Here is a 130,576-nt window from a genome sequence, read left to right on the forward strand (position 1 = left end):
AGGGTAGGAAGAAATGCAATTAAACTGTCATCTGAAAAAAATATATTTTAAAAAAACCAAAAATAAGGTAATGTACTAAAACAACTTCCAAATTAGAATTTTATAGGCAGAGAATTTCCTTCGTAAATGTGAATAGAGACATTTCAATAAAAAGGTAAGTTATGTCTATACCAAGTTTACACTAAAGTGTCAGTAAATATTCTTGTGCTCCTAACACAGTAGCTCTGAATCAGGAAGACTACTCCCCTTCCCCAGAGGACATTTAGCAACATCTGGAGATGCTTTTGGTTGTCACAATTCAGGGAGACAGAGGGAGGAAGATGCTCCTGCAGAACACAGTTCTCTCCAAAACGTCAATAATACTGGCATTGAAAATGACCTGTCCTAGTGAAAACGAGTTAGGTTCGCACACAAAGCATTTAAATATTTTATAATCGCTTCATTCCCAGACCCAGGAAGAACCCAATAATCATCAACAGTGAATGGAAAGTAAAATGTAGCTGCCCATAGAAGAGAATAATTCATTAGTAGAGGACCGCCTTGTCTCGCCTCAGTGGGAGGGGATGTGCTTGGTCTTGTGGAGACTTGATGCCCCAGAGAAAACGGATGCTAGAGGGGTAAGGTGGGGGTGAGTGGGTGGGTAGGGGATGCCGTCTTAGAAGCAAAGGGTAGGGGAGAAGGGGGCATCGTGGAGAGGGGACTGGGAAGTAGGACATTTGAAATGTAAATAAATAATAAAAAATAAATTTAAAAAAATTTTAAAAGATACACACCCTTGATATATTCAAGTGAATCTGAAAAGTATGCTGGGCTAAAGCAACTTGTCTCCACTGGTTACTGGCTATTTCTGTTTCTGTGGCATTAACCTAAATCCAAAACTGCAACAATGGCAAACAAGTCAGTGGTCACGGAGAGCTGATGATGGGACTTCAAAGAGCCCTGGATAGTATTTCCATGAAACCGTTCTCTGTTCTCACCCGGGTGCTTACTGTTTGAAACTGTGCACCGTTGATAAAGCTCTAAAGCTAAACTGGTGTACTGGATTGCATGTTGATTTTAAAATCTATAAGACAAATCTTTTTTTTTTCAATTTTTATTAGATATTTTCTTCATTTACATTTCAAATGCTATCCCTAAAGTACCCTATACCCTCCCCCCACCCTGCTCCCCTACCCACCCACTCCCACTTCTTGGCCCTGGTGTTCCCCTGTATTGGGGCATATAAAGTTTACAAGACCAAGGGCCTCTCCTCCCATTGATGGCCGACTAGGCCATCCTCTGATACATATGCAGCTAAAGACACAAGCTCTGGGGATACCGATTAGTTAATATTGTGGTTGCAGTTCCCTTCAGCTCCTTGGGTACTTTCTCTAGCTCCTCCATTGTGGGCCCTGTGTTCCATCCAATAGATGATTGTGAGCATCCACGTCTGTATTTGACAGGCACTGGCATAGCCTCACAAGAGACAGCTATATCAGGGTCCTTTCAGCAGAATCTTGCTGGCATATGCAATAGTGTCTGCATTTGGTGGCTGATTATGGGATGGATCCCCGTGTGAGGCAGTCTCTGGATGGTCCATCCTTTCGACTCAGCTCCAAACTTTTTCTCTCTGTAACTCCTTCCATGGGTATTTTGTTCCCTGTTCTAAGAAGGAATGAAGTATCCACGCGTTGGTTAGAAGACAAATCTTAACTCAGTTCAATACATTTAAATCAAATGGATCCAAAGCAATGAGCTGAGAGTCATAAAACTCAAGCAACAACAACTATGCCTTGCCTGATTCCAGTCCAGGAGGTCAAATAAAGCCACTTTGGAGACTGTGTTCTTTACATTAGCATCTTATGATGCAGCAGTTTGAATAGGAATCATGAAATTCCAGGATGTTGTTTCTCACAAGATGACTCCTACTAATAATTAAAAGATGTCCACCTTGTTGTCCACAAAAACCAAATTGTTGCATTAATGTATATTGCTTGTATGCTGTGACAAAATCTTTCTAAATCTGAGTCATTTTGCCTTGAAAAATTGAAAATGTGAGGATGCCATAATTCACCAAAGGTAGAGCATGGCCTTATCATTCAGGAACCTGAACTCTGATCATCCAGTAACCTTGGCATTTTCAAAGATCTTAATCTACAGGCCTGAGAGTAGCATGTATAATTTTTTCCCACAGTCCATGGGCATGTGCCCAACATTCTGCAAGGAAAATCAGAAAGTGTAGGCTTGTTTGTGAGTTCAGGAAGGCAAGACAATTGCCTTCTTACTCCATGTGCCAATGAAGTGAATCCATGTGTTTTAACAATAAGCTGAAAAAAGTAGTACAGAATTCTCATTTTATATATGATACAAGCTTCATTTTAAATGACTAAACATAAAAAACAGTTCATTTCCAAAGCATATTTGTCTTAGAGTTTTCCTCAAATTTGGTTATGAGATCTCTCTGGAGAATGGCTATAGACTTAGTCACAGCTTGATGGTCTACATTGAAGATGACTATGGTTGTTTACAGTGAGTCTTTTACGAGATACTTCCTGATCCTGGTGGACAATATTGTCTAAGTATTCAAACTTGACCATTTGTTATTCTCCCAGAAGCTTGTTTATACTGGTAGATATATGTGAGGATCTTGTCTGACCTGTGTCTTACCTGTAGCAAGAAAGCCACTCAATAGCAAGGCTCTGTGAGAGCCTTGACCTAGAAAGAGTTGGGATAAGGTGTGTGGCCTGGTGAGGCACAGAAAAGGCAATATGACAGAGTACACAGACCCTACAGAGAAGAGGGCAGTACATTCACCATGACAATGGTGATCGGGCATCCAAAGCATGTGTGTTTTGCCAGCAATGAGGGGGAGAGAGAAAGAGACAAAGGAACTTCAGGACCATGCTCTTTACTGAGGTCTAGGACATTTATCACCAAAGCAGCTTTTCTGCAGAGAATGTGATGGGGAGGTTCAGGGTCAGTAGACTTAAATTCTTTGGCGTCCCACAGTGGCTGAGCTGATTTCCCGAACCCTATCTGCATAGTATCTTGCAGAGTAAGTGAGTCAGTAGAGCCATTCCACAGCTGCATCTAGCTGTCTCATGGGGAAGCATTTAAACAACAGCTGTGGAAGGCAGATATCTGGGTCAGCTACCACGAGGAACTAGCTGAGGTAGAAGACTGGAAACTATGTTGAGATTGTGAGCTCTGAAACCTACTAGCATAACCCTCGATTATTTCCTAGGACTCAAGTGACATCCTTTACTCAGAAGGGTTATTTGTTTGCTTGCTTCCTTGCTTTTCCAGCTGTTTTGCTGCAGGCTAGTCAATGACTAGCTAAACAGATGTGTTTCCACTCTTTCTTTTACATATCATTATACCATGTGGAAATATCCCTAACACAAAACATGAATCATATGTTGTAGTGCATACAATAAATTGAGTGTGGTTGTATGCAAGAGCATCTCGGTGATATTCCAAGAAAATACTTTACATACCCACTCTCCACTGAACACTATAAAAACAGTTATTTGACATTGTGGAAAGCATGTTGGGAGCAGTGGTGAGAAAATGAAGAAAGAGAATCATGGAATTGACTAGGCTCTACCAAGGAGGAAACAGAGTAATATGACTTGTCTACTCTTTGATAATCAGCACATCCTGTGGCTTCCCTTGGCTTTAACACACAGCAGTCACACTGATTTGAATTCAAGAAGAACGAAGACCAAAGTGTGGACACTTTGCCCCTTCTTAGAAATGGGAACAAAACACCCATGGAAGGAGTTACAGAGACAAAATTTGGAGCTGTGACAAAAGGATGGACCATCTAGAGACTGCCATATCTGGGGATCCATCCCATAATCAGCTTCCAAATGCTGACACCATTGCATACACTAGCAAGATTTTGCTGAAAGGACCCAGATATAGCTGTCTCTTGTGAGACTATGCAGGGGCCTAGCAAACACAGAAGTGGATGCTCACAGTCAGCTAGTGGATGGACCATACGGTCCCCAATGGAGGAGCTAGAGAAATTACCCAAGGAGCTAAAGAGATCTGCAACCCTATAGGTGGAACAACAATATGAACTAACCAGTATCCCGGAGCTCTTGTCTCTAGCTGCATATGTATCAAAAGATGGCCTAGTCGGCCATCACTGGAAAGAGAGGCCCATTGGACTTGCAAACTTTATATGCCCCAGTATAGGGGAACGCCAGGGCCAAAAAGGGGGAGTGGGTGGGTAGGAGATTGGGGGAGTGGGTATGGGGGACTTTTGGGATAGCATTGAAAATGTAAATGATGAAAATACCTAATAAAAAATAAATAAAAAAAATAAAAAAATAAAAGATAAACTTCCAAAAAAAAATATTTAATTGCAATGTATTTCTGGTAGTCTTTGATGGCATAGCAGAGAGAAGTCTGTGATTTTGAAGCAATATCTCATTGTTTTTTTGTTATAAATTTGTTCCTTAAATTCAAATAATTGTGCTTCTAGATTTCTCCATTCTATATATAAATCATATTAATCATTAAAATATCTTAAAGAAAACAATCACTGCTGACAATATTCCAAAGCCTATTTAGTAGCACTGAATCAAATATTACTGTATTCTATAGTAATCCATTTTATAGAAATAAAATCAATATAGTAGAATAGGAAAAACATCTATCTTGACCTATCTGTATGTATGTGTCAGTAGTTCATAACATTCTTTCAGATATTTATATATTTTCTAGAATTCCTGAGACTATATACTTGGTAAAACCTTAGCAATTCCCCATTTTCTTACCATGTCACTGTAATCTTGAATAGGCTATTTTCTTCATACCTATTTGAATTTTATTTTGTGATCTAATGATTCTAATAAATTAATAATTTGAAATAAAAAAAAAAAAGAAAACAGATGTTTTAGCAGAAGATGGCCCAGTACAGGGGAAAGTCAGGGCCAAGAAGTGGGAATGGGTGGGTAGGGGAGCAGGGTGGGGGGAGGTTTTAGGGGACTTTTGGGATAGCATTTGAAATGTAAATGAAGAAAAGATCTAATAAAAATAAAATAAAATAAGAAAACATGTTATACCTATATTCCAGGATGAAAAGAAACTGGAAAAAATCCTGATCCACCCCCAATTTGCTCTATGCCTTTATCAACTTTCTCCAAATGTGGGAAAATGGATTCCAACATTTCTCATTCACAAGAACATGCTTACATTTCTACAACGGGAGCCAAACAGTGTAGTCTTTGTGTCTTGGATGCAATATCCTTAATTAAAACCAAAGGATTTGTTTATTTAGTACTGGAAATCAATGCCATTGCTTGTTCGTGTGCTCCACCTCTGAGCTACACTGGCAGCCCCTTAAGACTTCATCATTAAACAAAAGTCTTCGTTTTATTGATATTTCAGCTTAAAAAAAATACACAGATGTGCATGGTGATACACACCTGTTATTCCAGCACAGTGGATATTGAGGCTGGATTGTTAGTGCAAAACAAACATCTGGATCATATGTCAAGACACTGAAAAAAAAATCCTCATTGGTCTGATTTAAGCTGAAAAGTTAAAGAACAAGGGAGGAGAAATATTTTTCCTACAGGGCACACTAGAAATGAGGTCTCCTTTCAAACAACTGGTGAATGGTGGGATCCATGGATATCAGATACTAAAGGCACCCTACATGCACACTCGACAGATGCAGCCTTCTGATTTTGAATATATCATCAGACTTCTCTTATAGTTGATAAAAGAAACAGGAAAAATCTAGTCATATCTATGTTAATGAAAGGGAGAAGGCCCTATAAAACCTTTGGTCTTGCCAATTGTGGCTCTGTAGTTCTAACAAAAACACTGAATGCATTAAAGAAAATACACTTGGCCAAGTTGGTTGTAAAAATCTACCAAATATAAACTCTGATCCTAAACATTTGATTATACACAAATGGACCTCTGTGTGTGTCTCTGTTCAATCTCTGTGTTCTCTCTCTCTCTCTCTCTCTCTCTCTCTCTCTCTCTCTCTCTCTCTCTCTCTCTCTCTCTCTCTCTCTCTCTCTCTCTCTCTCTCTCTTTCTCTCGTGAAAACCCCAGATCTAGACCTGAGTCTGATAAAGCACACCACACTTGCCACACTCGCTGAGTACTTTATTTTTATGTATCCTACATGGACAAAAGGCTTTGTTTTATTTTCATAATTGTAGTTAGAATTGAACCTAAGACCTAGTAAATGCTAGATGCATGCTTTACCAGGGAGCCATGTATCCCCAGTCCCGTGGAAGATTTTAGAAGACTTAATTGTTTTGTTTTGTCCTCTAAGCTGTTTTGTTTTTTTCTCTAATTATTCACAGATGTGAGCACATCTTTTATCTAGCTCAGGAATCCTGTGTCAGTGACATATTTCTATACAGAGTGGGTGGCAATGGGAAGGCTTCTGCATAGCTGGCTGAGTTGTGCTCCATTGGAAGTGCATACCTGCCCAAAGCTCTAACAGAAGGACCCATGTCTTGAGGGACACCACCTTTCGGGACTGCAGACCAGAAGTTACTCTATCTGGGCTACCAATCCCAGAAACAAACTTCATCAACATAACAGAAGCTGATAGTCAACCTCAGTTGCTAAAGACTGGCTAAGCATTTTGTGATTGGCTGAAACTTGGGATCTAGAAATGTCCTGTTATCTGAGACAAGAAACTGACCACAAATCTTCAAATAACTTACAGAACCTCCACTTTTTCCTTCTTTTTTTCTTTTTTTAAAAATTTATTCTTCTCTCATACAATACATCCTGACCGCAGCCTCCCCTTCCATCCACACCTCCCCCCCACCCCCAGACCCCTGTCTCCCACTCCTCCTCTGTTTCCCTTCAGAAAAGATCAGGCCTCCCAGGGATATCAGCCAAACATAGCATAACGAGATGCAGTAAGAGTAGGCACACGCCTTTGTATAAAGACTGGACAAGGCAACCCAGGAGGAGGAAAAGGGTCCAAGAGCAGGCAAAAGAGTCAGAGCAGCCTTATCTATAATAGCCAGAAGCTGGAAAGAACCCAGATGCCCCTCAACAGAGGAATGGATACAGAAAATGTGGTACATTTACACAATGGAGTACTACTCAGCTATTCAAAAGAATGAATTTATGAAATTCCTAGGCAAATGGATGGAACTGGAGGGCATCATCCTGAGTGAGGTAATCCAATCACAAAAGAACTCACACAATATGTACTCACTGATAAGTGTATATTAGCCCAGAAACTTAGGATACCCAAGATATAAGATACAATTTGCTAAACGCATGAAACTCAAGAAGAACGAAGACCAAAGTGTGGACACTTTGTCCCTTCTTAGATTTGGAAACAAAACACCCATGGAAGGAGTTACAGAGACAACGTTTGGAGTTGAGATGAAAGGATGGACCATCTAGAGACTGCCATATCCAGGGATCCATCCCATAATTAGCCTCCAAATGCTGACACCATTGCATACACTAGCAAGATTTTGCTGATAGGACCCAGATATAGCTGTCTCTTGTGAGACTATGCAGGGGCCCAGCAAACACAGGAGTGGATGCTCACAGTCAGCTATTGGATGGATCACAGGGCCCCCAGTGGAGGAGCTAGAGAAAGTACCCAAGGAGCTAAAGGGATCTGCAACCCTATAGGTGGAACAACATTATGAACTAACCGGTACCCCCGGAGCTCGTGTCTCTAGCTGCATATGTATCAAAAAATGGCCTAGTTGGCCATCAGTGGAAAGACAGGCCCATTGATTGTGCAAACTTTATATGCCTCAGTACAGGGGAATGCCAGGGCCAAGAAGTGGGAGTGGGTGGGTGGGGGAGCATGTGGGGGGACTTTTGGGATAGCATTGGAAATGTAAATGAAATAAATACCCAATTAAAAAAAAAGGGTCAGAGACACCCCAACTACCACTGTTAGAGTTCCATAAGAACACCAAACTGCACAACCATACCATATGTGATGGCCCCTAGGTACGACTGTGATTGTCACATCAGTCTCTATGAGCCCCTGTGAACTCTGCTAAGTTGGCTCTGTGGGTCATGTTCTCCTGGTGTTCTTTACACCCCACCCCGGGCGCCTACAATCCTTCCTTTCCCTTTTCTGAGGGGTTTTCCTAAGTCCACCCAATGTTTAGCTGTGGGTCTCTGCATCTGCTTTCATCAGCTGCCCAAGGAACGCTCTCTGATGACAATTGGGCTAGGCACCAACCTATGAATATAGCAGAATGTCATTAGGAATTAGTTCACTGACTTTTATTTTGTCAGCCATGTTTGGTTCTACCTAGGTCTCTGAACAATCCAGCTTCCAGTTATAAATTTCTTTTTTTGAGAATTTGACATAACTACTGTATTTACATTATTTCTCCTCCCTCTCCTTCCTCCAACTCTTCCCCATGTCCCTCCAACTCCTCCTCAAACTTACAACCTCTTATTCTTTAATTATTATTGCTATGCGCGCACGTGCGCACGCGCACACAGATACATATAAACCATCACTATTTTCTAAACATCAGTATAAGGTGCTAGGCAATGCTGCAGGCTGTATTACTCCTGCTTATTTTGTTGATGTGGGACAGCCCCACATTGACCAAGCCAGCTCAGTCAGTAAACAGGGTCTCAAGGGAGGGGAGTTTGAAAATGAAGAACGATTGGACAAAATTAGAACATGACTCCAGTCAGTACATAGACTGAAGCAGTTTTATTCTCTCCAGCCTGCGTTTACTGTTATTCTAGGTATATGCAAAAGACATGGTAAGTTCTTAGATCAAAGACAAAGTAATCAAGCAAAGTAGTAAACAAAGAGAACACAAAAGATAGTGATCAAGTAAAGTAGTAAGCAAAGCCCCATGATCACTGTTTCTAATATTCTTCTCTGAGCCTACTTCCTTGTCCAAGCCCAGTGACAAATGCCAAATTCCTAGAAGTGGCACCAAAACCTCTCAATACCACACGGTGGCCCATGCCTTTAATTCCAACACTTGAGAAGCAAAGGCAGGAGGACTTCTGTGAGTTCGAGGCCAGCATAGTCTATCTAGGTAAGTTCAAGCCAGTCAGGAGCTACATAGTGGGACCCTGTCTCAAAAACACCAAAAAAATAAAAAAATAAATAAAAAGTTGCTTGAGGATTAGAAAGATGTCTCAGACAGACCACTTGCTGAGTAAGCATAAGAAACCAAATTCAAATCCTAAGAATCCACAAAAAAATATTCAGGTATGGTTTTACGTGAATATACACAAAAGACTCCTCCCCTAAAGGAAAATGACATTACTTCTTTTTTTTCTTTTTTTTTTATTTCTTTTTTTTTAATTAGGTAATTTCCTCAATTACATTTCCAATGCTATCCAAAAAGTCCCCAATACACTCCCCCCCCACCTCAGTCCCCCACCCACCCACCCCCACCCCTTGGCCCTGGCATTCCCCTGTACTGGGGCATATAAAGTTGGCAAGTCCAATGGGCCTCTCTTTCCAGTGATGGCCTACTGGGCCATCTTTTGATACAAATGCAGCTAGAGACAAGAGCTCTGGGGTACTGGTTAGTTCATAATAATGATCCACCTATGGGGTTGCAGTTCCCTTTAGCTCCTTGGGTACTTTCTCTAGCTCCTCCATTGGGGGCCCTGTGATCCATCCAATAGCTGACTGTGAGCATCCACTTCTTTGAATTCTTTGAGCATTTGCCTATAAAGAGTACTTAGAACATAGGGGAACATGACTATTCAATGAAGAGTAAATCCCTCTGCTGCAGTTCATATTTCTCCCAGAATCCCTTGGCTTCTCGTTTCCCTGTAGTATATGCTTTTGGTGGTTTATCTTCATGCCTTTTATTGAACAGGTGCACACAACTCTTAGGCACAGTACATATTGAGAAGTGGTCCAGAGAAGACTCTGCTCATGGAATGTTGCCTTTTAGCCAAAGTGAAGGTATGAGTGAACAGAAGATGATGTTTGTATCCCTTGAGGGGTGAGCTTCCATTAGTGATGGAATGACACGGGGTTCTGTAAGTCATCTCCTTTGCTGTAAAGTTCAGACAACTAATCCAGAATTATGATACATTCGAAACTAAAGCCATTCTGTGTAACACCACATTTACCATTGAGATCTTCTTGACTGATGATCACTCTTTAAATTCCTTTGTTCAGAGAAAAAAAAACAGTAAATAATTTGAAAAAAAAAAGAATATTAGATACTATTTCCATAAAACCTGATCTGAAACATCCCCACATATGAACTGCCTTCTCCCATTCCCTATTTTAATACACTAAGTACCATCTACTAAATGAATCTGGCTCATATTTTTTAAAAAAAAATTGTGATGATGTATGGGTGTCTTTACAGCAGAGCCATTCCTTGTTTTTTCTTGGTTCAGAGAGCAAAGGAGAAAAAGACTATAACTGGCTTTCCTCTCCATCCCATACGTAAAATGATGGTGACAGTAAACATTTTCCCTCCTTGGAAAGGAAAAGGAAAAGAAGTAGTCATTTGATACAGCACTTCCAAAATCCTACCCTGCAGTTTTGTTTTAAGTGAAGAAAATTCTGAATCAGGCCCTAACATCAAGGGAAATCCTATTACTCACTGATCTTTAGAGTCCTTAGATCTCCCTTTAGGCAGTTCCTTCTTTTCTATTTTGCTCTTTGTCATGCCTAGGTTAAGTTATTGAAGGCCATATATGTCCTCTTTCCATATGTGTAGCTTTTTCTGCTTTATTTTTGAAAATTGGGTAATCAAAAGTAGTGTTAAATGTATATATTTTTGTATGTATACATATATTTGAAAGAAAAAATTATACAGTTTCAAGATAGCTATTAAGTCTTAAATAGTCAAAGAAATTTTTTTTTTACTGTTTCATTTGTTTTACCCAGAATTATGAGTGCTCTCATGGTGTGCAACTCTTAAGTGGCTAGTAGTGGGATGAGACAAATGGCTCAGCAGTGCCTAGTGCTTGATGCTATTGCAGAGGACCAGTGTTTGATTCCCCAGTATCTGAATAGCAGCTTATAGCTGTCTGTGACTCCAGTTCCAGGGCATCTGGCACCCTCCTCTTCTGATCTCTATGGGCACAAGAAATGTACACAGTACACACATATACATACATATAAGCAAAACTCTCATGCACATAAAATAAAAATAGCATTTATGAAGCAGATAAGTGAACAGATGAATAAGTAAAAGCCATTGTATTCTTGTAATGGAAGATTATTCATCCAAAGCAGAATGAAATTGTAACACTTGCTACAGGGTGGACTAGGCTGAGAAACATGTTACATGACATACATGACACAAGTCAAATGCCAGTCTTCTAAGATTGTGTAGTCCTATTTATATCAGAATACACAAACACAAAGAAAATGTACAGTAATGTTTATTTTTATTATGTTAAATTTTGTGTGTGCATGCATGTACACACACACACACACACACACACACACACACACACAATATAGATGCCTACAAATGCCAGAAATGTCAGATTACTTGGAGTACATTTTTTGTTGTTGTGGTGGTGGTGGTGGTGGTGGTGGTGGTGGTGATGGTGATTTTGTTTTTTGTTTTTAGATGCCTGATGTCTGTGCTAGGAATCAAAACTAGAAAGATACTTTGATAGACCAGTGTGTGTTCTTAACCACTGAGTCATCTCTCAAGCACCATAAATTGTGATTGGGGAGGTATGACAAGGAAAAAAATGAGAAATGACCACTAATTGTTATAGTATTTCCTTTGGGTATGATGAAAGTGTATTGGTTTTACAAATTGCTATTTTGCAAATGTCAAAATATAAGCATATTAGGGCTGTTGATATAGTTCAGTCTGTATTATGCACATACGGTCCTAGCTCTGGTGAAGCGGAGGAGACAAGAAGTTCCATGAGACTTGCTCACCAGTCACCCAAGACTAGTTGGTGAGCTCTAATCAAGTGAAAGACCCAGTGTTAAAAAAAAAAAAAAAAGATGGAGGTTCCTGAGAATGGACATGTGAGCATGACCTCTATCCCCACACACAAGTACAAATACACACATACACATTCACACCAGAACACATGAACATGAACATGAATGCACACATGTTCAAAACTGTGGTAAAATGCAATTACACTTGGAATGATACATGACTATAATGAATGGCCATGTTTGTGGTTATTTTAGATATAGTTTACAGATTTGGCACATGTTTTGCTGGTTTCATTTCTTTCTTTCTTCATATATAATGAGTAGATATAATCCCTCTCATCATGAATGTGGATGCACAACATCCCTCTTTGCATATATGCAATGCTGAAGAAAACAAGAAGGGATAAAGAAGGCCATAACAACATTCATATTTTCCCCAAGTAGTTTTATAGACGTTTAACTGATACCTCCACTCTTATCCTGAACTTTACAGTCTTTAAGAGGAATGCTTTAGTGAAGTGCAATTTGAATAAATATATCAGAAGTACTTGAAATACACATTTTAATTAAATTTCTGCACATGTTTATGCCTTGTCCATACTTTATGCATCACTCCTCAAATTTTACCTACACCTCTTCATCCCCCCTTAGTAATCCCTAAAATGTTTTCTGAGTATAGATTCATTTGCAGATTCTAGAATATGTGTGTTTTAGTTAGGGTTTTACTGCTATGAAGAGACACCACCACCATGGCCACTATTATAAAGGCAAACATTTAATTATGGCTAGTTCACACATTCAGGTTCAGTCCATTATCATCATTGTTGGAAGCCTAGCAATGTGCAGGCAGATGTACTGGAGGAGCCAAGAGTTCTATCTCTCCATCCAAAGGCAGCCATGAGGGTCTGAAGAGCTTGAGCACTAGGAGACAGAACTTAAGGCCCACCCCACAGTGATGCATTTCCTCCAACAAGGCCACACATACACCAACAAGGCCACACCTCCTAATAATGCCACTTCCCATGGGCCAAGCATATTCAAGCCACCACGACATGTAAATGGGCTCAGACATGTACCCCTTTTTGTGCAACTTCATTCATTCAAAACTACTGTGAGTAGAATGACTGGATCCCATGATAAACACAGATGGATTAACTTTTTAGGAAACCACCTAGATCTTTTATCTATGTCATTTGCCATTGTCCCTACCAGTATATGAGGATTTCATTTGAGTCATATTTAGTATTTACACTTTATTCATTGTAAATAGGAAAATGCATGTCGCAGCTTATTTTTTTTTCATGAAGAGAATTCAGCCAAGAGGCAAAAGCTGAGGCAGAGAACACAGAGGAGTGCTACTTACTGGCTTGGTCATCATGGCTTGGTCAGCCTGCTTTCTTATGCATGCCCAGGGATACACAGTGGCAATTACATTAATGATTAACCAAGAAAATGACCCACAGACATGCTTACAAACCAATTTGATGGTGATAAATTTTCAATATATGTTTTTTCTTCCAAAGTGACTCTAGTTTGTGTTGAGTTGACAAAAATCTAACCAGTACAAAGAACAATGATTTTTGTCTTCAAATATGGTATTAACTGTCAACCCCTTGAAGGGTCTTTTATCTTTTCTGGATTGATGTTTCCTTCTTGGCTTAGCTTGCTAAACTATCTTATCAGAAATAAGAATGAACAGAGAATTACTCTTAGAAAAAAAGTTGGTGAGAATACAAACTCTTCCTTTGATGATAGGTATAATTCCAGTTGGGTCTAGATTTCATAAGTATCTGAGTCAGCTGGTAAGAGTACTTATGATACAAGTATGAAGACCTGAATTCAAATCTGTATCATCAATGTGAAAAATCAGCGAAAGAGACCCTGCCTTAAATGATCAAGGCTGAGAGTGATGGAGTTTGATGCCCAATATCCCCTTCTGTTCTCTTCATGAATGTAGATTCAAACATACCTGTATACATATGTGTGAATGCATCACACTCATGCATACATGAACAATTTAAGGAATTTTAAAAAGGAACACAGGTCTTTCTGAAAATGTATAGAAAGTTATGCACACATTAGAAATTGCTGAAAGCTCTGATGGCTTAGCAGTTACATTGTTATATTTGTTTGTCCTTCAAGGCACTGCCAAAAAGCCACTGCTTTTATCATGCAAGTCTGAAAATATTATCTCAGAATTATGACTCTGTTCTCTGTTCAATGGAAACTTAATTTTCTACTCCTATGGCTTCTGCTTGACATTTGTAAAGGACTTTATCCAAGTTTGGCTTTGGCAGGAGAATTACTCTAGAGTGGATCCAAGATGAAAATGTTTCCTCCATCTTATGGAAACACAAATACCATGATTCTTCCTGTCTTCCACTATAAATATTCCAGTGTCTGTGTCAGTTTCTCTTGGCTACAGAACTGTTAAAATATTTCCTATCTACCAATATTTGACTTACAAAAAAGCCCAGAGATGTTTAAATTTTATTAATATTTTATGTTATTAATATTAATTTATCACTCATGCCAGATACCTTTATTTGTACATGACTGAGATTTTTATTGGAAACTGTCATCTCAGTTTCCAATACTCAGTTCTTATACTCAAGTATATGGTATGTGCAGCAAATGGGATCCACTGTGTCTTGACTAGGTTTCTCTTGCTATTATGATTATAAAAAGATAAAGAAATATTAAGATATATTATATGGAGGTGTGGTGAATTGTGGGGGAGGGGCTGCCTTGGCAGACCCATGCCAAGGCATCTCTTCCCCATGAGGGACCAGTCACACAATAGTATAGTATAGTATAGTATAGTATAGTATAGTATAGTATAGAATAGAGTTTATTCAGGGCATGGGGAGGGGAGTTAAGAGGGTAATAGAGGCAAAGAAAGGAAGAGAGAGGGAGAGAGTAGAGAAGTAAAGAACAGCCATGAGTACGTGGAGGGGGGGAAGGGAATGGGGAGAGAGGAGGAGCAAGGGATAAGAGAGAGAGATAGGAGAGGCAAAAGAGTAAGAGCCCCTTTTATAGTGGGCCAGGCCTACCTGGCTGTTGCCAGGTAACAGTGGGGGTGGAGTCCAGACAGAATACCAACATTTCCCCGTTTTGGTTTAGTTAAAAAAGGAAAAAAGAAAATAGAAAGAGGTGATGGTTAAGCATGAATAGGGTTGTCATGACATCTTCTTGCTACTTCATGCTGGCATTGAGAGCAATGTGTCTCCAAGGAAGCTAGAAGGGTGCATATGGGGGATGTTTGTCCAGTCTTAGGAAAGTTGGCTGTTTCCTGCTGTCCAGGGTCTGTGGAGCCATCTGAGGACAGGTCAGAAGGACCAGGTCTGGTAGAAGCGTCTGTGTCTGTGAGAGGAGATTGGAGCATCTGAAGTTTGCTTCTCTGGAGCTGTCCTGGATGTAGCAAGCGCCTGGACTTGACAAGATGTTGAAACATAATTGTCGATAGAGAATAAGGTTAAGTATGTTTGGGAGAAAGAAAATTTTTTCTTAGGATGTACAATTGAAACTCAGAGGGATCCCACCCTCTGGAATGGATTAATCAGATCTACTTATCTGGATGGAGCCTATTTGGTCCAGGAGGGGTAGATCTGAGTAGGTTTCCTGTAGCTTATCAGTTTATAAAAGAGATAACACGAGTTAACAACACGAGCAGTCTTTAAGAGGAGCCTTTTGTGGGGCGGAAGGGGCAAGATTAAAAAGTTGGATCGTATAGTGGAATATTTTATTAGAGTTAGGCAAATTTATAGGAACTCCGATAATGTTAGGACAGTGGCATAGCAAGAAGAGGAAATATGAAGCATTTAATTAATGGAAACTGAGTTTAGGTAAGGAGATAACAGATTACATCTGTGAAAGTTTTTTCTAGCTGCTGTCTTAGCTGTCAATGTAGTCAGAAGTCTGGGGAATAAACAATAATTTAGCAGTTATATTATTTTAAAAATGACAGACTCCACTAGCCAACAGCTCCTGAGGTCTCTGTGGCAACTTGGGCAGTCATTCTGGCTTTCAAGTGCAGAAGACACAGGGCTTTTTCTGTGGAATGGATACGTGTGACATGAGAAATGGCTTACTTTTATTTTAGCCAAGTCATTTGACATAGAGTATCCAGTTTTGTCCACTGCGTATTTCAGTGATTATCATATCACAATGCAGGCAGCATCCTGTAGCTGTGTCTACATCTTCTGAGATCTCATGGGAGAAACTGTTAGAGGATTTGGGGAATTCTGTCTGTCATAAACTTAATAGTTAACAAACTTCTGACAAGATTGAACACTATATAGATTGGTTATAACCGAATAGAACTTAATGACAGTAGTAAAACTCATATTAAGACAGGGTAGGGATGAAAACCTTAGATAACTTTGACAGGTTGTGTAGGTAGAGAAAAGTATATTGTTGTTTTAGCAAAGAGACATATGGCTAGGACCAAAATAAGAAAGCTGGCAGCAATAGCATAAGATCGTGGTGACAGAAAATGAGTTTGTCCTGTGACACAAACTGAGCATTGCAGGCCATGAGACCAGGCCAGGCGTTTGGGAGCATGGAAAGGTAAGCGTTTGGGCCCTTTCGACTGCATAGCCCACACAGCAGAGGCTGGGTGGCAGCAGCTCCGCGGAGCTCTAGGGAGCGGGCAGCCAAGCCCTTCGAGAGCTCCTGCGTGCATGCGAGAGAGTGTGCAGGTGGTCGCACATGTGGGAAAGTCCTTTCTAACAGACAGGACCTCTGGCAGGACACAAGGGGTGGGACCCACTTTTCCTAACTGCAGAGCGGAAAGGGCAACAAGTAGGGTCTCCAGCAGGGGGCAGAGCCAAACCTGCATCTCAGGCAAACTCGCCGAACCAGCAGGCTGCAAATGAGAGAGGGGGAAGGGAAAGGTCTAAGCTATGATAGCAGACTGACCCAAGGGTGAGATGCATCGGGGCTAAAGTCTAATGCTCAGAGCTGGTGCTGCTGCAGTTAGTTGTCCAGGCCTTGAATTCTCAGCCGCAGGAAAGAAACTGTCTCCAAGGAGAGGGAAATCTCACCCAAGGGAAAGAGTCCTAAAATGAGGGTCAGGGACAGTTGCTCTGACCAGTGGGGGATGGGGGCTTACCAGAGAGCATGCATCTCTTGTGATGGCTGAGGTATGATGCAAACCTGCAGAGTTTCTAGATCTCAGTCATAGCACCAATGTTGTGATTACAAAAAGATAAAGGGGTATAAGAATATGATTTACGGGGGTGTGGTAAGGTGTGGGGGAAGGGGATATCTCAGTAGGCCTATGCCAAGGCATCCCTTCCCCCTGAGGGACCAGCCATACTATAGTATAGTATAGAATAGAGTTTATTCATAGCATGGGGGGGGGGTAGTTAAGAGGGTAGTAGAGGCAGGGAAAGGAAAAGAGAGGGAGAGAGTAGAGAAATAGAGGCAGGCCATGACCACGTGGAGAGAGGGGGAAAGGGAATGAGGAGAGCGGGGGAGCAAGAGGGCAAGAGGCAAGAGAACAAGAGTAAGAGAGAGAAGAGGGGGCAAGCAGCCCCTTTTATAGTGGGCCAGGCCTACCAGGCTGTTGCCAGGTAACTGTGGGGAGGAGAATACTTGGCTGTTGCAGGGTAACTGTAGGGGTAGAGTCCAGACAGAATACCAGCAGCTGTGATAAACACCATGACAAAAAGCAACTTAGGGAGGAAAGCATTTATTTAATCTTACAGTTCCTAGCTCACACTCCATCACACCAGGAAGTCAGGGCAGGAACTCAAGGCAAGAATCTGGAGGCAGGAACTGATGCAAAGGCTATGGAGGAATACAGCTCACTGGCTTGCTCCCCTTCACTTGATAGTTTGCTTACATATACACCCAGGAGCAAGTGCCCAGAGGCAGCACCACCCACAATTAGCTGGACTCTGCCACTTCAATCATGAATCAAGAAAATGCCCTATGGGCTTGCCTACCAACCAATCTTATGGAGGCATTTTCTCAATGGAAGTTACCTTATCCCAAGCAAATAACTTGTGTCAGGTTGACAAAAACCTAACCACACACTCTGTTTACTTGCTTATTGAAGATGTTCTTTTTCTGTATCAAATAATTCAAAAAATGTATAGTATAAGCCTAGTCAAGCTACTCCAAGATCCTCAAAGTATGGCATCTCTTTCTGTTTTCAAGACAACTGTCTATCAGCATTGTGCTCCAGCCAAGAATGAAGGAAAACTCTCAGAAACACACACATGAACTACCTTTGTGGAGTGATACCTTGAAAACAGCATATTTTTGCTTACCTGAAGTGAACTAAATTTAGTCTCATGAGCACATCAAATTTCAAAGAAGTATGAAATATCATCCTGAGTTGAGAAATCTAGTACCTGGCTAAAACAAAGGAGTTAGTTATATAACTAGAGAAAGGCAGTGTGGATATTAGTAAAGGGGGTAGGGTTACAGGAGAGTTCTGGGTTGGTAGAAAAGCGGGAGGAGGGGTCGGTATAAGAAAAAAGGGGGGGCTGGTGAGACGGCTCAGTGGGTAAGAGCACCCGACTGCTCTTCAGAAGGTCCAGAGTTCAAATCCCAGCAACCACATGGTGGCTCACAACCATCCACAACGAGATCTGGTGCCCTCTTCTGGAATGTCTGAAGACAGCTACAGTGTACTTACATATAATAAATAAATAAACCTTTAAAAAAAAAAAAAAAAAAAAAGGGGACATTGTGGTGGGAGGGGCATATGTATGCAAGCTCTATGGAGATAATTGGGATGCTGCTATATGAGTTAAAGTCATAACCACATGTCATTTCTTGGTTTGGGGCATAGATTCTATGTCAGGTAGCCAAGAAAATCTTACATTGTATAGGAAAAATAAGGAAAAATCAGATGTGTGTCACCTTTCTGAAAATCCTTAATCTTTGGGGCTACAATTTGGAGAGGAAGAAATTTGAGCTCCCATCCCCCCCTTCTCTCTCTCTCTCTCTCCATATATATATATGTATATATATATATGTATATATATATATATATATGTATATATATACATATATATACATATATATATATACATATATACATATATATATATACATATATATATATATATACATATATATATATACATATATATACATATATATATGTATATATATATGTATATATATGTATATATATATATATGTATATATATATTTCATATATATATATATATACATATATATATATGAAAAACAGTTTTCTAAAAAGAATCGGGACACATTTGAAATAGGCACATGACTATGACAGAATACACATCTGTCACAGCAATCACTTAAAATAGTTTTCAGACGAATGAATCTATTGTTCATTTTCTTTGGCAGTTCCAAGTACAAGTAAGGTTGGGGCAAAGACACCACCATTGCACCCCATATTCCTGCCACCAACTAGATTTGGCTGAGGTCACTGCAATGGTTTTTGCAATTTCTCTTTCTTCCCCTCAGTGTTTGTATGCTTTCTAAGCTAGGTCATATGTGGCTGATGCCCTAGCTAGGCTGTTGAAAGACAACTAAGAGAACAAAGCCAAACTAACCAGATCTATGTAGAAACACAGCTACATCTATGAGGGTGTCCAGAGCCTTAGTGAGGCTTTCAGGCACCCTGTGCATGGCCTCTGCTTCTGTTTACTTTGCAGCTATCTTCATTCTCCTCCTTTTTGTGTCAGCTCTAATCTGAGCATGCAGAGAAATAGCCATAACATTTCAGGATCATTGGAGGGGAAAAGCATTTTTCCTTGGTTATATGATAGTTTTAGGATTATAGTGGGAACTGCAATGTGCAGCATATAACTATTCTTTATGACTGATGGAGTTATTATCCCATATACGCTGGGAGTATTTTCAGCAGAATACCTGCAGATGTTGATGCTTTATGAAAATTCCCTTTGCAGGAGATACCTGCCATGTCCAAGTTGTTATTCCCATCTTGGGAGCAGTCAATGCCTAATAACTCTTTGCCCCAAGTGTATCAGTTCAAATCTCCTCGTCAAAACTCAAAACAAATGCCTAGCTCTCTACCTTCAGAGTTCCTTTCATCCCACAACTGTCCAAGTGCATTCGTTGTGAACTCCTTACATGCTCATTGCTGTCTCAAGAGTCCACTTTTCAGGGAACCTTATTTTCAATGAGAAGTAAAGAAACGTTCAAAGGTCTCCTCTCCTAATTTGGTATCCTTCTGTAACAAATGAATTCCTGTTAGGGGGGACAGTGGCGCTGTCATAAATGGATAACAAGAGGATTTGCCCTCTAAGCTGGATTGGAATAAATGTCTCCTACCTAAGTCTTATAATGACGATATTAGAACTGACCCAAACTGGGGCTCTGGCAGCAGCGAACAATATGCAGGGGATGCCATGTTGGTATTCAACAGTGTCTGAAGCATCAGCTTCCTGCCTATAGGTTTTTCTTAGTATTCATTGAAACTACTGCCATAGCTAATCCAACAGTCACTGTTTTATTTGTGTAATGGATAACAACTACACATATTGTTTACATATGTATTATAAATGGCATACACCTTCTAAAAAGCCTTCAGTGGCTATTCACAGATCATGTTATATATAATTTTAATTTTCTTGTTGTAATTTCTTCTTGTTTCAACTCACACAGAAAAGCAAAGCATAATATTAGGCTATTAGTCACACACACACACACACACACACACACACACACACACAAAACCAACCAACCAAACAAACAAACAAAACCCCTCGCTGTTCACTATTTGAGCATAGACAGAACTCAGGAATGGTACAAGTCAGGCTTTCAGAAACATGGTTGACAGCTTAGGAAGTTGTTGAACCTTCCCTTGAGAAGCACTCACCTGTAATTCTGGGCTCTAAGATTAAACAGGTTGCATTCTCCTCTATGAAAAGCCACATATTTGGGGCTCCAGTTACCTTTTCACCTCCCTTTCCCACCATCCCAGCCCATGATAACTTTATTTCACCCTTTATTGTTTAAATATGAGATAGCTGCTACCCCACAGGCTCATAGGTTGAACATTTGGTCCTCAAATGTTGGAACTCTCTTGGTGAGGTTCTGAAAAACCTCAAGAGATAGGAAGATGTAGGCCACTGGAAGTGTGCCTCTGAATGTTAAGCAAACCTGGCCTCTAGCCCCCCATCTGTTTCCTGTCTACCCCAAGGTGAACATCCCCCTGCTCCTCCACATTTTTTCACCACCACAATATTCTGTTTCACCTTAAGCCAAGAAGCAGCAGAGCTACAGAATAAGGACTGAACTCTTTGAAACTCTGTACAGAATAACCTTTCCTCCTTTGTATTTTTTTTTTTTTTGAGGAGGGTATTTTGATCACAGCTCTGCAAAATTAATTGTGGTCTTACTGTGCTACACAGCACATCTCTACATTTCTGTCACTTTGTTGCCTCTCATTCCATATTTCAAAACCGAAACTAAGCCTCAAATACTTCATGATGGCTTTTATTTATTTTATTCATTCATGCATGCATGCATTCATTCATTTATTCATTTACTCACTTCAAATCCTAATCATTGTCCCTCCCTCCTGATCCCCCCTCCAACAGTCGCTCCCTCATTTCCCCTCTCCTTCTCCTCTGAGAGAGTGGAACACACCCCTGGTGATCCCCCACAACCTGTCACATCAAGTCTCTGCAGGACTGGGTGCTTCTTCTCCCACTGAAGCCAGACAAGACAGCTGAGTTAGGGGAATGTATTCTACAAATAAACTAGAGCATACAAATAATTAATTCTTTAATTTCCAACTTCAAAATTAAACAGATATCTTTTTTTAAAAGATTCATTTATTTATTATTATATGCAAGTAGAGTAGCTGTCTTCAGACACACTATAAGAGGGCGTCAGATATCATTACGGATGGTTGTGAGCCATCATGTAGTTGCTGGGATTCGGAGGAGCAGTCAGTGCTCTTACCCGCTGAACCATCTCGCCAGTCCCCAAACAGATACCTTAATACATAAGATTAGATAACAGAATGCTATAAACTAAGTAATGTATTACATGAAATGAATTTACCCTGCACAGTTCTAGATGCTGGGAAATCTGGGATGAAGGTTCGGTGCAACTGACTCTGGTGAGGAATTGGGTGATTATTTATAGATGACGCCTACTCAGTGCATTTCCTGTTAGAAGGGGAAAACATGTTCCCTCAGTCCTCTTTCCAAGGTGACACATCCCATTCATGAACAATCTGATCACCTGAATTCTTTCTTTAGGTTTTCTCTCTTAGTATCCTTCAATTACCTTGGTGTTATAGTTTCAACAGATGGATTATAGAGGAACACAAACATCAGAACATAGCAACAAGAACTGTAGAATGAATGAATATCAATGGTTTGGGGAAAATTATTTATACATTCCACATATGAGCCACCAGAGTGAAACACTGCTATGGTATAGTGCTTAGTATTCTCAAACTGGTGAATGAACATAAAATGATCACAAACTGTGCATTACCATTTTTGTAAGAAATGTCATCTCAAATATATATTGAAATTTTCAAAATTAGTTACTTTTGAACTGTTATTTCAAGCTTCCTCATGAAAGATTTTCCAAAACTTATATAAACAATAGAATTAATAAAGTAAAATAGGTTGAGTACTTAGCATGTTCTCTTTTCCAGTGACAATGATGAGCAAATGGGACACTGTCTCCATTTGCATCCAAACAATTTTAGCCATTGGAAAATGCAAAGAAACAAATTCTAGCATGGATCCAAGTACTTTGTACAAATAGATTGATGCTATTAAGCTGGGATTTTCGTTATCTACTGTGGTGTAATGTATCAAGCCAAAATTGAATCAACACTGATCATTTCTTGCCTGTGGGTCACTTTGGGTTAGTTGGACAGTTTTCACACACAGCCTTTTATGCTTCTGCAGTTGAATGGTTATAGGAGTTAAGGTAATCTTGAGCATTTCCTTATTCCCATGTCTTAATACTAAGGAAAAGACTATAGAAACTCTGTATAAGAAGAATGGCAATGTCACAAAGTAAGAATAGCATAAGGAACAGTGATGCCTATAGCTATTTTGGAAAATTCATAGCATATGGCATATAAGAATGATCTGTTAGGATCAGGGGTAGTTTTCTGAAGAAGATTAATATATTAATATAAGATCTGAAAGCAAGGAGATGTTTTGCAAAGAAAAAAAAGAATAGGAAAAACAAGCAGACAAAAATATATGAAGTCAGAACAGAACAGCCCTTGGGACAGAAAAGATGGATGTGGCAAGTTGATGTTGTGTAGTAGGGATACAGGGTTCAGGTTAAACAGAACTTTCTTATCTATGGTCAGGGTTTCACTCTAATCCATAAACATGTTAGGGTCCTAAGCAGGCAGATGGCAGTTGACACTAATTATACTAAATGAAGAGAATACTGAGGTTGCAGAAGGATCAGAAATAGATGCAGAGAATTACTTAGGTGACCATGAATTTTTGAAGTGAGACTTGATTGGAGGTAGCATTGGCTAAGAGTTATAAGGAAGATTGAGAGACATAGCTGTACTCAAGCACTCTAAGAAAGAAAAATCAATGAGACCTACAGATGGGTTGGTGAATAGGATGTAGTGGAAGGCACGAGTCAAGGGTAGATTGTGGTCCCTTGTGTATGTATATTTGAAAAGTTGAGGTCCAGTACATGTGGAGTTGAGGTAAGCTTAAGCAATCAAAATTAATAGAATTAGTAGTGCACATTAGTTTAGTGACAGCTTATAGCTGGTCATATTACTAGAAGTAGTAAGTCGTTATCAGTAGTGAATGCTTTCTAGGGGGTATAAGAGTAATAATTAAAATATGTCTGCTGGGGTCATCAGTGTGCAGATCATGTCATTACAGGATGAGTTGATTTTCCTCAGGAGTATGATGCTGGAAGATATTGTGGTACTTTTCCTAAAGAAATAAACAGATGTGTATTCATCTCAGACCAGGCACTAATGACAAAACAAAGAAATAATTACACTCAAGTCCCACTTAATGAATTTAATTGAGATTATTTAAAGGAGAATGGATACAGAATTCTTTGCAAGAGCCTGGTAAATTTGAGTGTCTATACCGCTAAAAAAAATTGTTTTCCTTCACTGGCAACTGGTTAGCTGTGTGGGGATCATTAGAAAGGGACAAGATTTTGTTTGTCTCTTTCCCCTCCACGAGGGCATGTTAATGGATGCAGTTTTGTGCAGGTATTCATAGATGCTGAGAATTCAAGAAAGCAATGTCGATGGCATATCTTTTTAGTTTTTATATATTTATTTTTTATTAGATATTTTCTTCACTTACATTTCAAATGTTATCCTGAAAGTTCCCTATACCCTCGACCCACCCTGCTCCCCTACTCACCCACTCCCGTTTCTTGGCCCTGGCATTCCCCTGTACTGGGGCATATAAAGTTTGCAAGACCTAAGGGCCTCTCTTCCCAATGATGGCCGACTAGGACATCTTCTACATATGCAGCTAGAGATATGAGCTCTGGGGGCACTGGTTAGTTCATATTGTTGTTCCACCTATAGGGTTGCAGACCCCTTCAGCTCCTTGGATACTTTCTCTAGCTCCTCCATTGGGGGCCCTGTGATCCATCTAATAGCTGACTGTGAGCATCCACTTCTGTATTTGCTAGGCACTGACATAGCTTCATACGAGATAGCTATATCAGGGTCCCTTCAGCAAAATCTTGCTGGCATATACAATAGTGTCTGGGTTTGGTGACTGATTATGGGATGGATCCCCGGGTGGGGTAGTCTCTGTATAGTCCATCCTTTCATCTTTGCTCCAAACTTTGTCTCTATAACTCCTTTCATGGGTATTTTGTTCCCTATTCTATGGAGGAATGAAGTATCCACACCTTGCTCTTCCCTCTTCTTGATTTTCTTGTGTTTTGCAAATTTTATCTTGGGTATTCCAAGTTTCTGGGCTATTATCCACCTATCAGTGAGTGCATATCTAGTGACTTCTTTTGTGATTGAGTTCCTCACTAAGGATGATATCCTCCAGATACATCCATTTGCCCAAGAATTTCATAAATTCACTGTTTTTAATAGCTGAGTAGTACTCCACATTTTCTGTATCCATTCCTCTGTTGAGGGACATCTGGGTTCGACACATCTTAAAGGCAGCCTTTCACAACTGAAGCAGGAGTTTAGACAGCTTTTGGGGTAGTTGAAGTTGGACTGAGCGATGAGGTTGTCATGTAATATAGCCCACTGAGAATAATATATATATATATATATATATATATATATATATATATATCGAATACTAGATTTCACAGTACTAGATCATATGCCCTAAAGACATATGGGTTTCTTTTTAAAGGAAGGAAGCATGAGGTAAATGGAGAACTTCATATATCTTATGTGATACAGACGAACACAATTTGAATCCACAATAACACTACAGAGCAAATCAGGGAAGCTTTAGACAACTATACGAAAAATATTCTATAGCTCAAAATCTTCATCAGGCTTGAATGTGCTCAGCTCTTGTGCAAATCATGAAACCGGTCCCATGGATTAATTTTGCTTTAGCTATTTACTAGGGTCAGAGAAAGACTGACCCTTGGAAACCGATAGGAACAAAAGGTCCCATCAGAGTTGGCTAAATGAAGCATTTGATTAGTTATCATTAACAAGATGATGCAAGCTAGGAAGGATTCGTTGTTCTTAAATTTGGCTTTGGTTCCATACTTGGCTTCAGCCCTCAGAGCTCTGGCCAAACAGCAGGTTTTCTGTGTGTCCTCTGTTCTCCCTGAGGACCTGCTAATGAGTCAGAGGTATTCTACATCCAAGGAAAATCTTTAGGAAAAGGAGCAGTGGAAACCTATAAGCATACATACAGAGGATAAAAGAAGGAAGGATAGAGTAAAATGGTCATGTGTGTTGCCTGCTGTTACAGCTGGAAGCACTTTTCTATATTCTAGAATTAATTTTCTAGCATAATAGACTCAGTAGTGATGCTGACTTTTGGACTGATTACACAAGGGTACATCAGATCATTCCACCTACTTGCAATCATCTTTCTTTGACTTGAACTATGTCATAAGGCTGTAATTTCCAGCAAATCCTTTCTGGATGAAGCAACACTTGAAAATGCTAAGCCTCCAGGGATGTACCAAAGCATCACCAGAATTAACAAAGATTAGGAAGAGCAGGGAGAGAGTTGAAAGGATAGAGTCATCTGCAGGAAGGCAGCTCCACCATTCAATTGGCAGCATGATAACTTTGTTGTAAATAAAGAACAGCAGAGCCAGAACTACCTCTGTAGAAACCTGAGACAATTCTATTAGCTCTAGACATGGGGTGCAGGAGCATCTGTGTGTGTGTATGCATGTTTGTGTGTGTGTGTGTGTAGGGGGCTATGTAAATCAATATAATGATATTTGTGATGAGACATATATCAGACATATATCTGATAATAGTCTTATGCCAAAAAAGAAGTCCTTTTCAAATTCATATCCTAATGGACACAAATTGTTTTCTCATTGCCATATTAAGCTATGTTTTGCCTTTAAAGTATTCTGACCTGCTGTTTCCACTACTTGCCTGATAGGAAAGAGGAGTAATTATGCTGTCTTAGTTAGAGTTTTACCACCACAAGTACTCATTTTCTAAGGAATGATGGGTGAGTCATTCATTTAAAATTCCCCTTCCCATCCATTTATGATGAGAAGATGTGGAAAGGGATGAACCAGAGATCTGGACCGATTAGAGAGAAGCTGGCCTTGACTTTGACTTTCTCAGGCCCTTCCTTTCCTGTGGTATGTGGATGCTGATCAGGTGCTCCTCCAGTGCTGACTCTGAGTGAACAAGTTCAAGGAAGAAAGAGCGAGTAAATACGAGGAATCCATTTCCTTTTGTGTTCATTGTGGCCCATTCTTCTTTGGTCTAGGGGAAAAGAGCATTGTTGAATTCTGCACCTAGCACTGCAGATGACTGTCATGGCTGCAAGACTGTGATGTCTGTGAGTCTTTCTCACTGCCACTTTGCCTAGAATCAAGAAATTATTCAGAGCACTGGACAGATTTCTGTATAACTCTAAGGGATCTTGAAATGTTCTTGTGAGCAACTCTGCTATAGTGGTGCTGGTATGCGGTGAAGATACTTTTTCCCCCTTCCTTGATAGGGTCCATATGTAGCCCAGGCTGGCATTATACTCACAATCCTCTTGCCTTAGCCTCCTGAGTGCTGAGACTTCAAGTGCACACCATCATGACAGCTGTGTTTTTTTCAAAAACATTTCAATGGTTTGATTTTTGCAACAACAAAAAAGAAATATCACATGCCTAAACATTTCAACAGTACAAAGGATTTTATAATAGCAACTCTTTCTACTCTGTCTTCCCCATACTGTACAGTTACCCTGCTTTCTCCAGACCATAAAAGTCAGCCTAATAGAAGCATTATTTTGCTCCTTGTTATTTCATTGTGTATTTTATTCATCTTGAATGAATTTCTTATAAGTACATTGGCATTTCGTTCATTCCTTTTAAAGGCCACATAGTATTTAATCATATATATATATATATATATATATATATATATATATAATAAAATGATTCTCCTATTAAGGAATATTGATATGTACAGAAACCACTCACCTTTTGCTACTATGCATATTGCTATTTAAATACACATCTTTATATGCTTGATGGAGAGAGAAAAACACTTGATTTCTAAAGATCCTTGGATTTTTTTCAAGTTTGGTTGCATTTAAAAACAGATACTGGCCTGTACCAATGAAATTAAAATGCTTGCCTGTGCTATAATGCTGTTATTCTAAATAATGCCCTATTGCTTTGCATAGCTTTTTTACTTTTTAATCTTTTAATTTTTATTAAATCATTTTAATTAATTAATTGATTAATTTGTATATCCCAACCTCTCTTTCTCCTCTCTCCTATCCTTCTCCAGCCACTCCTCCTTTGTTTCTCTTCAGAAAAGGGCAGGCTTCCCATGAATAGCAACCAGTCATGGCATAACAAGGTTATCGTAAGATGAGGCACCTCCTCTTTTATTAAAGCTAGACAACAGAACAACCCAGTAGGAGGAAAGGATCCCAAGGGGAGGTAATAGAGTCAGAGACAGCCTCTCCTCCCACTGTCAGGCATCCCATGGGAAGATCATGCTACATACTGTAACATATGTGCAGAGGTCCAAGGTCAATCTCATTCAGGCTCCCTGCTTGAAGGTTCAGTCTCTGTGAGTCCCTATGAGCCCAGATTAGTTGAGTCTGAGGGCTTTCTTGTGGAACCCTTGACCCCTCTGGCTCCTTCAGTCTTCTCTACCACCTCTTTCCCCAAGCTCCTCTGAATGTTTGGCTGTGGGTCTCTGCATCTATTTCCATCATTTTCTGGGTGAAGTCTCTCTGGCATCAGTTGTGCTAGGCACCAGTCTTGAGTATAGCAGAATACCATTAGGAATCATTTCATTGGCTTTTTTTGTCAGTCATTTTGATTCTATCCTAGTACTCTGGGCTCTCTAAACCTCTGGATCCTGGCCCTCCAGTAAGTGTCAGGAGTGGAATCCCTCTCATAGCATGGGTCTCAAGCTGGACCAGTCATTGGCCACCCCCCACATGTTCTATGCCACCTTTACATATTGTAGGTCAAAGGTTTTGTGGCTGGATTGGTGTCCTAATCCCTCCATTGGAATGCCTGGTTAGAGGAGCCGATTGGTTCAGGTCCATATCCCCCTTTTCTAGGAGTCTTCACTAGGGCTACCCTCATAAATTTCTGGGAGTTTCCATTGCATTAGGTTTCTAGCTCTCCCCAGAAGTAACCCCACCCCCCTGCACTGCCACATTTCCAGTTGTCTCTCCCAGTATTCTCTCCCTCTGTCCTCCCTATACCTGATCCATCCTGTTCCCACTCCCCCAGTGAGACTTCTCTCCTGTCTATTCTATTTGCCCTTCACAGTGAGATTCATGCATTTCCCCTTAAGCCCTTCTTGTTACTTAGCTTCTCTGGGTCTGCTGATTGTAACGTGGTTATTTGTGGTTAATATAACTTATAAGTGAGTACCTACCATGCTTGTCTTTTGGAATCTGGGTTACCTCGCTCAGGTGATCTTTTCTAGTTCTTTCTCATGAAGCTCCTTTGGAGTCCTGTCCAGTCTGTGATAAAATCAACAATTATTCTCTGAAGAGTCTAATCTGAGGGAGACCACAGAAGGGTCCAGCCTTCCCCATAATTCACAACTGGAGGAGTTAGAAAAATGTTTTCTCAAATGCCGAAAAGGGTTATATGGTAGCCCAAGTTTGGGGGTTTAGTTAAAAATGGGAAAGGCCTGTTTGAATAAATGACATTTAAAAATCGTCTGGGTCTCAATGATCTTGACCTACGTAAGGGACCACTGTGGCAAGGAGAAAGATCTAGCTCTGCAGTGGATAGGATTCCTGTCTAGTCGTGGGACTCTGTGAATCCAATGGTAACTGCCTGGGTTGTGTCTTCCACAAATACCTCCAAGAAACCAGATCCATCCTGGGGGCAGCCTAGAAACCTTATCCTGATGCCAGAATGTAGCCATGCCAACCCATAGGGTGGAGGCTCTGGGCTGGTCCTGCTGTTCTTGGGATGGTGGAGAACAACTCAGGAGATGGATAGATCTGGCTGCCTGGAACTACCACTGAATCTGTGAGGTTGTGGGTAGGCAGAGAACTTCCTGTCTCTTGTGTTCCCTATCACCTGGCCCTTAAATCCCATTCTACACCGCAGCACAGCAGGCATGCATCAGGCCTAGCCTTTTGTAAAAGAGAAACAAACAAACAAACAAACAAACAACAACAAAACCTGCAGAATGGGCCTTAGCGCTGGTGTATCTTGCTTCCAATCCAGGGTCTGTCCAAATCAAGTTCCTGACTGACTGTTTAAACTCCGGGCATAGTCTTGAGTGTCAAGCTGGCAAATGGGGCCATGGCATCCAGCTTCAGCGGGGAAACTCTCAACTCCTAGGTCGCTTTTTTTTCTATGTGACACACAAGTGCTTCTGTCTCCAGCACGCACGGATTTGTTCTAAGGTCCCAGGATCTCTGCAGTCACTAGTTTGTGTCTTGGAGTTGGGGGGAGGGGTGCAAAAGGAGCAAAGGATACTTTTTGATGTAATGGGTTTCTAGGGCCTCTAGCTGGAGACCTCCGAGTGGGAAAAGCCCCGGTTTCCAGAAAGAAGGGGTGGCATGAAAAAGAGGGGGTGGGCAAATGATGGGGCGGGGAGCCCTGAACCACTCTGCCTTCCAGGGAGGAGGAGGAAGGAGGGCAGGCCCTGACTGGAGGGAGGGAAAGAAGGAATCCGCCAAGGAGGAGTTTTCCAGCCTGGCTTTAGAGGCTCTGTCTCACTACACAGCCCCTCAGTCTCTTGGCCTCCTCCAGCCCCTTAAGTGCGCTGTGCAGCCTGCCCTGCGGGGGAAGCGCCGGCTCACCATGGGGAGCCCGGGACTCTGGCCCGCGCTGCTGCTGCCTCAAGTACTGCTGCTGTTGCTGGCGCTGCTGCATGTCCTGCCGAGCCAGGGATTCCCAGGTAGGAGCTAGGGATGGGGTGTGTTTCCCCAGTTAGTCATCAAGGAACCTCAGAAGTGTCTGCCGAATCCCTTGCCTTGCAACAGCAGGAGATGTGGGGGGGGGGTGTCCTCCCTTTGTTTACTCTGAACTCGTCTTTCGCAGTCCCAGGAAGCGGGTCTGAAAGAGGAGTGTGGCTCCCGATTAGGTACAAGAAACTGAGTTCACTCTTGCAGCGCTTGGAGCCCGAGCCTGAGCACCTTCTGCTCCTAGGGCTCCAAGGTTTAAACCAAACTCTCTTGGCATAGAAGGCTATGAAGAGAAAGTTTGGCCACGGGCTCTTTTGCTTCTTTCTCACCACACTGCATAGCTTCTTTTGTTCCCCACCCCAACCCCTCACAGGGTTTTGATGGCTGTCAGCGCTCTGGGCCTGGCAGCTTATTTTTGGTAGAAGCCCCAAATCTTGGCCCCACTCTGGAGCTGAGCAGCTCCGAAACTCCTGTGGACTTTACTAGCCTAGCCGAAGAGCCTTCGTGCATCCTCTTGTCCAGTCCGCTCCCTGCTCCCTCCTGCTCCCACCCCCCACCCCCGAACTGCGCCAAACTCTGGGATTCCGAGAAAGTTTGTTTCTCTAAGGGAGAAGTGCCAGCTGAGAGTGGTGACATGTGGCATGCACTTGGTTAGCACCAGGGAAAGCAGGAAAGGCACAGGATTGTGCTGGAGGGCGTGGTCTCCAACATCTAAGGGGACCCTGGTATTTACTGGGTTTTCACAGTACAGGGAAAATTCTCTTTGGAAGTTTAAAAGTATCTAGTTAACATCCTCACAATGAAATCTCAGGTTTACAGAAGGTGGCAGAGGGGCAGGGCTATTTTGTTATGAACCCCTGTGGCCTTTGAATGAAGAGTCAATCTATGCAGGTGGTTTAGCTTTCTGTTACTAGAAAGGCGGGCCATGCATGGTAAAGTATGTGAATAATTGGCTTTGTGTTAGACAGTTTAAATCTACGGACAGTTGAAATCTGGGGCTTGAGAAGAAACCCCCAGGAAGGGAGCTGGGTAGATGTAGGTAGGGTGGCTTTTGGTCTTTGAATGTTCCAAATGAGTGGATGGATGGATGGATGGATGACATGTGAGTTACAAGACAGGAACATTATTTGTGTTTTGTGCTGATGCTTACAGGTTGGAGGTTTCCTAGGAGCTGATTAGGGGCAAAGTGCAGAGGACGCTTTACCCTAGTTGCTAGAGAAATGTCATTTTATGAGGCTGATGTCTCCACTCACCCCCTTGGCAATAATTGTGTTAAAGGGAGCTTAGAGAGGAAGAAGAGACAATCTAAATGAAAGCATCTCAACCTCTGGTTGAGCCTGTCCCAGGGAGGCTCCCCTTTTTCGTTTGCTCTCCTCCCCCCTCCTGCTCTCTCCTCCCTGTTCCTTTCTCTCCGTCTCTACCCTTATATAGTATAGCTGCCAAGCCTCAGACACCCACAGGATCCTAGATTTGCCAGCTCAGGCACTTACTACTGCTTATGTTTTGGGACTTGCCTTTGAGTTTCTTGGCTCAGTCTGCTAGCCTGCTGGTCCCGCCTCCTGACAGCCAGGCAGCCACCAGGTTCCTCTTTGCCACCATTCCTGTTGATCCCTCACCTGCCCTCTGGCTCCACTCAGGTACCCTGAAGCTTTGAAGGAGCACTTCCCTGGAGGCCTCACTCCTTTTTTTTTCTAGTCTATTTCTAGCCTGTTTCTTTAAAAAATATTTATTTTACTTGTTGATATTGTATTTATACCATTTTCCCCTTTGTTTTCTGACCTGCAAGTCCTTCCCTATACCCCACCCCCTTGCTTTCTAAACTACAGAATACTATTCCAATTGGAGTCCTCTCTTGGCACATATCAATGGAGTATCTTGGGAAGTGAGCTCTGCTGGGGCTGTTGAATCCAACAGAGGAAATTTTAGTCTGAGCCAGAGATTGTAAAAGTCTGGGAAGGGAAAATGCTCTAGACTTGTACATCTGGAGGCATATGGCATCGGCTGGGTTCACTATTAGTTGTGCAGTAACATGTTTTAAAGATTGTCTCAGAGGCACCCATAGTATGTGAACATCATGTCTCCAGGAAGAGCCTGTCTAAGAAGATTTGGATCTGGAACTTCACAAAGAGGGAGCTAGGAATTTAGGACCCCATCAGGATCCTAATTATGCTCTTAGAGCAACTCTGTCAGAGAAATGGCAAATCTTTCCTAGTCTCACCTGGAGAAGCTCTCTGGAGTTCTTCTAAACCTGAATTTGATGTAGCTTTTCTGGGCTCCTAATTTATTTTTCCCAGCCTATCAAAGACTGTGTGTCTACAGAAGCCCACAGGAAGTCTATGGAATGCTCCTGGCAAAGTTGCCCATGTCTGTGTTTAGATCCTTTTAAGAAATTGACCTGTTCATGAATTCTATTTTTAAATGAATTCTCACAAGCTTCTGTATGTCTGAGACTTTGGAAGTTCACTCTACCCCCTGCAAACAAAGCTGAAGGTGGAGGATGAATGCTGTGCTCATGGACAAAGTCTTTGTGAATCTTCCTAGTATTGGAGAAAACAGGTAAAGTGGTGTGGTTTTGTTCATTAGGGAAACCTTAAAGCTAAATCAGACCACGGCTGTCAAAGCAGGCTTTGGAACCGCCACATTTGGAGATAAGTATGCGGAGCGGAGCACCTGGCTCAGGCTCTGCAATTAAGGTCTCAGCAGAACCTGGCTAGAAATTTCTATTTGTGCTTAAGACATATAATCAGCTGACAAAATTACTCTGCAATATAAAAGAGGATCTGCTGGAGAGAGGAGGGCATTTTTGTCTGACATTGTCTTTGTTGAGAACACTTCCAGTCAGTAAATTGTTACCACTTCTCATTTCACAGATTTGTGAGTTGAACACAGGGCTAGACACCATCAGTAAGGCACCAATTTCAGACCTTCCTGCCTCCTCAGTCCTTGCACCATAATTAAAGTTCATCCCTTCCCTTCTAGATGATGACTGTAGCATTAGTGTCTCTGAGGCTAACTCATTGTCTTTTTTTTTAAGGCTAAATACGCGTCTTTTAGGTGGAATAGTGTGCATGTGTGTGTATATGTGTGTATGTGTTTGTGTGTGTGCAGGTATGTACATATGTGTGAACATGCATGTGTGTGTGCATGAGTGGGCACATGTATATATTCATGTACAAGCTAGAAGTCGGTGTAAGGTGTCTTTTGTTTCTTTCTACCTTCACTTCTGAGGCAGGATCTCTCACTAAATTGGAGGCTTATCAATGGAGCAAAATTAGCTGGCTGGAGAGGCACACAAATCCTCCTGTCTCCTTTTATCCAGTTCTGGAATTACAAGTATATGCCACCATACCCGGCTTTTCATGTGGATGCTGGGGATCTGAACTCAAATTCTTATGTGCATGTAGCGAGGACTTTGCTGATTAAGCACTCTTCCCAGCCTCTAAAGTGGACTAATTTGTAGCCCGTATTTCTCTGTTCAAAAACTTAGAGCAATAACTCCCCAAGTCCACTCTCATGTGAAAGGCTCTCCATTATATTCAGGAGCTAGATTGTTCTGGCACAGTTCTCAAGTGCTTCACCCATGGCTTCCTAAAACCTAGTCCATGTACACTACATGGCCCTTTAGCAGTTTAGTTATGTTTTCCTTCTTTGTAGATGTCATTGCCTGCATCTTGGAGTGACCCACTGAGCCCTTTGACTGTTCAAAATTCTCCCCATTATCTAACAACATCCACATTTTGATGAAATCAACTGCCTGATCCTCCCTCCCTTCCTCACCCCTCCCTTTCTTCCTTCCCAGTTATGGGAAGGGGACACATGGCCTTGTGCATGCTATACATATGCTTTGTGGCTGAGCTACACTCCGGCTCTTGAAATTATTTCTGGATCACTGAAAGGGAAGCCTCATGTCTTTAAACAAGCACAGCTCTCTGTGGCTGTTTTGTGGGCTTTGTCACACATTTCATGCACTATAAGTATAAACTCCTTTTCTAGATTCTGAGTCCTAAAAATCTAGGTTTGTACATGTTTACCGTTATGTGTATTCCTGGGAATGCTCAGCAGAATACCTGGTGCTTATGGAACTTAATTTACAGTGAAACTCTGATGATCTGTAAGAGAAGTGCATGAGTAAATGGGACCTTGTGCCACCATGAATCTACATACATCGAAACTATGGCTTGCTAGCCACAGAGGCTCATTTTAAATCCACGAGTACCCCCTGTTTAAGCAATAACTGTCTCTGCTGGGGGCTGTAAGATGAGAGACTGAGTGCAGCCACAAGCTGGAGCTTGGATTTATTTTTGTTGGCCACTTCATTCCATGTCCTTCCAAAGCAGTTGAATGGTCTCCTTAGTAAACACATATATATGTACTGTAACAATTCCCCTTTCAGTGAACACAACTAAAAGTAGCAATTGAAAGCAAAGAGTTTCAATATAGGTTTGCTGTTACCAAGTTATAACATAGTATGGAGTTTGTAGCTGTCAAGTTATAATTAACATTCAGGTTGAAGATTCTCTTACAAAACAGCAGTATGAATAATTGTCTCTCAAGTTCTAGTTTGTAGGGAGATCTTCGAGCCAGTCTCTCCATATTTAACTCTTTTGAAACTGACAGCTTTAGTGGGCCTTTTGCTTTAAGAGGGGCTGCTCTTTTCCTGGTATATTTACATTCTGCTCCAAAATAAAATTGGTCTCTGTCTTCCCTAATGAAATCTGAGCTTTACCCAGACACTTACTTTATCAAATGGCCATGAATGGTGAAGAGACTCTGTGCTTGGAAAAGGGGAGTGGGTAAGGTACTGAGTTTCTTCTTTTCAGTAGTATCCTGTCTCCTGGGGAACTAGATGTAGTTACCTCCAGTGGTCAATACTGTAATGTAAATGTGTGATGGGCTCTATAGACTCTGAGGGAGTCATGCAGGAATTTGGCCTGATGTTGAAGGGTGATGCTTAGAGATGTTGCTGCCAAGATGGTGATGCTAAAGAACCAAGGTTGCATTAGAATGTCTTTGGGGTTCACTAAGAATGCTTTGGACTGAGAAACAGAATTCTGGGCAACTATTTCCTCCCCTGGGGAAAAGTCCCTCTCCCAATCCAAATCCACTATTCAGAAGATGGTTTTCCTTTTTTCTTGAACTGTGTGAGAAAAAAATTGTGGACTTAACAAGCAAAAGAAAGAGAGAAAGAAAGGGAGAAAGAAAAAGAAAGAAAGAAAGAAAGAAAGGAAGGAAGGAAGAACACAGAAGACAAAATTGCTAGATAGAACTTTGATTCAACCAATGAGTAGGTGGAGGTCATCTCTCTAGTTAACACCAGCTATAGAATTTCCAATTCTCCCCATTTTTAAAGCAACCATGGGCTAAGTTTAGCTCAAAATGTTAGACCACATTGTATGCCTTAAGTTCTGTATTCAGTGCCCCCTCAAAGTAAAAGTAAATGATAAGTAAAAAAAAAAATCAAAGTAGAAATAAACATAGATTGAAATTGTGCCTGCTCTTGATTAACACAAAGTCTGAGATCTGAGGGAGTGTATTTAGGTCAATATTCAGGGTATTCATTGTCTGAAGTAGTTGTGAATAAGACCCAAACTATTCAATTCAAATATCTTTGTAACATGTAACAGAATTTCCAAGATTACTTCCCAGAGACAAAGGAATGGAAGATAAAATGTCAGTGAATATTTACAATCCTCTGAATAAAAGAGCCAATTGGGTAGGAATCAAGTCAGGGCATACTTAGCTGATGAGACCTTTGGATATTAAATTGCCCCAAGACAATATTCTAAGTGATTTAGAGACTCTGGGAAGTTTACACATTCTGAGGGTAAGGTTTGCAGATAAAGATTTAAAACGAAGGCTTGCACCAAATGTTCTTAGCAATACTGCTATGCAGCCAAGTTCCCAAGGTAATAATTGATTACACCTGGATCTTATGAGCACATGGAACAATCTGGCTTCAGAAAGCTCCCGAGTATGCATTCCTTAGAGAAACGATGCACTCACCCATAATTCTAGCTCATAGTGGATGTTTCTCTCTGTGCATTGTTCTTCGGGAAGAAGATAAATGGGTTTGGATCCACTGACTCAGATTATCCCGGGAACTTGGAGTTATACATTGCATATATTTGTTTAAAAACCTTTTCAATGAGTTAGATTGGCAGAGTTTTTGCTTGGCTTTCAGAAAAAAAAAATTTCTTTTTGCAATAGTTTTTCTGTGATGATCTTATAGGGACTGGTAGTGTGATTAGTCCCATGTGCCAGCAATTTGTTTTCTTCTGCCACCATCACAATGTCTCTCCAGTTGTGTTTAATGGGCACATCTTCAATGCAGCTGAACCCTAGCATTCTCTAATGATTTGTCTTGGTCCGGGCCTTGTGTGGGTGGCTGGGCTGAAAAACCCTGCCTGGTACAAGCTTCCAAGAATATTCAAGCACATTAGTTAAATTGGAGCCACGGGGCAAGAATTAAGCCAAAAGTTTTTTGGGCCCACAGTGGAATGTTGCAGAAGCAGTGGTGGTGTTCATGGCCCCTATTTTCTGGAACTCAGTTCCCACATGGCCATTCCTTATAGGAACTCTCCAGACACATTATCTCTGACTCATTTGCCTGTGGTCAAAGGTAAAATGCTGTTTCAATTTAGATTTTTTTATCTCAGCTTTTTAGGTAGTAGAATCATACTCTTTCAGTATTAGCTATGCAGAGATCTAATTTTCTCACCCATGTGAGCCAATTATAGGATCTTTTAAATTTTCTTAGTCCCATTACTTAACAGGGAACCTAGCTCCAAGAGGATAATGCCATCAAGAGGGGATGGCTCTAGCCAGCTTCAACCCACCCACCTGGATGGCTGTCTCAGACTCTATCTAGATTGCTGTGGGAGTTTCTTTCTTTCGTACCCAGGTTCCTCTGAGCAGGCAGCCTAATTCTTCTGCTGGGGAATCTTGGACAGTGAGGATGCCTCAGACATGAAATTTTCATGCATTTTAGGGAGGAGCATCTCATGCCCCTTGGGATGAGACATCCTCAGTTGGGATATCTGGAGTCACATTGGGAGTAGCAAGCCGAGCTACAGCTAGAGCTTGGGGAAGTGAATCGCCCGAACTCCTATAGGCCTGTATTGGAATTTACCTCTGCAATGGCTACTTCATATTAAGCTCTTTCCTGGGTTCAAGTGCTAGACAAACTAGGATAAGCTATGCTACAGCATCAGTATTTATATGAATTCTTGGGTACCCTCTCATTCATCTTAGCGCTGGGTTACTTGGGCATTTCTCAGTGGTTGTGAGAAGCTCCTGACCCAAGGCTAGCTCTTGATCTCTTTTAAGGCATTAGGGTCCCATAAGCTTTGTCTCCACACTGCTTGTTTGGAGTTGCACACCTGATTTGTGGTAACAGTTTAACAGCTTTATGGAGACATAGTTCACCCCCTCCAGCATTTGCCCATTGAAACTGTGCACTTTAGTGGTTGTATTATATTCATGGAGTTCATTGTAATCAATTTTAGGACATTTTTATTATCCCCCAAAGAGACTCATGCCCTTTGGCTGTCACTGCCCAATCCCTTTTCATTCCAACTGCTAGGCAACCACTAGCTTATTCTCTGCCTCTATAGCTTTGCCTCTTCTTTACATTCTTTAGAAGTTAAGTTGCATGAAACTTGTCTTTTTGTGATTTATGTCTCTCATTTAGCCCAAGGTTTTCAAGGGTCATCCATGCTGTCAATTCCATTCCATGGATATCTTCCACTATACTTATCTATTGATCAGTTATTACTCATATGGGTTGCTTCCACTTCAAGTCTTTTGGGAATAATGCTGCAGTGAACATTCTTGTACAGGTTTTTGTGGGGACATATACTTTTATTTTTCTTGGCCAGTTACCTGGGAATGGAACATCCAGGTCATATGCTCACTCTAGGACAAACATCTAGGAAATTACCAAACTCTTTTTCCAGAAAGACTACATCTTTTTACCTTCTCACTAGTAATATGTCCTAACATCTGTATAGCCTCAGCATCTCTGAGGGATTCTTACACTGATTTTCTTTTCTATTAAGTAATTTACTCTAAAGTATTGAGTGACAAAATTGTGTTTTTTCTGCAAATAATGAAGGGCTACGCCAGAAAAAGTCACTGGTGTCTGCTCTTTCATTGTTGGCTGGAGGAGTACTGCTAGCCCACAATGCCCTCACTTCTCATTGGATAAGAAAAAAAAAAAAAGCCCAGTCTCTACATGTTTAGTTAGACGGGCAGAGAATTCTATCTGGAGACATTTTGGGCTAATTCAGAAATGGGGGCAAGCCCAAGATTCAAGACTAGGAAAGGAAGGGCTGATTAGTGTGGTGGTCCTGGTTGCTCTTTTGGTGGGTGTTATGGTGTGGGAAAGAAACTCCCTGGACAGGCATGCAAGCAATGCTGAATGATAGTGGCTTAGCCTCAAATAAGACAAAGCCGTGGATCTGGTATTCTTTTAAAGCACATGGGTATTTAAAAGGAAAACAAAACAAAAAAGCTGTGCTTGCATTTCTACAAGATCCTTGTTGCACCCTTGGGTCATCTGGAACCAAGTAAAAAATTCAGATGCCTAGGCTCCACCCAAGACTTGCTGAATCAGCATTTACATTTTACCCAGAGCCTGCAGAGGAACTGTAGATGAGGATATTTGCATACTGGTCTGATGAAAGAGTGCAGCCTTTGCCAAAACAGATTGGCTTTCCTGTTTAGAATTGCTACACAATGGCTCACTTCCCCTCCTCTCCCTTTTGTGGTTGGTTTTGACTTCATCACTGAATGACTCTTTCTGGATTTCCATTAAGTCCCTTATAATCCTGAGATAAACATGCACACCTTTAAATTCTTTCTTTCTCCCTTCCTTCCTTTCTTTCTTTTTTCTTTCTTTCTTTCTTTCTTTCTTTCTTTCTTTCTTTCTTTCTTTCTTTCTTCCTTTCTTCCCTTCAACTATTTTTTAAAAGTCTGCTGAGCAATAAGAGTCCAGTCCCTCCCTGACCTAACCCAGAATAACAGCAAAGCATATCTTCAGATTGACTAGTAACGGGGGCTTTGAGTAGCTTTCCCCTGCAGCTAATAATTTTAGTTGAATAATTTTAGCTAGTTAGGAGGAGGAGGAGAAAGAGCAAGAGACAGAGAAAGAGACAGAGAGAAGAACAAGTTGAGTGTTATGGAATCCTCAGCTACCCGGGAGGTTAAGGAAAGGGTATTATCTAATTTAAGACCTGCTTGAGATACAGAGTGAGTCCAGGGGTAATTTAGTGAGATCCTGTCTCAAAAACAAAAAAGAAGTTGCAGATATGGCTGAGAGAAAGAGTGCTTCCCTATCACAGGGGAGGTCCTAAGTTTAACCCCTAGGATTGAAAAGGACAAAGACTATCTGGGTGGTGGTGGTGCCCACCTCTGATCCCAGCACTCAGGAGGCAGAGTCGGGCAGATCTCTGAGTTCAAGGCCAGACTGCTCTTCAGAGTGTGTTCTAGGACAACCAGGGTTACACAGAGAAACCCCATCTCGAAAAGCAAAACGAAAAAAAAAAATAAGGAAAGAAAAAGAAAAGGAATTTTACAAAAAAGGACAAGGAGGAAGAGGAAGGGGGATTATCTGTCTTCATACTAGAAACCAATATGAAAGAGGTTAGAGAAGAGGTGAGAGCTTGGAGAAAGGAAGCCAAGGGGGAGGTCAGGAGAACATATCAGCCCTGGAAGCTCGACTGGTTGGGAAGACTCGGATGATTGAGTTGTTCAATGGCATCTAAAAGGGTTAGGTTGGGGTGGGCATGTGGTTATAAACCCAGACCTGGTCTTTAGAAAGACAGAATTGGGATCATTTGGAGAGAGTCTGATGAATTTTAATCTGATAGATCTGGAATAGCAAATAGTTAATTTGGGTACAGTCTGCAAATTAATTCAGGCATGCTCTATTTGCCCCCTTCCTGTTTTCATATCATCAGTTGATCAAACGGTTTAAAATTTTAAGTAGTAAAAGTATTCCAAAGGAGATTGATAATTCCTTTCTGATCATTTGAACACAACTTTGTTAATTTATTTATGTACAGTATGTACCTATGTGGTGATATAAAGATAATATTGAATTGTTTCGACAGAGATCATAGGGCTTATGAAACTAAAAACTGTCTCTAAAGTCTGCCAATCCCTAATGGAAGGTCTTGCTTCTGAAAGTGTAACCTGATGCTCAGCTTTTCCTGGTAGCTTTAGAAATTTTACATTTTGAACAGCAATCCAAAGCTAGGAAGTTGCAGCCTGCCTTTTAACAGGAGATGCCGAGGTGTTTGGAATTGCTTCTTCCCCATCAGTAGACCCAACTCGGGACTCATCTTGGATTTCTAGGCCAGCATACGATAATGGACACTGTACTCTCTACTCTTAATTTATATGGCACATAACTGTATATCTGGTTTTCTATGCTTGGGGACTGTAATACATCTCAAACTCTCTAGAAATTAAGTTCTCATTTTAGTCTTTCCAGTCTTTAGCTAAATCTCAGTGTTCTAACCCAAACTGGAAATGGTCTGACCTGAGGCTGCAGACTCTGGTTTCTCTGGCTCCATGGCCCTTCCAGGATCTCCCTACATTGATATGGCTCAAGGCCCTCTAGTGTCTTCTATACACTTATTTGAAGCACTGCTTCCCAGAGGTGCACAGATGTCTCCTTTTTATGTAGGTTGCATTGTCATTAAGTTGAGATGTGCTGGGTCCTAAGATCTGAATACAGTTCGCCTCCCTACAAAACGCAGCATGAGCTATGCTTACCATTGTGCTGGTGACTTTGAAGAGATTACTGGAACAGCCGGAAGGCTTGATGCCTTTCATAGGACCAGATCAAGTATGGTGATTGCGGGTTATTATAAAGCAAGGCATCTTTATAAAGTTTGGCATCCATGCACTCTTATTTGTCCTTCTCCTTTTCACTAGGAGTTGTAATAAGAGGCTGTCACCATATGTAACTTTCTACCTTGAACTTCCCAACCTCCAGAACTGCCAACTAAGATAAGTCTGGTTTCAATGTTGCAGTCATGGGTGTTTGGTTGTAGCAACAGACAGTGGCCCCAAACACAAGATTGAGTGTTTCTTTAGTGCAGGGGCTCCCAAGGTCATCAGTATGTAACCGTCTGGGAGGGGACTGGGAAGAATATCCTCAACTCACCATCCACAGACCAGTACAAATTACAGGACCACTCAAGAATATGTGACATAAATACATTCTCAGACCCTCCCCTAGGATTAATGAACCAGAAACAGGGTCCTGATAAAGTTGAGCCTAGCAATCCGTGTTCCAGACACTCCAAGTTCTTCTCACACAGTCATGTATGAGGGTCATTCGTTCGGACAATTTCAGATCAATTTTTTCAGAACATCTAGCGAAAGAAACTTGTGTTTCACTTATCAATTTTAATGAGAACCATTTACTTGCTTTAAATTTTAGGACAGGACCTTGGGAAACACCACACTGAACTTACCGAGTAGGGATGAGCACAGCAGGTTTCAGCAATAACCCCTGAGGTGAAGTCATCTCTTGGAGATTTGTCTCTCAGACAAGCAGCTCCTCTGCACACTTGGGTTGAGAAAAGTTTCTCCAGGTCAACAGGCAGCAGCAGCTGGCTGATGCAAACACAGATCCTTCACAGTGGGTTTCTGGATGTTAAAATGTGTGGAAGGCTGGGGAGCAGCCCTGGGGCTATTTCTTCTCCTATGCATGATTCATCCTTTCAGAATACTCATCTGTGGGAGACTGCTAGTCTGCAGGCAGTGACTCTCAGTACAGATGGCTGTCCCTGCGTTTTAGAGCTCAGGCCATTTCTTCTCATTCCACAACTTCTCCCTCGGAGTCTCTAGGAGGAACAGAAGTATTATAGCCTCAGACCTTCATGCAAACATTCTTTCTTCTTTGCTCCCAGTAGGTTTGTATCTGCTACATTGTCACTTAGTCTCAGAGTCCCAGTAACAATAAGCCATTTGGGAGACTGACTGAAGTTGAAGGAGCCACTATAACTTATTGTACTTCCTTTGAGAGCTGACTGCTGGGGTCAAGCAAGTGAAAGGAGTTCAGGACGAGAAACGTACTCTGACCTAGATTTTCATCAAGAATGGACGAGACAACTGTCAACTTTGATTCTTATACTTCTTTTTGGGAGAGAAAATAAAAAATCCTATGCGGTAGCTCACTTCTGTCTGCCCTGCACTCTGAAAGCGTGTGCTCATCTTTAAAATGGCCCGGCCCACCTGATGAATGTATGAGCTGCAGCTCTGCTGACCACACTTTCATGATGCTTTTAAAAATGATAAAAAGAAGTCGGGGTGTAGCTCAGTGCTAGAGCACTTAGCACTTGCAAGGCCCCGAGTGTAAGCTTCCAGCACAGAAAAAAAAAAAATTCATTTAGAGGCAAATCACATTTATTGTAAAAGCGCTTAGAGACATGGCAAGATGGAAGGAAGTTTGCCTCTCATTTTCCTCTGCACTCTATTTTTTTCCCTAAAATCACTGCACTGATCAGTTTGGTATAAACACCTAGAAATTTTTTCTCTGTGTGAATTTTTATAAAGACACAAGTTGTTAATAATGCATTGCCACATGAAGCAACAATGATAAATACATGGAGTTATCTCCTTTGCCAGGAAACAGAGGCCCATGAGATATATGACTGTACAAGTGAGTGTGGTACAAGAAATATCTCTGTGGCTCTCTCCCACCCTCACTAGCTGTCAGAGACCATGTGTCCTCAGGCAGTGCTTTGGTCTGTGGCCTTGCTCAAAGCCTGGCTGCAGACTCCCTTCCTCTCTTCAATTTTCGTTGTGTCCCGGGCACTATTTGTGGACAGTTAAGTTAACCTTTTTGGAGGACCATATGACACACCACAAATTGCTTTTGTTCCATCATCTGGTTTCACTTTAAAGGGTAGCCTTCTTCCTTCTGTCTGAATTGAGTGGGAACAGTTAGGTTTCAGAGCTTTGGAAATGGTCCTCAGTTTAGTTAGCATTAGTTAAGGGCCCCTGTGTTGTGCTGATGCCCTCGGTTTTAGGTACCTGTATTTTTCCTGTCCCTGCTCTGTCTCTAAGAATTAAATAATGGGTTTGGTTCTTCGAACTATTAAGCAATACGAGGCTATCCTGGAAAAACGTATTCTTTTCCTTTGGACCAGAGCAATGCTTTCATTTATAAATTTATCCTTTCAGTTTTCTTTCTTTCTTTCTTCCTTCCTTCCTTTCTTTCTTTCTTTCTTTCTTTCTTTCTTTCTTTCTTTCTTTCTTTCTTTTAAAGACCTGAAATATGGCCACAATTAAAATTTCACAAGCCACATGCTGTCTTCATTGTCTTGGCTAATTAAAAGCAGAGTGCTTGGAGACTAAGGGCGCCATCTCCTCTGCCTAGAATTTTCCTCTGGGGATTTTCTGCAGAAGTGTTTAAACTGGCGGTGGGACATTGTTCCAGATGAAGCAGCTATAGAAGCAAGGCTAATTCGAAGAGTTCATGTCTCACAAGTTTTACCTTCCCACCCTCCACCCATGACACTGCCAGTTTTTCTTGATGAAATCAAGTTCAATGGGCACATAGGAGCACTCTAGACAGGAAAAGGTTAGCCTAAGGACTGTAGTTGGGTACAAGAGGTAAAATTCCTCAGTGAGATGGAAACCCAGTCATCCACGGTGGTGACCCCTAGCAGTTGCCCAGTAAACAGTATCATTTTGGCCTACCCTTCCTTCTTTGCCTCTCTTTGTCTGCCCATCATTATACATCCCCCCAAATTAATTACTGTATCCTCTCTTAAGATCTGCTTTGGGGGATGGCAAACATTAGCTATGATGGAATTTAACCCAGGGTTTTAGGTTCCCTCTTGAAGTTATTTATTTTAACTGATAAATTGATACTTGTTAGATAGAGATGTGTAATGAGGGGTTCTGAGATAGGAGCTTGGAAGTTGTTTAGGTAGGCATGAAACTACCTAAAATTTGGTGGTTCAAATCAATAGCAACCAAGTACTTGCTCATGAAAGTTTGGTCAGGGTTTAGTGTGGAAGGCTAATTTCTGACCTATATTCTGTTGACCGTGTGCCTTTATCTAGGGCTGCTGGATCCAAGATGATGCTATTCACATATTTGGTACTTCATCTGCAATGGCTATACCCCACCCCCACCTCTGTCTTTCAGTCCCTCATGGGTCAGACCAGTATCTTTGTCCAGCAAACTAAATGGACATGTTTGTATTTGAGTAGCTTCCCAATAGAGTAAAAGCAAAGCCTGCCAGGATGCTACTGAAAAGCCCAGCTCTGGAACTGACACAGCATCACTTTTGCTGAAAATTTTAAAGGAAAATGACAAGGCAGCCTGATTTTTAGGTTGGAAGTAATAGCTAAAGTCGATAGATTGTAACGTGTAATAGATTGGAATAATGGTACAAATGGGGGACTTGATAGTAGTTAACTTGGAAAGAACTCCACTCCAGGACTGGTTTGGGAATGGAAGTTAGAGATATGAGTTTAACCTTCTGGGTTGTTTTCTGGGTACATTCTGATTCAGTGATGGGCTCTAAGTTAGTTATCCAACTGCTGTGGCTTAGGTATGAAATACCCCTCATAGGTCATGAGTTAAAGTTTGATTCCCAGTGCAATGTTCAGAGGTAGGGATTTGGGGAAGTGATTGAACCATGAAGCCCCTGACATAGTCAATGGAATAATTCATTGAAAGTTCATATTGTGAGGCAATGGAAACTAGGTGAGGCCTCTTTGGAGTAAGTGGACCACTGAAAACATACTTCCAATGATATATCTTGTTTCTGTATCCTTCCTTGTTGGGTCACTCTGTCTCCTGACCACCACAAAGTGAGCAGCTCAAGTCTCCTATGCTCTCTCTGCCAGGATGCTCTGCTTTACCACTGGCAGACACTGTGAGGCCAAATAACCATGGACTGAAACTTCTGAGACCATGAACCAAAATAAATCTTTATGTCGTTTATCTCAACACATTTTGTCACAGTGATGAAATGTAGCTAGCATACCAGTGGTATTTCACACATCAGGTAGACAACAGCATGAAGACAGAGAATGTATTTATGGACAGTTCTTGTAACTGAATTAACTGGCATCTATGGAAATGTGCAAAACTCATTTCCCATTAGTTATTAGTACTGCCTACCTTCCCTTCAAATTTGCTCTCTTCCTCCATCAATGCAAAAACATTATTATGTGGACACTAGCTAATAATACACAATAGACCTAAAGATGAAGCCTGTAGGAATTCTTGATAATAACATCAGAGAAAGTGTTTGTAAGCTTGAATAAAGACATTTTTAGATATAACAGCTAAAACATGGTCTACAAAGGGTACAGGGAATTAATTGTGCTTCATCCAAATTAAAATTGTTTACTCTTTAGAACATACTGTTAAGGGAATGAAGAGAAAAATCACAATGGAGAGACTATTTTTAAATGACATGTCTGATAAAGGGCTATTATTCCAAATATATAAAGAACACTCTGAACTCAATAACAAGAAAATAAGCAACCCCATGAGAAGATACTTAACATCCTCATTCACCTACTAACAACTGGACCAGTTGCTAATATAACTGTTGCTTTCATCTACCAAAAATGGGAACAAAGTCACCTTTTCTTTTTGGAATCTGACTTTCACTGTATAGTGCAAATACAATATGTATGTATTCCTATCAAGAAGGGATTTGCACACATTTACTATCCTTGTAGAGAGCTGACTGGCTATTTTATGTTTCCCTTACTAGAATTTATGTGACACACATCCACAAATTGCTAGCCAGGAACTTTAAAGAAACCACTGGACACCAGCAATTAGAAGCAGATCATTTACTGTAAGCTCAAGAGGACATGGGTGTCTTCCACCATGCGTTTCCAAGACTGTTTAGGCTGCTAGGGCTCCCTAAAAACCTCCCTTTATCTACTTCTATTCTCAAGTACATGATGTCCTCTCATTTCAAGGAACCGGCCTCATTTTGGCCTCATGACACAGGGATTTAGTATTGTTGGTACTACTAGCACATAAAAGATTTAAATCACCTTGATGTTTTTCTTCGAATTCATTTATACTTGGTGTTAAAGTCTGAAATATATTATTTTTACTTTTTTTCTAGGAACAAATGCTAAATTAAATACTCAGTGTTCAGTAAGGACACTGATTTTATGATGAGTAAGAAATAACATTTTTCATTTAGTTTCTAAATTTGGAATAAGAATCTTGGATGAACAGCTGCAATGTCCCAAACATTTTTTTTCCATTTCTGTGAATCCCAAAGGCACTTCATGCACTTAACATTCCAGAAATTCCTAGAATAGAAATAAAAAAGAAGACCACGCAGAAGTTTTGTTTTGTTTTGATATGTATGCATGAATGTATGTATGTATGTATATATGTGTGTATGTATGTGTGTGTATATTGTTTCTTTTTAATAAGCATACAAAGTAACAGGTTTCATTTAACTATGACATTTTTGTACATCCTTTGTTTTGGTTGATCTTTCTCCCCCACTTCTCTTCCAGATCCACCTCTGACTACCAGTCTCCTGCATTCCACTAGTCCCCTTTCCACTTCAATGTCATTTGTTTCACCCTCTTTTACCCCTCTGATTTAAACCTTCTACCTCTCCTCTCATGTTCCTGTTCCTGGTTTTATGACCCATGAACATTCCCCCATAGACATATGCACATAAACAATTCAGTTAAGATTCACATATGAGAGATACCATGCAAGCTTCATCTGCCTGACTCCGGATGCCCCCCCAAAGTATTTTCCAGATTCATCCATATTCCTATGAATTTCAAGGTTTCATTTTTAAATCTGTTACTTCAGTAACTTTTTCAAAAGATTATTTAGAGTTTGGAGTAGCTCTGTGTTGTTTCTGCTGATGCCTATCCCTGCAGTGATGATGTCTGTAACATCTTGATTACTGTAGCTTTGCAGTGTGGTTCCTCCAAATTTACTCTGGCTTCATGAAATCACTCTAGACATACATTCCAGCAAAAATCTTGCTGAGATTAATATTGGTATTATTTTAATTCTATTGATGAACTTGGGGAGTGAATTGATGTCTTTTTTTTTCTTTCTATTTGAAATTTCCAACCTATGAGCACAGTTCAAATCTGTACTTATTTTGGTCTTATTTGACTTTGTTTATTAACCTTTTGTCGCCATTTTCAGTTAAGTAGATAAAAACACATTTTATTGGATTTGTAAGTATTTCTTTTTAAATTTGTGTTTCTTCATTTTCTTTCTTTTTGAATGTCTTTTGCTTATTTACTTGAAATTTAATGCATTTTATAATGTAGAGAGATGACTGGCATGCTCATCATCAGAAAACTCTGCTATTTAAAGGGATATCTAGTAAGGTGAGAGGTGGAAAAAAGTAAAAAACGTGGGAAATGATGGTTTCCTGGAATCGCAGTTCCAGAGGATGATATGTCTGTCCCTTGCATAGACACAAATTTCATTTGGTCCTCAAAATAAATATAGTCTTGGGGGCTGGAGGGGATACTCAGTAGTGAAGAGTCTTTTTGCTGCTCTCACAGGGGACCCAGGCTCAGTTCCCAGCATGCACATGAGGCAAGTTCCAGCCATCTATAATTCCAGTTTCAGGAGACTCTGTCCCCACTGCTGGCCTTCCTGGTCATTTTATACACATGATGCACACAATGGACACACACACACACACACACTCACAACCAAAACAACTTTTTCTCATAAGACAATGTGACTATATTTGAATAATGAAAGAAACATGAAGTGATTGACTGTATATAGAATGCGATGTGCTCCTGATCCATTAGCTAGCTCATCTGAGTAGTGGACAAGCAATCCTACCTGTAGCCTGTGGGAAGGAAATTAGAGAATTGGGAGAATTCAGTAAGAAATTTAGTAAAATCTTTTATGCCAGTGAGGGTTTTTTTTTAAATTAAACTATTCAATTAATTGCTTTGGGGCCCCCGTATTGGTATTATCACACATTACACCCCTTGTCAATGCAACTGAAATGCTCTACTTGTTTATAAAAGAGTCATCTTTTATAGAAGAACAAGGCAGGCTTCCTTTTGTAGTGTAACCAAGTAATGGCGCTGTCTGCCCTAGACCAGGCAGGTCACATACTGAGTGGTGTTACTTCAAGTTGTACTGAACTTCCTATTCAATCTAAGCCATTTTTAATCCAGAATGAATCAGCTGGGTTTTTTTTCTTTCAAATTTATTTATTTATTTATTTATTTATTTATTTATTTATTTATTTATTTATTTATAGAGCACATGCTTGAGTGTTTTGCCTCTATATATGCGAGTATACCACATAGATGCCATACCCATGGGTTCCAGAAAAGAGCCTGTGATGCCATGGTCCTGGAATTGCAATGGTTCTATGACACCAAGTGGGTGCTGAGAACCAAAGCCTTTTGCAATAGCAGTAGGAACTCTCAACTACAAAGCCCCCTCTCCAGGCCCAGCCTCACATCATTTTGTTAAGCAGACAGCTATCTGAAAATGACTTCAGCTTACTTCCAATGGTATCTGAGTTTCAGAAAATGAATCCACATTAATACCCAGGTTTTATTCAAAACGTCAGTAAGTCATAGCCTCCAATTTCCTGGCTCCTTAAAGTCTTTTCCTTTAAACCAATTATGCTGCCATGTGCTATAGCAATTGCTTGTATATAAATCACCATTGAAGCTTAAAATTGAGTGTTGATGCTTCAAGTAGAACGTCTGTGGTTGTTTGAGTGAGAACAGCTTCCATAGGCGAACATGATTGAGTGTTTGATTTCCAGTTGGTGACATATTTAGGTAGGATTAGGAGGGGTGACCTTATTGGAGAAGGTGTGTCACTGGGGGTGGCCTTTGAGGTTTCCAAAGACCATGTTATTCCCAGCGACCTCTCTCTTTCTGCCTACTGCCTATGTAAGTAAGGATGTAAGTACCTGCCTGCCACCACACTCCCCTTCCTGATAGTGCTTTTAAATGTTGCCTTAGTCGTGGTGTCTCTCCACGGGAATAGAACAGAACTAAGACAGCATCTAACCTCATATCTAAGACTTTTTCTCATCTTCTCTCGTCCTCATCTGTTTCCTATGTGTACTCCATTGTAATGTCTGTGTCTTAATTGTAAAGATAGTCAATAAGATAGACAAATTCCATATGCAAAGAGCATTCTAAAAGTTGGTGGGATTGGCCAAAGTCATATAGCCAGGTGATAGGGTAGATTCGTAGTACTTCACTCTCTTGATTTTTATAGAAAACGTGTGGAATTCTCAGACTCTTATTTCAGAGTCTAACACAACGAAGTATTTTTTCCCATTGGTGTGTGTGTGTGTGTAGTGTATGACTGTGTTTGCATGTGCATGTTGTTCTCTGCTTTATTTATCAATGCAGCCTATCAGCTGAACTCAGAGCTTGCTGATAAGCCTTGTCCAGGCAGCCAGCTCCCTCCAGAGATTACCCTGTCTGTTAGCATTTTCTAGGCTCCGCCCCGCAGTTACCTTACAGGGCAACAGCCCCCTGTGCCTGACTCAGTATAAAAGGGGCTGCTTGCTCCCTCTGCTCTCTCTTCTTGCTCTCACTCTGCCCTCCCTTTCAACTTCCCCTCTCTCCCCACCCCCCTCTCTCCATGTGCTCATGGACAACCTCTGCTCCTCTACATTCTCCCTCTCCCTCCCTTCCTTCCCCCATCTCTCTGCCTTTCTCTGTCTCTACTACCCTCTGAACTCCCCCTCCCCATGCCCTGAATAAACTCTATTCTATACTGTGGCTGGTTCCCCAGTGGGAAGGGATGCCTCAGCATGGTCCCCACAGAACCACCCCCTTCCCCCACACCTTACCACACCTCCACCAAACATATTCCTTCTTTCTTTATTTTTATAAAACACAACACTGTCTTTGCCTCCTGGAATTACAGGAAAGTCACCACATCAACCTGGCATTCTCCTGAGTTCTGGGGATCTAAACCTTGTGCTTCCTGTTCACATAGCAAGCCCTTTAATTACTGAGCCATTTCCCAACTGCTTAATACACGTTTGTTTCAATGGCAACTTTCTTTCCATACCTCACCAATTTGTTATGCTAAAAATCAGGATGGTAGCAGGATCTGGGCATGTTCTATTTAATGATTTCAATGGTGTTACATGGGTATGTTCAGTTTATAGAAATTTATTTATAGACTTGTGTTTGTAAAAAAAAATAGAATGTTTAGAACTCTGGGTATACTTCAGTTGTAGAAATCTTGCATGGTGTTATGATATTTGAATGCAAAATGTCCCTCATGTACTTATGTTTGCCTGTGTGTGTGTGTGTGTGTGTGTGTGTGTGTGTGTGCGTGCACTCATGCATATTCTCTGCCTTATTCATTGATACAGCCTATCAATGAGGCGCTTATAAGGCGCTCTTGCTTCTCAGCTGATAGTATGGCTTTAGGTCAAGGGACCTTCAAGAGTGAGATGGGAGTGGAATGAAACCGGTAGACATTTAGAAGTTACACCCCAGCCCTGATTCCATGCTTATATCTGTGTGTCCTCACCAGCTATAATCTAAGAAGCAGCAGCTACATGCTTCCAGCATAGTGGAGTCACTGCCACCAAAGATACATTACCTTTGTCGCTGTAATGGATCAATCCTTGTGGAATTGTGAGTTAAAATATCTCTCTCTTTCCTTGTCTGTCAAGTGTTCTATCACAGCAAGGAGAAAAGTAACTAACACACCTGAACTGTGCAAAGCCCTGAAGTCCATCTCCAACACACCACAAAAAGGGGTTTAAACATGTATCAACTGGGCATGGTGGGTCACATCTATAACACCAGCACTCCAGAGGCTGACGCAGGGGGAATTGTAGGTTTGAGGCTAGCCCTTACACAGAGAGGTCCACGCTATATTGAAAGACCCTGTGGAGGATGAAGGAGAAAGAAAAGGCATACAAAAAAATGGATCATTTCAGTAGTGGATGTGCTGGGGAAAGTGGGAGATCAGTGCTGTATGATCCTGACCCCTGATTTTTCCTTGGACTTCATTGAAATATTTACTAATGCCTTGTGCAGTGTGACAAGTAATCTCTCCCCTCCATTATAAGGATTCACTTCCCTCCAGAAGCCTTTTATTCTGCTCTCCACAGCACTATTCCCTCCTGGTGCCTACATGATGTTTGTGCCATGGGTCTTAAGAGGAGCCATCTGTCACAGAGCAGAGACGAAGTCCTAACCATGTGGTGGTTTTGGCCACCACCCCACAATGCTTGCTGTAGCTTGTTTAATATTCACTATCTGTGCTTCCGCAAGCCAGGGCACATCTGTATTTGTATCATTCCTGTGTGTCTGTACTCTAGGCTTTCAAATAACATGTGCAATGAAGAGCTTGAAGCTAATTTTCCAGATGATATGATAGCTCCCAAAACACTCTCTCTCTCTCTCTCTCTCTCTCTCTCTCTCTCTCTCTCTCTCTCACACACACACACACACACACACACACACTAGTTCCATGGCATATGAAATTAGCATCCTCTGATACTCTGTACTCTCTTCTTTCCCTGTCTTCTCAGCACAGTAGGGGCAGGAACCTGTTTATAAACATCGTCCATCTTCTCTTTCCTCTTCAAGCTGTACAAAATTAATTTCCATTTGCTTTTATTTTATTTATGGTATGGGCAGTCAGTGGCCAGAACCCAGCGATTATATTTCTCTTTAATTTAATTTTCTGCAAGGTATAACTCTAAAGTTTCCTTAACATTTAATAAGGTGCTTATTTTCTTACCTATTACAAAATCTAGTCTATAGATTTAAAAACAAAACAAAAAAATTGTTTCCATTTACTTATTGATTTTTGGTCAAACTCTTGGTATCCTGTCCAAGCAATCCCAAACTCCTGATCTTTTTTTTCTTTTCCTTTTCTTTTCTTTTCTTTTCTTTTCTTTTCTTTTCTTTTCTTTTCTTTTCTTTTCTTTTCTTTCCTTTCCTTTCCTTTCCTTTCCTTTCCTTTCCTTTCCTTTCCTTTCCTTTCCTTTCCTTTCCTTTCCTTTCCTTTCTTTTTCTTTTTTTTTTCTTCAGCTTTCCTGGTAACTGGGGAGTTAAGTGACTCCTGTGATGCCTGGTACCTTTGCTTTTGCTTGTTTGTTTGTTTATTTGTTCTTGCTTTCTTTACAGCATCTTTCATAGTGTCTCTGTCCTTAAAGCATGGCTCTGAAAACTTGTTTACATAGTCTCATTCTTGGTGTGATTGATTCTGTCCAGGAAAAGTCAGACTTCTGTAGAGTCGCCTCTGTTCTCTTGCAGATCACTGTTTGTTGCTTTGTTCTCTCCCCACGCCCCGACTCCTGGAAGCTGTACCTTCATGATGTAGGTAGCTCGCTGGCTGCTCTTTCCAAAGTCTATGAAGGTAACTCTGCATTAAGCTGTGTGTACAGGCCAACATGAGAAGACACAAGTCTTCAGGCTTGGATTTCTATTAAACTCCTTCCTGTATATTTGAAAGAGACTACCAGCACTGATGCTTTGTTTGTGTGTCAGTTTAGAACATCTGTAGTCAGTGCTGAAGACATCCTGCATTATCTTCCCTCAGCTGTGATGGGCAGTTCCCACACATGCATATGGTTCCCTGTCACATGTCTGCAAGTCTAGCCTCTGAGGCTTTCTTCCCAGGTTCTACTCAGTACCCTGAGACCTGGTTCAGCTCCAAGTTCTGGAATAACAGGTGATTAATATAACTAAGCCAAGAAGAGGAGAGAGTCAGTGGACAGATTCCCTCAGCTCCCATGGCCCTGCATGGGTTGTATCTCTTGCATTTCCTCAGTGGAGAGGAGTCCAGGTTATCTCTGAAAGTGTCCTGCTTACAAGACTACTTTCAGGAGCTTCCTCCTTTTTCCTTTATCCTATCCCCTACTTTATTGTTACGCTTCCAAGAATCACCTCCCAAGGGACTGCCAGCATTTAACTTCTTGTCTCATGTAGGGTCTACTTTGGGAGAAATAAAAACCATGAAAGTATCCAGTCTAGTTTACTTAACTTCTTTTTCTTTTTCTAGTTCTTATTCTTCCATTCATAAAACTACACAGAGATCTACAGAATATCTCCTGAGAGGATAGTGCCTGTTCATGGGTTGTGGGTTTTGTACAGTCAGTATTTATCAATATTTTTCCAAGACAAAGTAGAATAGAGTAGACAATGTAAAAGTGCATGGTACTTCATGTATTGTTCTGTAAAACAAATTTCAGTTGTATAAATCTACATGTATTTGGATTCACAAGGTAAAACATATTTCTCACTGTGATTTACAATAAAAGGCTAAAAATAAATCATTGTTGTCTGCTAATATAATTCGGCAATTGGTACTTCTTTAAAAGACCGGTCTGTGTTTATACCATTGAATATACTGTATCAAACATGACATTCTGTAGGGGAAACCAAAGCAATGAAATGACTTTGGTGAGGTTTGTTCTTTTCTGTTTTTGTTTCTCTTATTTTTGAGATTATAATATAATTACATCATCTCTCTAAACCCTCCAATATACCTTCCTTCCTTTCAAATTCGTGGTTTCTTTCTTAATTAATTACTCTCTCTCTCTCTCTCTCTCTCCCTATATATATATATATATATATATATATATATATACCTAAATACATAAATATAACCTGGTCAGTCTGTGAAATATTACTTATAAGTATATATGTATATTATTCATGTTCTTTTCAAACCAATACAAATTCAAAATCATTGTCATTCTAAAAGTATCTTTCAATTGTGAGGTTAATAAGATATTCTCAGGTTACATCCAAGGGTAGAACTGACATTTTTGTGTCTATAGTTTCCATAGCCCATGTTTTAACAGTTTTGGGTAGTATCCACTTATAGACTTTGATGCTGCCTTGAATACCCTTAATTTTTCTGTGATTGTGAGGAGGTGCTTTACCGCGCACTCTCTAATCTTCAGGCCTACAGACATATTTTCCCTGGAACTAGAACTTGGGGTCCATGTAAAGTAAGCATCTGTGGTCTTCATCTGTGGTCTTAGTGCTATTAATTTCTTCTTGATTGGTGCCTTTTTCTAAAATGTATGTTAAAACAAGAAAATTTAGGGATGCATATTGAGGAAGAAGTTTTGATTGTCCCAGTGAAAAACTGATGAAAACAGCTTGTGAGTTGTCAGTATTGGCTGTGTTTCCAAACTTTGACTTTGCAGCAGGATGCTCTCAGGCCTTGATGTTGGCGCCTGTATCAGATGATCTCCCAAAGCATTCCCAGAGCTAAGACTCTAAGTTCATTGGCAAGCATGACTGCTGGTTGGAAGCCCAAATGGTTCTCCTTAAGTACTTCTGGGAGAAACAAATTCTGATAATTGCAAACAAATGATCAACAAACCTAACAAACAAGCTTTTTGAGTCCAAGGGATTTTAATGGCTATGGTTTAAGTTTTTAAATTAAACATGAAGCAGAACAGAATATTTATATGTCTTCCTTATTTTGTTTGTGGTACCAGGGATTTGGCCAAGGACCTCACACTAGCTAGACAAGTATACTACTATGTCTTAGCTATAGATTATTTATATAATATTAATAAGGTAAAAGTACAGCAAGCATGTCTATTTGGTAATTTAATAAGAACATAAAGTGTGACTTTGTACTGTTTGTTAGTCCTGGCCAGAAGCTATGCTTTTCACTACCTCCTCAGATATAACCAATATCCTAGATTCTACACTTACCATTCCTTTTATTTTCTTTATATTATTACCAGATATATCTATATTTCTCTTTAAAAGTTTTTTTATTTTTATTAGATATTTTCTTCATTTACATTTCAAATGCTATCTCCAAGACCCCCTATATCCTCCCCCAGCCCTGCTTCCCAACCCACCCACGCCCACTTCCTGGCCCTGGCATTCCCCTGTACTGGGGCATATGATCGTCACAAGACCAAGGGCCTCTCCTCCCATTGATGGCTGACTAGGCCATCCTCTGCTTCATATGCAGCTAGAGACACAGCTCTGGGGGGGGGTACTGGTTAGTTCATATTGTTGTTCCACCTATAGGGTTGCAGACCCCTTCAGCTCCTTGGGTACTTTCTCTAGCTCCTCCATTGGGGACCCTGTGTTCCATCCAATAGATGACTGTGAGCATCCATTTCTGTGGATTTGCCAGGCACTGGCATAGCCTCACAAGAAACAGCTATGTCAAGGTCCTGTCAGCAAAATCTTGCTGCCATATGCAATAGTGTCTGAGTTTGGTGGTAGTATATGGGATGTGATATGATTTAAAACATGCTTTTGACCTTAGTATAATTGTACTCATACTGAGTGTATGCTTTTTGCAATTTACTTTTATTTTCATTTAATATCATATTCTTGGAATTACTCCTCTTATTGCATGAGGTTATGACTTAGACAAAAGTATTCACTTTATTTGGAGAGATCTCATTGTGTAAATATGTCATAGTTCATCTATGTTACTTCTTGGATGCATTTGGATTCTTGTTGGTTTTATAAAGTTATAAACAGTGCTATTGGTAGAATAAAAATCTATTTCCTTGGTAAACTGCACAGGATTTTTTCCAGAAGTAATACCCAGGAGTAGATTTCCTGGACCATAGTGCGTGCCTATCTTTGATTTTTTTTCTAGTAAGGTCAAGTTGTTTACAAAAGAGATTATATTAACATGAACTTGTGCTGCCTGTGCTTGACACCCTTTGTCAACACTTGACCAGATCATAACGACATTTTCTGAGTCAGTAAGTATGAAATAGTATGGGCATCTGGGGAAGGCCAGAGAAGGAGGAATGTCTTCTCTAATATGCTGACTTAAGTGGTCTCTTGAGTTTGTCTTCCATAATCCAGAGCTTACCAGTGCATGAGCATCAACGCTCTGTTTTGGCACTTGTCCTCAGAATGAAAGGGAGCCTTAATACTGTCTACCCTGGCCATATGTCTACTGTTTTAGAAGTTTTGGGTCCTGTGAGTTCTCTGCATTATTCTAAGCTCAAAGCAAAAAATGAAAGGCCTTTGCATTGTTTTTCCATTCAGGATGTTTAGTGGCTTTCCCTCTTAGGACAGGCCGAGTGGCTCATTACACTACCCAAAGTAGACTTCTTAAGTCTTGATTTTTTTTTTTTTAGCTTATGGTTCATTTTCATTGTATTTCATGGAATTGGGTGAGAGTACTCTAGTAGTTTGAATGGCACAATACCTCCTGTAACTGCCTTCCTCTGATTCATAAGCTAGAAATTTATCAGTGGAGATGGCTAGCCCACTATTTCATCAAGAATTTATAATAGAATGCTCCATCTTTGTTTCTGCATTTCTTTTAGACTGAATCCACACCCCAGGCACATATGTAGCAGAGGGCTGTCTTGTCCTGCAGAGACTTGATACAGGGTGGGAAATACCCAGAGTGAGACCACTCTCAGAGGTGAAGGGGAGGGTGAATGGGTGTAGGGACTCTGTGAGGGGAAAACCAGGAAGAGGCATTGTTTGGGATGCAAATAGATAAATTAATCAATTAATTAAAAATTAAGATGTAAGTTGCTATTTTGTTAAGAGTTTAGAATTTTTTTGTGTATATGTTCAGCAGTAGAGAAAAGTCATGCTCACCGTGGTTACCATTCACTGCCTGCTTTAATTGCTTACTCCAAATTCCTTGCTCAGGATTTCACTGAAGTGAGAGTGGGTTTAGGAAACATTCATTCTCTGAAAATGCCCTGCCAGGGCATTATAAACTTTTCTTAATAACAAAAATTCTCAGATATCCCATTTGACTATGTATAATTTAAATATGGCATGACCACTACATTACTATACATCATTTTATAAGCCATACCTATAAAGCAGACATTGACAACTTTTGTGAGGAATGGAAACATTCCATGTACATTTCTTTTCCTTTGGATAACTTTCATTGACTACACTGACTCAATTCAATAACTTTGTAAATGGCCTGTGTTATGTACCTTTGTCACTGCTGTGTTAACATGTCAGAAAGAACAACTTCAAAGGAGGAAGGAGCATTAGCTCATAGTTTCTGATGGTTCAGTCTGTGGTTACTTGGCTGGGCCTGGAGTGAGGCCAGCTGTCATGATGGTAGGAGTGTGTGGCAGAAGATGCTCACTTTATGACAGGCAAAGGAAGGAAAGGCCGCAGACCATGTGCAGCATTCAAAGCTATGCCTTCAGTAACCTTTCCAGCAGGCCATACCTGCTCAAGTTTTCACCATTTTCTGAAATAATATCAGCTGAGAACAAGTTGAACTTATTTGTGTGCATTTGTGTGTGTATGTTTGTTTGTGTTTAGTGAAACATGGTGCTGCTATGCAGGTCATGTTGTCCTTGAACTGGTGGCCCTCCTACTTCTGCTTTCTGAATGGTGAGATCATAGATGCATACATACCACCATGCCCAGCCACTGGACTTTATTTTGGCCAACAAATCTGAATGAGGTGGTGCTGCACAAAATGGCCACTCCATGGTGAAAGACGAGGAACACCTTCCATTTCACTCCTTGCTTCTCTCTTACCCTGGCCTCATAGCTGCTCACTAGGATATTAGGGTATTTTCTCAGAAAGACTCAGTTTTGGAAAAGTCACCTTAAGTGTGAGTGCTTCCTTTCTCACTGGTTCATGATTTCTGACAACAGACCACATTCCTGAACATGAACACTTCAGCAGTCCCGCCAAGCTCTTCCTTATACAGTCTTGTCTTGATGTTGGTGCTCACTGATGATCTAAGGTGCTGAACGAAGGTCAAGGTATATACTTGGCACTGTAGGTCCTTCTCCAGCAAGGGGCTGAGAAAAGACCGACTGGTTCATGGGGTTTTTGTATTGACAAGTTGCCTCGGGAGCAGTTAAAAACAATAAAACAACAAAAGCAGTAATGTATGTTTACATCTGCAGTTTTTAAACTTTGAAAGCTTTGCTCCTTGGATTTGGTAAGGAAAACCAGGACACACATAGAAGCATCCATCTCTATAGTCAGGTCTTTGTTGAAAGCTTGGGAGAATGAAATTGGTAACTAGTGGAATGGCTTTACTAGAAACAAAATGAGCTTGAGTGTTGTGTCCAGGGCAGGGGCTTACACATGTGGGAGTTAGGCGAGTGTCCCCATGTTTAAGGGTCACAGAACTAGCCAAGGTACATCTGGAGTTCTAGCATTATGGCTAAAAACAACTCTAATGGAGTATATAGGGGACCTAGCCGCATTGATAATATGATTTCTAAGGCATGTGCACCAGTTTTATGCTAGTGTGACAAATGTCTTAGGTGAAAAACTACCAGAAAGAAAGCTTATTTGTACTCATGGTCTCAGAAGTCCATGTATGCTGACTTGTCCCTTTTCCTTTGAGCCTGAAATGGTAGTGTACATTATTACAACAGTGATTGGCAAAGGGATTCTCACTTTATATCATACAGTTGATAGGAAGGGAGGCAAGGAGAGAGGTGGAGGGTGAGACACACACACACACACATAGGAGAGAAATAGGTAGATAGATGATAGATAGATAGATAGATAGATAGATAGATAGATAGATGAGAGAATAGGGACCATGATCCTACTAATTAATAAAGTTTCAGGCTAACATGCAAGCTTTTAATCTATCAACACATAATTATATAAGTATTTCAGATAATAAGAAATAAAGATATCAGTTAATAATTAAATTATGTCATGTTGCTAACTGTACACTTCATCTAGAGTTCAGAGTAATTAAAAGGTAAAAGTGCTTTTATAGTCTATGAATTGTGTGTGTGTGTGTGTTTGTGTGAGTGTGTAGGAAAGAGAAACAACATGCTTGCTCTTTTACTATGTAGAAAGTCTATTGTAAGTTTTGCTATTTTCAGGGGGTTATGAGTACTTAATGTACTTTTATCAAGACTAAGGCTAGTTACTGGGTATGACAGTGCATGTCTTTAAACTTGTCACTTAGGAGGCATAGTCAGGTCAATAGATCTCTGAATTTGCTGCCAGCCTGGTCTACATAGTGAGCTTCAGGGGAGTCAAGGCTACAGTGAGACTGTATCTTCTTTTAAAAAGCATAATCAATTAATTGCAAAAATGAAAGAAATAAAAGAAGAAAGTCCCACTAAATTATGGAACCCACTACAAGTGTTTTAAATTTGAGCCTCAGTATTATCAGTTTGAAAATAGAGTATTGGAAGTAACCACCAGGAGCAATTTCTAATCCCAAAGCAGATGCCAATGCTGTATTGTTTTAGATAATTGTATCATTCTGTTTAATAGCCTTTTGTTTAAGGCACAATTCTTGAGGGCATATGGCATTGAACTAACTTTGGGAAGGGGACAGTGGCTGGTTTTGTGTATCAACTTGACACAAGCTGGAGTTATCACAGGGAAAGGAGCCTCCCTTGAGGAAATGCCTCCATGAGATCCAGCTGTAAGGCATTTTCTTGATTAGTGATCAAGGGGAGAGGGCCCATTGTGGGTGGTGGGCTCTATAAGCAAGCAAGCTGAGCTAGTAGGGGAAGCAAGCCAGTAAGTAACATCCCTCCATGGCGTCTGCATCAGCTCCTGTCTCCTGACCTGCTTGAGATCTAGTCCTAACTTCCTTTGGTGATGATCAGCAATGTGGAAAGTGTAAGCTGAATAAACCCTTTCCTCCCCAATTTGCTTCTTGCTCATGATGTTTTGTGCAGGAATAGAAACCCTGACTAAAACAGACAGTTTTATTGTTCTGTTTGGATAATGTTGACAGAGTCAAGGGTTACTGAAACCAAGGGTTCAAAGATTGTGCCTCTCTCTCTCTCTCTCTCTCTCTCTCTCTCTCTCTCTCTCTCTCTCTCTCTCTGTCTCCCTCTCTCCTAATTTTTCTGTTTTGCTCTTCTCTAATTGTTTCATTTTCTCAGATTAGTGTTCCCTCTGAAACTTGGCCTCAGCTATTAACATCACCATGGTTCACAGCTTCCTTGTTTTCTAGCCCAAGAGATACCTGCTGAAGGATCTGATTGTTTCACCTGGGCTCATGTGATCACTCCTATAGTCAAGGGATTTAAAAGAAAACCTTATAAGAGCTATGTGGATGATACGCTAGTAAACACAGATCTCTCAAAGAAGAGTCTTGTTCCCTTGGGAAAACACAATAGACACCCATCATACCTAGAAACAGAACCTCCGGGCACTGTACACTGTGTCTCCACCTCACTCGACAGATTTTGTAACAGAGTCTAACAGACAGCCAGTGACAGTCAGCAGGCAGTATGTGACTGTCAGTTTGAGAACATGGAGTTAAAACCTGAATGCTTTCAAAAGAGAGAAAATTTCCAGAAAAGAAACCATCTATTTCTCACTGCAGGACATCAAGTAAAGTGTAGGTGTTCTGTTGGGGAAGCAGAAACTATTTCAGAATTAAAAAAAATATCTTAAATGTCTTTTAGCTGAGGAGGCTGTAACATGTCGCTTACAGGCATTCATAATGTTCATTTTAGGGATTTGGAGGAAACATCTTTCCACACAGTCTTTTCTCTTTCTCTGTACCATTTCATCTACTACATTAAAATATCACTTTGTAGCTGGCAATTAAGGACTGCTGCCTACCACTCTCTGCACATAGTACAACGATTTTATTTTACTTTCTTAGTACCTTTCATCTCTTGAATCCAGTTATTCTCAGTTTTGCCATGATCTGCCAGAATTTTGTAAATTATAGCATTGATTGACTGCCAAGAACTATGTACCCATCACAGCTTTATTTGGACAGTGTTTTTGAACCTTAAATACAGTATCTGTTTCTGTAAGTACAACCTTCATGATCTCTCTCTCTCTCTCTCTCTCTCTCTCTCTCTCTCTGTGTGTGTGTGTGTGTGTGTGTGTGTGATACTGGACTGTGTCCGCTAACATCTTAAGAGGAAGAACCATTTTAAAGGGGTCTTATAGAGAGGGGCACTTCACTCGTTCCAGCAGGCCAGTAAGAGAAAAGAACCCCCTGTCTTATTCCATGAAGTGTTGGATGCTTACCTGTGGAGACAGAACCTATATACCTTTTAAATGATTTCTGAAAATTCCAAACAAATTAAACTCAGTGCTGATGTAAAGCTGTAAACAGAGAACCTCAAGGGAATGCAAATTCAAGAGAACTGAATTTGAAAGACTTGATAAGAGCAGAGATTATGGAGGCCCACACCTGTAGCAGAGGAAACATGAATTTGAGGCCAGCCTGAGCTACAAAGTAAGTGAAAACATTCTTGAGCATTTAGGGAATCCATGCTTTAAATAATAATAATTATTATTGAAAAATACAAACTAGAGGAACTAGGTTTTAAAATCTCCTTTGCAATAAAGATAGACTTGAAGAGATGCCTCAGTGCTGAGAACACTTGTTGTTCTTGCAGAGGACCCAGATTAGATTCCTAGTATCCACATGATGGCTCATGATTGTCCATAATTCCAGTCTCAAAAGATATGATGCCCTCTCTGACTTCTATTGGCATCAGGTGTGCATATGGTCCATATAAATGCATGCAGAGAGGGAAAACACACACACACACAGGCACATAATTAGAGAGGAATCTAAAGGGTGGATGATGGCTTTCATGTGGGTCCTATTAAAGGACAAAGAAACAAAGCCAGGCACTCCTTTGTGTGCGATGGCATTGCATAATGATGAACCCACCTATACTTGAAAAAATTATCATAAATTAAATCAAATAAATCCATTTAATTGATACTGAGATCATTCCCTGAACTGAGAATATTTTTTATTTTCAAAGTAGCCAAGAGTTATTGCTCTCCCAGGATGACATCCAAATCATTGAACGAGGTTGCACTGAAGTCCTAGAGGCAACAGAAGTGAAAGAACATTGTGAATTTGAAATTTTCAACTCATGCCAGTTGTTTATTGCATGTTGGGTAAGGGGGTGAGGTTCAAGTTGATTCATTTGACTGCAGTTATTCCAAATGCAAAGGCTGAGGGTTAGGGGGGTATGAGAGAATATAATTTGAAATATACACTACACTCTTCTACCTGCTGCTGCATTGCATTGTTTCTATTAATTCATTTATGTATTCACTTTACATCCTGATTGCACCTCCCTCTTCTCCCAGTAGCCCCCCACAGTCCCTCCCCCTCTTCTTCTCTGAGAAGGGGCAGGTCCCTAATGGGTACCAACCTGCCTTGGCACATCAAGTCACTGCAGGACTAGGCATATCCTTTCCCACTGAAGCCAGACAAGGCAGCCCAGTTAGGGAAACAGGATTCATAGGCAGATAACAGAGTCACGGACAGCTCCTGCTCCAGTTGTTAGGAGACCCACATGAAGACCAAGCTCCACATCTGTTACATATCTGTAGGGGGCCTAGGTCCAGCCTGTGTATTGCATTGCATTTTTTTCAGGAAGGAATTGAAGCTCACGAATGGAAAGCTTTTTCAGTCTGAGATGTACATTTACTCAGGTATAATAACTTAGTACCTTTACTCTCAACACTGCTTCCTACTTCAGAGACTGACCAAGGATAGACAAGAAAGCCTTGTATCAGCTGTATGTTGCATGGGACATAACATCTAGGTCCTGACTCAGTCAGGGGAAACAAAGACATCCCCAGTCAGCCCCCAGAAGCCCTTCTTAAATTTTTAGTCTTCCATTCTGAACAAAGAAACAAACAATTACCTAGACAAATCTTTAGGTTTCAAAATCCAGGAGCTTACCACCTTGGTAGTTCATTTCACGCAGACACAGAGAAAGGAGTAATTGCTATTGTGACTCGTTTGCAGGTTGAATCCATTATTAATAGTTGAAATGAAAACAGTTTTGGTGGAAAAAAATCGAGTGGCTTTAGTCATAATGCTGAACGATAACCATATGGGCTGATGGACATGTTAATGAAAATTCTGTTATGGTGACTTTTTCACAGGACATCCACTTGAATAGATACATTTGTATTGATCTTTAACCTGGTAAAGCTGGGAAAGATAATGTTGCAACTAAAGGCCTAAGACAGAACTGTGCACACAGATACATAAACCAACTCAAAATGCAAGAATCAGTATTTTTTCTAGTTATGTTGATGTACTCTGACATGTTCAATTCTATTTTTCTTCTCTTCAAAAATACTACTTTTGAGTGCATACTACTGTGATTGATGCTATCGTGTGAAATGAGCCAGAGATGGTAACAGACGATAAAGGGGGCATATCAGCTTGTTCCTCTGGAACATTCTAGTGAATCTTCTACCCTCAATGGAAACATTGCCAGTAAATACTTTCTTCACCTATGCCTTCTGCTTAGCAGAAGGTTCTCTGGATGCCTTTTTCTGGATGCTTTTGTTCTCTGTATAACAAGGCTCTTCCTCAATATGCATCCTTCTGTCTCTTTATCTTCAGGGTTTTATCTGTTGCTTACCATGGATTTTGAAAAGCAAGTTGTACAAAGAAGAGTTGGTTTTTTTTTGTTGTTTTTTTTTTTCTGTTTCTGCTGCTGTGAACACTTGTCCAGGGCCTGAAGCAAACACTCTGTAAAACTTAGGTTTCTTTCAAGCACTGCTCCTCCAACAACTTGGCTGCCCTCTGTCCACCCATCTTAAAGGTTGGCTCTTGATTGATGTACTACCCTTTGTCTCCTATTAGCATCCCAAGCTCCTTTCACAGGATAGCATAGACCACAGTAGTATGCACTCAAAAACAGTATTTTTGGAGAGAAGAAAAATAGAATGGAAATATTGGTCTAGTTCCTCTCCTGTGGGAAAACATTGCTAATAATGTGACAGAGTAATAATCGTCCATGTGGGACTCAGGGCTCGGATTCCCCAAAGTCCCCCATGTATTAGAATCTCCTGCAGTTTTACCCATGCAGGAAAGAAAGGTTAGTGTTCTGCCCTCTGTCCACACATCTTATAGATTGGCCCTTTATTGATGTCACTACATATGTTTGTATGCTCACAGGCATTACAGACAACCAGAAGAATTCAAGAAAGTAAGCAACAATATCGTTCTATGGCAAGCATTTTCTATTGGCTCCCATTTCAGAAGGATTTTTAAGTTATGAAAGCATAAAGCAAACCACTGTTTCAAAACATAAACTATTATAATACCTTGAGTCAGAAAGACATTTTCCCCTAACACAAATTTTATCATTGAATTTAGAGACTAAACTTGACAGCAATTTATTTCACTAGAGAAGATTGAGTTTATGGCTTTTCCTGGTGGCTCTTAAATTGAGTAAATACAGATGATTTTCTGAATCATAAATCATATAAAATGATTTAGACAGGAATTTTTGAAAATGCACAGAAGGGTTTGATAGTGCTGAGATTCTTGTGTTCTGTGTAATACTTCAGATTTCATGACCATAATATATGATCATCATATTTTCCTATTTTCCCCAGAAACTCATTTGTAAGCATAAGGTAATAGAATCCTTTAATATACATTCACTGAATTAAGTAGAAAATGTGAGTATGAATCATCAAATTAGAGTCTGGTAAACAAACCAAAAATAAAATAACCTCATTGATTTTAATACAGTATTTTAAGTACATACTGCACAATGGAATATGGTTGGAGTAGCTGAGGTTTAGACAGATACCATGTCTATCTTATTTGGATTCTTGGAAGGAGAGATTTGGAGGAAAATGTCACGAAATATGATGTTCTTTAGGATTCTGAGGCCTACCTTTAGTCCCCTTAAAGGACTTTTGTATGACAAAAGGTACACTGTGTTTCCCTCTTAGTTTAATAAAGAATTCTACAGCCACATCCTTGGCTTGATCTTTAGATAACATTTCCTTGTCAGTGCCCTGTAGTCTATCTTTGTTCTGAAGCTAAACAAATACCTTTCCCCTAATCAGCAGAGAGTTGTCCGAATCTTTGAATTGTACCAGAACTCTCTACATACTGTTTTTACACATATATATTCATACCTGTGATAAGTTTTTAATTTATAAATTCTGCAAAGAGATTGACAATTTTAGAGTTGAATAATCACAAGTATAATGTTATGAAAATAATTACCACTATATTATAAGTTAAGAAAATACAGTCTCTTGTAAACACACATTTAATATGGTGTTCCTCCTTCTAGTGAGATGTGAGCCAATCCAGTACCTATATGATGAGATGAAGTGAGACTAATGATTAAGCACTTATGCGATAATTTGGCTTTTGCATTTGGAGGTAGGGCAGGTGTTAGGATTTTATCAATAGAAGATTTGAGTCTATTATAGATCACAGCAACCTCAGCTTTATATGAGCTTTTCCCTTTTCTACCTTGGGAATTTTGACTTGCTTTTAACTCAGAGAAAAACCTTACATCTTCTCTCTGGCATATTGGAGTTGCCAGCTTCTGTGCTTTGAAACCATCATTAAGCAAAATCAGGTTACATGAACACAGATACTATGATACCATTACAATTGATCTTAAAGTAAATAGCTCCCAAATGATGAATGGGTGAACATTATAAACAACTTGCATACTCTGGATAAAGGTGATTTAGGTCCCAGGTCAGAACATGTTATTTCATCCTGCTATTTGGGATGATATGTATTTAAAGCCTGTGGGTTAAATATTCCTGGAATTTTCCATTTAATTTTCTTGAAGCTCAGTTATGCATGGCTGACGAACTGCAGAAGGTAAAATGTTCATCTCCTTCTGTGTTCATAATGATCATGTTTACAGTGCCCAGTATTCACACGAGGCTATTGCTTACTAGATCCTGTAGGTACAGATCATTTCCTACTGCTGTAGAATGTGTCACTGAACATCATTAGTCTAGAAAAAAATCAATCTGATCTAATGTAGATATATACTTTTTTTTTTCTTTTTCTTTTTGTTTGGGTGGTTGGTTCTTGACACATGGTCTCACTGCATTGTCTAGGCTGGCCTTGAACTTATGGATACTGTCCTGTCTCAGCCTCCCAGATGGTTGAATTAGAGAAGTCACAATGCCCAGCATTTTCTTGCTTTAAATGTGTTTTCTCTCTTATCCCACACTAAAAAGAGTCCAGTGTTAAGGAGGCACCACATATTTCTTTACAGAATATTAGCATGGGATGTGGTAAGCAATGCTATAAAAGCAGGACTCCTAATTATTTTTTGTCACAGAGCCTTATTAAAATCTACTTGATAGTATCATATTTTCTTCCAGGAAAGTGAGTTCATATAGTAAAAATGAGTTCAGGTTGATTATGGAGTAGGTGACAGCACTCAGGTGAGGCATCCATAGTGAGTTCTGTCCACTTTCTCAGTGACGTTAGTATAAAACTGATGATGTGACTTTTAACGAAATATATTGATATCTGATACTAGTAAATTATATTTAGAATCAAGGTCACAAGGGGAAAAATTCCTGAAAAAAATATTAAGAATTCAGAACTAAGTACAAAGTCACTAAAAATCAAAATGAAAACAACAAACAAAGCCAACCCAATCCTTGTGGCTGGTGATGTATCACAGAAGCAATGCATCTGGTTCCCATTATGTATCATGTTGAATGAATAGTTCATTTAGGCAACTGGCTAGGGTTTTTCATTGGTCTCAAATCTCTCTCTACTCCCCGCTGGATGCTAAGGAAAGTTATGGCATGAGGAAAGGAGCACTATAGTTTTCTTCCAAATTCTAGATCCTTCATGAAATCTCAATACAAATAATGCATAGTACTTTGAGGCCTCGGTGATTTTTTATCAAGGTAGGGATTCCAAGTGAAAGGGAGAGAGTCCAGGAAAACCCTTCTTTGAGCGGTGGTGAAGTTGTGAGTGGTTACTTTAAAAACATCTTTTGAATTAGAGCTTCCTGCAAGGGGAGAAGAATTACAAATGGAATTGGCTTTAGGTTTAGCTAAGGGACTGAGTCATCCATGCCTTAGAATTCCCAATTTCTTTTTTTTTAATTTTTAATATTTTTATTACATATTTTCCTCAATTACATTTCCAATGCTATCCCAAAAGTCCCCCATAGCGCCCCCCACTTCCCTACCCACCCATTCCCATTCTTTTGGCCCTGGCATTCCCCTATATTGGGGCATATAAAGTTTGCAAGTCCAATGGGCCTCTCTTTCCATTGATGGCCGACTAGGTCATCTTTCGATACATATGCAGCTAGAGACAAGAGCTCTGGGGTACTGGTTAGTACATCATGTTGTTCCAACAATAGGGTTGCAGATCCCTTTAGCTCCTTGGGTACTTTCTCTAGCTTCTCCATTGGGAGCCCTGTGATACATCCAATAGCTGACTGTGAACATCCACTCCTGTGTTTGCTAGGCCCCGGCATCGTCTCACAAGAGACAGCTATATTTGGGTCCTTTCAGCAAAATCTTGCTAGTGTATGCAATGGTGTCAGCGTTTAGAAGCTGCTTATGGGATGGATCCCTGGATACGGCAGTCTCTAAATGTCTGAGCCAATGTAGCATTAGCCTTTGTGTGGAAGAAGCATTCTTTTCAAAGAGGGCTAATCCAAACCATATGCAGGCTGAAGTGATTATGTCACATTTACCCTCAAGTAAGAGATTTCTAAAGGGATCACCTTTTATAGAGAGACCTTATAAGAAAAGCCCCCTTTCTCTTTGCCCCCTGCCTGCTTTTTCCACCGCTTCTTATTCTGTGGAAAACTTTGAGCTAATATGTATGATTCTTCTTTGCTTCACAAAGCCCAAATTCCTGAGCACATTGAATCTTGTCTTTTACTTTATTGTCTCCCTTGGGATGTCTATTTTGTAAACTAGTTATCAGATGTTTTATAGGGGTTGATCTATACATTCAGGTTGAATATAAATAGAAAATGTTCTTAGAGTAGCAACTAATACCCATTTATTTTCTTTGAGCCATTTTTTGAAATTAATAACTGATAGGATGCCTCCATTCACGTTTATATCAGCTTGGATGTATTCAACTTCAAGCAACAAGTAGTACTATGCACAGTAGCTTAAACTGAAAGGACATTTATTGTTGATAAAGGAAGCACAGAGGTAAGTGGAATCTAAAGGTTATTTAGTTGCCAAATGAGATCATCAGAGACTCCAGGGTTATTTTTAAATTCATTCATTCTACCATGCTCAGCTGAAATAACCAATCCTAAAAAATTGAACCTCATGCTAACGAAATGGATCGGAATCATTATACATATACAGTACCCTCCAAACCATGAAAGGAGAAAAAGGGAAGAGTCTTGTCCTTCTGAACTTGTGTCTGTTCTCTTTGGGAACAACGTTACAGTATGATCCTCCATAAACAGGAGTATTTTCATCTGCTTAATACTAGTTTCCATGGCTATTCCTAAAGCAATTATTGGAAAGGGTGATCTGCTTGAACATGGAGCCACAATTTCCTCCCCATAGCAAGAGAAGCTTAGAGCTAACCCATCCTCTGATCTGTTGATAAGAAATGACTAGCTGGATCTGGCAGTACCCGCCTCTAACTCCAGCAACTTAATAAACAGCAGAAGCAAGAAGACTGTAAGGTCAAGGTCTGTGCTGTCTAAAGAACAAGTTCAAGGCTAACATAGGCAATTTAGTAAGGTAGAGTGCTTCCCTGGTACACAAGGTCCTGGGTTGAGTCTCCAATATTAAAATGAATGAAGAATGAATCAACTAGTGAGCAAGAGCTTTTAGATTTGGTCCTCAGAACTTCACAAAACAGAAGCAAGGAGACCATGGCTACTGGATATTGGAGTAGCAGATTCCGCCATACTAGAGACCCTTCACTTTGGCCTTCCATACTTGCTCTAGCGGCCACTTACCTGTCAGTGATCCCAAAACTTGTTATCCTGTGTGTGGAAATGCAGGAGCAGAGGCAATAAGGCTTAAGAAAAATAGCATGATGGGTTTGGAGGTAAGACGAACCAGACTTGAGCCCCACTTTACCATTCATTAGCTGTAAAACTTCAAAAAATAGTCTAAGCAGTGTCTGTCTTAGGCTAGCAGTGTCTGTCCTAGGTTAGCAGTGTCTGTCCTAGGCTAACAATGTGTGGTCTTTCTCTTCCCAAGAGCATTCGCTTGGTCAGAATGCGAGTTGATCCATTCCAATCTCCTTGTACTAAGGTCAAATCTAAGTGGATCAAGGAACTTCACATAAAACCAGAGACACTGAAACTTATAGAGGAGAAAGTGGGGAAAAGCCTCGAAGATATGGGCACAGGGGAAAATTTCCTGAATAGAACAGCATTGGCTTGTGTTGTAAGATTGAGAATCGACAAATGGGACCTCATAAAATTACAAAGTTTCTGTAAGGCAAAAGACACCGTCAATAAGACAAAAAGACCACCAACAGATTGGGAAAGGATCTTTACCTATCCTAAATCAGATAGGGGACTAATATCCAATATATATAAAGAACTCAAGAAGGTGGACTCCAGAAAATCAAATAACCCCATTAAAAATGGGGCTCAGAGATAAACAAAGAATTCTCACCTGAGGAATACCGAATGGCTGAGAAGCACCTGAAAAAATGTTCAGTGTCCTTAATCATCAGGGAAATGCAAATCAAAACAACCCTGAGATTCCATCTCACACCAGTCAGAATGGCTAAGATCAAAAATTCAGGTGACAGCAGATGCTGGTGAGGATGTGGAGAAAGAGGAACACTCCTCCATTGTTGGTGGGATTGCAAGTTTGTACAACCACTCTGGAGATCAGTCTGGCGGTTCCTCAGAAAACTGGACATAGTACTACCGGAGGATCCAGCAATACCTCTCCTGGGCATATATATATCCAGAAGAAGTTCCAACCGGTAAGAAGGATACATGCTCCACTATGTTCATAGCAGCCTTATTTATAATAGCCAGAAGCTTGAAAGAACCCAGATGCCCCTCAACAGAGGAATGGATACAGGAAATGTGGTACATTTACACAATGGAGTACTACTCAGCTATTAAAAAGAATGAATTCATGAAATTCCTAGGCAAATGGATGGACCTGGAGGGCATCATCCTGAGTGAGGTAACCCAATCACAAAAGAACTCACACAATATGTACTCACTGATAAGTGGATATTAGCCCAGAAACTTAGAATACCCAAGATATAAGATACAATTTGCTAAATGCATGAAACTCAAGAAGAACGAAGACCAAAGTGTGGACACTTTGCCCCTTCTTAGAATTGGGAACAAAACACTCATGGAAGGAGTTGCAGAGACAAAGTTTGGAGCTGAGACGAAAGGATGGACCATCTAGAGACTGCCATATCCGGGGATCCATCCCATAATCAGCTTCCAAATGCTGACACCATTGCATACACTAGCAAGATTTTGCTGAAAGGACCCAGATATAGCTGTCTCCCGTGAGACTATGCCAGGGCCTAGCAAACACAGACGTGGATGCTCACAGTCAGCTATTGGATGGATCACAGAGCCCCCATTGGAGGAGCTAGAGAAAGTACCCAAGGAGCTAAAGGGATCTGCAACCCTATAGGTGGAACAACAAGATGAACTAACCAGTACCCCTGGAGCTCCTGTCTCTAGCTGCATATGTAGCAGAAGATGGCCTAGTTGGACATCAGTGGGAAGAGTGGCCCCTTGGTCTTGCAAACTTCATATGCCTCAGTAGGAGGGAACGCCAGGGCCAAGAAGCAGGAGTGGGTGGGTTGGGGCGTTTGGGGGGGGGTTGGGGGGACTTTTGGGATATCATTTGAAATGTAAATGAAGAAAATACCTAATTAAAAATAAATTAGAAAAAAGAAAGGAAACAGAACTGTCCATATGAAACAGTGAGAAAAAAAGGTTATTTGTTTCCTACAAACAGAGCAACCTAACTACAACCTTTTTATTGTTGTTTTATGCTTTTAACTTACATATTCTTCAGGGAAGTTCACTGGCTACCAGATTATCCTTAAATTTTGGTATCATTCAGTGTGGATTAAGAAAGGTAGGATGAAATATATAAGTACTCCTTAAAAAAAAAAGAAAAAGAAAACTTCTTGCTGTTAAGTGAAAGGATAAACTAGTTAGGAAAGAGAAGAAAAGTTCAACTGTAGTGTCTTTAAGAGCCCCATTCAGCCAAGCCACATAAAAGTCCTCTCTCATAATGTCAAAAGATTTGTAGGTAGTGGCAGTTACGGAGAAAGCTGCTCAATTTTCTCTCTGTGACAAAATACTTGAGGGAAAAAAATCACTTTAAAGAATGAAAGTATTCTCTTGGCTCCCAGTTTCAGTTCCTGGCCAGCTGTCTTGATTGTTTGGGGTACCCGCAACAAAGCATTGAAGTGTATGGGCCAGAGAAGGCTGCACACTTCATGATATCCATGAGAGGATATCATGGGATGCCTGGCTAGAGTCCAACAGCCCCATAGTCTTCTTCAAGGGCTCACCACCAACGCCCTAGGGACCCTCCCACTCAATGCTATTTCTTAACAGTATCACAACTGTTTACAGTATCGCACCCTGAGGACCACCTTTTTTATTTAAACAATTTTTTATTAGATATTTTCTTCATTTACAATTCAAATGCTATCCCAAAAGTCCCTTATACCCTACCCCGCCCTGTTCCCCAACCCACCCACTCCCACTTCCTAGTTCTGGTGTTCCCCTATATTGGGGCATATAATCTTTGCAATACCAAGGGCCTCTCCTCCTAATGATGGCTGATTAGGCCATCTTCTGCTACATATGCAGCTAGAGACACAAGCTCAGGGGGTTCTGGTTAGTTCATATTGCTGTTCCTCCTATAGGGTTACAGACCCCTTTAGCTCCTTGGGTACTCTCTCTAGCTCCTACATTGGGGGCCCTGTGTTCCATCCAATGGACTGTGAGCATCCAGTCCTGTATTTGCCAGGCACTGGCATAGCCTCACAAGAGACAGCTATATCAGGGTGAGGACCAACTTTTTGACACACAAACCTTAGGGGACCTTTCAGAATTTAACTATAGCAGCAAAGAATGCACACACTCATCTCTGATTTGGTTCACATATATCTTTGCCAGGGTTTAGTGTAGGGAGAGATAACATGAAGTTGTAAGAGAAAATGGTACTGAAAATATAGGATGGATTGAAACAGAACAGATGCGGTGGATCTTATCAAAATTGCATATTTAAAATTCTCAAATAATAAAAACTACCAATAGTCACAAAGAGTAATGACCCCTTCCTTTCATCTTTCAAATCTCTAAAATGCAGACTTGTCCACAGTCTACGCGTAGGGGGATCTAGGAACTACACTTTGTAAACTTCCTACTTCCAAAGCACCAAGAAACAGTGAATGGGAGCCCTTAAACAATGTTTGGTGTGCCTTATCTATTCATAGATATTTACAGTGTGATCATTTGTTACACAAAGTATTTGTGGTTGAAAACAGGCCATTATGAAATACCTCTTTGTGGTTCCTGGCTCTCTAAGCCTTGAACAACTGGTTATATTATTTTGATATGCATGACAAAAGTGCCTTAGGTAAAGGATTTGCAAATCCAGTCCAGCTAAGAGATTAGACCCAGGCACCAAGAAATGTAACACTGCACCAGACAATTAGTATTAACTACTGTGGGCAGGGCTGTTAGAGAGCTGCTGGGGAGTTGAGGTTTCTTTTCTCAGGATCCACAGAATACTAAGAACTGGGAACATTTGGCTTGACTGTTGACATGTTTTAATGTAGAAAAGATCAACCCTGCAGGCCATATTTGATCACAAGTTGCATACTTTGTGGTTGTTCAGGACAATTGTCAGTGACATGCCAGACACCCATACTGTCTCAGAATTTGTGCAAATGATTGACTTCTTCAGTCTTGGTACTGAAACTTGGGTGTGTGGAATTAAAGGAAATACTCCTAATAGGAAATACATTTCATTCTAAGAAATCAGGATCTGTGCTTCGGGGGCTACATTCTCATTGTGTTTTAGAGCACATGCACTGTTAACGTTCTAGTGTTTGGAAGTTTGAGACTGAAATTAATGGATTTTTTTCATAAGCACAGGGGACAGTTAAAGTGAGCTACATGAATATGATTGGATTGGGGGAAAGCGTGGAGAAAAGGACATAATATGTGGCTCCAAGAAACCCTTATGTCTAAATGGCAGAGTAATGGATAAGCTGTGCCCAGAGATTGTTCAAAACAGAAAAAAACAAACAAACAAAAACAACAACAACAAAACGAAAAACAAAACAAAACAAAAAACTAAGGAAGCCAGTGTGGATAAAAAGTTTATGGAATGGGTGGGTGCCAGTTCATGCTGAATGTTCTGGACCATTTAACTGGGGTGCTGAGCAGACTGTGTGTGTGTGCGTGTGTGCGTGTGTGTGTGTGTGTGGTCACTGCTCATGATGTTCTTTTTAAGATATGCATGATTAAAGACTCACATGGAATTTCATCCTTTCCTTGGAATAGACTTGCAGCAGTGGAATACTGCTGTATCAAGGGATCTGATACCAGGCCTTTGATTTACGTTCCTAGCTTGCATCCCTTGGTTTCAGGTCCACAGGCTTACTATTTGACATGGAACAATGAAAAGTCTTTCACTTCGTATAGCCAAGGGCTCAGGTACAGAAATCTGCTACCAAGCAGAACACAAGAATGACTTCCTCTGGTTGGGAAAATTTCTCCAAATGGTCACGTTGCAACTGCCCTCCTCCTGTCGATTTTTGTTTCTGTGTTCTCCATCTCTCCTGAAGAACACCAGTAAAATGGGGGCATTAAGTATGAGCTCACCCTGATGGGGGTTTGAATAAGCTCTTTGGAGAGCCTTTCCTTTTCGATTTCAGTGGAAGGTACCTGGGAAGGAAATTTGTGGCTTAAATAGTACTGACCAACTGTAAGGGTTGGTGATCAGGATGAAATACCTACATTTAGGATTGCTATGTTGAAGCCTGAGATTGCTTCAAGAGTTAAAGATCCACTCCCCATGGGATTCATATCTAAAATCCTCAAAATGACTTGACTTTACCTTCCAAATGAGTCCATTTCAAATCATACTGTCTCTCCTCCACCTCCAGCCTATGGGATTTGAGTGTAGTAAGACTTCTTGAGAAAGTTCACTTTATCTTCAGCTAGGTGAGGTCCTCAGTTTCAATACAGATTTCCCAAGGCAGTTGTATATTTCTTTTGTCATTGAGGTAAGACATTTGATTTCCCTTCTTGGTCTCCATCCAAATTCATTTCAGCAGATGGACTTATTTTAGGTACTACAAACACAAGGTTCTACTGGGTTTTCTTTGTCTACTGGAGGAACTGTGGGTTGGGTCTGAGTCACACACATTTTATGGTGTCTGCTCTGGCATGAGCTTCATATACATTGGCATCGACTCACAGAGTGAATTTGACTTTCTTTCTCTTCCAGAATTTCATATGGCCCTGTGGTGATTCCAAAAACAGTCTGAGGCTCATTTTGATTGGCTCCAGCCACTACAGCCGAGCCAGGTTCACTCTGAGAGGTCCCTGTCCCATCATGAATGGCCACAGAAGCTTCTGCTCTTGGCTCTGCAATCTAATAGCACCTCTTGCATGGATGATGCCAAAGCAATGCTTTGAAATATGCACCCATACTGTGTGGCTTTTCTTGCTGCAGTTTCTGTTCTTTTTTTTTATTGTAGGATCTGGAGACTCACCCCTAGAAGACGATGGAGTCTGGTATTCACACTCTCTATATAAAGGTGAATGCTTTGCTTCTGTGCTGACAAGGACCCGCTGATGCCAGGAGATATTTCTTTAAAGCTTCGCAGAGCAGACTGTAATAAAGTGACCAGACAACACATTGGCGTTCTAATTGCCTGTCCAGGAAAATAAATATTTAAAAATAAATGTGTGTGGGCACTCATCCTTCCAATAGGAAAACTAAGGGAAGGAAAAAAAAAAATCTCAGGAGTGCTGCCTTTCATGCCCCATGGTCATTTTATTCTTCTAAATTTCTTTACTGTCCTCACTTCTGCCAAGGCAAGCTGTAGCTGATGATAGTGAAAATCAAGTCTGATTCATACATTACAGCCAGAAGTGTGCAGGGCAAACCACCCAAGGTGGGTGCTGCGCCCAGTGCTGCTAATGTACTGACTGCACAGAGAAGAGGAAACCTTGATTTTCATGAGCTTTTCTCATGCTCTTTCTGAGCCCAGCCTGGCTCCTAAGATGATAAGTAAAATGTGCTGTTGCTGAAATGAATTTTAACTTAGCAATAGAAAATCCACTCCTCCACTGTCCCCAGTCTCCACTCCCACCAGGTATCTAAAGCCTAAGGAAGAGGCTTTCCTACTGGCTCAGGTAAGTCTATCCACAACTACTCCTGTTGCTGCTTCCCTCGACCCAGGGAGCTCAGGGCAGAAAGGAAGGTAAATGTAAAATGCTCTTTGTCTAAAACTCTTTGCCTCTCACTGCAGAGGGAAACCCTCAAGGAAACAGTCTGGTAAAGTTTCATTTTGACATTTGGCCCAAGAAATGCATTCAGACTCTGGCAGGAAAATACTAGCCTACAGTGTTGTGACACTTCTGAGCCATTAGAGAATTGAACAAGTTCTGGTCAGCCTTTGCCTAAAGACTGTCCTTCAGTTCTTTTCCCAAGAAGCGGGGGTGGGGGTGTGGGGGAGTCTTTCTAAACAATGACTGGTTCCTGTGCCTAGGTGTGTTTCCATATTTGCCTTGATTTCTGAATGTAATAGTGCCTACCTTCATTGTTGTGGCATTAAGCAATCCAACCAATCACAATTTTCTAGTCAGATGTTTGGGGTAAGGAGATGCTCTGATTCATAAGACTTTCGGAAAGTTTTTATTTTTTTTAAAGTTCTTTGTGAGTCCCTAGTTTTAAAAGAGTCCTAACACACATGCACAGTAAAGAGACTCCTAGACGGTAGTGGTCGTCTCATGTGTCCTTAGTTCATTGTGTTTGGTGTCCCCTCCTCATCTCATAGTCTTGCAAGATAGAAAGTAAATAATATATCAAAAAATATACCTAGCCCAGGACCTGACCTGAATGTCTAAGAATACATTTTTTCATGATAAATTATTTCTCTTGTCAGTTAGATGGCTTGCCTGTAGGAATCATCACACTACACATTTTATATGCATATACACACATACCAAAACACACTATATACCTTAAAATTTTACAATAGAGAGTTAAAGGTTTTTTCTTCTTCTTGTTATTGCTGTTATGATAAAGAGCAAACCTATGGCCTATTCTTGCAAGACAAGTGCTCTATTCAAGAACTACACTTCAGCTTTTAAGTGTCATTCATTTTAAAATTTAGAGTTCAACCATGATTAACTACAACTTTAGCTATGGAATATTAAGCTCCTCCCAGAATGTGGCACAGAGAATATAATCAATAACTGATTTGAATTGAGTCAAATTTAAAAGAAGAAAGAAAGATTAAATAGCATACATTAGGTTCCCAGTATGTGACATCTTATTTACTTATTTGATTGTATTTATTTACTTATTTGAGGGATTGGGACAGAATAAATGTTGATGGTTTTACTTGGGATACTATAGTATATTCACACTGCTTGTGGGAAGGGGAAGGCACATAGAGATGTGTCAGAATTGCCCGGTGTTTATAGAAGGCACCAAGGGTTAGAGAGAGTAGGGAGTGAGTCCTGTGGCCCTCCCTCAGGCTGCACTTGAGTCTGGACAGGTGTTTTGGCTCACATCCATGAAGCACTAGTAGTTCCTCATTAGCCTGCTGCTCCATGCTGCCAGCTCCACCAACTCCGTTTAATTAGAGTGCTTATCACATTGGCCCTGGGGGATGCAAAGGCTTTCCTGTTTAATCAGTTTGGATGTCTACTTGATAAACCTTGTCTTAAGTGCCATGGTACAAGAGCTTCCTTCCTCCAAGCCTCTATGTTAAACATTTTGTTAATTCACTTTGACTTACCCATGGTGCTTGTCTGCACTTTAAATTCAAATCATGCACACTCACATTCCCATCATCTTTACTAAAGAACTGATAAACTGTCCAAATGCCTTCTAAAGAGTTGTTTTGGAAGATAATAAAAACTAAAATTCCTTTTGCAAATAAATAAATACAAGATGTTTTTCCCTCCCCATGGTGACAACAGCACAGCTTTTAGATATGTAGTCACCACTGACAGAAGAATTTGAAGAGTCCAAATAAAGGAGAAAAATCTGCTAATTGCCTGCTGCATTCAAATATGTGAATTTGTTATATATGAAAACACACATATATCTTATTCATATAGATCATAAATATACATAGTACGTGTAGACAGCCTGCATAAAATCTTCCAGAAAGGAAGTGTTCCAGGAAGGCCTGTAGGCCTGATGTGCGCTCTGCACATCTGAATCTACACAGTCCAAGTGAATACATAATCTCTAGGGTGAGTCCTTATCATCTCTACCCAGGACATCTAGGGAATGTTACTTGAGTCTTAAATTTCCAATCTACTGACAAATTTCTGAAAAGCATTATATGATATAGGTACTAGCTAAAGAGAACCTCGAAGCAACAGTGTAAAAAAGTGTTCTAATGCCAAAACCTGGGCAGCATCCTTTTAGCAGGGTTGCTGAGTGTGGGGAGAACATCCTTAGGAGAACATTCCTGGGGAATGTGGAAGGAGGCCTGTGTTCCTTTGTGGCCACATGATGGCGAACTTACTCCACATACTGGTTATACTGGTAGCACAGGTGCTGGTGGGGAATAATGAGCTGGGCAGCTATAGGAATGTAGCTCTGGTTCAATGTGTTAACTCTACACCCACCCGACTTCAGGGAACTTGTCCCTGACCCCCAGATAGCGTAGAGATACAGGGACTGGCTGCTTCAGGAACTCCTCCACTAAGAAGATAGTTTTGCACTTCTTTTGAAGGTTTCTTTGCATGGTACATTTCAAAGATAAGGGAGAAGTTCAGCTTTATTAATGACATCCTAGGTATGCTTTGGGCAGTTGTCCTAGTTTGTTTCTCTGTTGCTATGCTAAGATACTGAGCAAAGCAACTAGGGGAGGAAAGGGCTCTTTCGGAAAGCTTACAGGTTATAGTCCACCAAGAGGGGAAGCCAAAGCAGGAACTCAAGCAGAGATGCTGCAGGAATGCTAACACACTTGTTCTCTGTAGCACTCAGCTTGCTTTCTTATGCATAACATCCAGGATCACCTGCTCACAGTTGGCACCACCTTCACCCATTATTTGGGCATTCAAGAAAATGCCCTATAGACATGCCCATAAGCCAATCTGATGGAGACAATTCCTCAATTAAAGTTTCACCTTTCTGGGTGGCTCCAGGTTGTGTCAAGTTCACAAGAACTAGACAACACAGCAACTAGAACACCAAAATCAAGTTTTCCATCTGACGGGGTGTCACCCCAAATGGTGTATAACTATTGACATCTGAAAAGGGGATTGTTTCCTTGCTTGGAGCAATTGTTCCATGAGTGTAAGCCAAAATGACACTCTATTGTGAACACTGGTATAGCTTAGTTGAAATTAGCAAACATGAGTACTGTGGTTTGCTTTACAGAGAAATATGCATATAGCTGGGAGGAAATCACAGTTAATTGACTCTGTTATGTATAGATGGCTAGGGTGAAAATTTACTATGGCATCAATTAGTTTCAATAGATCAGGATATCATATTAAGAGAAATACTAGAAAGAACAAAAGCTTATTGAACATTCGTTTTGTTCTCAGCATTGTGCTAGGTGATAAATATACAGTCTTTATCTCTTATAACATTAGCCAGTTATTGGTGTATCAACTCAGAGAGTTGTCGTAGCTTGCCCACATCGAACAACTATTTAAAGGAATTTAGATTCATATTTACTTATGTCTGGTACTCAGTCTCACAGCCGTAACTTTCTTATCTAGAGGTTCCTAATACACAGGCCAGCATTGGAGGTTCAGAATCTGGAATGTAGCCAATCTGGTAGCACAGAGTGAAGGGCTGCATTATCTAAACCTGTCACTTGTTATTTCTCCCTTTGTTTCTGCCTGTAGACACTCCGTGGTGCTCTCCCATCAAGGTGAAGTATGGGGATGTGTACTGCAGGGCACCTCCTGGGGGATACTACAAAACAGCCTTGGGAACCAGATGTGACATTCGCTGCCGCAAGGGCTATGAGCTTCATGGCTCTTCCCAGCTCATCTGCCAGTCAAACAAGCGCTGGTCGGATAAGGTCATCTGCAAACGTGAGTAGACTAGACCTGTGCTGAATCTTCAGGGACAAAACTGTCTTGCTATGAGATGAAGCTTTGATAGAAAGCTAGTCGATTTTTATAATATAACAGAGTGAGTGTGTGTTCCTTTTCCAAAGAAGGGTATGCTATACTGTTTGGGGGAAAGAATAGATAGATTTTTCCAGCACACCAGTGATATTTGTTCAGTAAATACAAAGTTCCAAAGAGTTGCTGATAATTTAGTAGTAAATAAACTTCCAGAGCGTGTACAGGTAACTAGGTAGAGGTGAAAGACATGACATGGGTACAGGAAGGGCTCTAAACTAGGAGCTCCTGGGTAGGAGATTAAAGGAAAAGAAAATCATGAAAAACAAATATCCTGAAGAGTAGGATTTAGGGGTACAAGGGGGAGTCACTGAAGAAGTGATTCTAAGTCTGTGTAGTGGAGTAGGCCTGGGAAGAAGTTGATGTTGCATTTCAGGGGCAATGTCTCAAAGCTCATCTGTGTAGTTCCTTGCTTGCTGGCTGCCTCCAGAGGCAGGCAGACTAATGACATGCTCTGCTTCATGACAAGTTCTCCTGTATTTAGGCTGTAGATGGGTAGAGCATTGGTGAAACCCATTTTGGATGCCTTTATTACCCAAAGTCCCTATGTCTTATTGATCACCCAATGTTGTCTATGTCTTCAACATACATTCAACATGTTTTGCACAGTGCATTATTGATAGGATTGGGCAAAGTGCTGCTCAGGACTATAGTCATGTGGTCCAGAATATGTAGATGTTATAACTGAATTTATGTAGTACCCACTTAGCAATGTTTCATCACGTTTCCCTGTGATCTGTGTGAGGGCCTTGTTGGATTTCTTGTTTTCATTTCCCCCAAGAACTGGGATGTGAGCCCAGGGCCTGGCAAATGCTGAGAAAATCTATTGTATTCCTAGCTTTAAGAAGAAAAACAAAACAAAAGTTTTATGTTAAGACAGGGTCTCACCAAGTCAAAAGGCTTACAGCAACTCAATTTGTAGCCCATGCTGGTTTTGAACATGCCATCTTCCTGCCTCAGTCTCCTAAGTAGCTGGGATTGCAGGCTGGTGTCACCAGATATGGTCACACTTGCCCTCTTCAGCTTTCTTCAGAGAAAGGAGAAAACCTCTTTCAGAAAATGTTCCTGCTGCTGCCTTTCTACCTACTTCTTGTTTACTTGTTTGTTTGTTTATTGTAGTCTAGGAAATTCTGTGTCAGTCTCCTGCATCTTAGAATTACAAGTGTGAACCATCTGCTCAACTTTTTTTTTTTTTTTCCCATAGAAGAGAAAAGCTTTCCAACGAATGACTGGTAAAAGGTGGTTTCAGGTGTGGAGTTTGAATGTGAACTGCCATCTTCCCGCCAGGGTGTTCTTGACAGAGCAAGCTGAAGCTGACTCTGCTCTTCATCACCCTTTGCTGGTGCTCTGATCACCACTCTCCCCTTTCTCCCTTTATTCATTGGTCTCCCCCTGGCAACACTTTCTTCCTTCTCTCAGGGTTCGCTTCTGGAGAATTCAGTCTAGGAATGCCAAAGCAACCTATTGTGATAGGAAGCATCGTGTGTTCTGTGTGGCATATAGGCAGATGCCACATGTTATTATTGATTAATGTCACATGCTATATTTTTAATGCCATATATTTTATTGTAGCAAACTGTTCACTGCATATTTTCCAAGTGTCTGACTTTTGACTTTTTGACCGAAAAACTAAGAAATACTGCATGTCTGATTCTATCCTTTACAGAGAAGCGATGTCCTACCCTTACCATGCCGGTAAATGGAGGGTTTAAGTGTGTCGATGGTGCCTACTTTAACTCTCGGTGTGAGTACTATTGTTCACCAGGATATACATTGAAAGGGGAGCGAACAGTCACATGTATGGACAACAAGGCCTGGAGTGGCCGACCAGCCTCCTGTGTAGGTAAGAAAATATCACAGGCTTCAGGGGGTCCATCTTTGGAGAGAAGCAATGGGTCTTTGTTAGTATAACACACATTAAAGGAAACAACAGTGTCACACGTTTGCAACCTAAATAGCATTGCAGTCATTAGCCCCACAGGTCCGAAATCCAACAGCCGTAGACCTCAGTCTCTAACTAGCTGACTTTGATGTGACCACCTTCCAGCGGACTGTTGTCAGTTTCTAGACCTGCTGCTGCTACTCCTGGGAACTTACTAGAACTGAGAATTCTCATATCCCCCTCTGTTTCCCGAATTTAAAATCCTGGATGTGGGGCCTAGCACTTTGCATTTCCATAGATCCTCTAGGGATTTTAAGGTCTTCAAGTAGAGGGCCACCAACCTCAGGTATTGCTTTTCAATTTTTCTCAAATTCTCTGGGGACCTTGAGAAAACTACAGACTTGAAGTGAGCAGGTCTTGGGATTGATCCTGTAAGAGAGGGTTTCTCAACACTGAGACAATAGACATTCGGGGTCAGATAATTTTTGTTGTGGGCCTTTACCCTTTGCAATGTTTAACAGTGTTCTTGGATTTTACCCATTGAGTGTTTAGTGACACTATCCTCTACCCTGGCTCCAGTATAGTTGTAGCTATCAGAAATGTCTTCAGATATTTTTCAGTGGCCCTGGGGAAGAAAATGAGCCCATCTGTTGATGACCACTTGCCTAGGGATAATGAGTGCATCTTCACCATAGCTACATGTAATTGCTACCTGGGTACCTTTCAGTAGCCTACCTTAGAGATTCTGATTCAACGAGCCTGAAAAAGAGGCATCTGGAGGAGGCCAACAGAATTCTAAAAGCATCTCAGATGATTTTCCTGCTGGAGATCCAGGATCACTGTCTGGAAGCAGCATTAGCAAAATTGCAAATTTCCTGCCTGATCTGAGACTGGCAAGCTTAGAAACTCCAGAGTTGAGCCCAATCTACTTCTATAAAAGCCAGTGGAGGTAATTCTGGAGTAAGCTGAAAATGGAAAGCCTGCTTCAGGAGTAAAAATGTAGGAAGGAGTTTAGTATCTTTATACTCAAACCCATTGTCCTCAGAGCAGAAGCATCAGCACTAAGAGGAAGACACTTAGAAGGTAGAACCATGAGATCCTGCAGACCTAAAACTGGATCACGCCTTTGGGTTCTGCTGTCTCTGTAAACATTGGGGCACCTAGCCATCGGGCAGTGTATTCTGTACTGACTGACCCTGGAGCCTGAATCTCTGAAGTACTGATCTTGTTCTGCAGCTCCTGTGCGAGTGCTTGAGCACCACTGTCGCAGAAGCTCATTTACTCTTAAACTGTGAGAGATGTCAGGCCCTTCTCTTAAGGACCATCAAAACCCAACCCCACATTGTTTTAAGATAGAATTTTATCTATTCTTTGAAATTTTCACACAATGCATTTTCAACATATTCACCCCTAGCTCCTTTCCCTAACTCCTCCCCATCCCCCTTTTCTGTGGAGGAAAGCTGAGACCTCACTTGGCTTGCATAAGGTTGCACAGAACCATGCCTCATATTATGTCTCCAGGCTCTCTGTGCTGAAGTTGCTAAATCAAGGGATTGATTTGGTCCTAGGATGCCAAAAGCAGCTGGCTATAGAAACTTGGGTCCTGTCCTGCCTGTGTCTGCCCATTCTGCAGAAAACTGCTTAGTTCAGTGTCCTAATACGTTTTAACAAAGGGATTCCTTAATTGCTCAGTGTTCTGGAAGGCAGGGGTAGTTCCTTAGAGATCAAGAATTAAATCTGATGATGTCTCTGGGGCTCAATATGAGACAGCATCTCTGGCTGGGGCTTGGGAGGTTTTCCATAATGACAGTGCTGTCCATTATTTTTTATTGATAACATGTTGTTATTACTCTGATGTTATGACAATAAATCAGTTGAAGATGTAACCAATATCCTGCCTTAACAGTTATAGCCTATACCATAGCTTAATCCATTTGAAAATAATGAACCCAAATTATTTATTTATTTTTATTTTTTTATTATCAGGACAAAAATCATTTTAAGTTTTTCAAGGGTAAGGAAGTGTACCAGAGGGACTTGGTTACAAAAGCATAGGAACAGTGAGAGAGATGCCTCAGCCATTGAGAGTGTATGTGTGTGCATTGTTCTTGCAGTAGACTTGAATTTAGTTCCCAGCACCCAAGTTGGTAGGCTTGGCTGCCTGTAACTCTGCTCCAGGGTGATCTGATGTCCTTTTTTGTCCTCTTATGGCAACCACATACACATGGCACATACATACTTAACACACACACACAAATAAAAAATAATTTAAAAACTCAAAGTAAAAGTATAGGGAAAAAAATGAAAGAATAAAATCACAACTGTATTCTGTATCAGTTTTTCATTACCGTGATAAAATACTTGACTTTGACAACTCCCAGGAAGATTTGTTTTGGCTCATGGTTTCTTTCAGTTCACCATGCTGGGAAGGGTAGAGCAGATCACCTCATGGTGTTCAGGAAGGCATCTAGGAAAGTCTCAGAGAGATCAGAGTGAGGGAGAGAAAGAGGAAAATTACATTTCTTAGATTTCTCCTTTTCCATGGTTTATTCCATTTAGGCTCCAGAGTATGGGATGAGGCCACCTATATTTTTAGGGTGTCTCTTTCCCATAGTTAATCACCATCAGAAATACCCACATAGGCATAAGCAGTGGAGTGTCTCATCAACTCCCTAGTCAATTATCAAATTAATGGATTTGGCTGTCAAGATTGACCATTGCAATGCTATTATTGACAACTCTTTACAGGCAGAATCCACTATTGAATACAGGCTAGAAGAGCAACAGTGAAATGGTAGAGTTGGCCACAGCTCTTCACACTCTAATGATTTAACATCATGATGGATGAGAAGGAAGAGCTCAGGAAATATTCATTTATGGTCCTTATAGAAATACAGTGGCTTCTACTGCCTTTCTGCCCTGTTTCTCATGTCAGTGAGACCAGTGTAGCACCCAGCTGACAAAGAAATATATACAATATGGTATTAAGATATAGTCCTGACCCTATGGCATACTGAGTGCCAACAAAATGGCAGAATCATCTTTCTCTGATTATGCAGGGTCTCCTGAATCCTATTGTACTTGTCTTGAGAACCCTTGCTCAGTGAGGATAGATAGAGTGTGCTGAGGGGGTAAGATCTAGACATGCCCATCACTAAGTGCATGTGTTGAGAGAAGGGCACCTCACAGATGCTGCCTCTGGTATCTCCCCGTGCTTTGCTGTATGCAAACAAACCAGAAGAAACCAATCAAATCTCAGTTCCCTTGAATTGGAAGGAAAAGAGATTATGGTGCTGGAGAAGAGAAGCCCAAAACCCTTTCTGCTAAGCAAGCATTGGCAGGGCACTCGAGGGACATACTGTTCAGATTTCCAGACTGTGCACAACAATGGAAAGAAAATGCTGATTGTTCTCAAAAAGCAACAAGCATGTCTAAAGCCAGACCAGATGGCCCTGGAACTTACCCAGAGGGATAGGGAAGAAAGTTAGAAATGAACCACAATTTCACGCAATTTATCTTCCCATTTGCTGAGACAAGGTTCAAATAAATGGGAGGAACGGAAATTGGGTACACAACAAGGTGGGAATGGAAAGGGGGCTCAGGTACCCAAGAGTTTAGAGCTCCACGCTAAATGACAAGAACAGACAAAGTAAGTTGACAATGTGATTTTGGTGACAGACAAGCTGGAGTTTGTCCCCAGTGAATTTTACTCCAAAGCTATCATTTACTCCTTTGGCTTTATTAATAAGTTTGCTTGTGTGCTGGCAAGAACAAGGCTTCCTTGAGCTTAAGTTAGAGGCTTGCCTATTTTAGGAGCTGACACATGGTGCTTGAGTTGTTCCCAGGTTTCCACACAACCTTAAACAGCACATTTTGGCCAGAACTGTGCTGAGTGCTGAGAAAGCTAACTGAGTTCCCTTCCAAATGGGGAAGGAATGAGGAGACTGGGCTTTCTTTGACTCCGAGATGTTCAGTTCTGAGGTCTGGCTAATTTGTAAGTGCCACAAGTCCAGCTAATTCTCTTACTCAGAATAAAGTCATTCCAGCTATTTAAGAAGTGAGGAGGATCAGGTGGGAGGAAGGAAGGCATAGTGTAAGCTGCAATGGGGTGAAGTTAAGACCTTCCCCACACTGACTGGAGCTAGCATTGCATGTAAGACATTTTAACTTCTGTCAAATTTCATTAATTTGGTTCTACAGAACAATGGACAGTAGGAATGAACACAGATTTTAAGTTAAAATCCCTCTCTTTTTAAAAAAATACTTCCTCTAGAGTAAATAGTCAGGGATTCACCAACACAGTTAAATCCATGAATTAAAAAAAATATTTGAAAGAGCAGATATGGAAATTTATGGCAGACATTTTGCTGTCTGATGTCTTGGTTTAACCACTGACCCATGGGGATTTTTGTTGGGCTACGTACGATTCCTTTTTTATTTTTTTCATTGCTACAAATACTAGCACAGCTAAGAATAAATGCACCCGTGCATTGTTACAGATGATCTTATATAAATTTTCTCTGGGCTTGCAAATATACCCTCCATTAGGAATCTAATTTCAGTTTTAAAACCATTTGGTTTATGGAAATACTGGTCACATTTCTGCCTCTCATGATTTACCACTATAACTGAACAGTCATACGTTCAGTGGCCGACTCTAATATAAATGGCGTTGTGGTTGGGCATCTTTAGTTGTGGTGCTTGCTCATTGCTTTCCCTTCTTGTTTCTTTTGTTGTTTCTGGAAAGTTCCTTGAAGGCGTGTAGTGCCAAAGAAATGGAGCCATTTCCCAGAGCGGTCCACAGGGATTGTCCTCCGGCTGGAGAAAGGAAAACAATTGGGCAAGTTTTCAAAGAGAAGTTTTGCTCTGTCTGTGGCAGTCAGGCAGTCCATGTAGCCCCAATAGACCGATAGCTCTGGCCTCTGTCATCGCTCTCAAGTTCTTTTTTAAAATATACTTCTATTTGAAATGCAATTGCATTATTTTCCTCGCCTTTTCCTCCCTCCAACCCTCAAACTCTTATGTTTATCTCATTCATCTGTTGCTGTGCAACAGACCAGAACTAAGTGGTTTCAAACAGCTTCAAAGAGATACTGTGAGGTAGAAAGTTGGTTAGCAGCATTCTGTGGGGGTGCCTGCCCTCTGCTAGCCATAATAATAGCTCAGATGATAATGATTAAGTGACTAGGGGATGCAGAACAGGCTTCCGGAACACATAAAGAAAGCACTTTGACTTGGGAAAGCTAAGTTGACTAGAGTCTGATTAAATCTGAATCTTTCTCTCTTGTCTCCCAACAACCCTCTGTTTTCTTACCTCTCACCATGAACTAACACCATTTGAATGGCTTTACATGGCAACCACCTCCAAACCTGTGAAATCTAAAGGTGCCATATTCTGTAACAATAACCTAGGTCTGATGCTGACAGAGGATCTTTGAGTTTATTGATAGTTGTTGACCAAGACATTGTTCCCGTGAAGCTCTGCCTTGTTGCAAGTGCCTGTCTGGTTAAACATGTTAAAGATTCCTGGGTAAATAGTTCTGCTGCCAAAGTTGATACAGTACAATATATTTGATTATCATACTTTCTAACTCAGAAAGGAAAGGGGAATACAGAGAAGGAATATCATTTATTAAAAATCTCCAATGAATGGGACATAGAACAGAAAGCATGAGTTTCACAAGGGCTTTAGGATTTCCACACAATAACTGGCTTTGCAGGCATCTGAATGTTAAAGGGAATAGTAATTACGTTTCTATGGTAACTCGCTCCATTTCATGCATGGAAATCTATCCTAACTTTAAAGAAGCTATGGTAGCCATGGGTAACTGGGGAATAAAAAGCTTAGTTCTCTGGAGCATCAATTGATCCATGGGCTGGTCCTATCAATTGAGAAAGAAGGCAGTTGTTTAAGGAGGCTTTAGAATCCAGTCTTTCTGATGCTCTTTAAGGGCTTATAGGGAAGCTGTGGTAAACAATTTCAAAAGAATATGAACATAAAGGTTGGGTGCAAACACGAAGTCATCATCGTTATCGTCATCATCATCATCACCACCACCACCATCATCATCATCATCATCAACAACAACAACAACAACACACACACACACATACACACACACACACACACACACACACACACACTCACTCTGAAGGAGCATTTGAGTTCTTACGTTAAGATGTGGAGTAGTGTATTTAAACATCAGACCTTAAGGAAATTCCAAAAGAGAAGACATTCCTTCCAGTGTATAAATGGGAATGTTAATAATAGTATTTAGTAGTTTACTTAGGACTTAACTTTAGGTGTGAAAATTCAATGTATGGATGCAAAAGGAACACTTTGGGTGCATGGATTGGGCACATAGGGTGTGGCTTTTATTCATTTTGTGTTTGGAGAAGCTCTCTTTCTGAACAACTATGCCCCTTTTGACTGGTCATTGGTGGACAGACACAAGCTGTTTTTGAGAACCTCTGAGATTCTTCCCCCAGGTACCCTACTTTGGAGTGTGTTTGTTTGCACTGTCATTTCACTTGGTTGACACAGGAAAACAGTGTGTCCATCACATTTCCTTTGCCTGCTGCAGAGAGCAAGAATCCCCTCTTATACATGCTAACACAATGTAATTACACATTGAGAGCAGTAACCTGTCCTCAGCCCCTCTGTCTCTGTTTTACCTTTTACATAAGCATATTTTCTAGAAAGCAACTGTCAGCTATCTCTGACCAATGGGAAGCAGACATTCAACACTTGTTTTTCTGGTTCATCCAAGACTTTGGAACACTCACCTGAATTATAAAAGCAGGTCTTATATTACTTAGCATAGTAAAAAAGGGGGGATTATTATAAAGAACCTAGCAACTGCAAATGGATACTTCAGATAGATTTCAGCATATACATAATTATTTTATTAATTTTTAAGGCATAGCTTTCACATTTTAATGTCACTGGAGTTAGGATGTTTCTTATACTTGATCATGACTTAAATTCAATGAAATATGATAGTTATTCAATTTCAGATCAATGTAATAAGGCTGCAAATTCACAGTCTATTGAAGCATGACATTGGGTGAAAGCAAATTTAGATAACTGAAGGTAAAGCTCTTTGAGAAAATATTCAATATTCATACTTTTTTTTTACACTACATAAAATGAGAACTCCTTAGCTAAGGCACTGGAGAAAGTATGTGCAGACATTTACTTGACGCCTTTAGTCTCCAGAAGACGTGATTGAGTATCAGAGGGAACATTTAACTTTCACTCAGGTTGAATAGCAGTTAGATAATTATTGGGTGATCTGTGAGGCAATGCAAAGCTGACTGCTGAACGTTGTCTTTAAGTATATTCCCTACCTTCTTGACATCAAAGACCAACTGGCAAACTTTATAATTTCCTCCTGCGATTTTACTTCAGCTTTGATTACAGGCAACACCTCAATGTAGAATGAACATCTCATTCATTCCCAGCCCTCATTATCAACCCATCTTGTTAAGGAGTGGGTGGAGTAACTCAAACACTGCACTGAAACCCCCGTGAGCCTCAGTGAGAACATATGTAAACTGAGAGAGGTGGGCTCCATTACACATCCATGGCATTCAAGTTTGCCTTATCCGGAACAATGCTGTTCTCTGTCTCCTGTTATATGTGGTTTGTGATGAAATAAGCACCCCAATACACTATAAACTCAGATAAATTTTTAGCATCAGATTCACTTCCACCTCCAATGCCAGCATTTGGAATGACACCCTTGGATAAAGTTGGCATTCACGAAAGATTTGTTGCATCCAATTGAATCTAAGCAGGTGATAATGCCTTTGCTTGGTATTCTAAGTGTCTTCAAATCAGTCCCTAAAGCTGAATGGCTTCTGGCTTTAGCTGACTAACTGTGCTGTTGCCAATTCAGTGTACAGAGTTAGGAAGTGTACACACAGCACATGTAGCAAGGGCAGAGGATGGCAGGTCTGCTTTTTGCAGGTAAGTCCTAAATGGTCTTTAAAACTCAGCAGGCTGGAAAGGACAGGATGAAAGGATAGAAGAGATTTCCAGAGTGAACGGTCTCTTCGGAAAGGGCAAGTATCTAGAGGTCTTGGCATTTTAGACTGGGAGTGTAGGCCACAAGTATAACATATTTCTTGATTGGATTATGTTTTCAAGATATGGAACCTCCTAGAATCAAGTGCCCAAGTGTGAAAGAACGTATAGCTGAGCCCAATAAGCTGACAGTCCGGGTGTCCTGGGAAACCCCAGAGGGAAGAGATACAGCAGATGGAATTCTTACTGAGTAAGTTAAACATGAAATTTGGCAGCTGGAATGCTCCCTCTCCCTCTCTCCCTCTCCCTCTCCCTCTCCCTCTCCCTCTCCCTCTCCCTCTCCCTCTCCCTCTCCCTCTCCCTCTCCCTCTCCCTCTCCCTCTCCCTCTCCCTCTCCCTCTCCCTCTCCCTCTCCCTCTCCCTCTCCCTCTCCCTCTCCCTCTCCCTCTCTGTATCCCCCTCCCTTTTCCCTCTCCCTCCTTGAAGCCTTATACATTTTAGGTAAGCACTGGTCCTGAGCTATATCACCAACTTATGTTGTCTTTTTGGAAAGTCAGAACATTTCCTGAATATGAAGTGCTTACTACCAAGAGTGGGGTGTATCTATGCCAATCCATTTATGTTTTGGACCCGGTACTCTCTGGTCACCATCTAATATATTGTAGAGTTTATTTATATGATTTTTATTGTCTGTCTTCATTATAATACATTCAGTACCTCATTCCTAAAGACAAGAATTGTACCTGGCACATAGCACTCAGCTAATATTTATTGATGGAAGACAGGGAGAAAAGTAAGAAGGGGTAGAGGGAAGGAAGAAAGAAAGGAAGCAAGTGAGAAAGAAAGGTAGCTGGTAAATTCCAGGATCTGCTTTCTCCTGTTGCTTACTAAAAGGGCTCCTTCTCATGTCCAAGGCCTTCCTAAGCCCCCAAACACATTGGTGAGGCTTCTGTGTATGCTAAGCCAAATGCTGTGCCTCTCATTACTCTGTGGTTTGATGCAGTGCTTTTTTTTGTTTTTGTTTTTTGAGACAGGATTTCTCTGTGTAGCCCTGGCTGTCCTGGAACTCACTTTGTAGACCAGGCTGGCTTAGAACTCAGAAATCCATTTGCATCTGCCTCCCAAGTACTGGGATTAAAGGCGTGCGCCACCATGCCCAACCAGATGATACAGTACTTTTACATTCCTTGTCTATTTTTTTTTCCTGCTTCAAAACTTTTCATTTTTGTTTTTAACAAAATGCCCTTTGAGGGCATCAAATACTTGTCATCCTTTGGCTTCTTCCCTGCCCCACGCCTGTTTTTCTGTCCCACTGCATTCATAGTTTAATGTCCAGCTGAGTAATGGGTAGTCACCGTTAGTGAGAGTCAGTCACATGTTGTTCTAGTATATCATTTGGACCTGTACCCTAACAGTATTTTCCAGGAGACCCTGACTTCATGTCAGCATGCCCATGTATCAATTAAAGTTCATGGCTCACTTAGATCTTCTGACACAGGTCACATACCTGGACAATAAGTTTCTGACTTACGTCATTTTGGGCCATGAGGCACGGACAGAGTTTCTGGAATCTTGTCAATCCTGTGAGGCTCAAGACAACAGAGTTTTATACACAATTTTTAGCAATTGCATATCATTTACTAGTAAGAGCAGTTAAATCTCTTATTCACATTTTATTTCCACACTCTAATAATCCCTCCAGTGTATCATCTACTAAAAATAACAAGATTAGGATCTTTCTCAACTACAACTTCTCAAAGATAAAGTTCCATCAGTAAACATATTTACTCTTCCTACATATGTAGATCATAACCCCCCTAGGAGAAACTTCATGGAATTGAGTTTAAAAGGTAAGCCGTATGAATAAAACAACACTATACACACATGAACATTACTATACAATATAACACACACACACACACACACAATGTAGAAAATCAAGTCAGAGTTGGCATAATTGTGGGTTAGTCACTATTTATCCTTAATTTGTGACAGTCTTGTATAAAGCCTGACTCAGCCCCTTGAATATAGTCAGTTCTTAGATTTCTGCAACAGTTAAGTCTTATATAATATATTCAAAACATAAGATGTCAGGTGGCCATTTGACTCCTCATTTATCTAAAAAGCTTTGCCATTTTGAAGAGGACCTGTTATTAGGGTTCAAATGATGACACTTAGCAAAAGGACCACGGTGGCCCCCAACCCTCTGTTCAGCAGCTTAGATGTAGTCTGTGGTAACATGTGTTCAGGAAATCTGACTTGTCCCATGTTCAACTCATGCTTGGGCTTCTTGCTTTCCTAGCACATGTCCTGGGACTCTCCTCCCCAGCATCTTTCCCTAACTACTATTCTATGGTCTGCTTCCAAAGCGAAGGGTGTACTGGCAAACTCTGACATGGGTGTTTCTTTTTCAGTTCCCCTTGGCGACTCCTGCTACTTTCATAATGAAATGGAGTCTCAGAGAAATTGGCAGCCACTCATACATGAGTGATTACTCTTTCTGGGTTTATCTGAATTTACATTTGCTATCTAAGGATCTTAAGGCAGTTAAAGTCAATAGTGTGCAACTTCTGAGTTCATAAGCCTTGTAATCATGTCACACGTATGTGAATAGTTTTCCTTAATGGTGACAATGATAATTCCACATGCCCATTATTATCACATATCATAATTCCTAGGAACAGGCATGAGAACTTTTTATATCTTAAAAATTAGCCAAAAGCTGTCATTTGATTGTGTTTTATCTGCTGGGAGTGTTGTCAGATTGCAAGGATAGATGCTATAGTCACCCCTTATTGTGCAATCTTGGCTAAGTCCCTTAGCCTTCTGTTGTCTTGGTTTCCTTACTCGTGAGATGGAGGCTTTTTTTCTACCCAAAAGAGCTCTATGAGGATTAAATTAAATAATAAATAATAAACCGTGCTTGATATGCGTGAGATTTAGATAAAGCAAACAAGAGATTTTGCTCTTACTATTACAGTATTAGGCTAGTCAAGGATTCAGAAACCTTTTTTTTTTTACCATTTGCTCAGAAGGTCATCACTGACGCCGATGAAATAAAGCAAAGAACACTCTAGTACCCGTTCCAGGGCAAAATTGCCAAATGGTCAACTAAACTGTACTTCAAAAGAATTTTTCTCAAAAAGCATTGAGTTTCTGCCCAACATACATGCAAAACATACAGGCTCAGCTTGAAATAAAGGCCCTTTGCCCCTGTTCTGTCATTCAGCAACAAACGAATACACAAACAAACTGAATCTCCCCTTAGCTGGGGACTTCTATTTTTCTGGCATCAAATTGTTCTTGTGAAACAGAGGGAAGCTCAGGGGACCTCATTCCTCTCAGAACCTCTGTTCTGGTTAAAGGGCCCAGAAGCTGCCCTTTAACAGAACTTTCCTCTCTGTTCGGTATAGACTCAGCACTCAATATCTGCTTTTTAGGGAAACAAGCATAATCCTGGATATTTCTGCTTTCTTCCTTAAGTGTTATTCTGAAAGGCCTTCCTCCGGGCTCAAATTTTCCAGAAGGAGACCACAAGATTGAGTACACAGTCTATGACAGAGCCGAGAACAAGGGAACTTGCAAGTTTCGAGTTAAAGTAAGAGGTGAGACTGCTGCTTCCGGATGCTTGTCCAGTTACTGGAACTTCAAAGAGAGAGGGGACAGATTCTCAATCCAGAGCTGTCTGATGCCCCTGGTCATAGGAGTACTGCCTGCTATGGATTAGGTTTTCATGAAGCTAAGCAAAACATCCCATCTTAATGTATGGATTTCAATATGAGTAGGTCATGTAGGGAATGGGACTAGTTTCAAAGGGGCTCATAGCTACCTATTTAAGAAGAATAATTTTTCCTTCATTGAACTAATAGCTCAATTACTGGCAATGACCAGAGTGGTAAGAAGTCCCCTCCTTTAGGCCCCTAAAAGGTCGTGCTCTTTGTCTTTCAAATCTTTGGTCTACCTGAGAAAAATATTTTTAAAAACCTTCTTGTTTCATGGTTTAGGCAGCTTGTCAGTATTATTCACTAGTCAGAGCCTGGTCTCCTCATCTATATCATGAGGGCGGCTAATGCTGCTATTTCAAAGGTCTCACTGGGAAGGGTGGTGACCATTATGGGCCATTCGAGAAATAGCCATCACTGCCTGGAACTCATTTCACTAGGTGATGTATAACATCATAACAAACTGAGACCTCACCTTCTCTGGTTGCATGCTCAGGGCTAAGGCTACTCTGGGTTTGTGTCTCCTACAGTCAGACGTTGTGGCAAGCTCAATGCCCCAGAGAATGGTTACATGAAGTGTTCCAGCGATGGTGACAATTATGGAGCCACCTGTGAATTCTCCTGTATTGGCGGCTATGAGCTTCAGGGTAGTCCTGCCCGAGTATGCCAATCCAATCTGGCTTGGTCCGGCACAGAGCCTAGCTGTGCAGGTACGTGTGCAGTTCTTTTTCCAGCTAGAAGCAGAATCTGAAACCCCCTGATTCCAGGGCAGGTCAAAAGCAGTTTTTGATCCTCTACATCATAAAATACAGCATCATCTCTGCTCACCAGAGTGGGTGAACAAAGGTGCTAAGTCCCTGCTGCAGCTCAACTCACCTGCATCCTTGTCTTGCTGTTGCCTGTTTCCTGATCACCCTTCCATGTCTTTGAGGAAACAATTGGAAGGCCAGGACTCAGGGCTAGCCTATAGTGGTATTATACGTCAACTGACTGTTTATGTACCTTTATCCTTCTATTTTACAGATGGAGGATCTAGTTTTCAATGTTAATAAACTTCTGTATTTAGACAGTCTAATTCCTGTCTTGTACTATTGACTTGAATGTCATACATACCTTGGGCATTTGGAATCCTTCCTCCTTTGTAAAATGAGGAAACCATACCTCTTTTAACTGGTCATCTACTGAATGGTGGAATAGAGCATTGCCTTGTACAGGATAAGCCTTGAACATATGCCCCAAGTTCTTGCAGATGAGTAGCAGTCGGGCTAGGTATAGCTAAGAGTGTAAAATCTAGACTACCTAAGACACTCTAGACCATTTTATTTTATTTATATGCTTCCTTTTTTTTTCTCAATCCCAGGTATCTCTTCCTTTCCCCCACTTTAACTCTACCATTCAAAGCAGGTGGTTGAATCTCTTCAATTTCATGTATTAAAGCAGAAAGGTCACATAACATCTCAGACTCCTCAGCTAAGTACTTAATGTCTATTTTTGTGGCACTGAGGCCTGGAGTATCTTGTCAAATAAATCTTATGTCTATATGTCCATATGGTAGCTACTAGCCATATATGGGTATGAAGCACTTGAAATGAATCCAAATTCAGGAATATTATCAGTGTAAAATATACACCAATTTCAAAGTCTTAGCACAATAAAGAATGACTATAAAGCACTCCTATTTTTTGTATTGATTTCATGTTGAAATATTTGGATATATTGGGTTGACATATTTGTTTGTACAGTTATAATGAAGCTACAAACAAAGAACAAATTATATAGACATTTAAATTCTATTTATATTGACCAAGGCTGTCCTAGGCTGTGAACCCCAAAGCCAACTTTGGAGAAAAGAACTGGGTCTTATTGAGAGCAGTGGCCCAGAAGTTGGCACCTAGCAGTCACTCAGTATAGTTGATCACATGAAAACGTAAATGAACAGTGATTTTAAAGCAAGCCTCAAGTTTGAAATATTAACAATGACTTCATAAAACCTATATAGCTTGTTTTCATTTGTTTTCTATTATTTCTTCTTCAGGGCCAGACTGTTGTTCTGTGTCCTGAGCCAATCATGTGGGGCTCTTTGTCATTTATCATTAGTTTATATGTTATAACTATAATTAAACGATCTTAACTCACGTTCTCCATGGCCATATTGAAAGAACAGTGACTTTATGTTAGGTTAAGCCTCTAAGTTTAATACAATTTGTTAGAGAAGCAAGAGAAAACTAGTGTGCATCCTTTGCCCATTACAGTTGCTTCACAAATTCACTTTTTTCTTAAATTTTTTATTATTTAAATGCATTTTATACATCAAACGTATTAATAATATTGAGTATTTTGAGAGTCAAATAATATATAAAAATTTGTTCAACTTTTTATATTCACATCCTTTCATACCCTAAAAATATCACTAATGAACATTTAATACTATCAATAACTGAGGATCCTATATCTAATGTTGAATACCAAATTGTTTCAAAACATACAAAATATTCTTTGGGAATTAAGCATAGTAAAGAGCATAAAATATTAATAGTGAATCATAAGGAAATATATTCAAAAGCCCTTATATGGTACCACCTGGCATAGTGAGAGAGTATTTAAAACACATTTTATATCTGTGTACATTGTCTAACTATAAGTTTACTTTAAAAAGTTTATCAGTGTTTCTAGGAGAGAAATTATTTTATCAGTAAGTATATTTTAAAAACTTCAAAATGGCAAAAACTCGTTGAGGTTAAACATTAAGAAAATGCTAATTTCATTGGTGGGACTCATGTATCCAGCTGCTTAGTCCATTGGATGGCTGTGAGAATCCCATTTCTGTATTTGTCAGGCACTGGCAGAACCTCTCAGGAAAACAGCTCTATCAGGCTCCTGTCAGCAAGCACTTATTGGCATCCACCATAGTGTCTGGGTTTGATGGTTGTGTATGGGATGGATCCCCAGGTGGGGCAGTCTCTGGATGGTCATTCCTTCCGTCTCTGCTTCATACTTTGTTTCTGTAACTCCTTCCATGGGCGTTTTGTTACCTGCTTCTAAGATGGGTAGAAATATCCACACTTTGTTCTTCCTTCTTCTTGAGTTTCATGTAGTTTGTGAAATGTATCTTGGGTATTCCGTGCTTATGGACTTCTGGGCTAATATCCACTTATCAGTGAGTGCATATCATGTGTGTTCTTTTGTGATTGGGTTACCACTCAGGGTGATGGATCCTCAATGAAGGAGATAAAGACCTAAGGAGCTGAAGGGGTTTGAAGCCCCATAAAAGGAACAACAATATGAACTAGCCAGTACCCCCCCCCACACACACACACACAGCTCCCAGGGACTAAACCACCAACCAGAGAGCCCACATAGTGGGACTCATGTATCCAGCTGCATATGTAGCAGAGGATGGCCTAGTTGGTCATCAATGGGGGGAGAGGCCTTTTGTCCTATGAAGGCTCTATGCCCCAGTGTGGGGGAATGCCAGGGCCAGGAAGCAGGAGTGGGTAGGTTGGGGAGCAGGGGGAGGGGGGTTGTTTTTCATAGGGGAAACCAGAAAAGGGGATAACATTTGAAATGTAAATAAAGAAAATATCCAATAAAAAATGAAAAAAATGCTAATTTTAAGCACAGCGAGGAAAATTATCAGTAATTTTCCATGATGTTTGTAGAACATGATTTTATTATTTTCTTTTTTTATTAGATTTTTTTCATTTACATTTCAAATGCTATCCCAAAAGTCCCCTATATACCCCTCCTGCTCCCCTACCCACTCACTCCCACTTCTTGGCCAAGGCTTTCCCCTGTACTGGGGCATATAGTTTGCTAGACCAAGGGGCCTCTCTTCCCAATGATGGCCAACTAGACCATCTTCTGCTACATATGCAGCTAGAGACATGAGTTTTAGGGGTACTGATTAGTTAATATTGTTGTTCCACCTATAGGGTTGCAGATCCCTTCATCTCTTGGGTACTTTCTCTAGCTCCTACATTGGGGGCCCTGTGTTCCATCCTATAGATGACTGTGAGCATCCACTTCTGTATTTGCCAGGCACTGGCATAGGTGTGGCTATCTTCTTGTGGGTTTGTTGAAAGATTAGTTTCTTGCTTTTTTCTAGGGTGTAGTTTCCCACCTTGTGTTGGTGTTTTCCATCTATTATCTTTTGTAGGGCTGGATTCATGGAAAGATATTGTATAAATTTTGTTTTGTCATGGAATGTCTTGTTTTCTCCATCTATGGTAATTGAGAGTCTTGCTGGGTATAGTGGCCTGGACTGGCATTTGTGTTCTCTTAGGGTCTTTATGACATCTACCCTGGGTCTTCTAGCTTTCATAGTCTCTGTTGAGAAGTCTGGTGCAGTTCTGATAGGTCTGCCTTTATATGTTACTTGACCTTTTTCCCTTATTGCTTTTAATATTCTTTCTTCGTTTACTGCATTTGTTGTTCTGATTATTATGTGACAGGAGGACTTTCTTTTCTGGTCCAGTCTATTTGGAATTCTGGAGGCTTCTTGTATGTTCATGGGCCTCTCTTTCTTTAGGTTAAGGAAGTTTTCTTCTGTAAGTTTATTAAAGATATTTCCTGACTCTTTAAGTTGGGAATCTTCTATACCTATTATCCTTAGGTTTGGTCTTTTCATTGTGTCATTGATTCCCTGGATGTTTTGGGTTAGGAGGTTTTTGCATTTTCTTTGACTGTTGTGTCAATATTTTCTATGGTGTCTTCTGTACCTGAACTTCTCTCTTCTATCTCCTGTATTCTGATGGTGATGCTTGCATCTATGAGTCCTGATCTCTTTCTTAGATTTCTAACTCCAGGTTTGTCTCCCTTTGTGATTTCTTTATTGTTTCTATTTCCATGTTTAAACATTGGATGATTTTGTTCATTTCCTTCGTCTGTTTGATTGTGTTTTCCTGTAATTCTTAAAGGGATTTTTGTGTTTCTTTTTTAAGGGCTTCTACCTGTTTACCTGTGCTCTCCTGTATTTCTTTAAGGGAGTTATTGATGTCCTCCTTAAAGTCCTCTATCACTATCAGGAGAAGTGATTTTAGATCAGAATCTTGATTTTCCGGTGTGATGGTGTATCCAGGACTTGCTATGGTGGAGAATTGGGTTCTGATGATGCTAACTAACCTTGGTTTCTGTTGCTTATGTTCTTATGTTTGCCTCCTGCCATCTGATGATCTCTAATGATACCTGCCCTCTCTATATCTGTCTGGAGCCTGTCCTTCCTGTGATCCTCGTTGACTCAGAACTCCTCAGAGTTCAGCTGTCTCTGAGATCCTGTGATACTGGGATCCTGTGATTCTGAGATCCTAGGTGTTTCAGAGCTCCTGGGAGTCAAGCTATCTCTGGGTCCCTGAGATCCTTGTGAGATCAAGCTTCTGAGATCCTGGGATCTTGGGATCCTGGGATCCTGGGCATGTCAGAGCACCTGGAAGTGGAGCCTCTTCTGGGTGTTTTGAGACAGGCTGTGGAGTTAGCACCCAAGGTCTGCTCAGGGCACCTCTGATCTTATGATCCTGGGCATGTTAGAGCTCCTGGGAGTGGAGCTTCCTCTGGGTGTTGTGGGACTGGCTTCAGGGTTTATAACCAAGGTCTGCTCAGGGCACTGGCCCAGACAGGAAATAACTCGTGACACTGGTAGGTTGGAGTTCCTGAGTGTGTGGGTCCCACTCGTCCCAGTTACTCCCAGGTGTTGAGGCAGATGTCCTCCTCCTCACCTCTGATCTTATGATTCTGGGAGTCACAAATTCACTTTTCTAATCAACTAATTACCTTTGAAGTCTCATCTTAGGGTATACTTGGTTTCATATGGAACTGGCTAGATCAAGCCAGAACACAGAGAGAGCTTTGGAACTCATGTGACCATTTCTGATTACAGCGATGAATGTCAATGTTGGTGTCAGAACAGCAGCTGCACTTCTGGATCAGTTTTATGAGAAAAGGCGACTCCTAATTGTGTCTACACCCACAGCTCGAAACCTCCTCTACAGATTGCAGCTGGGAATGTTACAGGTGAGACATGGAGGCATAGCCAAGGTGGGAGGGAGAACTCTGACAGGAAGAAGACAGGCACTGAAAACAAAAGCCTAATCCATTTAGGGTGAGTTTAAGGAACCAGTACTTTAGATGCACTCATTCATTTCTGGTGCTGGTGCATAATCTTATTAACATTGACTCCCCAGAGCTAACCCAATCATTCTCCAACCAGTGAAGTTTCTCTGCCTTTGCTCATAAGTTTAATTGACATATTGTCCAGGTCCGGCCAAAAAACAATTGTCTTTGCTGATCCTGTCCAGCACATTCATAGACTGGAGGTGATCCATCAGGAATCTTCCCAAGGAGATAAAAGGCATCCAAGGGCCTCTAGGCACCATATCCCTCCCTGGGAATATCCCCAACTCAAATGGAGATGAATTTTGTTGCTACTGAAGGAGATAACATGCCAGAGAAAGGTAGAAACTGTGAGCATCACACTAAGTTGCCTGACTTAGTCTTGAAGTTGCTTAGTTGAAGTTGGTCCATGTTACTGAATACTAAAGAAGCAGGGCGTGCTACACTTCCTTCTCTTGTAGGAGATCCCCTTATTCTTGTTAGAACATTCTTGGTTTAATCAAAGGCAGCAGTTTACTACACACATTAGCAAAAAACTACAATGAAAAATGAGTCTTTCTTTCACTCTTCTTTGTCATCTGAACTGGTTGCCCATGGACTGGGAAGAATCATATGGGAAGAACTAAATCTACTAAATCCGTTTACTAAGCCTCCATCACACTCCCTGCCCTTGTATACCTATGTTTTAATTAGCACTGAGGTGATGAAAGACCATGACTAATCCCATTTGGTAAGGAAAGTGTTTATTTGCCTTTCCTCCATCAATCACTAATTTAAAAAACACCCCACAGCTGGAGGCATTTTTTTCAATTGAGGTTCCCTCCTCTCACATGACTTTAGTTTATGTGAAGGTGACATAAAACTATTCAGCACAAACTCTTTGCTCCTCATAAAATGCAAGTATATATATTTACCTGCTTTTATGGGTTTTGGCATAGCAGCATGGCATGGCCACAGATTTCTTGAGCTCTTCTTATCTCTACAAAAAGAATAAGCCAAGAAACTTGCCTTTCTTCTACACGGAAAAACCTTGGTTCATGCACCAAAATTGGCCTATTGCTGCTGTGTTTTGCAAAATTAAAATTTAATAACCACAGTAACCTTTATTCATCTGTACATTTGGTTATGGCTGGTTTTAGATTGTAGTGATAGAGTTGAATCATTAGGTTAAAAGCCTTTGAGTCACTGTGACCACTACTATTTATTATCTTCTTCTTTTGGGGAAGTTTTTGCAGCCCTCAGCCCTAGACCATCCCTGCTCCCTCAGGCCCTTGCTGAATTGCTGATTATCTGGTTGGTTATGGTATTTTGGATCTAGATTTTTTTTCTTTAAATGTATTTATTTATTCACTTTATTCCCCAATATCAGTGCTCCTTCTCGCCCCAGTCCCCTCTCAGATCCCTCCCCCAATCCTCCTCCTGTTTTCCTCTGAGAAGGAAGGACCCTCCCAGGGTATCATCCCCCCCCCCCCACACACACACACATACACACATCAAGTCACTGCAGGACTCGCTGCATTCTCCCTGCTGCCAGGCTATTTTGTATAATTCCTCTAGGAAGATAGTTAGGTTTTCTAGGCACTCACACTTAGCCTTAGTTTCTCAATTGTTTTCAGAGAAATTTGGAGTAGGTAAAGAAGCACCCACAAGAAACCCATTTCTGGGGTGCTTTTGCAGTTCCTTAGTTCCACTCACACCTCCCCTGTTGGTTGTTCCTTCAGCAAGCACAGTGTGGCCTAGATCTCCGACATGTCACCGTGGTGGAGCTGGTAGGAGTCTTCCCAACCCTCATCGGCAGGATCAGAGCAAAGATTATGCCTCCAGCTCTAGCTCTGCAGCTCAGGTAGGCAACATGCACTCTGTCCTTAAATTTCATTCCCTAAAAATATGCTTGCATCTCACCATGTGTGCTCTTGTATCTGGTCAATTTTTCTGATTTCTTTTTCTTTTTATTCCTTTAAAAAACACATGTGTCAGAATTACCAATTTGGAAACAGTTTATGTGTCTCTAATTTTAGATAGAACTCATTCATAAATCTCAAGGTTTAAACTTGAAAGAAAAACCCTTGAAATTTCCTCTACAGACTTCTATGGAAACTCTATAAGAAACAATTATGGTAGTAATGTTTGCTAGGCCCTCTGTCCTAAGAATAGTCTCTCCTATGCTGGCAGGAATGGGCTCCATTTTTTGCAGCCCTAAACATAATCAGTGAGTGGTTTGACACTCCAATAGCTTTTGTGCCACTATTGCCCTAGTGGGCATATCTTACAATGACAGCCATTACTGTAACTTGTCATATTCACAGCTAAGTAAGACATTATTATTATTATTATTATTATTATTATTATTATTAATTTTCGAAGAGTGTATCGTACTTTCTGACATTGTGAAAACTAGCCAGTAAAGATGAAGCTTCCAGAGTGGTACCCATCTGAACTCTCTAAATTTTGTGACTCAAATATATTATATCTTCACCATTCTGTTATTATTTTTTATTAGGTATTTTCTTCATTTACATTTCCAATGCTATCCCCAAAGTCCCCCATACCCTCCCCCCACTCCCCTACCCACCCACTCCCACTTCTTGGCCCTGGCGTTCCCCCCTGTACTGAGGCATATAAAGTTTGCAAGACCAAAGGGCCTCTCTTTCCAATGATGGTCGACTAGGCCATCATCTGATACATATGCAGCTAGAGTCAAGAGCTCCGGGGTGGTACTGGTTAGTTCATATTGTTGTTCCACCTATAGGGTTGCAGACCCCTTTAGCTTTCTATTCAGTATTTAGTCCAGGCAACCTTCAGTGCTTAATTGCTTTTATTCTGGGAGTATTATAATCATGCTAATTGGCCTGTTCCTGCATGTCTGACTGAATTATGCAGTGGGAAATTGCTAGTGTTTTCTTCTTCCCCCTCCAACAAGTTTATTCTCCTCTCTCTCATATCCTCCCACTTCCTCTGCCTCTGTCTCTCCCTCTCCCTCTGGTATGTGGTATATGTGTGTGTAGGTGTGTGGTGGGGTATATGTGAATGTGTATGTCTGTGTGTGTGTGTGGTGTGGTGTGATATGCATGTATGTATGATGTATGTCTGTATGTGTGTGTGTGTGGTGTGGTATGTGTGTGTTTGTATGTGTGTGTCTATGTGTCTATGCTTATCTATATGTGTGTGGTGTATGTGTATGCATGAATGTGTATCTGTGTGCATACATATGTGTGTATATGTATGTGTGTCTGTATGTGTGTATGTATGCTTGTATATGTGTGTATATGTGTGCATATGTGTGTGCATGTGTGGTATGTGTATTTGTATGTGTGTATGTGTGTGTGATATGTGTGTGTGTATGTTTGTATATGGGTGCATATATGTGTGCATGTGTATTTGTATGTGTATGTATGTGTGTGTATATGTGCATGTCTGTGTGTATGTGTGTAGTATGTGGTATGTGTATGTGTGCGTGGTATGTGTACATATGCATACGTATGTGGGTATGTGTGTGTGATGTGTGGTATATGTGTGTATGTGTGTATATGTGGTATATGTGTGTGTCTGTATGTGTGTCTCTCTGTGTGTATTGGTGTGGTGTGTGTATGTGTTCATATGTGTATATATGTGTGTGTGTAGTATGTGTATGTGTTCATATGTGTATATATGTGTGTGTGGTATGTGGTATGTGTGTGTATGTCTGTATATGTGGTATATGTGTGTATGTGGTATGTGTCTTTATGTATGTGTGCTGTGTGGTATGTGTGTGTATGTATATATGTGTGTGTATGTCTCTCTGTGTGTATATGTGAATGTATCTGTGTATGTGGTGTATATCTGTATTGTGTGCATGGTGTGGTATGTGTGTATAGTGTATGTGTCTATATGTGTGTGTGTCTATATGTGTGTGTATGTCATGTGGTATATGTGTATGTGTGCACATGTGTGTGTGTTTGTGTATTATGTATGTATCTGTGTATGTGTGTGGTGTGTATGTGATGTATGTGTGTCTGTATGTATGTGTGTGATGTGGTATGTGTATGCATGTGTGTGTGTGTGTGTGTGTGTGTGTGTGTGTGTCTTAATAGGAGAGGGGGGTATGAAAATAAAATGACTTAGCATCAGTTGCTGCTATCCTTAGGACAGACACTAAGCAGCCCTTGATGTCTTTTTTCTCCATCCATCCAGAGCACTTGTTTATACCCTTGTCTTAATATTTATCTCTCCTTTCTGTCATACTTCTAAAGCTAGAGCGCTAATAGCCAGACCTTGAGTAATGTTGTATTGAAGTGAGATTCAATAGCTAAAAGGCAATTTCAGAATAACATGTTTTCTTGTATCTTTTGACCACTGTGACATGGGTAATTAGGACAAACTAACACTCTTTAAAATCTTCCCTTCCTGCAGAACGTTGTTCTTTTGTACACTGCAAGTCTCGGATTTCAAGGTCCCAGATGCATCCTTATCCTTTAGACTCGCACATGGTTTTATCATCTTGTACATTCATATCTGAGACACCCATGCCATTTCAGTTTTCTGAAAATGAGGACGAAAGAGAAAAAAAGCAGACAATAGTAGTAGTCTGGTTCTTGTTATTTTATCAGAATACCTGAGACAAGTAACTCATATAAATGTTTCTTTTGGTCATGATTTTAAAGTCTATAATTGGAAATAGGGAAACTCCATTCAAATTGCTTCAAGTTTCTAGTAAAGGTAACCCATCATGGAGGGAGCATATAGTCTCATAAATTGTTTATATCAAGAGCCAGGAGACAGAGAGACAAGGAGACCAGGGTTTCATAATCTGTTTCAAGGAGATGTTTCCAAAAGGCCTAAAAGCCTCATGGTAGACATCATTTCTCAAAGAGTCTACCATGTCCCAGTAGTGCCACCTAAGAAGTATGCTTCAACACATGGGCCCTTGGAGGACATTTAAACTCAAATTATAGTTTAATCTTTTGTGTTTATCCTTGGAAATGTTACACATTACTTAAACCCCCACTCCATTGGCTAGAACTAATCGCATAATTAAAACTGAATTTCAAGGGAGTTTTTGAAATGCAGTGACTTATCTTTATGAAAACAATAAAATAGCATATGGTGAATAACATCAAATGTGTTCAAAAAAGTTCACAAAAATTTCCTAAGAGTGTATCACAGAGAGATACCCTGGTTAGATTTATGCCACTTAGCGAAAGCTAGCATCATTTGGCAAGATGAAACCTGGATATAAGAACTAAAGCAGAGACTGTAGTGGAGCAATGAGTATTGGCTTTCACCCCTGTCCTACTCAGCTTGCACTTACAGAGGTGATAGCACCCCCAATGGCTTGGGCCTTCCCACATCAATCATAAATCTAAAAAATGCCCCTACAGACTTGTCTACACGTCAATCTGATGGATGCATTTTCTCTCTTGAGGTTACTTTTTTCAAGATGACTCTAGCTTGGATCTGTCTGTCTCTCTGTCTCTCTCACACACACACACACAGAAAGAGAGGGAGGGAGAGGGAGAGGGAGAGAGGGAGAGAGGGAGAGAGGGAGAGAGGGAGAGAGAGAGAGAGGGAGAGGGAGAGAGAGAGAGAGAACCTTTCTATCATACCACTTATCAATTACTTAGACAAAACTTGTTGCAGGAGACTGAGGAGATGGTTCAGTAGATAAAGTGCTTGCCTCATAAATGTGAAAATAAGAGCAGATGCTCAGAACCCAAGTAAAGGCTAAGAAGGCATGATGGACCTGTCTGTAACTCCAGCCTTGGAAGACAGAGACAGGGATCTCTGGAGCAAGCTGACTGTTTAGATTAGCCTTATCAGTGAGCTCTGAGTTGAACTGAGAGATCCTAATTTCATGAATAAGATGGAGAGTCATTGAGGCAGACTCCTTATGTCAATCTTGGACTGCCACATTAACACATATGCTTGTGTACCTGAACATATATGGTATATGTACACACATGCAAACACAGACATATGTACACTACGTACTTGTTTTAGAGTTTGTGAAATTACTTAGGATAATAGATAGATGGTGGACACAGATACACAGACATATGATATATACAGATACAACATTAGTAAAATCTTGATGAAATTTTGAACTGTTTAAAAATGAAAAATAGATAATTCTACATTAGGGAAAAGATCTATTATTTTATAGCCGGTACATTGGGACTAATATAGAGCTCTGTAGGCTGATAATGATTTGTTACAAATAAGCTGCTTAAATGAATTTTGTGGTGGTTCTCAAATTTTAGCCTACATCATAATTTTCTACAGGGTGAAAATTTTGTTCTTTTGCTTGCTCCCTATATTTTTGGATTTGGTAGGTCTAAGGTAGGTCCTAAGAGTTTGTATGACTGGCAAGTTATCTGAGAACCATATTTCAAGAACTACTTGCTTAGTGTTTTACTAAGGTGTCAGTTTCGAAATAAAAGTTTTCCAAGTAACTTCTAACCATCACCTATTGAATTCCACGTCTGGCTGCAGTTATCTTCATACGACATTCCACAGGGGCACAAAGTACTTGGCAGATGGATGTCCTACTATTTTTCTGTTTGAATTACAACAAAAAGGAATGGCCATGATTTACTCAATGAATAGAAGACAGGAAGAAAGACAAAGTGAATAAGTATGCCTGGATAGTCTGAAAATTCTCTAGTCTGGCTAGAGTACCAATTTCAAATACTTGTTAGGCCATAGAGATAGTATTGAAGAGAATCAACAGAAATGAAAGGCTGGGTGCCTGCTGTTGCCACATCACTGCCCAACTTCTTCTGTGCCCCCATTTCTTTTCTTCTTAAATGTGTAAGCTAAGTCATGCCCTACTTAGAGTAATTTTCTATCGTAAGGATAACGGGGACCAAAAAGAATACCAGTTTAATAATGATGTTATTCTCAGACTTCCCAGGAAGGTGACTCAGGAAGAATTGCCATCTGATGATAATCATCATGCTGTTCAGAAATACTGCCAACCTCATCACGCATGCCAAAAGCCCAATCTGTGAGGTGCCCTATCACTTGTCTCTGAGGTGTCTAGTCTCAGCTCCAGCAGGACCTATTCCTGTTGCTGTTGCTGGTGTGACCATTTCTCATTTCCCATGGCGATTGTCTTATTTTTATATTCTGTGTTAGCTAATGTACAACAGTCACAAGGAACGTGTAGTATAGCCCCCAGGCTGTTATCATTCTGGCCTCATAAGTGTTATAGAACAATGTGTTGCATTGTTTCATCTAGCTATCCTACCTACAAGCTCCAGCCATAGCATCCCTTGCCCCTTCTCCTTCCTGCCCCACCTTAGTTTCTCACTCCTCTATTTTTTTTCTGGGCAGCCCTTGAGGTTGAACTTACCTTCAACACTTAGACATTGGCTGCCTGGTGGAGGCAGTGTAATCAATCATCTTCTAGTCACTAGACAGGGATTAGCAAGTCATCTTTCCACTGGGGGAAGTATTAATTATTCCTTCCCTTCATAACATGGCTTTTTAATATGTATATTCAGTGTTTATTTTATGCAATGATATTTTTATTAGTTTTTCAAGTTAGTATGAAAATGAGTGTGTTTCCTTATGGCATGTTCATACATGTATGTTATTATATTCTTCTAATTCATCCCTACCTCTCACTGGTCTGCCCATCTCACCACCTTTGTTTGTTTGTTTGTTTGTTTGTTTGTTTCTACCTGCCTTTCCCTTTTGTTTTTCGAGACAGGATCTCCTCTATGTATATAGCTGTCCTAGAACTCACTCTGTAGACCAGTCTTGCCTCAATATGCACAGTTATCTACCTTTTTTTTTTTTTTTTTGCATCCCAAGTGCTGGGATTAAAGGTTTGCACTACCACTGCTCGGCTCATTTTTATGCAAACAAACAAACAACCTCAGGACCATTCATGATAGGAAAACTTACACTTTAAATTCATACAGCACTGCATGTTCTGCCCGTTATATAACCTAGAGACATTCCAACAGAAACAAAATCCAGGAGGAGATTGGATGGCCTCATTATTTCCCCGGGCTCAGCTGTCTATTTACTTTGCTCTTGGCTTTCTCATTTAAATATGCTGGTATTGATAGAAAACATTTTCATAGATTAAATCCATATATATGTTGAAGTATAGAAAGAGACACCATACACTTGAAACCATACCTGACTATTTTTAGAAATTATTTGTGGTACAAATTATAGGCAAATAAGTAAAAGTGCCTAGATGTAGGCTTAACCTACACAGTTCTAAATGCACTTCTAAAATAGTCACTGAATAGGACATCACTATAAACTTTTGAATGTTACTTTAATTAAATTTATGTTGTCCAGGCTTCCTCCACCTTGGCTCTTTTGACATCTGGGGCTGGATTTGTTTGGTTACAAGGTTGTCCTGTACATTGTAGGATAAATATATCAGCATATCTAGTATTGTTCAATTAGATGCCAGTAGTCTCTAACGCCCTTCTTATGTCAACCAAAGGTGTGTTCAGACTTGTCCAAATATCCCCTGAGTGGCGAACAGTCTTGTTGTTAATCATCATTGTTATAGTCCCCTTGTAGCTACTTTTGGTTGATAGTACCATAGCCAGCCTGAGATCTTCCAGACCATAATAATGCAAAGCAGAGTTACTCAGCCTTTCTTCTGAATACCGATTGACTGGAGATATTACAATATTCCATATTCTGATTTGTTACAGAACGAGGTCAGACATGAGCTAGTGTTTTTCTGAGCAAATCCTTCAAATCCACACTTTGAGTAGCTTGAGTGAGGGCATAAAAAGGATTCAATCCTTCATGGCATCAAGCATTTCTGTTGCATAGGATTTTCCAAGGGCTATGGCTGGTCTTGGGATTTGGGGTCAAACACAGACAAGTCTTCTTTTTGTTTCTTCCAGGCTGTTGCTTCGAATTCCTCTCTACTCCTTCAGCATGGTTCTAGTGGATAAGCATGGCATGGATAAAGAACGTTATGTCTCGTTAGTGACACCCATGGCTCTCTTCAACCTCATTGACACTTTCCCCCTGAGAAAAGAAGAGATGATCCTGCAGGCTGAGATGGGCCAGACTTGCAATGCCTGATGTGCTGCTACATTCATGGTGGCTCCTCATCTCTTATTCTATACTACAGTGCCCGTGGGAAGGCCTTAAAATACCTTTGATGTACAGATTTTCATTTGTAATTTTAAAAGTCTATTTTATTATGTGCTTTCTTTGCTCTTAGACATTGGCACAAGGCTTTTTTAAACTTTGAAATGTTAAAAAATATGAATATATCTATTCTAACTCTCCTTTTAGTCCATTGTGGCTGATGAAATTAGAAGCTACAGCCACACTCATGCGCTCAGAATATTCCTCAGTGTGAAACATGTTTTCCTTTTTCTTTTATTGTTTAAATAAGTCTTTTGTTAATAAAATAATTTGAAGCAAACTTACTAAAACTCACCTTTAAAAAATAATCAAGCACCAGGCTTATTTGCTTGGCATGATCAGTAGTTTTAAAACGGTGATTCTTTGTGTATCTTAAGAAAGGGAAAGTAGTCCTGCCAAGGGATCAACTGAGATGAGAGAGAGAGAGAAGGCTACGTTTCCAAGTGGGAGAATAGCAAATTGAAAATATTCAGACAAAGCTACATGATGATGTTCATACTGAAATTGGGTAGACTTTTCCCCCAATGTAATATCAAAAACTACTTACAAATCACTTCCCTCATATGAGGTACTCTAAGTAGTCCAGAGAGGTTTAAAGTATGCAAGGGGATTCACAGAGATTCCATGTAAATACTGGACGATTTGATATCACAAGTTGAGTGACTGTTGGGATCCTGGAACCAATCATTCCTGAGTTTGTGAATGAACAAGCATGATGGACCAGTAGGGCTGAATTCTTGACTGCACCCCACCCAGAGAGGTGACAATTCGCCGGTTGTACATCAGATCCCTTTTCAGATATTTCTATTTTTAAATGATTGAGCCTAGAAAAAAACACACATTGGCATTTAATAAAGAATTAGATTGTACTCCTAGGCAAATATTTCTAAACATTTCTGGTATCACTTTGGCCTATAATCTATTCTTAAACAAAATAGTGAAATTATAGAATGCCCAAGTTCCAACATGTAGTACCGTAAGACAGGCAGTAGGGTAAACAATATTCTCACAGAAGATTAGACAGAGTAAACGCCAACCCTTGAATAGATTTGAATTCTATGTAGAAAACTGTACCGTTTTCCTCTTTTACAGTAAAAACCACTCTAACTACTGCTTCATTCATATGTATCAGATTAAAGGAGTAAGACACAAATAATAATGACCCTGTGCCCATGGGATAATAGCACGAAAGGAACTTACCTGACTTATTCAAAGCATTCTTTCTGGTCACTTTGTATCACTTTGACCCTCACCCAAAATACACAGATTATTTGAAGATGAATGGATGCCCACATGACCTGTTATGTTTCAAAATAAAACACTCTATAAGAAAACTCGGGAAACACTTCCACATTATCAATTGCTATCTCTAGAATACAGGTTTCTCCATTAGCAGCTCACATGTGTATTTTTTTTAAATACACATTTCAAACTCCTTGAAAGAAACAGCTAGAACTAGGGAGTTAGATCAGATCAGTTGGTAAAGTGCTTCTTCTGTAAACTTGGGTACCTGAGTTCAACTTCCAGCATCCATGCAAAGAGTCACAATTCTTAACCTCAGGGTTCCACATGTAAGGATACATATCTATATGTATATAACAACCTACTGCATGAATCTACACACACACACACACACACACACACACACACACACACCCCTTACTTTTAGTTGCCACATGTTATCTCATGTACATGTGTTATGTGTGTATGTGTTAGAGTGTGTGTATGTGTGTGGGGGGGAGAAAGAGACAGACAGAGAGAGACAGAGACAGAGACAGACAGACAGACAGACAGAGACACACACAGAGAGAGAGAGAGAGAGAGAGAGAGAGAGAGAGAGAGAGAAGGGGGGAGGGAGAGCTACAGGATACATGGGTACACTCTTGGGCATATGTGTTCAGGAAAAAACTGGAAAGTTAAATGAGCTAGTCAGACAGAAAACAACACCTGCTCAGTAGATGACAGCTGAAATCCCAATTCAATTCCTTAAAGTTAGCAGGCCAGCTTAGAACCTGTCATGACTCCCAGACCACACCTGCCTATCTCAGCAATCACGTAGAAAGGCAAACAGTTTGTTTATAGAATCTGGGTCGCCCCATCTGGCTTTTTATTGAGATTTACCTCATCACTTTTCAGTTGCTATGATTTTTCTGACTCCTTCATCTTTTAAAGTAAAAAGACTACACACTTTATATCTTCATTTAAGCCTCCTGTCACCTCTAACCCTACACAGGTATGTATTATAATATGCCTTGAGTAAAGCCCCCAAATCTGACGTTTGTCTTCTTATAAGTGATGACCATCTTCTAGTTTGCTATCTTTTGATTGTCCTTAACCTTTTGAGAAGGTGTATATTGTTTTATCCAAATATGGCTATTTTCTATAGGAGACTAGTTAAGTAGGAGTTTCTTAACCTTTATCAGCAAGTTAGTAAACAGGGAGCTAGGATCTGGAGAAACTCAGTAATTGCCACAGAACCACAGATTTGACCACCACAAGCCTTCAGCTATTGGATTTGAACATAGACTGCTGGATGATGGAGAAGAAAGGCAGTAAAGTAGTCAAAGCTTGTTGGACAAAGTCCAGGGTGTGGCTATCCAGACTGTTCCTTTATTATTGCAATTACATTACTCCTAAACTTAGTGGCCTAAAGCAACAATTGTTTTCTTACCTCACAGTTTCTGCGGGCTGGAGATTTTATGGGAGACTTAGCTTGCCAAGTCTGTATTGAAGTCTCTGATGAAGCTGCAGTCACTTCATCTGCTATGATAGTCATCTGAAGACTTGTCTGGGCTAGGAGATCAACTTCCATGGTGGCTATCACATGACTGATTTTTGGACAGTACCTCTGTTCTTGCCCACGTGGACTTCATCACAAAGTGCTGTATTATTCTCAGAACTCTACAGTTGGTTGCTTCTACTGGAAGTGACCTGAGTGATCATTATAGAGGGAGACTTTCCATGAGCAAGGAAAGAATTACAGATTACAAAGGAATGTGTAAAGTTGGGAAAGACTTGCTATTGACTTTCAACTAAGAGATGTTAGCAGTTGAAAGGAAGATCGCCTCCTAGTCCTTCACTCACAGTGCCACTCCCTACTGACTAAGCATTCAAATATATGAGCCTATGGGCTATCCTTTTTATTGTTGTTATTATTATTTTCTCATACATCATTACCTCAGATTTCTGTCCATCTATTCCCCTCCCCGAGACTCATTCCTCCTCCATTTACTTTCAATAAAACTGAGAAAGCCTCCCAGGGATATCAACTGAATATTGCATAATAATATCAACTGAATATTGCATAATAAGCTATAATAAGACTAGATACAAATCCTCATATCAAAGCTCTATAAAGCAATTCAGAAGGAGGAAAATAGTTCCAACCTCAGGAAAAAGATTCAGATTGTTGTCATCTGGCATTAACACGGTTGGGAATCCCACATGAATGCAAAATTACACAAAAATACATATATGCGAAAGAGCTCGGTCAGGCCCATACAGCCCTCATGTTTGTGACTTCTGTCTTTGTGAAGTCTTATAAGCCCTTCATACCTGATTCTGTGGGCTTTGTTCTCCAAGGTGTCTTGGAAAACCTCTGGCTCCTGTAGTCCTTCCTCCTTCTCTTCTGCAGGGTTCCCCTGTCTCCACCTAGTGCTTGGGTATGGATCTGCATCTACCTCTCTGATGACAATTGGGTTAGACACTGATCTATGATAGGAGAATATCATTAGGAATTATTTCATTGACAGCTTTTTCTAACTAGTAATATTTTAATTAAAATAAGCAGATAAATTTGATTGATGATTTAATACCTTAACTATTCATTTTGTGTGAAAATTGTTCCTTTTTGTTACCAAGTTCAAATTATGCTTATATAATTTCAGTTTTTGCACTCTAATGACTGTAAATATTTTCTCAATTAGCATATTGTTGCTCAAATTTTGAAAGTCTATTCTAGCATAATATTGCTATAATGGATTGTCAATATTTTACCTTGTCCAGTACTGGACCTTATTTTATGATAACACATATTTTACTTCACCGATGATTCTCAAATTTTAGAATCACTGAGGGATTTTTTTTAAAATTTTTCAAGGAGCAATGTTTATTTAGTTTGTAATCCTGAATATTTCAAGGGAAATTTAAAAGTATTGGTTTTTGCTCTGGTGAGAACTTGATGTTAGTAGCATCATGATGTTGGGACAGCATGTGAGAAGAGACCTCATGCCAACACATGTAGTCAGAGAAATTAGTGTCAAATTCAAAACACAGATGGCCTCTGAGTCTCTCAGAAGTGTCCACCTCTTAAAGGTTCAATTCTAACTTCCACCTCACATCAGTCAGAATGGCTAAGATTAAAAATTCAGGTGACAGCAGATGCTGGCGAAGATGTGGAGAAAAAGAAACACTCCTCCATTGCTGTTAGGATTAAAAACTGTTACAACCACTCTGGAAGTCAGTCTGGCGATTCCTCAGAAAATTGGACATGGTACTACCGGAAGATCCAACAATACCTCTCCTGGGCATATACCCAGAAAATGTACCAACTTGTAATAAGGACACATGCTCCACTATGTTCATAGCAGCCTTATTTAATAATAGCCAGAAGCTGGAAAGAACCCAGATGTCCCTCAACAGAAGAATGGATACAGAAAATGTGGTACATTTACACAATGGAGTATTACTTAGCTATTAAAACAATGACTTTATGAAATTCTTAGGCAAATGGATGCATCTGGAGGATATCATCCTGAGTGAGGTAACCCAATCACAAAAGAACACACATGATATGTACTCACTGATAAGTGGATATTAGCCCAGAAACTTAGAATACCCAAGATACAATTTGCAAAACCCATGAAACTCAAGAAGAAGGAAGACCAAAGTGTGGATACTTCAGTCCTTCTTAGAATGGAGAACAAAATACCCATGGAAGGAGTTACAGAGACAAAGCTCGGAGCTGAGTTGGAAGGACCATCCAGAGACTGCCCCACCCGGGGATCCATTCCATAAACTGTGGGTCAATGGGCTACGTACGCACAGATAGCCTGGTCTCCAGTCGAGCTTAGGTCTTGAACCCCGGTAGGATCCGGTGGGTGATAATTTCCACTTACATGGGGCGGAAGGCATGCGATCATGTCTCCTGGATCCCTGGCTCCTGTCAAAGTTACTGCCCCCACAGCCCCCACAAGAGAGGCATGTGGCTAGTAGTCCCGTAGACAATGTCCCAAGCTTCTGGCCTTCTGGCTAGACTCCTCCACACAGTCATGTAGGAACAGTACCAAGCCTTCCCACATACAAATAAGGTTTCCCCCAAACTCTCAGCCCAAGCCAATGAGAGGTACCTGCTGTTGAACCCTGAATCACCCCCAGAACTGTATATAAATCCATCCAGGGAATTAAAGCTGTGTGAGAACTACTCCTTTGTCTGAGTCTTTTGTTCCAAGAGCTGTATGTAACACTTGGGAAGAAATCTTCTCTCCTGAAGAATCACATGAGGTCCCGCCACACTCCTCACTGGATAATTGGCTTCTCATCGTTCCAGCCAGACCTGACTCAGTTCAGAGCAGCTAGGAGTTACTGAGTGACCTGGAAGGCACGTCAGAGACTTTGTCTCCCTGCCTGTACTCACTTCCCTTCACTGGAGCTCTTGCACCAGACCTGGACAGAGATCTCCATGGAAAACCTCTGGTACCCAGGCCCACAATAAACAACCACCAAACCCAGACACTATTGCATATGCCAGCAAGATTTTGCTGACAGGACCCTGGTATAGCTGTCTCTTGTGAGGCTATGCCAGTGCCTGGCAAATACAGAAGTGCTCACAGTCATCTATTGGATGGAACACAGGGCCCCCAATGAAGGAGCTAGAGAAAGTACCCAAGGAGCTAAAGGGGTCTGCAACCCTATAGGAGGGATGATTTTTTATTCCCTTCATATTCTAATCATTGATCCCTGCCACCAGCTCTTACCTCACATAGTTCATCTCAATATTCCCCATCCTCTTCTTCTCTGACAGGGTGGATTCCTCACTTCTCCCACCCCTGCCACTGGGTATCACCTACCCTGACACATCAAGTCTCTGCAGGGCTAGGCAGGCCCTTTCCCATGGAGGCCAGACAAAACACCCAATTAGGGGAAGATATTCCACACACAGGCAACAGATTTGTGGATTTCACCCACTACTGTTGTTGGGAGACCCACATGGAGAATGAACTGCTCAAGCCTATGTAAGCTCTGTAGTTGGCGATTCATTTTCTGAGACCTGCTATGGGACTGTTATAGGTTAGTTCACTCTGTATATTTTCCTGTAGAATTTCTACTTTAGGACCCTCAATCTTTCCTCCAACTCTTCCATAAGAGTCCCTGACATCCATCTAATATTTGGCCATAGGTCTGCATCTGTTTCAGTCAGCTGTTGGGTGGAGTCTCTCAGAGGACAGTTATGATAATCTTCTACCTCAAAGCATAACAGAGTATCATTAACAGTGACAGGGATTGGTACTTGCCCATGGGAAGTGTCTCAAGTTGGGACAGTTGATGGTTGGACATCTCTAAGTCTCTGATCCAACTTTGTCCCTGCATTTCTTGGAGACAAGATAATTTTGAGTTGAAAGTTTTATAGGTAGGTTTCTGTTCTTAGATCCACACTGTGATGAATCTCAGCTAAGGTCACCCTTATGGACTCCTGGGAGCCTCCCCCATCCTAGATTTCTGGTACATCCTCAAAATACACCCCACCCCATCCCCAACCTAACATGCTGCAGATTTCTATTCATTCCTCTGGCCCTCTGGCTCTCTCTCCTGTCTCTCCCAATACATGATTCTGAACCTTTCCCCCTGTTTACCTCCCCATGCCATCTCCCACCCAGTACCCTCCATCCATCTGCCACATATGAGTATTTTATGAGTATTTCTAAGAGAGATGGACAATAACCTGGAATTGTAGGCCACATAAACCTTTTTCTGTTGCTTTTTTGTTGGGATAATTGCAACAGCAACAGAAATGAAACCAGAACCCAGGGGTAGCACTGGGACCATGCCAGAGAAGGACAGCATTAAGGACAAGAGAGGGGTTCTTGTGCTCCTTTATTCATTAATATCTGATTAAAGGATCTTCATCAGCCCCAAGAAACTTCCCCTCCTGTAATATTATTGTTTTCAATTTTGACAGACAAAGCTTTCTCCATTAGTCTGAGGGTTCCCCATCTCTAAGACTGGATGCCATGGAAAGTGGGTGTGATAACTATGAGGAGCCATACTCACTAGGAAATAAAGGTATCCATGCTCAGCTGTAACCACAGGCATATGAAGGAAGCAATTTATTGCTAGGAAAAGAGGCAGCATTGATTAAAACTATACCACCAAGCAGTAGGAAATGATTGAAACCCTCAGCACACGTGTGGGAAAGAAGATGACTCCATCTTCTGCTGTCTGAAAAGACAGATACACTCTCCATGGAGAAGAAAAACAAAAACAAAACCAGACTTCCAAGTGAATTTGCAGTTGTAACTTAGGGAAATAAAATACACACAAAACAAGCAATATTCCCAAGGAAAGAGTAAGCATAGAAAGGGTATCTTGACTTGGCTAAATATAAGTGCTTTGAGAGGATTAAACACAAGCTTATATTTGCATAAGAGACTAATAGTAACTATTACTAAACACTCTTTGGATTGGTCCACACATATACCTTCATTTGAATAAAATGCCTGTACCATCAGCAAAAGTAAGCAATGTGTTGAATGGTGAAAATATGATCCTTCATTTGCATAGGAGGCATTTTGTGATTGGTATAAAATGAATAGTGATATTGGTCCAAACACAAGGCTTCATTTCTATAAAATGCTTATTTCAGTTGGAGAATGGTTTCATTGGTGAAAACTTAGTCTTTCATTTGCATAGTTATGCTATTCTGACTGGTTTAAAAGTGAGTTTCGAGATTGGTCCAAATATAAGTCCCTGTTTACATAAATTGCTGACATTTGTCAGTGGTCAAATGGAGAATGCCAGTGATTGGTGCAGAGTCCTTCATTGGCATGGTAACTCTGTCATGACTGGTTTAAAAGTGACTGGTATGATTGGTCCAAATACAAGCCTTCATTTGCATAAAATGGTTATTCTTGACAGTGATAAATACAAAATACTCTAGTGCATGCATGGTCCTTCATTTGCATGGTAAGGCTACTGTGGCTTGGCTAAAATTTAGTGCTGTGATTGGTTTTACCTCAACCCTTCATTTGCATAAGAATATTGGTTTAAACTGGTACAAAACACTCTTTGTAGTGGTACAAAAACCTTCATTTAAACATGATGCATATGTCACCAGTAACAGTAAATATAGCTTTGACTGATAAAAACATGGTCCTTCATTCACAAATTAAGGCTATTGTGAATTGTTGAAAAATGAGTGTTGTGATTGGTCCAAATACAAGGCTTCCTTTAAATAAAATACTTATTTCTGTCTGTGATTAAAAGGAGAATACTATGATTGGTCCATACTCAGTCTATCATTTCCATAGCAAAATTAAATGGTCTTGATTTATTAACCATATTTTGGGGTAGAGGATATGACCTCAATAGTATATGAAACAAAAGCCAAAATAGACCTATGGGATCATATCCTATAACCTGGGATCACAAAAATATCAATACTTTGAACAGCAAAGGAAACAAACAGGAAAGTAAGGAGACAGTCTAGGTGATGGCAGAAAATATCTGCATCTACTAGGAGGTGAGTAACCAAGCCACATAAGGAACTGAACTTAACAATAAAGCAGATAACCTTATTTATCATCGGCAAAGTTTTTCAAAGAACCCATGCAGGTGGTCGACAGGCTTGTGAATAGTGTTAAATATTATCAATATTTAGGTAAGAAAAAATTTAATTCACATGATGTTAATGTTCAGAACTGTTGGAACAGCTCCTACTACAAAGGACATGTACAGAAAAGGGAATAATTGGACATGGTTACTAGGAATATAAATTAATACAACTGTCATACAAAGTACTATGTATGCTTATCAAAAATATAAAAAGTAAGATTATTATATGATTCAACAATGCTTTTATTGGTTATATGGCCAAAAGAAATAACATCTGTGTGCCAAACAGTCATTTGTACTCTCTCACTCATTGTTAAGCTTTCCATAATACCTAAAAATTCTAATCAGGTCATGTGTATATCAATGGGTGAATGGGTAGTGGATATGTATTCTATATGTGCAACAGGAAAACCTTTGTCATTTGTGTTTAAATGGATTGAGAGAGCAGTGTGAACAAAATATGACAGGGACTGTGTAGAATGTGCTTAGCAAGGTATGACCAAGACTCTCTAGCGAAGTGATAACAGGGAGTATGTAACTATAATATCTTTTCTACATTCTCTCAGAAGACTTTAAAACAGGAATTCATGCCAATGTCTTCACTAGGAATATGGACAAGAAAATAAAACCTTCAAATTATGTAACAAGTTCAATGTGGGGGACAACTTTTGCTCAGTCCCAGAGGGATAATTGGCTTAAAGTGTCAATTTGATACATTCTAGAATCGCCTGTGAAGAGTTTCAAACAAGGAATTGTCTAGATTGGCCTGTAGGCATGTTTGTGGGAAACTATTTTGATTGTTGTCCTAGTTTGCTTTCCGTTGCTGTTTTACAGACACAAAAGCCAAAGGAAAGGCTTCATTTCCCCTTAGCTCACAGTCTATCATGAGGGGAAGCCAGGGTAGGAACTGAAGCAGACATCCTAGAGGAACATTGATTCTTTGCTTGAAACCGTGTCTTACTCAGCTTGTTGTTGTATACAAGCCAGGACCACATGCTCCATGCCCCAGAGTGCCTTCAACCACAGTGGATCAGAACTTTCTACACCAAGCATTAATCAAGAGAGTGCCTCATAGATGTGTTTATATGTCAACGTGATGGTAGTATTTTCTTAATTGAGATTCTCTCTACTAAGATTCTAGCTGCTATTACATTGACAAAAACAGAAAACAAATACCAAAAGAGCTAACAGAAAATATATAATAAATATAATATAATATAATATAATATAATATAATATAATATAACCAGCACACTTGTTGGTTTATATAGAATGAGCTAATCTACCATGGCCAGCTGCATTACCTAAGCACTGGTTCCTGAATCATGTAAGAACTGAGAAAACTAGATGTAGGCAAGCAGTCAACTATCCAGAATGCATTCTTTCTCTCTCTGCTCTTGACTGTGAATGTGACATTCCTTTTTTTTTTTTAATTTATTTTTTTATTAGGTATTTTCCTCGTTTACATTTTCAATACTATCCCAAAAGTCCCCCATACCCACCCCCCAATCCCCTACCCACCCACTCCCCCTTTTTGGCCCTGCCGTTCCCCTGTACTGGGGCATATAAAGTTTGCAAGTCCAATGGGCCTCTCTTTGCAGTGGTGACCGACTAGGTCATCTTCTGCTACATATGCAGCTAGAGACACGAGCTCTGGGGGTACTGGTTAGTTCATATTGTTGTTCCACCTATAGGGTTGCAGTTCCCTTTAGCTCCTCGGGTAATTAATTTCTCTAGCTCCTCCATTGGGGGCCGTGTGATCCATCCAATAGCTGACTGTGATCATCCACTTCTGTGTTTGCTAGGCCCCGGCATAGCCTCACAAGAGACAGCTATAACAGGGTCCTTTCAGCAAAATCTTGCTAGTGTATGCAATGGTGTCAGCATTTGATATTCCTAAACTGAGTTGCTGCCTTGACTCCTGTGAAATGATGGATAGTGTCCTGGAATTGTTGGCCAAATAAATCCTTTTCTGTTGCTTTTTGTTGAGATAACTGCAATGGCAACCAGGGTAGCACTGGAAACATGCAGAGGACATGTGCAGCCCTAAGCACAGGAGAGGGGGTGTTTGTGCTCCCTCACTCATCATTAACTGATTAAAGGATCTGCATCAGCCCCAGGAAACTTCCCCTGCTATGGTATTATGTGTTTTTATGTTGGTAGAAAGAGCTTTCTCCATTAGTATGAGAGTCCTCCATCTCTAAGCCTGGAGGTCAGGGAAGGTAGGTGTGAAAACTATGCAGAGCCATATTTACTTGAAATAAAGGTATGGCATGCTGGGCTGCAACCAAAGCTGGGGCATGCCATGTAAGCAATTTACTGCCAGGAAAAGAGGCAGCATAAATTAAAGCTATACCACCAAGCAGTAGGAAATGATTGAAACCCTCAGAGTAGGTGTGGGAAAAAAGATGACACTATCTTTTGTTGTCTAAAAAGACAGCTCCACTCTACATAAAAAAAAAAAAAAAGCAGACTTCCCAATGCATTTGCAGGTGAGACTTGGGGAAATGTATTACAGAGAAAAGTGGCAATAACTGCTAAGTAAAGACCAGCTTTTAGTAGGTAATAATGCCAAAAAAAAAAAGTGTACATTTACTCTCGACTTGAAGGCAAAATAAAAGAAGTTTCCTTGGAAAACCACTAAAGCTTGCTCTTGGATTTCAGAGGTTCTTGATTTTATAATAGCACCTCCTGGGAAGATTTGAATAGGAATTTATACTGACAAACACTTCTTCTCTAACTACAGAACATGACATCCAGGAGGATAATGAGTTGTAGGCAATAAAGTTTCCCATGTCATACAGAATAATGGAAGTTACACTGTGAAACTACTTTATACTACCCAATCTTGACATCTTGAATCTCTTTTCTGTTGGCAAAAATATCCTCACTAGCTTCTGTTGTAATACCTAATCCAAACAAAGCTCTCAATACAAGGGATTGTTAGGAACACAGTCATTTCCACTGCAAACGGAAGTCACTATTTCTGAAATATTATGGACCACTAATTCTGATCTTTTATCTGTAGAGAAATCAGTCTTGATAGCTTACACTCCACCTGAGCTGGGTAATAGATCATAAATGACACGTCCCCAGGGCTGCTCACAGGAAGTTATAAACAGCTGATAGACTGTACTAAAATGATTGATAAGGAAGGAGACTGTTTTCAATAGTTTGTACTGGAATTTTTCTTAAGATATGTTATTGCCTTGATTTTTTTGCAGGAAAAGTAATACCCTTTGTATAAAATTAAATAGTCTGTACAACAAAGAAGAGAAAGATGTATATACAGAATTAGTAGTACCTTTCTGGGTATGGTGATACATGCCTTTAATCCCAGATTAAGTGTCAAGGGCAAACAGTTTTCTGTGAGTTTGAAGCCAAACTGGTCTATGTAGTGATTTCCAGGGCAGCGAGTGCTATATAGAAAGACTTTTCCTCAAAAACAACAGTAGAGACAAATAAAAGTGATCAGTGTCTTAATTGTCATTTCTCACATTTAGTCAACTATAATTATTTGCCTTTAACAGGAATTAAGAATTATCACACTACACATATTAAAATTACACAAATTTAACATTTTGTCTCTCTAAGCCCTTCGTATCCATCAACTACTACCTCCTAAATATATAAAGGATGATTAATTCTATGGTGTGTGTGTGTGTGTGTGTGTGTGTTTGACAGCACACATGTCATGGCACATGTGTGGAGGTAAGGGACAACTTTGTAGAGTAGGTTCTCTGCTTATTCCTTTCCTCTGTTTCTGGGAATCAAACTCAGGTTACCAGATCCAGATGGTAAATGCCTTTACCCAATGAGCCATCTCACCAGCTTGTGTTTTGTATAGCTTCCTAAGTCTTTAATATTTGGAAATATGGGATCAGCAAGATGGCTCAGTGCATAAGAGCTTGTCAGAAAGTGTGGGGACTTCAGTTTGATGCCTAGCACCCATATGACAGGAAAGTAAGTCTTGTAAGTTGTTCACTGCTCTCTACACATGCTCTGTGCAGGTACTCATGGACACACACATGTGCACACCCAAAGTGTAATGAAAGAATAAAATTTACAAAATGTCAAAACGAATGCATTTGGTTTTAAAACGAACACTGTTTCTTTGTTTTTTTTTTTCCTTTCTAGTATTATTTTAAAGTTATAACATTACAACCACAGTCATTTTCCCCTGTCACTAGTTACACTTGTTTAAAAGGGGTGGGGGTAGGGTGCATGAGTTTCCAATTTATTAAATTAAGAGAAAGACAACAGTACAGAATTTTTTTCTCCTAGCCCTTGAAGTGAGACTAAGTACTAGTCTTAGATATGGATGTATACACATATACACAGTCTTAGATATGAATATTTACATATACACACAATCCTGACTCTCTAAAGCTACCTAGCAAATTTGAATCAACTGTAGTATGTCTTACAGTCTACTCCCTGCCTCTCCCCTTACTTGGCTACTAAGAAAAGACTCAAAAAGTAAAAGAGGTTGGAGGGGCTTTAAATGGCAGCTGGTAGAACTGATGTAGCAACAAGCAAAGCCACATCTTACACAGGAAATGGTAGAAAGGAAACGAACAAAGTCCTTCTGGTACACAACCCATCAATCATGTGGGAAAGTCCTAAGTTTCCATAGGCACTGAGGCACTTGGCTGATTCCCCCGCCCCCCCAAGTCCATTCCCATTTAACCAGAGACTTCTGAAAAGACCCCTCCTTCCCAATGGCTAGATCCTGGCTGTGAGAAGCTATGGCTTCTCTAACCAGCTGTCACTTGGACCCCTTCCCCCTTTTAGACAATGGGAAAGCACTAGAGCAGAAGGGAAAAAGAAACCAGGTCCCCAACTTACCACCATTGATAGGGCAGTCCAGGGAGTTTTCCTTCCTCCCTCCTTGGCCAGCTAGGTGGGGTATCACCTGCTCCCCACCAAAGGTTTTGAAATTCTCACAAGGGACCAGCAAGCTAAGAAAGCCTTAAAAGGCAAACCATAGTTCCTGGGTTCCCTCACCTAGTCAGAACTTTGCCAGTCACATTTACCTTCATAGTAAACAAACCACCGACCGAAACACACACACACACACACACACACACACACACACACACACACACACCCCTAACCCTGTAAGAAGGTAAATATCAAGTCAAGAAAAAAGTACATCTCCATCATTACAAAGAAGAGGTCTGCTTGCTGTCCTTCATTCCACAATGTCTGTCTGAAGAATCCAAACTCTGTCCTTTTTATATAAAGTTAGAATAGAATGGGCAAAAGGTTGCAGATGGAATCAAGAGAGAATTGTATTTATAGAAAACAGGAGGGAGGAAGGAGTGTCCCCAAGCAAAGCCTTCACTGTCACTTCTTGCTGGCCCTCTTGGCACTTGAATTGGCTTTGGGCATCACGGGTTTGGCCTTCTTGAGTTTGGATGGCTTGACTTTGACAATCTTGAGCTTTTTGGCTTTCTTGGGCATGGCAGCTGGTTTCTTCTAGGCCTTCTTTACCAGGGTGGCTTTGGGTTTCTTGCTTGGGGCTTTGGGGACAACCTTCTTGGGCTTGGCTGCCTTCTTTGGAATGGTCACTTTCTTGACTTCCTTCTTGGTCTTCTTGAAAGCCACTGACCTCTTGGGCTCATCGCCCTTGGCCAACCTGAAGAACCCCAAGGCACCCACACATTTGGTTTGCTTGAGAACACCAGTGGTCACTAGGCGCTTGATGGACAACTTGGTCTGGGAGTCAGTGTTCTTACCCACCTTGTAGTGACTCTTGATATACTTTTGGATGGACTGGTGTGAGGAGCCTGCATGATTTTTCTTTGCCTGTATGGCAGCCACAACCATGTCTGAATACTTGGGGTGATCCACTGACTTCTTGGCGGCCTTAGCCCACTTGGGCTTCACCACTGGGGTGGAGGTGGAGTTCTCAGTCATGGTGGCCAGCCTGCTCCCACTGTTCAAGGAGCCTTCTGTTAGGCCAGCCCTCACCAGAGGCTGTTTAGAACCTGACTTGAGATCTGCTCTCTGGCTCCACTAGCAGGCCAAAGGAAAGTAAGGTTGCTGGGGATGTGGGAGATGCATGGCTCCTGTCCTCTCTGCTCTGCTCGCCCAGCCCTCACCATTCTGTCATTCTGTTGCTCACTGGGTGCCTGGCACTGCCTCTGCCTTCATGGCCTCCCTTTTCCCAGCTCTGCATCTGGCAACAAATACTGTTCTTAATTCTCAAGTTACATGCTTAGCAAGAAGTTGGCATCACTTCTTAAAGGCTGTCTTTAGTCATTGTTCATTTGTAATATCTCTTGTCCTATAGAAACAACTTAGGGGAGAAATGGTTTACTTTAGCCATTTTCATGGAGGCAGAAGCCTGAGGCAGCCTCCTTACATTTCCTTGTATCAGGAAGCAGAGAGAGAATTCTGATCAACAAAGGTGAGACTATATAGCCTTCATGCATCTACCCCACAACAACCCATTTTTCTAGTTAAGCCTTACCCCCAGGTTTCATAAACATTCAACAGCTGAAGACTAAAGTGGGGGACATTCAAACCATAATGACAGTTGACCAGGTCCCCTTTTATTAGTTACTGCTGACAGTCTAAAAGATCTGCGGCTCAGCCTTCACTGCACATTAGGAAACCTTCTAACACCTGGAACAGTTAGAAGACTGCGGAAGACCCCTTCTTTAAAGGTTCAAGTTTATGAAACAGAAGTGAGAATCATTATGAAACACTTTATCTAAATAATAAGACATTTGTTACTACATTTTAATACTTCACACATTTTATACTTGAGGCATGTCATGTCATACAGTTTATATGACAGTACAGGATTCTACAGTATATGTGACATAGGAAACACCTCATTGTATTGTTATAAACACAAAGTGTTTTAGGTTTTATACAAGTTTAGTTGACCCTCCTTGTTAGCATGACATAAGTGACGAACTTACAAGTGGCCAGCATGTCCCTTCCTTATTACATTATTCCTTTTTGGATATTGTAAAATTTGGGCTTATGGCTCTGTATTTGGTGAAATAGCTTGCCTTCTCCAGTCTTTTTATCAGTGGACATATGATCATTGAAGAAGTATGAATCTGTCCCTTACAGATAGAAGAACCTTTCTGGTAGAATAACTATCACAGTTAAAAATATCATTGGCTGCTGTAAAAGATAGTTCTTGAATTGGTTCAAACACAAGCCTTCATTTGCATAGGAAGTTTGGTTGCAACTGGTAACAGACTTACACTCTTCTCTTTGGTCCAAACAGAAACTTCATTTGGATAAGGTCTTATGTCAGTGCTAAACATAGTCCTTCATTTGCATAATGGGGGCTCTTGTGAGTGGTTTAAAAGTAAGAATTGTAAGAACTGTAAATGGTCCCAATACAAAGGTTTCTTTGCATATCATGTCTAATTGTGAAAGTTATTAAAACAAGAATAGTATGATTGTTCATACCCAGTCTCTTATTGATATAGTAAGGGTATTGTGACTTTTCATAGTAGGTATATTAGGACAGAAAAAATAGTGATTATCATTATCACTGCAAACACTATCCTTCTTTAGCTTGAGAGCTTGGTAATTGCAGGTGGTGCAAATTACATTCTTTTGATTGGTACAGTCATAATTCTTCATTTGCATAAGAAACTTGGCTCCTTATTAAATTCCAAGAGTGCTATGATTAGTAAACATAGGATATCTCATTTGCATAGGAGGCACTTTGTGATTGTTTCAAATAAATTGTATGATTGGTCCAAACACAAACCTTCGTTTGTATAAAATGCTTTCTTCTGACAGTGATCAAATGGAGCATACTGTGATTCGTCCACACACAGTCTTTCATTTACATAGTTCGGTTATTGTGACTTGGTTTTGATTGGTTTAAGCATAAGCCTTTATTTACATAGGATGTTTTCTGTTAACTCTTATAAGACACTCTTTGGATTGGTCCAAACACAAGCCTTCATGTGAAAAAGATGCCTGTGTCATCTGTAAAATTAAATTGAGCATGCTCTGGTGAAAACATTGTTCTTTATTTGGTTAGGAGTTATTTTGTGATTGTTATAAACATGAGTAATATGAGTGGTCCAAACATAAGCCTCTATTTGTATAAATGCATACTTTAGATAGTGATAAAATGGAGAATTCTGTGATTAGTGAAATCTCAGGCTTCATTTGCATAGTAGGGTTTTTTTTTTTTAGTGGTTTAAAAGTGAGTGCTATGATTGGACTAAATATTAGCCTTTGTTTGCATAAACTACTCACTTTTGTAAGAGATCAAATGGAGATCAAATGCTGTGATTTGTGAAAACCCAGTTTTTCATTTGCATAGTAAGGCCATTGTGACTTGGCTAAAAATGAGTGCTTTAATTTGTTTAAACATAAGCCTTCATTGCATATGAGGCTTTATTTTAACTGGCACAAAACACTCTTGGACTGGTACAAAAACAAACCTCAGCCAGAGGGCCAGAAGAATAAATGGAAATCTGCATCTTGTTGGAGTGTCAGTTGGTCATGGGGCATATCAAGGATGTGCCAGAGATCTGGGATTCGGAAGTCTCACAGGAGTAAATAGGGTTGAAGTTAGCTGAGACTCATTGCACTGGGGATATTGAACCTGAAGACACCACTTCCTGTAGCCAGGCAGTAAACCTAGTGGAGGAATAAGAACAGCATCCAACCTATAAAACTTTTGACCCAAAATTTATCTTGTCTAAAAGAAATACAGGGACAAAGATGGACTGGAGACTGAGGGACTGGTCAAACATCAACCAGCCAACTTGAGACTCATTCCATTGGCAAGTACCAATTGCTGACACTATAATGATTCTCTGTTATGCTAACAGGCAGGAGATTAGCATTTTGTCCTCTAAGAGGCTGTGTTGCTTCTGAGATTCAGCTGGACCCCCAGGAGAGCTCTCAGGACTGCTGTGTCCTATGTAAAGATATAACAAGAGTCTTTTTATTGAGTCAGACTTGGATTGAAAACCTTCCCACTGTGCAACCTCGAGCCTAGAAGACTTGGTGCTTATATACAGCATAGTTGGAGATTCTTTGGATTTTAGGGCGATGGGGGGAGGTGACAAGGCAAGTCATTTTTTAATCACAAAATAATTTGTTCAGGTGGCAAGGCAGAATTGCAACACTGGAATGGGGAAGGACTCTTCTGACTGGGGAGTAACTATATGGTGCTATCAGGAACTAGTGTGTTTTATGACTAGCCGCCTGAGACCCCTGATTATTATTATTGTTTTATGATCTAAACGTGGCATCCTAATCTTCCCAAGGTTGGGCTTTTGTTTGTTTGTTTGCTTGTTTTGTTTTTGTTTTTCCTTTTCCTTCTTTCTCAAGGGCAGGCACCAGCTGCACCTAGGAAGTGCTTAGCCATTTATCAGTGAAAGTGCCAGCCTCGAAACTTGGTGAGAAAGATCTCCATTTCTCTATTCTAAAGTTGGCATCTGTAGCTCCTGGAGGGGGTGGAGGGTTATCAGGGTATTTCTCTATGGAAACTGGGATTCCAGTGCCAGACAGGGTCCTCTCTGAATGGCCAGGAAGGGAAAGGAAGCCTTGAGCTTAATGTAGAAAGGAGAAGAGGGAAGGGAACTTCTTCAAGAGAGCACCGAAGCAGGGCTGCCTGTGTCATTTCAGCTGCACTCAGCAGCTGACTGAAACAGATGGAGTGACCCACAGCTTAATATTGAATGGAACTTAGGGACTGTTATAGAAGAGTTGGGGGAAGGATTGAGGGCCCCTAAGGTGATGGAAATTCCATAGGAAAATAAACAGAGTTAATTAACCTTGGCCCATGACAGCTCTCAGAGAATGAACCACCAACCAAGGAGCTTACATGGGCTAGACCTACACCCCTTACACATCTTTAGCGGATAAGCAGCTGAATTTCCAGGTAGGTCCCCAACAATTGGAGTACAGGCTGTCTATAAAGCTGTTGTGTAGCTGTGGAATGTGTTCGCCTAATTAGGCTGCCTAATCTGATCTCAGTGGGAGAGGATGTGCCTAGCCTTGAAGAGATATGACGTGTCAATGTAGAACTATACCCAGGAGGGGCTCCACTATCTTAGGAGAAGAAGATGGGGGAATGTAGGGAGGGACTGAGTGAGGTGGGAATCAGGAGGGGTGATCAGTGATCAGGATATAAAGTGAATAAACAAGTGAATAGCTCATGATGATTCTAGCTTATGATAAAATTTGAAAATCATTGGTAAATGTAAAATATGTGGTATTATAAAAATAAAGGCCAATACTGGAAAAGTTAAATATTGACAATCTGTTATGCTAATATTATACTAGAATAGACTTTCAAATTGCAAATCACTCTATGCCTGTTGAGAAAAAAATTTACAATGATTGTACTTCAAAAGCTGAAACTATATAAGCATAATTTGAACTTGGAACCAAAAAAATAACTCTTATTTTTACCTAAAATGAATTGTCAAGGTCAAATTTATCTGCTTATTTTAATTAAAATATTGCTAATTAGAAAAACCAGTCAACGAAATGATTCCTAATGATATTCTTCTATACTCATAGATCAGTGTCTAGCCCGATTGTCATCAGAGAGACACCATCCATCAACTGATGGGTGCAGATGCAGAGTCCCATAGCCAAGCACTAGGTGGAGCCAGGTAACCCTGCCTAAGAAGAGAAGGAGGTGGAGGTGGAGGAGGAGGAGGAGGAGGAGGAGGAGGAGGAGGAGGAGGAAGGACTATAGGAGCCAAAGGGTTCCAAGATCATGAGGAGCACAGCCCACAGAATCAAATATGAACGGTTCACGAGGCTTCACAGAGACTGAAGCCAGAAATATGAGGCCTGTATGGAACTGACCTAGGTCCTCTGCTGTTGTGGGAAATATTAAAATATAAACCCAGCAATTCTCCAAAGGGCCTGACCATGCTCCCATGCTCCTGCAGGCCCACCAACTCTCTGGCCATGCCAGACCACAGGTTATCTCTCCAGAGGGGGGTGGGGGGTGGGGGTGGGGGTGGGGATGGGGTGGGGTGGGGTGGGGGGTGGGGCAAGGCAAGTTCCTCTTACTACCACACACCCCAATGTCAGCCATCATATCACAATACACAGTGCCCTGGTAGAGTTGAAAATCTTTCATTTTTCATTTTTATTAGATATTTTCTTAATTAACATGTCAAATTTTATTCCCTTTCCTCATTTTCCCTCTGAAAACCTCCCTATCACTTCCCCACTCCCCCTCCTCATTAACCCACCCACTCCTGCCTCTCTGTCCTGGCATTCCCCTACACAAGGGCATAGAGCCTTCACAAGGCCAAGGGCCTCTCCTTTTATTGATGTCCCACAAGGCCATCCTCTGCTACATATGCACCTGAAGCCTTGAGTCCCTTCTTGTGTACTCTTTTGTTGGTGTTTTAGTCCCTGGGAGCTCTAGGGGTACTGATTGGTTCATATTGTTGTTCTTCCTATGGGGCTGCAAACCTCTTCAGCTCCTTGGGTCCTTCCTCTAGCTCCCCCATTGGGGACCCTGTGTTCAGTCTAATGGATGGCTGTGAGCCTCTACTTCTGTGTTTCTCAGGCACTGGCAGAGCCTCTCAGGAGACTGCTATATCAGGCTCCTGTCAGCAAGCACTTGTTGGCATCCACAATAGTTTCTAGGTAGGTAGATCAATGGGATAGAATTGAAGACCCAGAAATGAACCCACACACCTATGGTAACTTGATCTTTGACAAAGGAGCTACAACCATCCAGTGAAAAAAGACAGCATTTTCAACAAATGGTGCTGGTTCAACTGGTGGTTACCATGGAAAACAATGCAAGTCAATCCAATTATATCTCCTTGTAAAAAGCTCAAGTTCAAATGGATCAAGGATCTCCACATAAAACCAGATAGACTGAAACTAATAGAAAAGAAAGTGGGGAAAAGCCTAGAATCAAGACTCTTAATGCTTAATTAACCAGTCAGATTTATGTATCAATAATATCACAATTTCCAAAGCTCTAATACAATAATTTCAGAGCCAATTGATAGTGATAAAAGCTTTATCGTAGTATTTCTAACCTTGTGAAATCATAGCTACTTGTGGTTGGAAAACGTCACGCGGGTACCAATCCGCAGCCATTTCCTCCTCCTACTCTGAGATGTTCCCTGTCTCTGCAACTCTTAGCTCTGCCTTCCTTTTCCCTGTCCAATCACAGGCTTCCTCGGCACTAATGTGATTGGACAGGGAAAATCCTGTGATACTCTGCATATATCTATTATTGTGTACCTTGGTGTTCATGTGGGACTCACAACAATGTGAATGAGGAATTACTACAATTAGACTCATTTGCTGGAGGTTGGGACACTTTCCCTCCTAATGAGTTGCTTTATTCAGCTTTGATATGAATGTTTGTGCCTAGTCTTAATATAACTTCTTGTGATATGTTCAGTTGATATCCCTGGGAGGTCTTCTCTGTTCTATTGACAGGCAATGGAGGAGGAATGGATCGGGGAGAGAAGAGTAGATGGAGAAGAAACTGAGGTTAGGATGTAATGTATAAGAAAATAATAATAACAATAATAAAAAAGAATAGCCCAAGGCTCACATTTTTGAAAGCTTAGTCACCAGTGAGTGACACTATTTCTGAAGGATTAAGTGTGACCTTGTTGGAGTAGGGGTGGCCTTGTTGGATGTATCACTGGCTTTGAGGATTCAAATGCCCACTCCAGACCCATTATCAACTACTTCTCTAGCCCCATGTTTGCCTGTGTGTTGCTAGGTTCCCTGCTATGATGATAATGGACTAAATTTCTGAAACTGTAAGCAAGCTTTCACTTATAAGAGTTGACTTCGTCATACAGTCTCTTCACAGCAAAAGAACAGTGACTAAGACAGGTACCAACAACAAATGTGGACAAATGTGTTGGAAAGATTGGATGTTTACAGACAGAAGAATACAACTAAATACGGATCCTATATAAGTATCATATAATATATACATATGTATATACATATACATAATAAAAGAAAAAAATGGATTATATATTTCACTGGAAAACCTTGAAATGGTAAGACAACTAGTTAATAAATTGGTAAGCATAGAGGGAAAGTTCAAGGGAGGGGATATGACCTCAATAGTATAGGAAACAAAAGGCAAAACAGACAAATGGGATCATATGTTATAACCTGGGATCACGAATATATCAACACACTGCACAGGAAAGGAAACAATCAGCAGAGAAAGCAGACGATCTAGGTTATGGAAGAAAATATCTACATCTACTAGGAGGTGAATTAACCAAGTCCCATATTCACTCAATAGTAAAGCAGATAACCTTGTTAATCACTGGGAAAAATTCCCAAAAAGGACATGCAAATGGTTCATAGGCATCTGACCAGTGCTCAAATCTGAAGTGAGAACAGTTCATCTTTAGAATTTTTGGAATAGCTCCTACTACATAAATGACATGTACAA

At 40.6% G+C, this 130,576-nt stretch overlaps 1 protein-coding gene and 1 pseudogene across 2 annotated transcripts; one reads left to right on the forward strand and one right to left on the reverse strand.

Annotated features, from left to right (window-relative positions):
- The first annotated feature begins 30,142 nt into the window (after window positions 1–30,142).
- On the forward strand, window positions 30,143–108,594 carry Srpx (sushi repeat containing protein X-linked). Of its 2 annotated transcripts, XM_021153437.3 has the most exons (10): window positions 30,143–30,389; window positions 74,837–74,896; window positions 79,188–79,379; window positions 81,139–81,315; window positions 89,507–89,633; window positions 92,867–92,988; window positions 93,636–93,815; window positions 98,978–99,111; window positions 100,932–101,053; window positions 108,072–108,594. In XM_021153437.3, exons 1-10 carry the CDS (start codon window positions 30,293–30,295, stop codon window positions 108,253–108,255), a joined length of 1,395 nt encoding a protein of 464 aa, XP_021009096.1. In that variant the 5' UTR covers window positions 30,143–30,292; the 3' UTR covers window positions 108,256–108,594. The 2 variants fall into 2 exon arrangements, with proteins under 2 accessions (XP_021009096.1, XP_021009097.1); XM_021153438.2 differs by lacking the exon at window positions 74,837–74,896 and having other exon boundaries at window positions 30,202–30,389.
- A 13,908-nt stretch (window positions 108,595–122,502) lies between these two features.
- On the reverse strand, window positions 122,503–123,075 carry LOC110289137 (histone H1.0-like; annotated as a pseudogene).
- Window positions 123,076–130,576: the final 7,501 nt, after the last annotated feature.

This window comes from Mus caroli, unplaced genomic scaffold (genome assembly GCF_978045245.1).
Source record: "Mus caroli unplaced genomic scaffold, Mus_caroli_1 scaffold_5, whole genome shotgun sequence".
Taxonomy (NCBI): Eukaryota; Metazoa; Chordata; class Mammalia; order Rodentia; family Muridae; genus Mus; species Mus caroli.

Excerpts from the sequence above, each read along its gene's own strand:
- Srpx (XM_021153437.3), top strand. The coding sequence starts at position 30,293 with ATGGGGAGCCCGGGACTCTGGCCCGCGCTGCTGCTGCCTCAAGTACTG. Across the intron at positions 81,316-89,506 it reads CCGACCAGCCTCCTGTGTAG|ATATGGAACCTCCTAGAATC; the intron begins GTAAGAAAATAT and ends TATGTTTTCAAG. Across the intron at positions 101,054-108,071 it reads GCTCTAGCTCTGCAGCTCAG|GCTGTTGCTTCGAATTCCTC; the intron begins GTAGGCAACATG and ends TGTTTCTTCCAG.